The 144,179-nt window shown below is 41.4% G+C and overlaps 1 long non-coding RNA gene across 4 annotated transcripts; it reads right to left on the bottom strand.

Annotated features, from left to right (window-relative positions):
- Positions 1-128,560: 128,560 nt before the first annotated feature.
- On the bottom strand, positions 128,561-132,787 carry LOC123160854 (uncharacterized). 4 transcript variants are annotated; one of them, XR_006480418.1, is made up of 4 exons: positions 132,361-132,787; positions 130,807-131,261; positions 130,621-130,736; positions 128,561-128,928 (listed from the first exon to the last, which is right to left on the bottom strand). It is a non-coding gene; the product is annotated as an uncharacterized lncRNA (long non-coding RNA). The 4 variants fall into 4 exon arrangements; XR_006480420.1 differs by having other exon boundaries at positions 128,561-128,924; XR_006480419.1 differs by lacking the exon at positions 128,561-128,928 and having other exon boundaries at positions 130,229-130,736; positions 130,807-130,996; positions 131,104-131,261.
- Positions 132,788-144,179: the final 11,392 nt, after the last annotated feature.

Genomic DNA, 144,179 nt, shown 5'->3' with positions numbered 1-144,179 from the left:
TCCTTACTCAGTGACAGAAAGAGTTGCAAGGCACGTATTGTATTGTTGCCATCGAGGATAACAAGATGGGGTATTTATCATATTGCATGAATTTATTCCTCTACATCATGTCATCTTGCTTAAGGCGTTACTCTGTTTTTAACTTAATACTCTAGATGCATGCTGGATAGCGGTCGATGAGTGGAGTAATAGTAGTAGATGCAGAATCGTTTCGATCTACTTGTCTCGGACGTGATGCCTATATACATGATCATACCTAGATAACCTCATAACTATGCTCGATTCTATCAATTGCTCAATAGTAATTTGTTCACCCACCGTAGAATACTTATGCTCTTGAGAGAAGCCACTAGTGAAACCTATGGCCCCCGGGTCTATTCTCATCATATCAATCTCCATCACTTTATTTACTTGCTTTGTTTTTACTTTGCTTTTACTTTTTACTTTGCATCTATCTATCAAAAATACCAAAAATATTATCTCTATCAGATCTCACTCTCGTAAGTGACCGTGAAGGGATTGACAACCCCTAAGCATTGGTAGCGAGTTGCTATCGTTTTGTGCAGGTACAAGGGACTTGCGCGTGACCTCCTACTGGATTGATACCTTGGTTCTCAAAAACTGAGGGAAATACTTACGCTACTTTGCTGCATCACCCTCTCCTCTTCGGGGAAACCAACGCAAGCTTGAGACGTAGCAAGAAGAATTTCTAGCGCCGTTGCCGGGGAGGCTTACGCAAAAGTCAACATACCAAGTACCCATCGCAATCCCTATCTCTCGCATTACATTATTTGCCATTTGCCTCTCGTTTTCCTCTCCCCCACTTCACCCTTGCCGTTTTATTCGCCCTCTCTTTCCCAATCTCCTCCTCTCTTTCCCGTTTGCCTTTTTCCCTTTGCCTTTCTGTTTGCTTGTGTGTTGGATTACTTGTTGCCATGGCACAAGATAATACCAAATTGTGTGATTTCTCGAATACCAATAATAATGATTTCCTTAGTACTCCGATTGCTCCTCTTAATAATGATGAGTCTTGTGAAATCAATACCGCTTTGCTGAATCTTGTTATGAAAGATCAATTCGCCGGCCTTCCTAGTGAAGATGCCGCTACTCATCTAAACAATTTTGTTGATTTGTGTGATATGCAAAAGAAAAAAGATACGGATAACAATATTGTCAAATTGAAGTTATTTCCGTTTTCACTTAGAGATCGTGCTAAAGTTTGGTTTTCATCTTTGCCTAAAAATAGTATTGATTCTTGGAACAAGTGCAAAGATGCTTTTATCTCTAAGTATTTTCCTCCCGCTAAGATTATCACTCTTAGGAACGATATCATGAATTTTAAACAACTTGATCATGAGCATGTTGCCCAATCTTGGGAAAGAATGAAATTAATGCTTCGCAATTGCCCTACTCATGGTTTGAATTTATGGATGATCATACAAAATTTTTATGCCGGATTGAATTTTGCTTCTAGAAATCTTTTAGATTCGGCCGCGGGAGGCACTTTATGGAAATTACGTTAGGGGATGCTACCAAATTGCTTGATAATATTATGGCTAATTATTCTCAATGGCACACCGAAAGATCTTCTAGTAAAAAAGTGCATGCTATAGAAGAAATCAATGTTTTGAGTGAAAAGATGGATGAACTTATGAAGATGTTTGCTCCTAAAAATACTCCTCTTGATCCCAATGATATGCCTTTATCTACTTTGCTTGAGAATAATAATGAATCTATGGATGTGAATTTTGTTGGTAGGAATAGTTTTGGAAACAACGCTTATAGAGGGAATTTTAATCCTAGGCCTTATCCTAGTAATCCTTCTAATAATTATGGAAATTCCTACAATAACTCTTATGGAAATTTTAATAAGATGCCCTCTGAATTTGAGAATAGTGTTAAAGAGTTTATGAATTCACAAAAGAATTTTAATGCTTTGCTTGAAGAGAAATTGCTTAAAGTTGATGATTTGGCTAGGAACGTTGATAGAATTTCTCTTGAAATTGATTCTTTAAAGCTTAGATCTATTCCTCCTAAGCATGATATCAATGAGTCTCTCAAAGCCATGAGAATTTCCATTAATGAGTGCAAGGAAAGAACCGCTAGGATGGGTGCTTCCAAAGATGCCTTTATTAAAGCGTGTTCTTCCAATCCCTATGAAAATCAAGATGAAGATCTAAAAGTTATTGATGTGTCCCCCATTAAATCTTTGTTTTGCAATATGAATCTTGATGAATCTGAAGATTATCTTCCTTTACCTAGAAGGCGTTCTAAGAATTCGGAGTTTCTAGATCTTGATGATGAAATTGATGAAAGTGGGATTGAAATAAATAAAAACCGTGATGTTGCTAAACCCACTATTTTGGATCTCAAGGAATTTAATTATGAAAATTGCTCTTTGATTGGTTGTATTTCCTTGTTGCAATCTGTGCTAGAATCTCCTCATGCTTATAGTCAAAATAAGGCCTTTACCAAACATATTGTCGATGCTTTGATGCAATCTTATGAAGAAAAACTTGAGTTGAAAGTTTCTATCCCTAGAAAACTCTATGATGAATGGGAACCTACTATTAAAATTAAAATTAAAGATTTTGAGTTTCATGCTTTGTGTGATTTGGGTGCTAGTGTCTCTACTATCCCCAAAACTTTATGTGATTTGCTAGATTTCCGTGATTTTGATGATTGCTCTCTAAACTTGCATCTTGCGGATTCCACTATTAAAAACCTATGGGAAGAATTAATGATGTTCTTATTGTTGCAAATAAGAATTATGTGCCCGTATATTTTATCGTTCTTGATATAGATTGCAATCCTTCATGTCCTATTATTCTTGGTAGACCTTTCCTTAGAACGATTGGTGCAATTATTGATATGAAGGAAGGGAATATTAGATTCCAATTTCCCTTAAAGAAGGGTATGGAACACTTCCCTAGAAAGAAAATAAAATTACCATATGAATCTATCATGAGAGCCACTTATGGATTGCCTACCAAATATGGCAATACCTAGATCTATCCTTGCTTTTATGCCTAGCTAGGGGCGTTAAACGATAGCGCTTGTTGGGAGGCAACCCAATTTTATTTTGTGTTTTTTGTTTTTGCTTCTGTTTAGGAATAAATAATCCATATACCTTCTGTTTGGATGTGGTTTTATGTTTTAATTAGTGTTTGTGCCAAGTAGAACCTATAGGATAACCTACGATGATAGTTGATTTGATTCTGCTGAAAAACAGAAACTTTATGCGCACGAATTTAGTTATGATAAATCACAAGAACGTGCTTTTGCGTTGATTCGAATTGCTGCTGATCAATAAACAAATTGTACAGGACTTCCTATTTTTGTAGAATTTTTAGAGTTCCAGAAGTTTGCGTTAGTTACAGATTGCTACAGACTGTTCTGTTTTTGACAGATTCTGTTTTTTGTGTGTTGTTTGCTTATTTTGATGAATCTATGGCTAGTAAATTAGTTTATAAACCATAGAGGAGTTGGAATACAGTAGGTTTAACACCAATATAAATAAAGAATGAGTTCACTACAGTACCTTGAAGTAGTATTTTGTTTTCTTTCTCTAACGGAGCTCACGAGATTTCTGTTGAGTTTTGTGTTGTGAAGTTTTCAAGTTTTGGGTGAATTCTTTTGATGGATTATGGAACAAGGAGTGGCAAGAGCCTAAGCTTGGGTATGCCCATGTCACCCCCAAGATAATCCAAGGACACCAAAAAGTCAAAGCTTGGGGATGCCCCGGAAGGCATCCCCTCTTTCGTCCACTTCCATCGGTAATTTACTTGGAGCTATATTTTTATTCACCAACATGATATGTGTTTTGCTTGGAGTGTCTTGTATTATTTGTGTCTTTGCTTGTTAGTTTACCACAATCATACTTGCTGTACACATCTTTTGAGAGAGCCATACATGATTTGGAATTTGTTAGAATACTCTATGTGCTTCACTTATATCTTTTGAGCTTGATAGTTTTGCTCATAGTACTTCACTTATATCTTTTGAGCGTGATAATTTTTGCTCTAGTGCTTCACTTAGATCTTTTAGAGCATGGTGGTGGATTTGTTTTAAAGAAACTATTGATATCTCATGCTTCACTTAGATTATTTTGAGAGTCTTTAATAGCATGGTAAATTGCTTAATGTTAATATACTTGGTATTCAAGATATGTGAAACTTTCTTTTGAGTGAGTTGAATACTAAGATAAGTTTGATGCTTGATAATTGTTTTGAGATATGGAGGTGATAATATCAAAGTTGTGCTAGTTGGGTGATTATGAATTTGAGAAATACTTGTGTTGAAGTTTGCAAATCCCGTAGCATGCACGTATGGTTAAAGTTGTGTAACAAATTTGAAACATGAAGTGTACCTGGCTTGTGCATCCTTATGAGTGGCGGTCGGGGACGAGCGATGGTCTTTTCCTACCAATCCATCCCCCTAGGAGCATGCGTGTAGTACTTGAATTTTTTGATGACTTCTAAATTTTTGCAATAAGTATATGAGTTCTTTTGACTAATGTTGAGTCCATGGATTATACGCACTCTCACCTTTCCGCCTTTGCTAGCCTCTTCGGTACCGTGCATTGCCCTTTCTCACCTTGAGAGTTGGCGCAAACTTCGCCGGTGCATCCAAACCCCGTGATACGATATACTCTATCACACATAAACCTCCTTATATCTTCCTCAAAACAGCCACCATACCTACCTATCATGGCATTTCCATAGCCATTCCGAGATATATTGCCATGCAACTTCCACCATCATCATCGTGACATGCATTACTTTTGTCATATTGCCATTGCATGATCTTGTAGTTGACATCGTATTTGTGGCAAAGCCACCATGCATTATTTTCCATACATGTCACTCTTGATTCATTGCACCATCCCGGTACACCGCCGGAGGCATTCATATAGAGTCATATCTTGTTCTAGTTTCGAGTTGTAATCCTTATGTTGTAATCAATAGAAGTGTGATGATCATCATTATTAGAGCATTTCCCTAGTGAGGAAAAGGATGACGGAGACTATGATTCCCCCACAAGTCGGGATGAGACTCCGGACAAAAAAAAAAGAAAGGCCAATAAAAAAAAGAAGAAAGGCCAATAAAAAAATGAGAGAAAAAGAGAGAAGGGGCAATGTTACTATCCTTTTACCACATTCGTGCTTCAAAATAGCACCTTGTTCTTCATGTAGTGAGTCTCATATATTTGTGCTTCAAAGTAGCACCATGTTTTTCATATAGTGAGTCTCATAAATTTTCTTGTTTATAATAGTGGGATTTTTTCATTATAGAACTTGGCTTGTATATTCCAATGATGGGCTTCCTCAAAATGCCCTAGGTCTTCGTGAGCAAGCGAGTTGGATGCACACCCACTAGTTTTCTTTTGTTGAGGATTCATAGCTCTAGTGCATCCGTTGCATGTCAATCCCTACTCCTCATGTTGACATCAATTGATGGGCATCTCCATAGCCCGTTGATTAGCCTTGTCAATGTGAGACTTTCTCCTTTTTTGTCTTCTCCACACAAACCCCATCATCATATTCTATTCCACCCATAGTGCTATATCCATGGCTCACGCTCATGTATTGCGTGAAGGTTGAAAAAGTTTGAGATTATTTAAGTATGAAACAATTGCTTGGCTTGTCATCGGGGGTATAGAAGTTGGGAACATCTTTGTGTGACGAAAATGAAGCATAGCCTAACTATATGATTTTGTAGGGATGAACTTTCTTTTGCCATGTTATTTTGAGAAGACATGATTGCTTTGATTAGTATGCTCGAAGTATTATTATTTTTGTGTCAATATGAACTTTTGTCTTGAATCTTTCGGATCTGAATATTCATATCACAATTAAGGAGATTTACATTGAAATTATGCCAAAGTATCACTCCGCATCAAAAATTCTTTTTTATCATTTACCTACTCGAGGACGAGCAGGAATTAAGCTTGGGGATGCCCGATACGTCTCCAACGTATCTATAATTTTTGATTGCTCCATGCTACTTTATCTACTGTTTTGGACTATATTGGGCTTTATTTTCCACTTTTATATTACTTTTGGGACTAACCTATTAACCGGAGGCCCAACCCAGAATTGTTGTTTTTTGCCTTTTTCAGTATTTCGAAGAAACAGAATATCAAACGGAGTCCAAACGGAATGAAACCTTCGGGATCGTGATTTTCCAACCGAACGTGATCCAGGAGACTTGGACCCTACTCCAAGAAGTCTCGAGGAGGTCACTATGGTGGAGGGCGCCCCGGCCCCCCTACCTCGTGGGCCCCTCGGAGCTCCACCGACGTACTCCTTCCTCCTATATATACCTATGTATCCCCGAACGATCAGACGGGAGCCAAAAACCTAATTCCACCGCCGCAACCTTCTGTATCCACGAGATCCCATCTTGGGGCCTGTTTCGGAGCTCCGCTGGAGGGGGCATCCACCATGGAGGCCTTCTACATCATCACCATAGCCCCTCCGATGAAGTGTGAGTAGTTCACTTCAGACCTTCGGGTCCATAGCTAGTAGCTAGATGGCTTGTTCTCTCTTTTTGGATCTCAATACAATGTTCTCCCCCTCTCTCGTGTAGATCTATTTGATGTAATCTTCTTTTTGCGGTGTGTTTGTTGAGACCGATGAATTGTGGGTTTATGATCCAACTTATCTATGGAAAATATTTGATTCTTCTCTGAATTCTTTTATGTATGATTGAGTTATCTTTGCAAGTCTCTTCGAATTATCCGTTTGGTTTGGCCAACTAGATTGGTAGTTCTTGCAATGGGAGAAGTGCCTGGCTTTGGGTTCAATCTTGCGGTGTCCTTACTCAGTGACAGAAAGAGTTGCAAGGCACGTATTGTATTGTTGCCATCGAGGATAACAAGATGGGGTATTTATCATATTGAATGAATTTATTCCTCTACATCATGTCATCTTGCTTAAGGTGTTACTCTGTTTTTAACTTAATACTCTAGATGCATGCTGGATAGCGGTCGATGAGTGGAGTAATAGTAGTAGATGCGGAATCGTTTCGATCTACTTGTCTCAGACATGATGCCTATATACATGATCATACCTAGATAACCTCATAACTATGCTCGATTCTATCAATTGCTCAACAGTAATTTGTTCACCCACCGTAGAATACTTATGCTCTTGAGAGAAGCCACTAGTGAAACCTATGGCCCCCGGGTCTATTCTCATCATATCAATCTCCATCACTTTATTTACTTGCTTTGTTTTTACTTTGCTTTTACTTTTTACTTTGCATCTATCTATCAAAAATACCAAAAATATTATCTCTATCAGATCTCACTCTCGTAAGTGACCGTGAAGGGATTGACAACCCCTAAGCATTGGTAGCGAGTTGCTATCGTGTTGTGCAGGTACAAGGGACTTGCGCGTGACCTCCTACTGGATTGATACCTTGGTTCTCAAAAACTGAGGGAAATACTTACGCTACTGTGCTGCATCACCCCCTCCTCTTCGGGGAAAACCAACGCAAGCTTGAGACGTAGCAAGAAGAATTTCTAGCGCCGTTGCCGGGGAGGCTTACGCAAAAGTCAACATACCAAGTACCCATCGCAATCCCTATCTCTCGCATTACATTATTTGCCATTTGCCTCTCGTTTTCCTCTCCCCCACTTCACCCTTGCCGTTTTATTCGCCCTCTCTTTCCCAATCTCCACCTCTCTTTCCCGTTTGCCCTTTTCCCTTTGCCTTTCTGTTTGCTTGTGTGTTGGATTGCTTGTTGCCATGGCGCAAGATAATACCAAATTGTGTGATTTCTCGAATACCAATAATAATGATTTCCTTAGTACTCCGATGGCTCCTCTTAATAATGATGAGTCTTGTGAAATCAATACCGCTTTACTCAATCTTGTTATGAAAGATCAATTTGCCGGCCTTCCTAGTGAAGATGCCGCTACACATCTAAACAATTTTGTTGATTTGTGTGATATGCAAAAGAAAAAACATACGGATAACAACATTGTCAAATTGAAGTTATTTCCGTTTTCACTTAGAGATCGTGCTAAAGTTTGGTTTTCATCTTTGCCTAAAAATAGTATTGATTCTTGGAACAAGTGCAAAGATGCTTTTATCTCTAAGTATTTTCCTCCCGCTAAGATTATCACTCTTAGGAACGATATCATGAATTTTAAACAACTTGATCATGAGCATGTTGCCCAATCTTGGGAAAGAATGAAATTAATGCTTCGCAATTGCCCTACTCATGGTTTGAATTTATGGATGATCATACAAATTTTTTATGATGGATTGAATTTTGCTTCTAGAAATCTTTTAGATTCGGCCGCGGGAGGCACCTTTATGGAAATTACGTTAGGGGATTCTACCAAATTGCTTGATAATATTATGGCTAATTATTCTCAATGGCACACCGAAAGATCTTCTAGTAAAAAAGTGCATGCTATAGAAGAAATCAATGTTTTGAGTGAAAAGATGGATGAACTTATGAAGATGTTTGCTCCTAAAAATACTCCTCTTGATCCTAATGATATGCCTTTATCTACGTTGCTTGAAAATAATAATGAATCTATGGATGTGAATTTTGTTGGTAGGAATAGTTTTGGTAACAACGCTTATAGAGGGAATTTTAATCCTAGGCCTTTTCCTAGCAATCCTTCTAACAATTATGGAAATTCCTACAACAACTGAGTTTTCGAGGGTAGAGTATTCAACCCAAATTTATTGATTCGACACAAGGGGAGCCAAAGAATATTCTCAAGTATTTGCAGCTGAGTTGTCAATTCAACCACACCTGGAAACTTAGTATCCGCAGCAAGGTGTTTAGTAGCAAAGTAATATGATAGTGGTGGTAACGGTAACAAAAGTACAGACATCAAAAGTAATGTTTTTGGTATTTTGTAGTGATTCTAATAGTAGCAACGGAAAAGTAAGTAAGCGTAAACCAGTATATGGAAAACTCATAGGCACCGGATTAGCGATGGATAATTATGCCGGATGTGGTTCGTCATGTAACAGTCATAACATAGGGTGACACAGAACTAGCTCCAGTTCATCAATGTAATGTAGGCATGTATTCCGAATATAGTCATACGTGCTTATGGAAAATAACTTGCATGACATCTTTTGTCCTACCCTCCCGTGTCAGCGGGGTCCTAATGGAAACTAAGGGATATTAAGGCCTCCTTTTAATAGAGAACCCGAACAAAGCATTAGCACATAGTGAATACATGAACTCCTCAAACTATGGTCATCACTGGGAGTGGTCCCGATTATTGTCACTTCGGGGTTGCCGGATCATAACACATAGTAGGTGACTATAGACTTGCAAGATAGGATCAAGAACACACATATATTCATGAAAACATAATAGGTTCAGATCTGAAATCATGGCACTCGGGCCCTAGTGACAAGCATTAAGCATAGCAAAGTCATAGCAACATCAATCTCACAACATAGTGGATACTAGGGATCAAACCCTAACAAAACTAACTCGATTACATGATAAATCTCATCCAACCCATCACCGTCCAGCAAGCCTACGATGCAATTACTCACGCACGGCGGTGAGCATCATGAAATTGGTGATGGAGGATGGTTGATGATGACGACGGCGACGAATACCCCTCTCCGGAGCCCCGAACGGACTCCAGATCAGCCCTCCCGAGAGAGATTAGGGCTTGGTGGCGGCTCCGTATCGTAAAATGCGATGAAACTTTCTCCCTGATTTTTTCTCCCCGAAAGCCAATATCTGGAGTTGGAGTTGGCGTCGGAGGACCACCAGGGGGCCCACGAGGTAGGGGGCGCGCCCAGGGGGGAGGGGCGCGCCCCGCACCCTCGTGGACAGGGTGTGGGCCCCCTGGTCTTCATCTTTGATGAGGATTTTTTATTATTTATTCTAAGATATTCCGTGGAGTTTCAGGTCATTCCGAGAACTTTTGTTTTCTGCACATAAAACAACACCATGGCAATTCTGCTGAAAACAACGTCAGTCCGGGTTAGTTCCATTCAAATTATATAAGTTAGAGTCCAAAACAAGGGCAAAAGTGTTTGGAAAAGTAGATACGACGAAGACGTATCAACTCACCCAAGCTTAAACCCTTGCTTGTCCTCAAGCAATTCAGTTGACAAACTGAAAGAGAAAAAGAAAAACTTTTACAAACTCTGTTTGCTCTTGTTGTTGTAAACATGAAAAGCCAGCATTCAAGTTTCAGCAATTATTATGAACTAACCATACTCACAATAACACGTAGGTCTCACAATTACTCATATCAATAGCATAATCAGCTAGCGAGCCATAATAATAAAAGTCGGATGACAACACTTTCTCAAAATAATCATAACATGATATCACAAAATGGTATCTCGCTAGCCCTTTCTGAGACCGCAAAACATAAATGCAGAGCACCTTTAAAGATCAAGGACTGACTAAACATTGTAATTCATGGTAAAAGAGATCCAGTCAAGTCATACCCAATATAAACCAATCATAATGAATGCAAACGATAGTGTGCTCTCTAGCGAGTGCTTTTTAATAAGAAGGGTGATGACTCAACATAAAAGTAAATAGATAGGCCCTTCGCAGAGGGAAGCAGGGATTTGTAGAGGTGCCAGAGCTCGGTTTTGAAAATAGAGATAAATTATATTTTGAGCGGCATACTTTCATTGTCAACATAACAACTAAAAGACGACGATATCTTCCATGCTAAACAGATTATAGGCGGTTCCCAAACAGAATGGTAAAGTTTATACTCCCCCTCCTCCACAAGCATCAATCCATGGCTTGCTCGAAACAACGAGTGCCTCCAACATTCAACGGGTCCCAAGGGGAGTTTTGTTTGCAGTTATTTTGATTTAGTTTGCATAAAGCATGGGACTGGGCATCCCGAATACCAGCCATTTTCTTGTGAATGAGGAGCGGAGTCCACTCCTCTTGAGAATAACCCGCCTAACACGGAAGATAAGGGCAGCTCTAGTTGACATATGAGCTATTCGAGCATGCAAAACATAATGTTTATTTGAAGGTTTAGAGTTTGGCACATACAAATTTACTTGGAACGGCAGGTAAATACCGCATATAGGAAGGTATAGTGGACTCATATGGAATAACTTTGGGGTTTAAGGAGTTTGGATGCATAAGCAGTATTCCCGCTTAGTACATGTGAAGGCTAGCAAAAGACTGGGAAGCGACCAACTAAGAGAGCAACAACAGTCGTAAACATGCATTAAAATTAATTCACACCGAGCACAAGCATGAGTAGGATATAATCCACCATGAACATAAATCTCATGAAGGCTATGTTGATTGGATTCAACTACATGCATGAACATGTGCCAAGTCGAGTCACTCAATGCATTTAAAGGAGGATACCACCCTATCATACCACATCATAATCATCTCAATAGCATGTTGGCACGCAAGGTAAACCATTATAACTCATAGCTAATCAAGCATGGCACACGCAACTATAATCTCTAAATGTCATTGCAAATATGTTTACTTCATAATAGCTGAATCAAGAACGATGAATCATCATATTTACAAAAACAAGAGAGGTCGAGTTCATACCAGCTTTTCTCTTCCCAATAAGTCCATCATATATCATCATTATTGCCTTTCACTTGCACGACCAAACAGTGTGTATAATAATAAGAGTGCACGTGCATTGGACTAAGCTGGAATCTACAAGCATTCAACTCAAGAGAGAAGACAAGTAATATGGGCTCTAAGTTAAATAAACGATCATGCATATAAGAGCCACTAAGCATTTTCAATATGGTCTTCTTGACCCCCAAAGAAAGGAAAAGAAAAATAAAAACTATTTACACGGGAAAGCTCCCAACAAGCAACAGAAGAACGGGAAATATTTTTGGGTTTTCTTTTAAATTCTACTACAAGCATGGAAAGTAGACTAACTAATTTTTTGGTTTTTCTTAAAGTTTATCAAACACACAAGAAGAAAGCAGGAAAAAGAAATTTAAACTAGCATGGATATTACAGTGAAAAAGTATGAGCACCGACATCTAGCAATGAGTGTGTGTGAACATAAATGTAATGTCGGTGGGAAATACGTACTCCCCCAAGCTTAGGCTTTTGGCCTAAGTTGGTCTATTGCCAGGGATGGCCTGGCGGATACCCGTAGGTGAAGCTGGGGTTGTAGTGTGACGCAGCGGCTATCGCCGCCTGAGCTGTAGCATGGAGTCGAGCAGCCTCCACTCCCCTTTCGTACTCATCTGCCTCCTCTTTGGTAATAATATATCTTCCTCTCGCCTGAAAATCAAACAAGGTAGGAGCAGGAAGAGCAACACGGACCACATGTCGTTTGTTAAAGATTAGTCTGTACTAGTAAGGTGGTCCAGTCCTCTCAATGAACTGGTGGGAAAACATAGGATCAAGATCTAAATAAGAAGAGGGTAACTCCATATCATCCTCATGAATGTCTACATCAAGAAAATTAGCTAAGCGGGTTGCATAAATTCCTCCAAAGAAATCTCTGTTATGCCTATTCTGATGCAACCTACGAGCTACAATGGCGCCCATATGATAAGATTGATCTCCTAACACAGCACTTCTGAGAATGCTGAGATCAGGGGCGCACATGTGACATGCTTCATCCTTAGCAGTTATACATCTACCAATGAAGAGAGCAAAATAATGTATAGCAGGAAAGTGAATGCTCCCTATAGTGGCATGCGCTATATCTCTAGATTCCCCCATAGTTATTCTAGCAAGAAAGTCTCTGTATTCGGATTTAGGGGGATCCCTGACATTACCCGAAGATGGAAGTTTGCAAGAAGAAGTAAAGTCCTCTAAGTCCATGGTATAAGATTTATCATAAAGGTCAAACATGACTGAAAGAGAATTTCGCGAAGTTAAAAACTCAAACCTCCTCACACATGAACTTGTGAGGTCACGATACTGTGGGCATTTATCAGCTTCAAAGTCCTCAAGATCGGCATTACGCAAATATGCGTAGAATTCTTCTTTAATTCCCACTTGATTCATAAAATTCTCCGAAGGCCATTCACAGGGCCTCACGAGTGCGTCTCTTGGTGGTTCCTCGTCAGCATCACGTATTGCAAGCTTGGGACCTTGCTTCCTTGAAGGACCACCTTGGAACATCCTCCTAAGCATATTGTTTCCTCTGAAAAATTTCTGAAATTTTTAGTAACTTCAAATAAAAGTGAACCAACTTCAATAAAATTGATAACAACAACTCCCACAAGTGCCTAGGGCCTAAATCAAGCATTGGAACTACTTGGAACCATATAAATTTGACATGCAAGCTCAAGAACATGGTCACCTATGCAGCACAAATTTGCAATGAATAAAGCACTAGAACAAAAACTAATTGGACCAATGGAGGAGTCACATACCAAGGAACAATCTCCCCAAGCAGTTTTGCAAGAGGTGCTTTGAGCAAGGAGATCGAAAATCACAGCAACGGGGGCTGGAACTCGTGCTTGAGTTGGTTTTTCGTGTTTGTGTGAGGCAGAGGAAGAAGATGGGTGCCGGAATAAGTGGAGGAGGGCCACCGTGGGCCCACGAGGCAGGGGGCGGCCCAGGGGGTAGGGCGCGCCCTCCACCCTCGTGGCCAGGTGGCAGCTCCCCCGTGGTAATTTTTGCACAGTAAATTCTCAAATATTCCCGAAAAAATCATATTAAATTGGCATGGCATTCTGAGAACTTTTATTTTCGGGATATTTTTATATTGCACGGATAAGTCAGGAAACAGACAGAAAAATACTATTTTACTTTATTTCTACTAAATAACAGAAAATATAAAGAGGGTATAGAAGGTTGTGCTTCTAGTTTCATCCATCTCGTGATCATCAAAATGAACCCACTAACAAGGTTGATCAAGTCTTGTTAACAAACTCATTCCGAATAATCGCGGAACCGGAGAAATTTCGAATGACACTAAGTTACCTCAACGGGGATATGAAAATCCCCAACAATAAGAATATCATACTTTTTCTTGACAGTAGGGAGAGGAAATTCAAAACCTCCAAATATAATCGATGGAACTTTTCCAATAGAGTTGATACTATAAACTTGAGGTTGTTTCCTCGGAAAATGCACCGTGTGCTCATTGCCATTAACATGAAAAGTGACATTGCCTTTGTTGCAATCAATAACAGCCCCTGCAGTATTAAGGAAAGGTCTTCCAAGAATAATAATAGACATACTATCATCCTCGGGAATATCAAGAATAACAAAGTCCGTTAAAATAGTAACGTTTGCAACCACAACAGGCACATCCTCACAAATACCGACAGGTATAGCAGTTGATTTATCAGCCATTTGCAAAGATATTTCAGTAGGTGTCAACTTATTCAAGTCAAGTCTACGATATAAAGAGAGAGGCATAACACTAACACCGGCTCCAAGATCACATAAAGCAGTTTTAACATAATTTGTTTAATGGAGCATGGTATAGTAGGCACTCCGGGATCTCCAAGTTTCTTTGGTATTCCACCCTTAAAAGTATAATTAGCAAGCATGGTGGAAATTTCAGCTTCAGGTATCTTTCTTTTATTAGTAATAATATCCTTCATATACTTAGCATAAGGATTTGTTTTGAGCACATCAGTTAATCGCATACGCAAAAAGATGGGTCTAATCATTTCAGCAAAGCGCTCAAAATCCTCATCATCCTTTTTCTTGGATGGTTTCAGAGGAAAAGGCATGGGTTTCTGAACCCATGGTTCCCTTTCTTTACCATGTTTCCTAGCAACAAAGTCTCTTTTATCATAACGTTGATTCTTTGATTGTGGGTTATCAAGATCAACAGCAGGTTCAACTTCTACATCATTATCATTACTAGGTTGAGCATCAACATGAACATTATCATTAACATTATCACTAGGTTCATGTTCATCACCTGATTGTGTTTCAGCATCAGACATAGAGATATCATTTGGATTATCAGGTGGTTCAGCAATAGGTTCACTAGAAGTTTGCACAGTCCTATCATTTTTCTTTTTCTTCCTCTTAGAAGAACTAGGCATATCAATATTATTTCTCTGAGAATCTTGCTCGATTCTCTTAGGGTGGCCTTCAGGATACAAAGGTTCCTGAGTCATTCTACCAGTTCTAGTAGCCACTCTAACAGCATAATCATTTTTCTTACTATTCATTTCATCAAGCACTTCTTTCTGAGCTTTAAGTACTTGTTCTACTTGAGTGGTAACCATAGAAGCATGTTTGCTAACAAGTTTAAGTTCACCTCTAATATCAGCCATATAATCACTCAAGCGTTTAATCATAAAGGTATTCTGTTTTAATTGTCTACCAAAATAAGCATTAAAGTCATCTTGCTTAAACATAAAGTCATCAAACTCATCCAAGCACTGACTAGCAATTTTAGTAGGAGGAACTTCAGCTTTATCATATCTATAGAGAGAATTTACCTTTACTACCTGTGTCGGGATATCGGGAGGTTCTTCAGTAAATAAGTACTTGAGATCATATACTTCTTCAACATGCGGTAAATTAAGACCATGTATTTCTTTAATAGGAGGTAAATTCTTAACATCTTCAGCTTTAATACCTTTTTCTTTCATAGATTTCTTTGCCTCTTGCATATCTTCGGGACTGAGAAATAGAACACCTCTCTTCTTCGGAGTTGGTTTAGGAATAGGCTCAGTAATAGGCTCAGGAGCTGGCTCAGGAGTTGGCTCAGGAGTTGGCTCAGGAGGTGCCCAATTATTTTCATTAGCCAACATATTATTCAACAGAATTTTAGCGTCATCAGGTGTTCTTTCCCTGAAAAGAGAACCAGCACAACTATCCAGGTAATCTCTGGAAGCATCAGTTAGTCCATTATAAAAGATATCAAATATTTCAGGTTTCTTAAGAGGATGATCAGGCAAAGCATTAAGTAACTTGAGAAGCCTCCCCCAAGCTTGTGGGAGACTCTCTTCTTCAATTTGCACAAAATTGTATATTTCCCTCAAAGCAGCTTGTTTCTTATGAGCAGGGAAATATTTAGCAAAGAAGTAATAAATCATATCCTGGGGACTTTGCACACAACCAGGATCAAGAGAATTAAACCATTTCTTAGCATCACCCTTTAATGAGAACGGAAATATTTTAAGTAAATAAAGGTGGCGCGATCTCAGATTATTAGTAAACAGGGCAGCTATATCATCTAACTTACGAAGATGTGCCACAACAGTTTCAGATTCATAGCCATAAAAAGGATCAGATTCAACCAAAGTAATTATATCTGGATCGACAGAAATATCATAATAATCATAATCAGGAACACAGATAGGTGAAGTAGCAAAAGCAGGGTCGGGTCTCATCCTACCTCTAAAAGATTCTTTACTCCACTTAATTAGCAACCTCTTACGTTCAAGACTATCCTGGCAAGCAAGAACAGCTTCAAAAGATTCAGCACTAAAAAGATAACCCTCAGGAATAGCAGGCATAGGCTCATCATCACTAACATCATCGTGTTCAGGTTCAATAATTTCTCTTTCTCTAGACCTAGCAATTTGCTCATCAAGAAATTCACCGAGTGGCACAGTAGTATCAAGCATAGAAGTAGTTTCATCATAAGTATCATGCATAGCAGAAGTGGCATCATCAATAACATGCGACATATCAGAATCAATAGCAGTAGTAGGTTTAGGTGTCGCAAACTTACTCATAACAGAAGGAGAATCTAGAGCAAGGCTAGATGGCAATCCCTTACTTCCCCTCGTAGTTGAGGGAAAAATAGTAGTTCGATCATCTTTCAAGTTCTTCATAGTGTCCAGCAGATATAAATCCCAAGTGACTCAAAGAATAGAGCTATGCTCCCCGGCAACAGCGCAAGAAAAAGGTCTTGATAACCCACAAGTATAGGGGATCGCAACAGTTTTTGAGGGTAGAGTATTCAACCCAAATTTATTGATTCAACACAAGGGGAGCCAAAGAATATTCTCAAGTATTAGCAGCTGAGTTGTCAATTCAACCACACCTGGAAACTTAGTATCTGCAGCAAAGTGTTTAGTAGCAAAGTAATATGATAGTGGTGGTAACGGTAACAAAGTAAAGACAGCAAAAGTAATGTTTTTGGTATTTTTGTAGTGATTGTAACAGTAGCAACGGAAAAGTAAATAAGCGTAAACCAGTATATGGAAAACTCGTAGGCACCGGATTAGCGATGGATAATTATGCCGGATGTGGTTCATCATGTAACAGTCATAACATAGGGTGACACAGAACTAGCTCCAGTTCATCAATGTAATGTAGGCATGTATTCCGTATATAGTCATACGTGCTTATGGAAAAGAACTTGCATGACATCTTTTGTCCTACCCTCCCGTGGCAGCGGGGTCCTATTGGAAACTAAGGGATATTAAGGCCTCCTTTTAATAGAGAACCGGAACAAAGCATTAGCACATAGTGAATACATGAACTCCTCAAACTATGGTCATCACCGGGAGTGGTCCCGATTATTGTCACTTCGGGGTTGCCGGATCATAACACATAGTAGGTGACTATAGACTTGCAAGATAGGATCTAGAACACACATATATTCATGAAAACATAATAGGTTCAGATCTGAAATCATGGCACTCGGGCCCTAGTGACAAGCATTAAGCATAGCAAAGTCATAGCAACATCAATCTCAGAACATAATGGATACTAGGGATCAAACCCTAACAAAACTAACTCGATTACATGATAAATCTCATCCAACCCATCACCGTCCAGCAAGCCTACGATGCAATTACTCATGCACGGCAGTGAGCATCATGAAATTGGTGATGGAGGATGGTTAATGATAAGGACGGCGACGAATCCCCCTCTCCGAAGCCCCGAACGGACTCCAGATCAGCCCTCCCGAGAGAGATTAGGGCTTGGCGGCGGCTCCGTATCGTAAAACGCGATGAAACTTTCTCCCTGATTTTTTTCTCCCCGAAAGCCAATATATGGAGTTGGAGTTGGCGTCGGAGGGCCACCAGGGGGCCCACGAGGTAGGGGGCGGGCCCAGGGGGAGGGGCGCGCCCCCCACCCTCGTGGACAGGGTGTGGGCCCCCTGGTCTTCATCTTTGGCGAGGATTATTTGTTATTTATTCTAAGATATTTCGTGGAGTTTCAGGTCATTCCGAGAACTTTTTTTTCTGCACAAAAAACAACACCATGGCAATTCTGCTGAAAACAGTGTCAGTCTGAGTTAGTTCCATTCAAATCATACAAGTTAGAGTCCAAAACAAGGGCAAAAGTGTTTGGAAAAGTAGATACGACGGAGACGTATCATTATTACACATTATATCTCAATACTTATGGCTATTCTCTGGGCAAATGCCGGCAGCTGGAATTCTGGCTGGAAAAGGAGCAAACAATGGAAGCCTATTCTGCACTGCTCCAAAAATCCAGAAACTCCACGAAACCTGTTTTTGGAATAAATAAGAATTATTGAGCAGAAGAAATACATCAGGGGGCCCACACCCTGGCCAGGAGGGTGGGGGCGCGCCTCCTATCTCCTGGGCCCCCTGGTGGCCCCCCGGTGTCCATCTTCTGCTATATGATGGCTTTTACCCTGGAAAAAAATCATGGGCAAGCTTACGGCACGAAACTCTGCCGCCACGAGGCAGAACATTGGCGGAACCAATCTAGAGCTCCGGCAGAGCTGTTCTGCCGAGGACACTTCCCTCCGGGAGGGGGAAATCATCACCATCGTCATCACCAACAATCCTCTTATCGGGAGGTGGTCAATCTCCATCAACATCTTCACCAGCACCATCTCCTCTCCAAACCCTAGTTCATCTCTTGTATCCAATCTTGTATCAAAACCACAAATTGGTACCTGGCTCTGCCGGGGACACTTCCCTCCGGGAGGGGGAAATCATCACCATCGTCATCACCAACAATCCTCTCATCGGGAGGTGGTCAATCTCCATCAACATCTTCACCAGCACCATCTCCTCTCCAAACCCTAGTTCATCTCTTGTATCCAATCTTGTATCAAAACCACAAATTGGTACCTGTGGGTTGCTAGTAGTGTTGTTTACTCCTTGTAGTTGATGCTAATTGGTTTACATGGTGGAAGATCAGATGTTCAGATCCTTAATGCATATTATTACTCCTCTGATTATGAATATGAATATTCTTTGTGAGTAGTTACGTTTGTTCCTGAAGACATGGGTGAAGTCTTGCTATTAGTAGTCATGTGAATTTGGTATTCGTTCGATATTTTGATGAGATGTATGTTGTCTTTTCCTCTAGTAGTGTTATGTGAACGTCGACTACATGACACTTCTCCATTATTTGGGCCTAGAGGAAGGCATTGGATAGTAATAAATAGATGATGGGTTGCTAGAGTGACAGAAGCTTAAACCCTAGTTTATGCGTTGCTTCGTTAGGGGCTGATTTGGATCCATATGTTTAATGTTGTGGTTTGGTTTACCTTAATACTTCTTTTGTAGTTGCGGATGCTTGCAATAGGGGTTAATCATAAGTGGGATGCTTTTCCAAGTAAGGGCAGTACCCAAGCACCGGTCCACCCACATATCAAATTATCAAAGTACCGAATGCGAATCATATGAGCGTGATGAAAACTAGCTTGACGATAATTCCCATGTGTCCTCGGGAGCTCGTTTCTCATTATAAGAAATTGTCCAGGCTTATCCTTTGCTACATAAAGGATTGGGCCACCTTGCTTCACTTTATTTACTTTATTTACTTGTTACTCGTTACAATTTATCTTATCACAAAACTATCTGTTACCTATAATTTCAGTGCTTGCAGAGAAAACCTTACTGAAAACCGCTTATCATTTCCTTCTGCTCTTCATTGGGTTCGACACTCTTACTTATCAAAAGGACTATGATAGATCCCCTACACTTGTGGGTCATCAAGACTCTTTTCTGGCGCCGTTGCCGGGGAGTGAAGCGCTTTTGGTTAGTGGAACTTGGTAAGGAAACATTTATATAGTGTGCTGAAATTTTCTGTTACTTGTCACTATGGAAACTAATCCTTTGAGGGGCTTGTTCGGGGTATCTTCATCCCGACCAGAAGAGCAAAGAGTTGCTCCTCAACCTACTGAACTTTTGGAAAATATTTACTTTGAGATACCTACGGGTATGATATAGAAACTGCTAGCTAATCCATTTGCAGGAGATGGAACATTGCATCCCGATTTACACCTTATCTTTGAGGATTATTTAAGCTTGCAGGTATTCCCGATGATGTTGTCAAAAGGAAGGTCTTCCCTTTATCTTTGAAGGGGATGCACTGACATGGTATAAGCTATGTGATGATACGAGATCCTGGAATTATAAACGGTTGAAGTTGGAATTTCACCAGAAGTTCTATGCTATGCATCTTGTTCATCATGATCTTAATTACATATATAATTTCTAGCCTCGCGAAGGAGAAAGCATCGCTCAAGCTTGGGGGAGGCTTAAGTCAATGTTATATTCATGCCCCAATCATGAGCTCTCCCGACAAATGATTATTCAAAATTTTTATGTTCGTCTTTCTCTCAATGATCACAAGCTGCTCGATACTTCCTGTGCTGGTTCTTATATGCTAAAGACTATTGATTTCAAATGGGACTTATTGGAAAGAATTAAACGCAACTCTGATGATTGGGGTTCCGACGATGGTAAGGAGTCAGGTATGACATCTAAGTTTGATTGTGTTAAATCTTTTATGGATACCGATGCTTTTTGTGGATTTAGCACTAAGTATGGACTTGACTATGAGATAGTAGCTTCTTTTTGTGAATCTTTTGCTACTCATGTTGATCTCCCTAAGGAGAAATGGTTTAAATATAATCCTCCCGTTGAAGTGAAAGTAGTTGCACCTATTACATTTGAAGAAAAGACTGCCTCCTATAGTGATCCTATTGTTCCTACTACTTATGTTGAGAAACCACCTTTTCCTGTTAGGATAAAGGATCATGTTAAAACTTCGACTGTTGTTCGTAAGAGTAATACTAGGACTTATACACCTCCTGAGCAAATCAAAGTTGAACCTAATATTGCTATGGTTAAAGATCTCTTGGATGATGATTTAGCTGGGCATGTTATTTATTTCTATGGTGAGACTGCTAATATTGCTAGACCAGATACTAAGATACATAGACCTGTCGTAGGCATGCCTGTTATTTCTGTTAAAATAGGAGATCATTGTTATCATGGCTTATGTGATATGGGTGCTAGTGCTAGTGCAATACCTTATGACTTATATAAATAAATTATGCATGACATTGCACCCGTTGAATTAGAAGACATTGATGTTACTATTAAGCTTGCTAATAGGGATACCATTAAACCAATTGGGATAGTTAGAGATGTTGAAGTCTTGTATGGGAAGGTTAAATATCCTGCTGATTTTCTTGTTCTTGGTTTCCCACAAGATGATTCTTGTCCCATTATTTTTGGTAGACCCTTCTTGAATACAGCTAGTGCTAGGATTGATTGTGAAAAGGATACTGTTACAATTGGCTTAGAGGTATGTCTCATGAGTTTAATTTTGCTAAGTTTCGTAGACAACCCCGTGATATAGAATCACCTAGTAAGGATGAGATTATTGGTCTTGCTTCCATTGCTGTACCTCCTACTGATCTGTTAGAACAATATTTGCTAGACCACGAAAATGATATGTTTATGAAGGAAAGACGGGAAATAGATGAAGTGTTCCTTAAACAAGAACCTATGATGAAACATAACCTTCCCGTTGAAATTCTTGGGGATCCCCCTCCACCCAAGGGTGATCCTGTGTTTGAACTCGAACCATTACCTGATAATCTTAAGTATGCTTATCTTGATGAAAAGAAAATATATCCTGTTATTATTAGGCTAACCTTTCAGAGAAAGAAGAAGAAAGATTATTGAAAACTCTGAAGAAGCACCGAGCAGCTATTGGATATACTCTGGATGATCTTAAGGGCATTAGTCCCACGTTATGCCAACACAAAATTACAGTGGAGAAAGATGCCAAACCAATTAGAGATCCTCAACGAGGACTGAATCCCAAGATGAAAGAAGTGGTAGAAAGGAGATACTAAGGCTCCTTGAGGCAGGTATAATTTATCCCGTTGCTGATAGTGAATGGGTAAGCCCTGTCCATTGTGTACCTAAAAAGGGAGGTATTACCATTGTTCCTAATGATAAAGATGAATTGATCCTGCAAAGAATTATTACAGGTTATAGGATGGTAATTGATTTCCGTAAATTAAATAAAGCTACTAAGAAAGATCATTACCCTTTACCTTTTGTTGATCAAATGCTAGAAAGACTATCCAAACACACACATTTCTGCTTTCTAGATGGTTATTCTGGCTTCTCTCAAATACCTGTTTTAGCGGGGGATCAATCAAAAACTACTTTTACTTGCCCTTTCGGTACTTTTTCTTATAGACGTATGCCTTTTGGTTTATGTAATGCACCTGCTACCTTTCAAAGATGCATGATGGCTATATTCTCTGATTTTTGTGAAAAGATTTGTGAGGTATTCATGGACGACTTCTCCGTTTATGGATCCTCTTTTGATGATTGTTTGAGCAACCTTGATCGAGTTTTGCAGAGATGCGAAGACACTAGTCTCGTCTTGAATTGGGAAAAGTGTCACTTTATAGTTAATGAAGGCATTGTCTTGGGGCATAAGAATTCCTAGAGAGGTATTGAAGTTGACAAAGCCAAAGTTGATGCTATTGAAAAGATGCCATGTCCCAAGGACATAAAAGGTATAAGAAATTTCCTTGGTCATGCCGGTTTCTATAGGAGGTTCATTAAGGACTTTCCTAAAATCTCTAGGCCTCTGACTAATTTATTGCAAAAAGATATTCCTTTTGTCTTTGATGATGATTGTATAGAAGCATTTCAAATACTTAAGAAAGCTTTGATCACTGCACCTATGTTCAGCCACCTGATTGAAATTTACCTTTTGAAATTATGTGTGATGCTAGTGATTATGCTGTAGGTGCTATCCTAGGGCAAAGAGTTGATAAGAAATTGAATGTTATCTAGTATGCTAGTAAGACTCTTGATACTGCCCAGAGAAATTATGCTACTACTGAAAAAGAATTCTTAGCAGTTGTGTTTGCATGTGATAAGTTTAGACCTCATATTGTTGATTCCAAAGTTACTATTCACACTGATCATGCTGCTATTAAATATCTTATGGAAAAGAAAGATGCTAAGCCTAGGCTCATTAGATGGGTTCTCCTGCTCCAAGAATTTGATTTGCATATTATTGATAGAAAGGGAGCTGAGAACCCCGTTGCAGACAACTTGTCTAGGTTAGAGAATGTTCTTGATGACCCACTGCCTATTGATGATAGCTTTCCTGATGAACAATTAGCGGTCGTTAATGCTTCTCGTACTGCTCCTTGGTATGCTGATTATGCTAATTACATTGTTGCTAAGTTTATACCTCCTAGTTTCACATACTAGCAAAAGAAAAAGTTCTTTTATGATTTAAGACATTAGTTTTGGGATGACCCACACCTTTATAAAGAAGGAGTAGATGGTGTTATTAGACGTTGTGTGCCTGAGCATGAACAGGAACAGATCCTACGCAAGTGTCTCTCTGAATCTTATGGAGGACACCACGCTGGAGATAGAACTGCACACAAGGTACTACAATCTGGTTTTTATTCGCCTACTCTCTTCAAAGATGCTCGTAAGTTTGTCTTATCTTGTGACGAATGTCAAAGAATTGGTAATATTAGTAGACGTCAAGAAATGCCTATGAATTACTCTCTTGTTATTGAACCGTTTGATGTTTGGGGCTTTGATTATATGGGACCTTTTCCTGCCTCTAATGGTTATACACATATTTTAGTTGCTGTTGATTACGTTACTAAGTGGGTAGAAGCTATTCCAACTAGTAGTGCTGATCATAACACTTCTATTAAAATGCTTAAAGAAGTTATTTTTCCGAGGTTTGGAGTCCCTAGATATCTTATGACTAATGGTGGTTCACATTTTATTCATGGTGCTTTCCGTAAGATGCTTGCTAAGTATGATGTTAATCATAGAATTGCATCTCCTTATCATCCGCAGTCTAGTGGTCAAGTAGAGTTGAGCAATAGAGCGCTCAAATTAATTTTGCAAAAGACTGCCAATAGATCTAGAAAGAATTGGTCCAAAAAACTTGATGATGCATTATGGGCCTATAGAACTGCATACAAAACTCCTATGGGTATGTCTCCATATAAGATGGTTTATGGAAAAGCGTGTCATTTACCTCTTGAACTTGAACATAAAGCATATTGGGCTATTAAAGAGCTCAACTATGACTTCAAACTTGCCGGCGAGAAGAGGTTGTTTAACATTATCTCACTCGATGAATGGAGAACTCAAGCATATGAGAATGCCAAGTTATTTAAAGAAAAAGTCAAACGCTGGCATGATAAAAGGATACAAAAGCGTGAGTTTAACGTAGGTGATTATGTGTTATTATTCAACTCTCAGTTAAGATTTTTTGCAGGAAAACTTCTCTCTAAATGGGAAGGTCCCTACGTTATCGAGGAGGTCTATCGTTCTGGTGCCATAAAAATCAACAACTTCGAAGGCACAAGTCCGAGGGTGGTGAACGGTCAAAGAATTAAACATTATATTTCAGGTAATCCTATCAATGTTGAAACTAATATTATTGAAACCGTAACCCCGGAGGAATACATAAGGGACACTTTCGAGAACGTTCCAGACTCCGAAAAGGAATAGGTATGTGGTACGGTAAGTAAACCGACTCCAAAACAATTCTAATGGCAATTTTTATCAGTTTTGGAATATTTAAGAATTTTCGGAAGAAAGAAGTAGTCCGAGGGGGACACGAGGCCCCCACGAGAGTGGAGGGCGCACCCACCCTCACTAGGCGCGCCCCCCTATCTCGTGGGCACCTCGTGTGCCTCCTGAACTCCGTTTTCTTGCACGCTACATATTTTGGTCGGTAAAAATTTATTATATATGCTCCTGAAGGTTTTGACCACCGTATCACGCAAATATCCTCTATTTTCGTTTCGAGCTGTTTTCGTTGCAGATCTAGAGCACTATGACGTCACCCTCCTCCAACAACAAAGACAAGGATGCTTGGCTATTGAAGATAGAGCCGAAAACAGAAGAACCTGAGGAGATCAACAAGGATGAAGGGATCGAGAAGGCCATGGAGGTCCAAGCTCCGGCGGTGAAATAAGAAGACATCCCTCAACCTTTACCTAACCTCTTTACTCCAACAGAGATTGAAGCTTTCAAGATGATTGAGTTAGCTCGCATACAGAACAAGTATCTCACGCAGGAGAATATTTTGTTGAAGGATCATATCGCCGGACTCAAGGGCATTATCCGCAAGTTGGAGGAGCTTTTACGCTCGATGTGCGATTATCCACCATCATCATCACCACCTCCATCACCTCCGAGGACATAATCACATTGGTATGGGCAATCCCCTTGGCAACTGCCAAGCTTGGGGGAGGTGCCCCGATATCATATCACCATCACACTCCTATCTTTACCGTTTTATTTAGTTTGATCCTTTTAGTAGTATCTTGATCTAGTAGATTGAAGTTTTGATATCAAGTAGTTTCGAGTTTTGCTTTAGGGATCTCTTTTTGTAATCGAGTCCGTGAGCTATCTATAATAAAGATAAGTGTTGAGTCAAGGGCTTTGCTATGTTGCTATGATCTTGAGAAAGTAGAAAGAATAAAAGAGTTCATATTGATCTTATGGTTAGTGATGACTTCACACATAGAAAGTATGAGGCATAAAAGTTGTTGAGAGTTGATAAACGTAGTTTTGGTCATCGTTGCAATTAATAGGAAGTGATAATAAAAGAGAGGTTCACATACAAATATATTATCTTGGACATCTTTTATAGTTGGGAGCACTCATTATGTATGACATGCTAAAAGAGTTGACGTTGGACAAGGAAGACAACGTAATGGTTTATGTTTTCGCACATCTCAGTTAAATTATATTGTCATTGACCTTCCAAATATGTTGACCTTGCCTTTCCCCCTCAGGCTAGCCAAATTCCTTGCACCAAGTAGAGATACTACTTGTGCTTCCAAATATCCTTAAACCTAGTTTTGCCATAAGAGTCCACCATACCTACCTATGGATTGAGTAAGATCCTTCAAGTAAGTTGTCATGTTGCAGGCAATAAAAATTGCTATCTAAATATGTATGACATATTATTGCAGAGAAAATAAGCTTTATACGATCTTGTTGTGGAAGTAATAAAAGCGACGGACTCCATAATAAAGGTCCACATACAAGGGGCAATATAAAGTGACGTTCTTTTGCATTAAGATTTTGTGCATCCAACCCTATACACACATGACAACCTCTTCTTCCCTCTACGAAGGGTCTATCTTTTACTTTATGTTTTACTTTACGCTTGAGTCAAGGTGATCCTCACCTTTCCCTTTTTCATTTTATCCTTTGGCAAGCTCTTCGTGTTTGAAAGATCATGATATATATATATATATATATATATATTATAATATATCCAATTGGATGTAAGTTAGCATGGGCTATTATTGTTGACATCACCTAAAGGTGAATACGTTGGGAGGCAACACAATAAGCCCCTATCTTTCTCAGTGTCCGGCTGAAACTCCATAACCACAAGTATTGCGTGAGTGTTAGCAATTGTAGAAGACTACATGATAGTTGAGTATGTGGACTTGCTGAAAAGCTCTATTGTTGACTCTTTCTGATGTTATGATAAATTGCAATTGCTTCAGTGACTGAGATTATAGTTTGTTAGTTCTCAATGAAGTTTCTGAACCATACTTGACATTGTGAATTGATTGTTACTTGAGCATAAGAAATCATATGATAAAATCTATATATGTTGACTGTTATAAGAATGATCATGATGCCCTCATGTCGTATTTTATTTTATCGACACCTCTATCTCTAAACATGTGGACATATTTTTCGATATCGGCTTCCGCTTGAGGACAAGCGAGGTCTCAGCTTGGGGGAGTTGATACGTCCATTTTGCATCATGCTTTTATATCAATATTTATTGCATTATGTGTTGTTATTACACATTATATCTCAATACTTATGGCTATTCTCTCATATTTTACAAGGTTTACCATGAAGAGGGGGAACGCCGGCAGCTGGAATTCTAGCTGGAAAAGGAGAAAACAATGGAAAGCTATTCTCTACTGCTCCAAAAATCCTGAAACTCCATGAAACATGTTTTTGGAATAAATAAGAATTATTGAGCGGAAGAAATACATCAGGGGGCCCACACCCTGGCAAGGAGGGTGGGGGCCGCGCCCACCCCTACTGGGCGCGCCCCCTATCTCCTGGGCCCCCTGGTGGCCCCCCGGTGTCCATCTTCTGCTATATGAGGGCTTTTACCCTGGAAAAAATCGTGGGCAAGCTTACGGGATGAAACTCCGCCGCCACTAGGCGGAACTTTGGCGGAACCAATCTAGAGCTCCGGCAGAGCTGTTCTGCCGGGGACACTTCCCTCCGGGAGGGGGAAATCATCACCATCGTCATCACCAATGATCCTCTCAGGGAGGCGGTCAATCTCCATCAACATCTTCACCAGCACCATCTCCTCTCCAAACCCTAGTTCATCTCTTGTATCCAATCTTGTATCAAAACCACAAATTGGTACCTGTGGGTTGCTAGTAGTGTTGATTACTCCTTGTAGTTGATGCTAATTTGTTTACTTGGTGGAAGATCATATGTTCAGATCCTTAATGCATACTATTACTCCTCTAATTATGAATATGAATATGCTTTGTGAGTAGTTATGTTTGTTCCTGAGGACATGGGTGAAGTGTTGCTACTAGTAGTCATGTGAATTTGGTATTCGTTCGATATTCTGATGAGATGTATGTTGTCTTTTCCTCTAGTGGTGTTATGTGAACGTCGACTACATGACACTTCACCATTATTTGGGCCTAGAGGAAGGCACTGGGAAATAATAAGTAAGGCCCCAAGTTTAAGACCAGAGCCTACCTTTATTGCACGTGCCATGGAGTTTATGAATCAACGGTGTCTGAAGCAAATAGACAGCATAACAAGATGACAACCAGAACTAACTGCGGGGCTAAAATGAGGCTGAAGAAGGAAAAGGATGGAACATTTGTCGTAAAAGAGATAGTCTGGGAACACAACCACAGGCTACAGCTCACCGCAGAAATGCTTGTATTCTTGCACTCCCACAAAAACTTTGACAAAACAATCTTGGAGTACGTCAAGTAACTGCAGTTCAAAGGCGTTGAACACGCGCAAATCAGGAGCATACTGGGCGGTGATGACCCTGGTAGCTACTTCCTCGAAATGAATGCCAAAGACCTGATTAACTTGTAAGTACAAACTTGTTCTCCTCCCATAAACCGCCTCTGTCTTTTTTCCTCTGTCAGTACAAACATATCACGCAACGCATGACCTGACGCTAGTTCAACATGCATTTTTCAACGAACTTTTAATATGCAGGAAAGCAAAGAATTCAAGGATTGATGATGTGGACGATGTCCTAAAGACTGTCAACTTCTTTAGGGAGATGAAAGCTATAAACAGGGAATTCTTCTGTGACATGCAACTCGATGAGTCCGACAGAGTCAAGAACATATTCTGGGCGAACGCAAGCTGCCGAGGGGCGTATCAGGACTTCGGGGACTGCGTAATGTTTGACACAACATATAAGACCAACAAGTACCATATGCCACTTGGGGTGTTTGTCGGAACTAACAACCACTTACATACTACATTCTTTGGTTTTGCCCTGATAAGAGATGAGGATGCAGATTCATTCAAGTGGTTGTTCAAGACATTTTTAAGGTGCATGAGAAGGAAGGCTCCTACATGCATCCTCACAGGTACAACCGCTAAAACCACCCCCAACCACCACCCCCCTTCCAAAAAAGAAAAGGAAAGTAACACAATAAAAATGTTGTGTCAGTTCTATTGGTATATATGCACAACCATCTGCTGACCACTCCGAGTCTATTTTCTCATTACCAGACCAGTGCCCGGCAATGGCTTTGGCGATCGCATATGTTTTCAAGAACACAGTACATAAGCTATGCCGCTGGCACATTATGAAGAAGTACAGGGAACACCTCACGTACCTGTATTTCCTACACGATGACTTTAATGATGAATTCACATCAATTCTCAACTGGCCCCTCATGCCAACTGAGTTTGAGGATGCCTGGAAAAGACTCATGGATAAGTACAACCTCCACGATGATGCCACAATGGTGGGCATGTGGAACGAGCGTGAGAAATGGATATCAGCCTACTTCAAAGAAATTTTCTGCGCCAAAATGACATCCACACAGCAAAGTGAGAAGCATGAACTATGTGCTCAAGAAGAACTACGTAAATGAGAGACATAACCTACACCGGTTTGTCAGCCAGGTAAACTCCTGCGTCAAAACCAGGAGGCAGACAGAGAACCAGGAGACAATGGGTAACCGGGTATAGCTCTATCACTTGTCGTAAGACAAAAAATTACATGCTTACTAAAGTAAAAACTTTATTAGAAGTTTTTCCTGCAAGAAAACTAACAATTTGGTCATCATTCTTGCATCTGCAGAAGGAACAAAACACGCTGACCTTCTATGGGTTTGACACCCAGATGGCAAAGCTGTACACACGAGCTGTGTACAGCGAGATCAGAGATAGGCTAAAACTGAGCACACTCTTCACGGCGACAGAGATGGAAGAGCCCACAAAGTACCTAGTGCTCTACAACCACCCGCAAAAACTGTCTGTGTGGGCTCAGCACGCGTTCCAGGTGGTTGCAGACCCCGTGGGAGAAACATATGAGTGCGAGTGCAGGCTATGGGACCACACAGGCGAGGACTACAAAAAAGATGTTACATACTGTACTACTTTTTTGCAAAGTTTTTGTTCGAATGAAATGACAAAAAACATGCACATCTTCCAAAAAAATACAGGTCTTTTCTGCGTGCATGTCCTGTGCATGATGCAGACAATTAAGACTGCCAGCATTCCAGAGAAATACATACTCAGGAGATACACCAAACGCCCGAACATCCAACCAACATTTGACAAAAATGACTTGAGGACAGTAGCATCAAACAAGGCATCCCAATACTGCATTGAAAGCTCACTGCTGACGCTGAACATGAGGGTGCACAGAAAAAGCTTGAGAAGCCAAGAGCAAATGGCAAGGTCGCGGGTCGTCATGGACAAACTTGAACAAGAACTCGACGCCATGCATTCTACTGAAAATGGAGGTGTCGCGGACAATGAAGCCATTGAGCAGGATATTGCTACAATGTTATCTGAGATGAACCATCTGGGAGCTATTGACCCGTTTGAGAATGAGGAAGAGGAGCAGCAGCAACCAGAGCTTGCCCATGTGCACACTCAAGAGCACCGACAAACTCACATGCGAGATCATGAGCTTGATGGTGTTGTAGGCGAACGACATGACAATAGCACATCCTACCAGCAGCAGCAGGAAAGGGTGATTAAACCCCCAATATTCTCAAACACAAAGGGGAGGAAGAGCAAGACGCAAGCAGCAGCCAAAAAGCTACCACGCCCCATCAAGCGCGTGGAATTTGGCCCGAACGGCAAACCCCTCGGGATAAGGGCATTCGGATTCTGCAACATCGTGAGCAACCATAACTATCGCACATGCCCACTCCGCACAGATTCCACTATCAACAAGAACAAGCAGATTGGAGCCACCCAGCTTTCTACCAATGGAGACAACACATGTAACAACTACACTTGCCGCAAGTGTGGCGGAACTGGCGGACATAATGCCCGCACGTGCAAAGTGGGCAAGGAGGTCAGTGGAGCTGAACATAAACAGGGCAAGGTACAGAGTTCCAAGCAATCAAATGAAGATGATGAAGAAGAAGAGTTTGATGAGAATGACGGACAATCAGACGAAGATAATGAAGATGACAGTGTTGGGGGCGAGGAAACTGAAACTGACGATGAAGCTGCCAAGACTCAACTGAAGATAATGAAGATGACAGTGTTGGGGGCTCGCCGGAGAGGTACCCTACTATCTATCTTAGGGTTCGGGGTGGGGGTGGTGGTCACCGACGATGGTGGGGCAGTGGCATGGGGATCACCGGGGAAAAAGCTCGGCACAGGGAGGCCTAGAGGGATGGCTGGGGCGGCGGCGGACCGGCGGTGGGGAGTGGTTTCGGGGCGGGAGGGGTGGTGCACCACCGGCCGCGGGCGGCGGGGGTTGGTTGTTTGGCCGGTGGTGGCTGGCAGCTCAGGGGGTGGAGGTTCAAGATGAACTGTAGGCCCATGATTTCGTATCCAACGGCTGGAAAATGGACTGGCCAGAGATGAAAAAGTCAGTCGACTGACGTGTAGCCTGAGCTGATGCTGCTACATGACCAGCTTCCCGGCTCTCGCACGCGCTGCTGCTGCTACTGCTTTTCTGCTACTAGTGCATTCAGTTTCGACAGTACAATTCAGTTTCGACAACAAAATTCAGTTTCGACAGTTAAGTTCAGTTTCGATAGTTAAATTCAGTTTCGACAGTTAAGTTCAGAGATGAGCGGCTGATGTATTTTACATCTAGCACTTGGTGGTTATGTATTTTACGTCATCAATTGGAGATGCTATTAGAATTCCACTCAGGTTAACATTGTCTCTCTTGTCTTGCTTCAGCCTCGGCGTCGTACAACTCACCGGAGCTGCTCCAACGATGAAACCCTCCATCACAGCGGAGCAGTACCCCGGGCTCCATCTCCAGACACCTACGATCTTCTTTCCCTCCTCCGACAGCCAAGTCAGTCGGAGCATCCTCACCGACCAACCCAATCATGCTGAGATCGACATGGCTTCGCTAAAGAGGCCGTACACTTGTTGCATCTCTTTTTTACTCTATATATTATATATATTGTCGAATGAGCACACGTTGTAACGTGAAATAAGATTATTTTATTCTACTATATGACAACCAATGAGATACTAGGCAACTTAGCTATCCGTGATGGACTCTCTTGAATGCCATCATTATTTATCTCTACGCGTTTGAGCTGTGCATTTGTCGATGGGCCTGGGAGTTGAGCTAGTAGGGTAGTGGCCTGGGTCCAAAGTAATGGAAGTAGCACAAAAACATTTTTTAGTGTAGGCTTTTCCTTGCTCAAGCCTGCCTACTAGAATCGCCAGTGCTTGAAAGGAGAAGTGAAGGAAAAACATAGGAATTGGAAAGTTTCCTATGGTACTACTATTCATGAATTTGGTTCAAAGGAATAGAGCAAAGGAAAACTGTAGGATTTGTTCCTTTAGTGTCTCCTTGAAAGAAAAACCATATGAATTTTAATTTCCACTTGTCCTCCTTTTCAAATTCCTATTCATGAAGCACAAGACTAAGAGATAGTAGCATAATAGCATTATAACCGTACATTTTCTTGTGGTTTGACTTAATCTCACCATGCTTCTTTGCATCCTGTGATCTTCCAATTCTTGTGAATCAAACACCCAGATTGGCAGAAATCCTATGTTTTTAAATTCTCTGTTTTCCACGTGCATTCCTATCCTATTCATGTCTATTTCCTATCCCTGCATTGTTAGAATCCTCAAATTCAAACAAGCCCTTACACAATTACTTATGTTACAGATATGTGTCAAAGAAAACCTTGTGTGGTTTGTCTTACTCCTGCCGCGCTGTGTTCCACCCCAGCTCAGCTACTCCAATGACCGGAGGGTTCACCACAGCAAGGATCCACTCTCCAAACTATCTTTCGCCGCCTCAGATCTTCTTCCTCGCTGCCGGCAGCCACAATGAAAGTGCAACTATCCCTGGGTGGTTTTGGTAATGATTAACAACATATAGCTCATTGAACTGATACTATTTCAAAATGAATATTTCAAGGAAGTTCAATGATTGGCATGGCATGGATTAGGAATGTGGACCCCTCAAAATGCTAAGGACAAAGGATTGGCTCAAGCTCTAAAAGCTCAAGACTCTACATTTTACTTTTAGTGATCAAAAATCACATTGAGTCCATAGGAAAAGCCAATACTATTAAAAGGGGATGAGGTGTTGCTTAATGGCTTGCTTGCTCAAAATGCTTACTGATATGCTCCAAAAAACCCCAACCACTTTCTCATATCCACATATGTCCCAAACCAAAAGTCAAACTCGGCCCTACCGATTTGATCCATCTGGCGCCATCGAGTTCATTTGACATAGCCACTGCTAGAAACCCTAGACACTTCAGTCTCACCGATAGGGATCTAGGTATCACCGAGATGGGATTGCAAACTCTCTGTTTCCCTTCGTAACATTTTGGTCTAACCGAGATGAACGATCGGTCCCACCGACTTCGCAATGCAAACTCCCTGTTTCCCTTTCGTAACGTTTTGGTCCCACCGAGATGAGCGAATCAGTCCCACTGAGTTTGCCTGGCCAACTCTCTGGTTAGCTTATTACCAAAGTCGGTCCCACCAAGTTTGTGTAATCGGTCTCACCGAGATTACGTTATGCCCTAACCCTAATGAAATCGGTCCCACCAAGTTGACATGTCGGTCCCATTGAAATGCCTAACGGTCACATTATGAACTAAATCGGTCCGACCGAGTTTTCTGATTCGGTCAACCGAGTTTGGTAAATTGTGTGTAACGGTTAGATTTTGTGTGCGGGCTATATATACCCCTCCACCCTTTCTTCACTCGTGAGGAAAGCTATCAGAACAAGCCTTCACTTCCATCATTCATTTTCTAAGAGAGAACCACCTACTCATGTGTTGAGGCCAAGATATTCCAATCCTACCATATGAATCTTGATCTCTAGCCTTCCCCAAGTTGCTTTCCACTCAAATCATCTTTCCATAAAATCCAATCCTATGAGAGAGAGAGTTGAGTGTTGGGGAGACTATCATTTGAAGCACAAGAGCAAGGAGTTCATCATCAACACACCATCTATTACCTTTTGGAGAGTGGTGTCTCCTAGATTGGTTAGGTGTCACTTGGGAGCCTTCGTCAAGATTGTGGAGTTGAACCAAGGAGTTTGTACGGACAAGGAGATCGCCTACTTCGTGAAGATCTACCCTAGTGAGGCAAGTCCTTCATGGGCGATGGCCATGGTGGGATAGACAAGGTTGCTTCTTCGTGGACCCTTCGTGGGTGGAGCCCTCCGTGGACTCGCGCAGCCGTTACCCTTAGTGGGTTGAAGTCTCCATCAACATGGATGTACGATGGCACCACCTATCAGCAGCACGCCAAAAATCTCCGCGTCAACATTGCGTTTGCTCCCTCCAAACTCCTCCCTTTACCTTCATGTGCAATGTTTTACATTCCGCTGCTATACTCTTAGAATTGCATGTTAGGTTGATTGCTTGACTTGTGCTAAGTTGCTAAAATCTGCCTTAAAATTGGGAAAAGGCAAGATTTTTATTTGGTCAAGTAGTCTAATCACCCCCCCTTCTAGACATACTTTCAATCCTAAAAGTGGTATCAGAGCTACGGTCTCCATTTGCCTTGATTTCCATAGCTTTTGGTGATCATAGCCTTGGTTTCACAACCTAGGAGAGTATGGCGTCTAGCGAGGGAAATTACTACCGTAGAGGTCCTGACTTTGATGATACTAATTTTGCTAGTTGGAAGCATAAGATGAAAATGCATATTCTTGGACATAACCCCGCCGTTTGGGCTATTGTGTGTATTGGCTTGTTAGGTGAATTCTTCGATGGGAGAGAACCGAACCATGAAGCTACCGCGGATGAGTTGAAGATGCTGCAATACAACGCTCAAGCTTGTGATATTCTCTTCAACGGACTATGCCCCGAAGAATTCAACAAAATCAGTCGTCTTGAGAATACAAAGGAAATTTAGGATATTTTGAGTGATATGCACGAAGGTTCTGACTCCATCAAGGAATACAAATTGGATGTGCTTCAAAGTCAACTTGACAAGTTCAAAATGAAGGATGGTGAAGGTGGCGCTGAAATGTACTCTAGGCTTGCTCTCATCACAAATGATATTGCCGGCTTAGGAAGTGAAGAGATGACCGATAGATTCATCATCAAGAAGATCCTAAGAGCTTTGGATGGAAAATATGATACCATGTGCATATTGACCCAAATGATGCCCAATTACAAAGATCTCAAGCCAACAGAAGTCATTGGAAGAATTGTTGCTCATGAGATGTCACTCAAGGATAAAGAAGAGCTTCACAACAAGTCAAGTGGTGCTTACAAAGCCTCATGTGGTGCTCCTACATCATCAAGTGAGAAACAAACCTTCAATGAAGAATTGATCCTAATGGTGAAGAACTTCAAGAAGTTCTACAAGAGTAGAAGCAAGGAAAGAAGTTCCAAGTCAAGGTCCTACAATGACAAAAGATCTTTGAGTCATGAACGTAATTGCTACAATTGTGGAAGACCCGGACACTACTCCAATGAGTGTACGGCTCCCTACAAAAGGAGAGAAGATTCACCTAAAAGAAGAAGTAGAAGAGAAGAATCACCGCCAAGAGAGAGAAGGAGTAGAGATGATCGTTATGAACGAAGAACCTCCCGGAGAAGCAAGGATTCGGAAAGGAAGAACAAATCATCAAAGATCTACACAAAGCAAAGACATCAAGCTCACGTTGGTGAATGGGTATCTCGCTCCGACTCCGATCATCACTCTGAAAGAAGTTATCACTCCGACTCCGAATATACTCAAGATGAAGGTGTTGCCGGTCTAGCACTTGTGTCAACAAACTCCTATGACATATTTGACTCACCAAATGAAGGAATTGGAAGATGCTTCATGGCTAAAGGCCCAAAGGTAACACACCCGAGTATGTTGATTTCAATAGTGGTGAAGATGACTTGCTAGGTGCTGATGATTTACTTGTTGACAACTCTAGTGATGAATACTATGATGAAACATAAATTAATCATGCTAATCAAGATAAAACGAATGACAATGATAAGGAGAAGATTGAGCGTCTAACTAAAGAGCTAAATACTCTTAAGTTAGCTCATGAAACTACCTGGGAAGATCATTGAGAACTTTTAAAGACTCGTGAGAAGTTACACTTTGAAAAGCTCAACCTAGAGCAAGAGCATGAGTTTATAAAAGGCAATCGATGATGATCTTCGCAAGAAAAGTTCTTCTTACATTGCCAAGCATTTGCCACAAGTTAAATCTAGCAACAAAAGTAAGAAAGATTCTTCCTCTAGTAGTAACAATAATCATGCTAAATCCAATATTGTTTCTTCTAGTAGTTCTCTTGATTCCACTAATGATTCTCTTAGCCAAGTTACACTTGAGCAAGAAAATAGCTTATTGAAGGGAATTATAGAGAAAGGTGTTTACATGAGCCTTGCCGGGAGTAAGCAATTTGAGGAAATTGTACGCTAGCAAGGAAGGCACCGGAAGAATCAAGGTGTTGGTTTTGAACGAAAGTTCAATGCCAATGGAGTTGAGTGGGAAGAAGATCAATACCCCAAGACAAAGTTTGTTCCTCAACAAGAGAAGTATGATCCTACTTCTTTCCAAGGGACACAAGCTCAAGATGATCTTCCACGACAAGACCACAAGCAAAAAGTCAAGGATAAGCTTCAAGAGGAGATTGATGCATTTGAGGAAGCTCCCAAGGCCTTGGTGTTGTAGGGTGGAACCCTAGGTGAAGATCTTTCATGAATTGGAGGGGGAATCCCCAAGAACAAGATGAACACAAGAGGGAAAACAAGAGGAACACTCAAGAACAAGTCCAAATCACACATCCAGTAGACCAACAAACACACAAGATCCACAAGGTACATGAACAATCAAAGGTAAATAAGATACATGGTAGAGTTCATCCCAAATCCTATGAAGGAGATGAGGGCTTGATGATCTAGGTAGATCCTTCCCTCAAGGGGGGCTTGAATCCCTAGGGATCTTCTCCAATGGAGGTCTTGTACTCCAATGGAGTCTTCTCTCTCAAGAGGAATCCCACAAGGGGAGGTACATGAGCTAAGCTCTATGATTTGTGTCTATTCTTAGCTATCCTTCTAAATGAGCTAGGGAAGGGGTATATATAGTCTAGGGACGAAATAAGAGGAGAAGGGGGGATACAAGGGTAAAACCCCAAAAAGGCACGTAGGCCCTCGGAGTGGTGCGGGCACCCGGGGTCAAACCGGCCGGGCTTCCGGGGAAGGGCTGGTGGCTGGTGCGGTGTAGGCCGGGCACCCGGGCCGGTCAGGGAGCCGTGGCCGGGGCGCTGTAGAGGGCCGGGTACCCGGGGGTTCAGAGCCCGGGCACCCGGAGGGGGGGGGGGCTGGGCCGCGCCCCAGAGGAGGCCGGGCACCCGGGGGTGATGGCCCGGGCACCCGAAGTGGTGCTGGCAGGGGAAGGGCACCTAGGGGTGGCTACCCGGGCACCCGAGGTGGGCAACTCCAGCACCCAGGCGGGCAGGGCCGGGCACCCGGGGCCTCTTGGCCGGGCACCCGGGGTGGCCAGGGCCTTGGCCAGCCGGCGGCTGGTGGCCGGGCACCCGGGGGTATTGGTGACCGGGCACCCGGGGTGGTCCACGACCACTCTTGCTTCATGCCTCGCGCGTCCTTCTTCCTTCTCCTTCACCATAGGTGCATGTGTCTCCATCCTCGCCTCTTCACGGTTCTCTTCTTGGTACCTACAAGTGCATAGAGTTTCCATTTGAGGTAGAATCCAACTCTCGAGTGAATCCGAATGAAACTCGAAGCGGAATGAGTTAACCTCCGGTTTGACGGTGCGTGCACGTGATCTTGTCATCGGTCCTCGAGGTGCTTGACGAGTTGTAGTAGAGTCCATGGGGATGAGCGAGGGATGCTCCGCATCATCTCCCTCCCCGTTGGGAGAGATCCGTCCACGGATCGTGATCTTCATCACCATGGGAAAGAGAGGGCGTCGCCGTGTAGAAGTTGACAACCACCAAGTACTCGTCATGTTGAAGCTTGAAGTGGGCACTCTTCAATGTCGCACCGTCTTGTAATCCCTTCAAAAGGAGCAAAGATAACAAGCACTTGGAAAAACAAATGTGGTTGGCATTAAAGCAAAACCAGGTATTCAAGAGGTGATTCACCCAACAAGTGTTGTCATCAAGCATAGCAGATGGTGTGACAAGGGAGTGTGGCGTGGCATGTAAGCACGTAACTTGAGCACAATCAAGGACATCATGGAAACAAGCATGTAAATGTGAGGTAAAGATGCTAAAACAGTTGACAAGAGAACAAGCATCAACCTCAAGATCATAGCAAGCATGCATAAAGTGCTTGATAAATGGTCTATGGTATGCATAAGAATCATCCACAACACCAAAGAAAATGATATGTCTAAACACATGCAAGTGCAAGACAATCCAAGCATAATGTGCATATGGTGTAGTGAAGAAAGTGTGGCACTCAACACAAATTATATAGCAATTGTTCATCATGTGTGAGGCAATCAAATCAATCATGTGACAAGCAATGGGACATGGCATATGTGAAGTAATGACATTGTTGCAACCAAACATTTGATAGGAGCAAGTAATCCAAGAATTGGATGCAACATGGGAAAGCATAGAAATCAAGTCGTGCAAACTAGTGGAGCGAAGATGCAACACACTAGAGGAAATCATGGCAATCATGTCATGTGAGCAAATAATAGTTATAGGCAATGCACATGACATATCGCGAGCCCGCTCATAATGCAAGATCATAGTATCATCGTAGGAATGGATCACAAAGGAAACATGGCAAAAACAAGCAATATCTCCACCAAGCTTGCAAATACACATGCACGTAGTAGGATCAATCATCATGTGTAATGCAAAGCATGGGTCACAAATGCATGGCAAAGGCATAGGAATGAGCATATCATGCAAAGTGAACATGGTAATATGGGCATAAAGTGAGAAGTGGTAAATAACCCATAACCAAGTGAGAGCCATGTAGAAGAAATGCGCGAAGTCCTTGCACGAAGAGAGCGGTGGGAAAGACACTCCATGGAATCCCAAGTCATCGTTGCTCTCGAGAGCTCGTTTTGTCAACTCATGGGATTGCGAGGTTGACAAGTATTCATGGGTACCTACACAAAATAAACACAAACCAAAGAAATTGTGCTCGTGGTAAATGTACACATCATCCATCATGATGTGTATGTGCACATGTGAGTTAGCACAAGATAAGCATCGCTCAAAGAAATTTGATGCATGGTATAAGAACATGTTATCCATCATGAAAGAATAGTTGTTGTGTATGACACGATGGGGATGCAAATTTAGCATAGAAGTATATGGCACATCAATAGCATGTTTATTCATGGGAAGCATATTTTGCACACAAGTATTGGGATCATGCAATGGATAGGATGAATCAAAATCTCCTAAAATGTATGAGGAAACTATGGGGGTGTCCTCATGAGCATTAATGGAAACATCACATGGAGAATATTGACAACAGCCAAAACAATGCATATCCAAAGCTAGGTGGTCATGGCATGGCATATGAGATAAATGATGCAAAGGGAGCATATCAATATCATCGCATGAAAACAAAAGCCAATAACCAAGGGCTTGTCATCTATGCCATATGTGCAAATTGGGTTTATGTTGATGGCATATGCATAGGCACTAAGATGATATTGCAAATATGACATATTTTTGATCTCATGCATAGCATATGACAAGTCAAGAGGATTGTCAAACATGATGTGACCAAGAGAATTATCACAAGAAATCCTATGTAACATGGCATCACAACAAATAGACTCCACATGAGAATCATCATAATTATCATAAATGGGTAAATCATCGCATGGGGTAATCGCACTAGCATGAAGCATGGAAATAGGTGGATCAACATCATGCAAGCAATCAATGTCAAGAATGTCCACTAGTGGGACAAGAGCATCACCTTCACCTATGTTACCGATGTCATTACACTCATGTGGTGTAGGTGAGGTGGCAAAGACCAAATGGTGGTCATCATCTTCATCTTGATGGAACCATGTGGGGGTGCATCATATTCCACCATGGCCATCGTATTGTCCAAAGGAAGGACGAAGTCGTCGAGGATCGGTGCGTCATCATAAATGGGACCTAGCACCAAATGAGAAGACACAATAGAGGTAGAGGTTAAGTCGTCAACAATCATAGTGGCCTCACATGCCCTATCAAGTACTTCACTCTCTCTATGTGGTGGTGGCTCACTCACTCCCTCAAGGTAGGTGCACTCAATGTCACATATGGTGGAGTCACTCAAATCACTCAAGTTGTGGTGGTGGTGGCTCTCCTCACATGGAACTTGTGGCAACTCATCTTATATGGGGGTAGTGGTGAAGTCACTCTCACTCTCAATATGGTGGCACAAGTCACTCAAGTTATCATACGTCGTCGTGGTCGAAGAGAAATCCCATGCTCAACCATCTCATCGTCGTCGCCGTGGATGAAGGCCGAAGATGGAACATCATCGCTCTCCTCCATGACCGAAGGGAAAATCCCATGCTTGATCATCTCGTCATCGTCGCCGTGGAGGAAGGCCGAAGTAGGCGTACTCGTCGGAGGTAGGCGAAGATGCCATACGTACAAAGGCGAAGATGCCTTGATGACACTTGGCGAAGATGCCGAAGTGGTCATAGTAGTCGTAGCTCCGTCTTGGTGGTGCTTGTCTCGCGGTCTTCTCTTGTGCTCATGATGTTTGGCCGTAGCTTGATGTAGAGCTTTTTGGACTTGTAGGTGTATGCATCACGAGCATCTTCATCTTGATGGTGTTGTAGTGCTTGAGCTCGATGACGTTCCGAAGATTGGCCACTTGAGCGCCGCCACCTTGAAGATGACGAAGGGGAAGAAGACTTGTAATTGGCCATCATGTCTCGTACTTGATCCCTTTGTTCGGCCAACTTGGTGTCGAGGTAGTCCCTTATCCTTGCTTCGTTTTGGCGAATGTCGATGGCGAGTCACTCAATGCCTTGCATTTGTAGTCCGAAGATGGACGTTTTGGTGATGTAGTTGTTCGCGTTGTCGTTGTCGTGGAAGACCGGAGATGAAATGCCTTGCCTATCCATCACAAGACTCGAGTAGAGGTGAGTAGGAAATGAGATAAACAATACCAAGTTACCTTTTCCCAAAGTTGAGGATGTATCCCGTTTCACTCAATGTGAGATGAAAGAATAGTGGAATTGGTACCAGACTTGTTCACTCACACCTATCAAGTAAAGCTTATGATGGAGCTCGGTGAGGATAGTGGCACAAAAATTTGATGCAAAATGTTAGCAAGAGTCAATAATGTTGGAAAAGATTCACAAATTCGCAAGTGAAACAAGTAGACCAATAGCAATATGTGGCACACGGAAACACACACACACGGATAGATAAATGGGGTCGTGCAACCAATGAATGAGCACAAAATGTGGAATCCACGGAAAACACTCGTGTTGCACAACTCAAGAGAGATGCTAGCACGGTTGCTCAATAGGCGGATACGACACTTGTGCACAACCTATAAGATGCAAAATATATGAGCTTTCTATCCCAAGTATGCTATGTGTATGATGTTCCCAATGTTCTTCTCAAGGTGATCCAAGATGATCGGATATGACAATCTTATGTGCAATGTGGTATGATGCTATGGCTCTTGCTCACGAGCTCTTTGCTCTCTTTTCCTTTTGCTTAAAAGCTTATTCTCTTTTTTTTATATGGCCACTTATGCGAAATGCACAAACCAAGATAGCAATTGTGTATATGCGGGAACAATCTTGTGACACAAGGGATGATATGATGATACCAAGATGATACCAATATGATATGGTATGTATGCAATGGAAGGTATGGATCACTAATGTGCACAAGTAACATTGCCGGCAATACTCAAATGGCTAGTCTCGATAGGCAAGTGACACAAAATGGGCTAAGGGGTTAACAATGTAATGGCAAGAATGTACAATGATAGGATACCACAATACCAAGATGATAAAGAGGGTACCGTTCTTGCTTACGGTTAGGTTGTCAAAATGGTGAAGTGGTCGATGTCGATGACGACCTCGTGGTGATGATGTGTGGCGGTGTTCTTGCTGTAGATACCAAGATGATGTAGACCCATCCCTAAGTAGCCGAAACACCTTAGGAAACGGTAAAAAATGCAAACTCAAAATCTCAAGGAAAATGTCAAATGGTGGTAGCGGAATGCGTTGGTGGTTCCGGAGTTAGCAATGTGGAAGTGGTGGTGGTTGTTGATGACGAAGCAACCGTCCCTAAGTAGCCAAAACACCTTAGGATACGCAAGTCACCACTCATTGGGTTAGGTTGCGGAAAGCTATGGTGGTTTTGCGGATGATATGGTGGGTGGCCTAGGCAAAGATGCCAAAATGCCAATTTTTTGATGGAGTCAAATTATGTTGTAACCTATCTAGATGGATGGGGGATGTCAATAGCTACTCAACGAGCTAAAGAACGTCAAAATCGGACTCTGGGAGCGAAAGCTATTGCCGAAACGGTGGGTGTAAGTGGGCTGATTCGGGGGGTGCGGGTGCCCGGGGTTTGGGGGTGCGGGCACCCGGGGTGGTCAGCGAGGTTGGGATGAAGAAGAGGCCCGGGGGTCCGGGTGCCCGGGGGCAAGAGGTGCGGGCACCCGGGGTGGTCCGGGGCAAACTTCCCGGGGTGCAGGTGCCCGGGGGCTCGGGGTGCGGGCACCCGGGGTGGTCAGCGGGTATGCACGGGGGGTCCGGGTGCCCGGGGTTTGAGGTCCGGGTGCCCGGGGGTGTCGAATTTGGGCGGAAATTCGTGGGAGGATGCAAGAAATTGGTGGATTTTGAGGAGGGAAAGGTGAAGATGGATGGGGGGATGCTAGATCCACTTGAAACCAAGCAAATCCATGGATCAAATCCAAAAAACCTCATCAAACTACCAAATCACAAAAAAATTTGGGGCTATTTTTGGTGGGGAATTTTCTAAATTGGGGAAGAACACACAAAATTAGGCTAGAAAACAAAGAGGGGAGCTCCAATTTCGTGAGAAACCATGGCTCATGATACCAAGATGTTGTAGGGTGGAACCCTAGGTGAAGATCTTTCACGAATTGGAAGGGGAATCCCCAAGAACAAGATGAACACAAGAGGTAAAACAAGAGGAACACTCAAGAACAAGTCCAAATCACACATCCACTAGACCAACAAACACACAAGATCCACAAGGTACATAAACAATCAAAGGGAAGTAAGATACATGGTAGAGTTCATGCCAAATCCTATGAAGGAGATGAGGGCTTTATGATCTAGGTAGATCCTTCCCTCAAGGGGGGCTTGAATCCCTAGGGATCTTCTCCAATGGAGGTCTTGTACTCCAATGGAGTCTTCTCTCTCAAGAGGAATCCCACAAGGGGAGGTACATGAGCTAAGCTCTATGATTTGTGTCTATTCTTAGCTATCCTTCTAAATGAGCTAGGGAAGGGGTATATATAGTCTAGGGACAAAATAAGAGGAGAAGGGGGGATACAAGGGTAAAAACCCAAAAAGGCACGCAGGCCCTCGGAGTGGTGTGTGCACCCATGGTCAAACCGGCCGGGTACCCGGGGCAGGGCTGGTGGCTGGTGCGGTGTAGGCCGGGCACCCGGGCCGGTCAGGGAGCCGTGGCCGAGGCGCTGTAGAGGGCCGGGCACCCGGGGGTTGAGAGCCCGGGCACTCGGACGGGGGGGGGGGGGGGGAGGGCTGGGCCGCGCCCCAGAGGAGGCCGGGCACCCGGGGGTGATGGCCCGGGCACCCGGAGTGGTGCTGGGAGGGGCCGGGCACCCGGGGGTGGCGACCCGAGAACCCGGGTTGGGCAACTCCAGCACCCAGGCGGACAGGGCCGGGCACCCGGGGCCTCCTGGCCGGGCACCCGGGGTGCCCAGGGCCTTGGCCAGCCAGCGGCTGGTAGCCGGGCACCCGGGGGTGTTGTTGACCGGGCACCCGGGGTGGTCCGCGACCACTCTTGCTTCACGCCTCGCGCGTCATTCTTCCTTCTCCTTCACCATAGGTGCACGTGTCTCTGTCCTCGCCTCTTCACGGTTCTCTTCTTGGTACCTACAAGTGCATAGAGTTTCCATTTGAGGTAGAATCCAACTCTCGAGTGAATCCGAATGAAACTCGAAGCGCAATGAGTTAACCTCCGGTTTGACGGTGCGTGCACGTGCTCTTGTCATCGATCCTCGAGGTGCTTGGCGAGTTGTAGTAGAGTCCATGGGGATGAGCGAGGGATGCTCCACATCACTTGGTAAAGTGGGTTCCCAAGACTACATCAAGTTCTACTTCATCAAGTACGACTACAACCCCAAGGATTCCCATTAAGATGATGTGGATCCCGAAGAAGAAGAACTAGAGAGTTCTTGAGGGTGACTCCGCCAACACACTTCACTCATATCATTTTGGCATGAGTAAGTGCAAACAACTTCCACATCTTGCACTAGTTCAAGGAGTCACAAACCCTCTTGTTGGTAAGACAAGGGACAAGGTAACCTAATGCTTTCATGGACATCATCTTGTGTGTGCATCATTCTATGTCTATGGATATCCTTGTTTGTTCCTTGTGGGACTAACCCATGTTGGTATTGAAAGTGCAACTCACGCCAATGGATTCCTCCGAATGATCTACATCAACATTGAGCGTCCACATCTTCAACACCTACATGAAGTCATCATCGACAAAACCCAAGGTTAGTTCATCCCTCTTAGGGGGGATATCACATCTAGGGGGAGCTTTACTCTAAGACTTGAGCTAAAGCAACTCTAATGGTGTGAACACAACAATGCTTTATGTAAAAGTGGTAACCCCACTTGTGCTTAAACGATGAGTATGACCTATGATCAAATGTTCTCATTTGACTCCTAAGTCAATATACTCATATGTAGATGACCTAGTCATCGCAAATTGCTTGATAGATGCTAGAGTGTTTGTGCATGCTTTGCCACATATTTCATTTGCCATTTTATTGTGTGAGCATGTTGGTTGCATATTTTACTCATTCGAGGACATCCACTTGTTTCTTTGGTTGTTTGGCTCTTTCTCTTTTGCCAAGTGGATGGGCAAGAATGCCTAAGAACCTCCTCTAGCTATCTATGCTTTTCTCGTCCCAAACTCTATTCATGCTACATCACAAAGTTTGATCAAGTCAAATTTGAACCACTCTGTGCGAGGAGCACTCGGAATCCCTGATTCGTCATAGACTTAAACTTCCAAAACCTCTTTGTGCATTTCGGTTTGACCGAGTCATCCATTTCGGTCACACCGAGTTCACTAAGTTGATCTATGTTTTCATCTCGGTGCAACCAATTTGAACATTTCGGTCACACCGAGTTGCAGTAACCGCTTGCAATTCTACATCTCGGTGCCACCGAGTTGTTCTACTCGGTCACACCGACAGGGTCGGGATATATATACCCACGGGTGAAATTTTGGAAATTTCTTCAAAATCCCTCAGCCCGCGCGTATCCTGCTCTGCCTCCTCGGGTCTCCGGATCGCTTCCTTGCCACCAGCGACCTCCTGCTGCTGGTTTCTGTAGCCGTCAATGGAAATCTGCTCCGCCTTTTCCGCTGTAGCAAACACCCACCGAACTAGGGTATGTGTTTGACCCCTTGTGCTTTCTTTTTACCTCCGATTCTTAGCACGAGGTCAATGCCATCATCAATGCCACATATGAGATCAATCTATCCAGAGAAAACTTCCTTAGGTTAAGTTTGATTCGAAAATTCTGGGTTAGCTCTCCACTGAACTCATCTCGGATCGACCGAATCGTAGAAATCAGTCTCACCAATTTGGCTTAGGCCATTACACATGCGCTTTTCGATCTGACCAAAAACTGCAAATCGTGTGACCGAGTTAAATTCCCTGTGAAACCCTACCAATCTCGGTGCCACCAAACTGTGACTCGGTCTAACCGAGTTCACCAGTTTAGGTTCCAAATGTTGCTTCGGTATCACCAAGTTTATCAATTCAGTAGCTCCAAAATCATTTCAATAGAGAACTAAAACTAAGTTTTTGACTCATTTGTTTTGAAAAATCTCTGCACTTTGTGATGCTCATCTACTCTACCTCATCTATATCTATTCAGAGGGTTTGCTATCAGTTTGCCTGCCAAGATGTCTGACCAGAGTGATAGCCAGAATAAGTCTGAAGAGCTAGTGCAAATGAGTGAGGGCACTAGTACCTCAAGCAGCTATGATGAGGGCAGCAGGAGCACACCAAGTAACTTTCCCAAGGCAGCCACTAGAGCAAGGAAGAAGAGAACCTCAGACTCTGAGGATGCGGATTATGTTGCTGTTGAGGATGAGGTCACCTCACGGAGACCAAGCCTGAGAGACGCATAGCACTATGCATATTTGAACTTTTTGGTAACTTGTTGCCAAAGGGGGAGAAATATGTATAGATCATAGGCTTGGAGAGAGACTGTTGCTTTTTGTCTCTCTTGCACTTTATTTGGTCGAACTTTATTGTGTGCTTGTTTGATACCTTATGTCCTTGTGTGCGATACTTGAGTGATCATGTGTTTGGTCATATGCTACTTTAATGTGTGCTTGGATGACATTATCTCTTATATCCATATATGATCATTCACTTTGCTTGGTGATGAGTGCATGCTCTTAATTGCTATCATTTTGAGCGCTCCACCAAGATGTATGTGACATGGAAGAGTAACCCATGATACTAATCGATTGTGCATTTGCATTCAAAAGCAAATCTTAAATAATGCACAAATTTAGGGGGAGCTCTTGCTTATCACATACTTATCAAAGCAATGATGTATTTCAATCTTATTATCATTTGTCGAAGCTTTGATCTATATGTTGTCATCAATTACCAAAAAGGGGGAGATTGAAAGTGCAACTATCCCTGGGTGGTTTTGGTAATGATTAACAACATATAGCTCATTGAACTAATGCTATTTCAAGATGAATATTTCAGGAAAGTTCAATGATTGGCATGGCATGGATTAGGAATGTGGACCCCTCAAAATGCTAAGGACAAAGGATTGGCTCAATCTCTAAAAGCTCAAGACTCTACATTTTACTTTTAGTGATCCAAGATCACATTGAGTCCATAGGAAAAGCCAATACTATTAAAAGGGGATGAGGTGTTGCTTAATGGCTTGCTTGCTCAAAATGCTTACTGATATGCTCCAAAAACCCTCAACCACTTTCTCATATCCACATATGTCCCAAACCAAAAGTCAAAGTCGGACCCACCGATTTGATCCATCCGGCGCCACCGAGTTCATTTGACATACCCACTGCCAGAAATCCTAGTCACTTCGGTCTCACCGAGATGGGATTGCAAACTCTCTGTTTCTCTTAGTAACGTTTCGGTCTAACCGGGATGAGCGATCAGTCCCACCGAGTTCGCAATGCAAACTCCCTGTTTCCCTTTCGTAACATTTCGGTCCCACCAAGATGAGCGAATCGGTCCCATAAAGTTTGCCTGACCAACTCTCTGGTTATCTTATTACCAAAGTCGATCAAGCCGACTTTGTGTAATCGGTCTCACAGAGATTACGTTATGCCCTAACCCTAACGAAATCGGTCCCACCGAGTTGACATGTCGGTCCCACCAAAATGCCTAACAGTCACATTATGAACTAAATCGGTCCGACCGTGTTTTTTGATTTGGCCCCACCGAGTATGGTAAATTGTGTGTAACAGTTAGATTTTGTGTGGAGGCTATATATACCCCTCCACCCTTTCTTCATTCTTGAGGAAAGCCATCAGAACAAGCCTTCACTTCCAACATTCATTTTCTGAGAGAGAACCACCTACTCATGTGTTGAGGCCAAGATATTCAATCCTACCTTATGAATCTTGATCTCTAGCCTTCCCCAAGTTGCTTTCCACTCAAATCATCTTTCCACCAAATCCAATCCTATGAGAGAGAGTTGAGTGTTGGGGAGACTATCATTTGAAGCACAAGAGCAAGGAGTTCATCATCAACACACCATCTATTACCTTTTGGAGAGTGGTGTCTCCTAGATAGGTTAGGTGTCACTTGGGATCCTCCGTCAAGATTGTGGAGTTGAACCAAGGAGTTTGTACGGGCAAGGAGATCGCCTACTTCGTGAAGATCTACCCTAGTGAGGCAAGTCCTTTGTGGGTGATGGCCATGGTGGGATAGACAAGGTTGCTTCTTCGTGGACCCTTCGTGGTTGGAGCCCTCCATGGACTCGTGCAGCCGTTACCCTTCGTGGGTTGAAGTCTCCATCAACGTGGATGTACGATAGCACCACCTATCGGACCACGCCAAAAATCTCCATTTCAACATTGTGTTTGCTCCCTCCAAACTCCTCCCTTTACCTTCATGTGCAATGTTTTATGTTCCGCTGCTATACTCTTAGAATTGCATGTGTAGGTTGATTGCTTGACTTGTGCTAAGTTGCTAAAATCCGCCAAGACTTAAAATTGGGAAAAGGCTAGATTTTTATTTGGTCAAGTAGTCTAATCACCCCCCCCCCCTTCTAGACATACTTTCGATCCTACACACGACAACTGCATTACCATCATCAACTGAGCGGATGACCTTGAGGACTACACGGTTCCGTAAGAGAGGTCGCACTTGTCCGTGTCTGCTTACGTTATGCATCCCTTAATATGATGACATGCTACTTTATCGTCGTGTTCACCTATTAGACTCCAAGTCAGGTCCAAACTAATGCTGAAACTTGACTTTTTAAATGGTTGTGGGGTACATATTGGGGCAGCAATCAGTACTATTTGTCTACTATCTGGTTAATCTAGGGTGTCCACTATGAGTTGCATGTTGGGTGCAAATAAACATTGAAGGAGCCATTATCTGTATTTTTTAACTAAAGCTATTATCTGCCTGCTATCATTGGTTTTGGGTCTATCCACAGTTTGCTACCATCACTCTGGATTTGTGCATGCACTCCTTACAAAATCTCACTGTGTTTTATTCCTATGCATGTCAGTTATTGTAAACAATGGAACTGAACATGTAGAGCAAAAGGGACGAGCCTTGCGTGGTAATAAAATTTCATGCAGACCTCGCTCCATGGTGGGTGCAAAGGCAGCTCCCCCTCCACCCATTCCGGATCGTAATCAAGAGGAAGATAATTGTTCTGAAGGGGATTCAGAAGGAGAAGACCACTCCTATTTACCCCCTGAGGTCTTCTCTCTAACTTGGCATGCTGATGTTGGTAATATCATGCATATGGTGCCTTGCATTGCTTACTGTATACATCAAATATGTCATCTGCTTAGTTTAGACATGCTTTGTGTAAATGCCATCTATTTAGTTTCTTTATCGTATATGTGAATCATGCCATGCCATCTTGTTTAGCCATGCATCATATATGTGAATTTTGCAATGCCACCCTGGTTAGGAAGTCATCTTATATGTGAATTATATCATGCCATCATTTTTTTATTACGTGTTAAATTTGACAACAATTTTAGTACATTCAATTACTCTTCATGTGCATCAGCCATTCGGCATGGTCATGGAAAAATCTAGAGTGGAAACAAGGTCTTTAGAGCAGACAATGCTATCTGACGAAGCGCATGTCTTGCCGGTTATGGATAGCTCCTCAGAGGAGGATTCAGAGACAGATGACCAGTCCTATTCCCCCCCCCCCCCGAGGTGCATGCTCTAACTTGGCAGGGTTATGTAGCTCATATCGTGCGTATGGTATCTTGCATTGCTATGTCATTTGCTTAGTCTAGACATGCTTTATGTGAATGCCACATGTTTAGTGTCTAATTACCATATATGTGAATTATGCAATACCATATTGTTGCAATACATTATCTATGTGAATTATACAATGCTATCTTGTTGCAGGGCATTATATATGTGAATTATGCAATGCCATGTTGTTTAGACAAGCGTCATATATGTGAATTGTATCATGCCATCCTTTTTTGTATTTCTCATTGCATTTGTCGACAATGTTTGTATATTCAATTGATCTTCCTATGAATCAGCCATTTGAATTGGTGATGGAGAAATCTGGAGTGAAAACAAGGTCTTCAGCGCAGACAATGCTACCTGCTGAAGCAGATATCTTGCTGGTTACAAATAGCTCTTCAGAGGAGGATTCAGAGGCAGATGACCAGTCCTATTATCCCCCTAATGTGTATGCTCAAACTTGGCAGGGTTATATTACTCATATCATGCATATGTTGTATTGCAATGCTTAGTTTTTACATCATATACACAATATTGAATGCCATCTCCTTAGTTGACACATCATATATGCGATTGCCCTCTGCTCACGTGCTTAGTATGTAAATCATATATTTGGATTATATCATGCCATGATGTTTACATAGACAGCATGTATCTGAATTATGGCATGTCAACCCATTTTCTAAAGACATAATATAGTTATATCATCTCATCCTTTTTACATAGTCATCATATTTTGAATTATGTCATTCTATCCGTGAATTATATCATACCATCATGTTTCCGTCGATGGCATGTTTGTGATTTATGGCATGTCAACCACTTTAATAGACATATCGTATAGTTATATCATGTCATCTTGTTTACATAGTCATCATATTTTGAAGTATGTCATTTTATCCTGTTTAGTTAGCCATCATACATGTGAAATTATATCATGTTATCCTGTTTAATTAGCCATCATATATGTGAAATTATGTCCTGCTATTCTGTTTGGTTAGACAACATAAATGTGAATTATTTCATGCCCTGTTTTCTTCCCTACTATCCATTGCACCTGTCTATCTTACAATGTCTGTACATTCAATTACTTTTCTTGTTTATCAGCCATTTCAATTGGAGGGGGTGATGGCAGTATCTGTGGGAGTAGAAACACGGTCTTCAGAAAAGATCGTGCTACCTGTCGATGCAGATAGAACCACGGCTTGTACTTGCCCAAGAACCAGCCCCACCACACATAACCCAGACTCACATAGATTGTACCCCTACCCAGTTGGATAGAGAACCAGCTACACCCCTTCTAACCCTAACCCCAGCAGATAGTAACCCACTTCCAGTTGACACAACACCGTATCCACCACAGAGCACCCAAACACGAGCAGTTAGTAAGACAACTGTAGTGCCCAAAGTACGAGGACCACCACTCTGAACCCCAAGTCAACGCTTAAAGCAGAAGAAGAATTGTTCTCAGGTTAGGTTCCGTAGCTATGGTTCATACTACTTTGCTCTTGCATCACTGTATTTACTCATACCAACTAATTTCAAATCTGAAGGACGCAATTGAAATTCTAGTGGCGCAACAGGTATGTTTTAAACCTATTTCTTTAACGTGTTTGCTGTTTTAACTTGCTCTATGTTGATTTTAGTTTCAATTGAATAAACAGTTATGTTCTCATGCCATGCACATTACAAGTGTTATTATTGTTGTGTAGTTTCCCACACTTATATTCTGTCTATATTGCTTTGTCTTAAATAGATATGATTCGAACTGTATCTATCTTGATTTGGCAACATAAACTAGAATGATATAGACCATACAGTGACCATACTACATAGATATATGTTTGTTTCATGATGTTATCCTTTCCACTTTACTACTGAACTAGTTTACCAAAATGAGTTTCATATACTACATTGTAAACCTGTGATGTGTTTGTTTGTTTCTCTTTTAGAACGCGGATAAAATATTGGAGAAGCCCCGTTATGCAATGGTAAAGGAAGTAGTGCAGATAAGGTTCAAGATAGTGAGACATCCCTGTTGGTCTCCAAGAAAGCTGATAAAAACTATAGTGAAGACACTGAGACAACCCCAAAGTCCTTTCTTGATGTAGTGTTCGAGTTACTGGCTACTACTGCTGGCACCAACTCTTCGAACTCGCTGCCTGAATCAGTTCCGCTCCTTGAGTCTCGACTTCAAGTTGAAAGACATCGATCAGATGTTATGCGACAGGAAGCTGAAGGACTGAGGAAGTCCCTGCAGAATTCAGATGCATACTTTTTGGTGCAATAGCAAGTCCTGGAGGATTTAAGCGCCAAACAAGAGAAAGTTAATAAGCTTGCTAAGCATATTGCCAACATTATGGGTACCCAGGATATTGTTTATTGAGCTCTTCTGAAGTGGTTTCAGTTCTGGACTTGTTTTTCTTTGGCGTTTATTTGCACTGGTCGTCAACTTTGACAACCAGTGTATATGATATGCTACTTTGTTCCCTATACTAGCAAAGTGGCCCGCTCTATGCGCGGGCTAGTATTTAGCAAAATTATGTTAATGTTACATCAAGTAAGACTGTCAATTTTTTTTGGGTTGTTCTCAAGTGGTGATTTTAGGATAGGAGGTGCCCTTGCATTTTTTGGGAAATATGTAAGGCACATGTGTGCATCGAATTTTTCTATAGCGACATGCTCCAACTGGCGGGTTCGCCTGATTCGGTCGCAAGGTCATGTTTTTGTGTGGGGCCGGCTTCATAGCTCCATTGCACCGTAGTGAAGTCTTTCATGTTTAGCGCGCGCACGTGTGTGTTGTTTTTTCAAGAATTTCCATATGCACCAAATTTAAGCCTAAATATTGGTGATTTGTAATGGTTACATGCTTTGTTCACATGATCACATACTAAATGTTTGCATGGATATGTTCAGAAAAATTCCAGCACCGGAAAGTATATAATTTAGGCTATGCACACGTATTATGCACTATAATTTTGTTTCCAGGTGATGTATGATGTACATTGTATGTAATCATTTTTTAAACTGATTAGCAAGTAATGTTTGTCTTTTTTCGAGTAAAATTACATTTTTCTACTTTAATGATTAGTGTGGCTTTTAGCCCAACAGGCTCCTGCAGATGCACACAGTGCTCAGACATCTCCTCTCACACTCACACCTTCATATAGATATTGCTCCAGCTCGATACCCTTTCTCCTTTCCTTCCTCCCTCCAGTGGCTCCTTATGCACGTTTCCGTTACTTCTGCATATCAGTTGAACATATGATGTGAGCATTGATATGTTATTTATAATTTTGAACATTTTTTGTAGCCTACAAAATTTCCCATGTATATATTCTCATCTAATACAAGGTTGGTAGCAGCAACTTGTTGAACAATAATTATACTAAAAGTGTTTTCTCGCGAGTAACCACCGTAATACATCTATTGCTGTTACGACTGAAAATTCTTCAAAAAATCTAGAAAAAGCATCGGTAGATCAAAGAAAATAATATTGAAGTATATAACAAAACATCCTATTTGTAACAATATATAAAACATTAGCTAATATCATAGGCAAGGAGTTCATACGCAACAGAATAATATCCCCAACATTAAAAAAACACGTTGACGAATGGTTGTTGTCAGTTTAACTATGGAATCATGCATTGCTACATGAAGGTAAAATGTGGACCTAGCCTGCAAATTTCCACCTGAATGTTCTATAATACCGGTTAGAGAGATAATGATTGGCCAAATAGAAATAAATATTCATGAGACATATTAAAGGAACAAAAATGAAAATTTGATTCATTAATAATATTATAAATGTAACCTCAGTGACAACATGTTCAAAAAATTTAGACTGTCCAACACTATTCAAGTGGAATTTGCAAAGCTCTGTGTCTTCTAGAGGTATTTCTGTACATATTTACACAGAGACGGAACTGAATTATACATATTTCATGTATTTAAAACTATAACTACCCCTAAGGGTAACATGGCATGCTACAAAAGAAAAGACGGCTCGACATCAAGATTAAAAATGATTTTATAATAATCTAGAAGCACATTCTCAATAATGCATAATCCAAGTTATATTAGCAGAGCAGAGGGCTGAACTGATTCTTAATTATCGGTGGGTTCTTCTTTTTTTCCGCAAAGGCATGAAAATGCCATCCCTTCTCCAAACGTTTGCCGAAAACTGTGGTCACTGCTGGTAATTTCAAAAATTAAATTCATGATTATGTGAATGGGTCAGTATACACATATCATGACACCTGCAACAATATAGTTAGCCAAGAAGTTTATAATCTGTTGTCGTATTTTCTATAACTTTTTCAATACTTTCTTACATGATGTCCTATTTCTTTTTTTCTTAAAATACCCAGTTAAATCCTCTGGACCAGAAATAAATTATACTTGTTGTAATTAAATGAACAAAAGGATGTAAATAAATATATAAAGCTTCAGCTATAGTTTTTTCTTTTGCAAAGAACTAATTAATCACATCAATTTTTTTATTCTTCAAATGCCATCATATGTGCATCCCAATCACATCTACATTACCTAATAATTGCTGTGTAGAGGGAACCTAAGCATGCATACCTGCATAGTCACAACATTTAATTAGGTTGATACTTTTGCACACAAAAATTATTTAAAGAGATTAGATGATATTTTGTAGTTCGTAGTCGTACATATCCTTAAGGCTTACATCAATGTCCTCGTGGACGGCCTGATCATGGAACAACAGCATTTCGCCACTCCCCGGTATCTATCCGTGTGGACAGTGCAAGGTTAGAATGGTGGTCGTAAACCCATGAAGATCCACGCCACCAAGTACTCCTGGTTAGAACGATGCAAAGCTAACTTCTACAGCATGGATTAGTTCTGGCCGATGCTTTACATAGGAGAAGCATGCACGTACTTAAATCTCTTGATCGATCCTTGCATGGAGCTTGACTTCAATGACCTGGACATGCACATACGATAACAGCTTCGGCTGATTGATTCAGCTGCCGGAATAAACAATCAGCTTTGTTTTTTTTTTTGTGTACGTGCGACGTCCAACAGCTAGATAATGTGTTTGTGCGTGTGGCATTGCCAGCGCCGGTTAATTCCTGGACACGGCTGCCCACAACCGGCATGTGTTCCTGCGCGGAATCTGCAAAGGAAAAATCCTTAAACATTGAAATTGAAAAACACATCAAAAACCACCCGATGCTCAAGCAAGAATTAGATGTAGAAAAGGACGGGGGAGCCTTGAGAGGTACATCGCAGCACTGCATCTAGCCAGTGAAACTACAGAGAAAATCCACGGGAGGCGGATAATGTACGTAGATGTGGCCTGCGGCTGCCATGGGGGGAGCTAGATGTAGACGTGTGTTGCTGCCATGGGGGAGATTTAGAAAATAGGGTTTGGGGAGAAAGAGAGTTTAGAGAAAATTACCCATATATATTTACGGTGGCATTGGTGGGTAATTTAATGAACATAAAAGTACATCTAACGGTTGGGATTTTAAGATCTAATAAATTAAAGGTCGGATATTTCTAATCTTTGTGGTAATTTCTAGCATATTTATCTTTTTTTGGTTAACCCGTCAATTACTTTTTATAGATAATAGATTTGCACTGGTGGCGAACTTTGATGCCCAGTGGATGTAATATGTGTAATAGCCGTGATAGTCTAGCATGAGTTGCTTGCTTATTTATTTTCTTATTGTCTTGTTTATTTATTTGCTTGTAGTTAGTGCAGTTCTTTTTCCGCGGTTTGCTAGTGGCCGCAATATCCTATTTTTTTAAACTAGGCCACAATAACCGTGGGCTACATATTTATTGTAGTTACTATGGGCCTCCTACAGGCCGTAGAAACAATGGGCCTTCTAAGGGCCATAGAAACGATGGGCCTTCTACGGGGCATAGAAATAGTGGGCCTTCTACGGGCTGTAGACACAATGGTCCTTCTACGGGCCGTATCATCAATGGGCCCTCTACGGGTCGTATAATCGATTGGCCAAACATGGGCCATTAACATACCGCATTATGGCCGTAAACGGGCTAGAGTTTGAATCGTCCGTTCATGGGCTGACCATAACAGGCCATTGTTAATCGGCCGTATTTGATGACGCTATGAAAACGGCCCAACGTATTAACGGGCCACAAACGGGTCGGCTGTAAGCACGTGCTAAATTTGGCCCACAAGCAGAAAATGACAGTAACAGGCCGTAAGTAAACGAATGCTGGAAATGAGCCCAAGAATAAACGGGTCCTGAGAAGGCCGAAAGATAACATGGGCTGGAAACGTCCCAATGGAATAATAGGCCGTTAATGGGTATAAAGTGATACACTGTTCATTGCGGGCCAGTTTCACCATGGGCCGTTAATGGGCCAAGAGTTACAAACGGCCTCATATGGGCCGAAAGACGTCATGGGCCATACATGGACCGGAAGTTAAAATGGTCTGGAATCATATTGGACGACCCAAATGACACTACTGGGCCTAATTCCGATAAGTCGTAACGGGCCCTGGGTTAGTGGGTTGTAAATGGGCTATATGCGAACAGTCCGTTAACAGGCTTTCCATGGGCCGGCCCGCCACCTTTTGACCAAGTCGAACGGGCCTACCTTTTCACAGGAATGGGCCTCTGTTGGGCCATGCCACGTGTCGACGTATTATAGGCGGCTTCGGTCCAATGAGTGGACGACATCTGTCTCAACAGTGAGCCGACACATGTTTCCTCTAGCCAATGATGATTTTACACGTGGAAAATCTCATTGGTCGGGGCTGTTAACGTGTTATCGGATCCAAAACTGGACCCGATAGCTTAACGGCGAGCCATTATGGTGGATGCCATGTGTCGGTCACCCTTGATGAAAGCACTTCTATGACGCGCGATTTATCGTCATGGAAGTGGACACTTCCATGATGATAACTTTGGTAATGTCATGGAACACTTCTACGACAACACATGTATGACTATCTTGATTATGTCATAAAATCGTCATGGATGTACATGCATGAGAGAAAACGTGACCTACTACGATAAACACGTATCATCACGAAAATGTTTTTTTTTGTAGTGTATCCCGCCATCGACCGTGATGGATGTGCTCGAATCACGCCGTCGCCGACCTTGACACCTGAGCTCCTCATATCTCCCGCCGCAGACCGAGGATTGACCTCCTATGACGACGCCACCGCCCACCGACCGAGGATTGACCTCTTCTCCAGTAGCCCTTGCGTAGGCCGCTGCCGCCATCTCTAGATGCGTACCAACTGTTTTTTTACGGTTATCCGCAGAGCGGCTATTTACACGGTATCACTGTAACTCAATTATATGTATAGGGTAGTACATCACATACGGTTATGTAACGGCAACCGTGTCTCACCTATGTTGTCTTCTCACACGGTTTGGTGCGCAAATCGTGTGTGACATTGTAATACCTGACACAAACGACATGTATAAACAGTGTGCTGTATACTCCAACATATATAGTGCCATAAGTAGTTCCCCACCGTTAGCTTATCCCCACAGTTTCCCCATTTCCCCCAAATCCCTACATAGCCTCCAAATTCCCTCGCGTGGAGCTGACATTGGGGGAATGCGGGCAAGTGGTGCTGATGGTTTCGGTGCAGCTGCTCCTGCTTGTATCACCGCCACGACGGCGGTCGCCGCCGAGCACTTGCCTAAGGTCATCAGAAGGCAAGTGTACTACGGATCCGAATCGTTCTGTCAGGTTTCAATCTATCACAATCTTTTTAGCATGTCCAAAGTAGCTCCTTGCTGAATCCGTCCTGAATCGACCCCCCCCCCAAGGAAAGCGATCTACCGCCGGATCCGGAGCATGACTCCAGATTCCTGCAACACGAGTTCGACTCCGAGTTTTGCGCCACCGAGAAGTACCAAAAGCGGAGTTGTGTGCACGGGCACACTCCCGCTCGACGTGTATGCACTGAGGGATTCGACATTGGCAGGCGGTTTCTCAGTTGCCCCTTAGAGGTTAGTGCTAAGTTCATCATTTTACTTGAGTTAATGCCACCGCTCATCCTGAATACTATTTAACATTGGTAGGGATATGAGACTTGTGCCTTTGTTAACTGGTTGGACGAAGAATGGCATGGCAGGGCTTGGTGAAAGAACATGTGGTGCCCCCATGTTTGGTTTTGGTAATTAATGACAATCTCTATGGACTAATGGTTGCCTTGAGTTATATTTGAAGGTTTTGTCCATAGGCTTTTCTTGAAGTCCATGTGTTGGTTTGAAGGAGTTTATGAGTTAACCAAGGTGCTATTAAGGAATTATCCAAAGATTGGTCATGTGAGTGTTGAGCGTATTGCAAGCATGTCTTGAAGAAGAAGATTGTGTGATCATTCATGTTTACCTTCAAGACACCATCCAAATTAAGAGAGTTGGAAAGATTCAAGGTTGATCAAGACTAAGTCAAGAGTGAATCAAGTTGATCAACTCACAAAGCATAGAAGATGTACCGAGAGGGATCAAGTGATCCCATGGTATGGTAAGCATTGTCCATTGCACTTTGTGTACTAACCCATGGTCTACGTGAGAGTTCCATGTGGGGTTAGGTACGTGTCCATGGGCTTGCGTCAAGAGGAAGATATCATACAACCCATGGAAAGGATGACATCAAGTGGTGATCGTCATCATGATTGCCTTGTGCAAGTTCAAGTGGAGCATCACGAAGAGATCAAGTGCTTGAATCTTGCCATCCTTTGTGGTGTCAATGGTCTTGTGAAGATGTGCCGAAGAGAGGCTCACCCATAGTGGACTATTGTAACATCCCAAATTTTCAATTTGGAATGTTATACATAGATCATCATGCATATCATAATTTTATTGCATTGTTGGCTCGATCCTAGAAATTCTACGCAACTCAAGGACCCACGGAGAGAGTTGGGGGTTTTGTTATTTTCATATTTGGGTTTTTCTCAAATTTTGAAAATAGGATCCTTGATTTTATTTATTTTATCTTCAATTATTTCTACTACCAAAAATTTAGAGAGGGAATAAAATGACTTTCCCAAAATAAAGAAATAATGAAGATTTAATAAAAAAATCAAATAAGATTTGTTTTTGGAGTTTTTCGCTTTTTATTTGAATTTAGGAAAAATGCGCGTTTTTCAAAATTGCATTTAGGCCCCAAATAAATGTTCAACTAGGCCGGCTTGATTTTAGAAGCCGGGGAAAATTTATTTCGGGATTTTTGGAGTTCGTTTAGTATTTCTTTTTATTTTTCTACCGAGCGTAATTATTTAAAAAAAAACGCGCGCACCGACTCCGGGCCGTACCCGAGCGGGACTCCGCTCGGGGGGCACTTTATAAAGCGCCCGACCCGGCGCCCCAGCCCGCCAGCGCTGCCAGCCCGACTCGCCGCCCCGGCCCACGCCCAAACCCTAACCCTAATCCGCCGCCGCCGGACCCGCCAGAGCCCCGCCGGACTTCGCCGCCGCCGCCGCCGAGGTTCGCCGCCGCCCCGAATCGCGTGCCGCCGGTTTTCTTAAAAACCGGGCGGTTTTTCTTTACGGTTTTTTTTCGTTTTTTTAGATTTGTTTTATTTTAGTTTTCGGTTTTTTTTCCGGTTTAGGTTAATTAGCGGACGTTCGTCCGTTAGTTCATTTTAGCGAACGCTTTTCCTCAGATTCGTTTAATTAACGAACGTTCGTTCGTTAATCCGTTCGTCGTTTTTCTTTTTCTCGGATTTCCGCGGTTATTTTCTGATCGTGATTTCTGATCCGATTTTCGTTTTAGTATAACTTTTCGCTCATTTATCGGAATCAGGCGATTCAAGCGCCTGGAGTTTCGTCTCGAAACCCTCTTTCCAAATAATCTACTTAAACAAGTTTTTGCTTCTGTAAAATTTGACTTAGATCCAGATTAGTAAAACGAAGCTATTTTCTTTCGCCGTTTGACTTTCGTTGCTTTATTTGATTTGATTCTTTTTGCAAACCGGAGTTATAAGTTAAACATTCTGGTTGGATCTTTTGTTCGAGTTTTACCTGTGCATTAGATGAGTACTTATTGTATGCTTGTTTGTTTGTCTGCGATAGAATACCCGGAGTGCGCCGCCTGTTACTTCGAGTCTCTAGGTTTCGCGGATCATCAGCAAGGCAAGTAACACTTGATCATACCTTTTCTACTACCCAGTTTTTATGCATTAGATCTATCCTCACACATTGCATGATTAGGATCTAATTAAATTGTGGGATGGGAAGTAGTTGAGGTAGTACCTATTACCTGTTTTATTTTCAAACCCTTGGGAGTTACTTCTGCGTTTGCTTATTATGCCATGCTATGCTAGTAGACGTGGATTGGGTGAGTGAATATCCATGACAGATGTGAGATTGTTAATTACTGGTTTATTTAAGGTGGCAACTTAAACACACATCTAGGTGGATTGAGGCACCTGTTTTCTAGCAGGACTTGCCTGTATTTTTTCGGACCGCCACCCAGGCTCAAAGGGATCATGAGATTAATCAAACTAGAAACTTTCATGTGCAGCCACATGCTATTATGGGCTCTAGCATAGTTGACTAAGTTGTGCGAACTCTTACGGGGTGGACTAGCAGATGTAGGGGATGTAGGTTGGTACGGTCTACCCCTCTTGTAAGGTGCAAGTGCTTCTGAAAGACTATGTCTCGGTCATCCGTTTCTCAAACATCATGTAGTGCGAGAAACCAAGCGGAGGCGATCGAGTCATGTGGGGAAAGTGCGCAAACCTCTGCAGAGTGTATAAACTAATCATGGTTAGCCGTGTCTCCGGTTATGGACATCTTGAGTATCTAGTACTTGATTATCATGTGAATCTCATCATGTTACTTTAATTTAATATTGTTGGGTTTTTAATGAGTACTTTTTAATTGGGATTGAGAATGTTGTCAACCATTCTCAATGTTTAACAACCATCATGATAGTTAAATAAATTTATTCCTTTGCAGTAGGGAAAATTGGCTTTATGCAAAAACTGTAACCATAGAGCTTTACTACCAGCCACATATGCATGTAGTATAGCCTATCTCCATTGTTATTCTCTATGTGTTACATTGCCAGCATATTCCATGTGCTGACCCGTTTTCGGGCTGCAGCGTTTCATGTTGCAGACTTTTCAGACGACGAGTAAGGTGCTTTTAGGTCGTGGTTCTATACTCAGTGATGCCGTTGGAGTTGATGGACTCGCTTATCTTCCAAGCCTTCCGCTGTTATCGTTTTTAGATGGCCTTAAGCCATATTTATTTCAATAAGTTCTCTTTTGAGACATTCAATGTAATAAGTGTGTGATTGCTACTCTGTTATAAATCCTCCAAGTACTGTGTGGTGTCTGCATTACTGATCCAGGGATGACACTGAGCACAGAGATCAGACTGGTTGAGGTCTGGTCGCTACAACGTGGTATCAGAGCACACGCTGACTGTAGGACACGACCACTAAGCTTAAGCCCTAGATCACTACTCTTTCTTCTCATTTCTGACTCCTCATCTTTTCTATTCTTTAGGAAGACGGATGCAAGGATTAAGTTCGCGCAACCCAATGAGAATTCACCTTTTGGATGTCACTTGAAGGAAGCCGCTAGATACTTGAACATAGGAGTACCAAGCTTCACTGGGACTTTCAACGCCACTTTACCCGAAGAGGACCGCTGGAGGATTCAAGTCTACATTCCAGGAAGGACGTTTGCACCAGTCACGGAGCCAATAGAGTTTACCTTTGATGCGCCAACATGGAGCCTAGGAAAGAGCATGGCAGCTCACATCGCCATGGGACGAATTGGAGAAGTTTACCGCAACGATCTCCAGAATACTATCTACCAGATTTGTGGGCGCCGAGATGAGCATTGGGAGATGATTGCCACCAGGAGGGACATATCCATCGCAGCTTATATTCAAGAGTTAAACCAACACATCCGACGCCAGGAGAACCAGATGTGCGCAGATATGGAGGAGCTACAGAAGGCTATGACCAGGATCAAGGAGCTAGAAGCAGAACTCAAGGCTACGCGTAAAGACTATATGGAAGAAATCGTCGCTCTAGTAAGACAGAACGGTGACCTTAAGGAGAATATTGGAGTATTCATGGGAGGTTTAGCACCCAAAGGAGAAGAGGAGGAACCTACCTGTCCAGATAATTATATCATCATTGACGACACCGACTCGGATCCCGACGACAGTGATGATGACTATGTTGATGAAGCTGGAGCAGATATCATGGAATCTGCATCGGAGCAGTTTTTCTAGTTGACCACCATAACAGTAGTAGAATTTTCCACCATTTAACTAGTTTTAGCCCAAGCACTTTTTGTAATGAAAGTTAGACCGTTGTATGCCCTTGTTTGAATTGATTGGAATGATATTGTGTGTTTTGTCTCATGTGCATATGGGTAGTGTATTCTCACTAGACCTCATTCTATTCTTAAGTCCTCCCTTAAACCCTCAGATGCCTCTGAGACGCGACCCCAAGTTTGTTTTCCCGCCAGAGATCACTTAGTTGATTCAGCAGCAGAATACCTTGATTCAAACATTGGTATAGAACCAAGGCAACAACAACAACAACCCCCCACCACCACCTGTTGACCATCTGGCACGTTTCTTAAGGTTGAATCCGCCGGTGTTTTCCAGTAGCACCGAGCCAATAGTAGCAGATGATTGGCTCCATAGGATAGGGAGGGAGTTGACCACTTCAGGATGCACAGATGGAGAAAAGGTGAAGTTTGCCGCGCATCAGCTTGACGGACCCGCAACAGCATGGTGGGAGAATTTTACAGCCACTTACCCTGTAGACACTGTCACATGGAATCAGTTTCAGCAAGCATTTCGTACTGCCCATGTTTCAGCCGGAGCTATGGCCATGAAGAAGCGTGAGTTTCGCAACTTACACCAAGGAGGACGGACAGTTGGCTAGTATGTGGATGATTTTAGTAAGTTAGCACGTTATGCCCCAGATGATATTGCTACGGATGCAGCTAAGCAGGAGAAGTTTCTAGAAGGACTGAATGATGAGCTGAGCATGCAGTTGATGGTAGCCACTTTCAATAACTACCAGGAGTTAGTAGATCGTGCTCTTATGATTGAAGGGAAGCAGCAGCAGATAATCGTAAGAGGAAGTATGCACAGGGGAAGTATAATTCTGGAGCTCAGCAGAAGCCACGCTTTACCCCAAAGTCAGGAGGACATTTTCAGCATACTCATGGAGGGGGCAGCTCGCACAATCACAATGGCACAAGGAATGGGAAACGGGAATGGAGGAAGCAATGGACAAAGCCGCACCAACCCGTCAACACCATCCAAAGCAGACCTGAGCCACATCACCTGTTACAAGCGCCGCAAGACGGGGCATTATGCAAATGATTGCCCAGAAGCCCTAAATGGAAATGGCAATGGAAGCTCAGGAAAGAAGCCGAACCCTTTCAACAAGGGGCAAGTGAACCACGTTACCGTGGAGGAGGTTGAAGCTCAGCCAGATGCAGTAATAGGTAAGTTTTTGGTTAAGGCATTTACTGCAGTTGTTCTTTTTGATACTGGTGCATCGCATTCATACATATCAAGGGGATTTGTGGATAAATATAAATTGCCAACCCAAGCAATTAGGTCACCCATGCTAGTAACCTCACCAGGAGCAGAGTATACGACTAGTAAATGGTGTGATCGACTGCCACTAAGGATTGGACACCATGTATTTCCCTCGGACCTAATAGTTTTGGAATCGCAAGGTTTGGATGTGTTATTAGGCATGGATTGGTTATCGAAGTATGGAGGGAACATTGATTGCGCCAGTAAGACAATTTTACTTACAACACCAGAAGGGATAAGGATCAAGTATGTATCACGGCATGAGCCGAGGAGAGCACATGTAAATTCCTTATCAGGAGTTGTGCAGGAGGAAGTACCAGTGGTAAGGGATTTCGTCGATGTATTTCCAGAGGAGTTGCCAGGCATGCCACCAGATAGAGACATTGAGTTCTTAATTGAGCTACTGCCAGGCACTGGACCTATATCCAAGAGACCGTACAGGATGCCAGCCCAGGATTTGGAGGAAATCAAGAAGCAGATTAAGGAGTTGTTGGGTAAAGGTTTTATTCGCCCAAGTTCTTCGCCTTGGGGATCGCCAGTACTTCTAGTGGAGAAGAAGGATGGATCGTTAAGAATGGTTGTTGACTATCGCGGATTGAATGAAGTAACAATCAAGAACAAGTACCCACTACCAATGATCAATGATCGGTTTGATCGGTTGCAAGGAGCTAAGGTGTTTTCCAAGATCGATTTGCGATCAGGGTACCATCAGTTGAAGATTCGGGAGCAAGATATACCGAAGACGGCTTTTACCACCAGGTACGGGCTGTATGAGTATACCGTTATGTCATTTGGTCTGACTAACGCCCCAGCCTATTTTATGAACATGATGAACAAGGTGTTTATGGAGTTTTTGGATAAGTTCGTCGTGGTGTTCATTGATGATATTTTGGTTTATTCGAAGAATGAAGAGGAACACAAGGAGCACTTGCGATTAGTACTCGAGAAGCTCAGGGAACATCAGCTATACGCCAAGTTCAGCAAGTGTGAGTTTTGGTTGGAGGAAGTTGGATTTCTCGGACATGTTATATCCGGAGAAGGTATCGCAGTAGACCCCACTAAAGTAGTCACTGTGACAAACTGGGAAGCACCAACCACAGTTGGAGAGATCAGGAGTTTCCTTGGACTTGCAGGATACTACCGGAGATTCATTGAAAATTTCTCGAAGATTGCGAAGCCTATGACAGAGTTGTTGAAGAAGGATACTAAGTTCATTTGGACTGAGGAGTGTGAGGCTAGCTTCCAAGAGTTGAAGAAACGTTTGGTTACCTCACCAGTGTTGCTTCTGCCAGATCAGACTAAGGATTATGAAGTGTATTGCGATGCTTCATGACGAGGACTTGGAGCAGTGCTTATGCAGGAGGGTAGAGTTGTTTCGTATGCTTCACGACGGCTTAAGCCCCATGAGTTGAATTATGCTACTCATGATTTGGAGTTAGCAGCCGTAGTGCATGCACTGAAAACATGGAGACATTTTCTCATTGGAAATCATTGTGAGGTGTACACGGATCACAAGAGTTTGAAGTACATCTTCACGCAGAAGGAGTTAAATCTCAGGCAGAGGAGATGGTTGGAACTTATTAAGGATTATGATATGAGATTGCATTATCACCCCGGGAAGGCTAACGTTGTAGCAGACGCGTTGAGCCGCAAGAGCCATGTCAATACTCTAATGATGGGAGAAATACCCAAGGAGTTAGCCGAGGACCTTCGAGAGCTATGTTTGGAAATAGTTCCGAGAGGCTATGTAGCAGCATTGGAAATTCAGTCTACGTTGATGGATAAAATCAGAGAAGCTCAAAAGGCAGATACGGAAGTTGACACTATTAAGGAACGGATGAGCAAGGGAAAGGCTAAGGGATTTCATGAGGATGAGTACGATACCCTACGATTTGAGGACCGTGTTTATGTGCCCAATAACCCGGAGATCAGGAAGTTGATTCTGCAAGAGGCACATGATTCACCATATTCGATTCACCCCGGGAATACAAAGATGTATTTGGATTTGAAGGAAACATTCTGGTGGACCGGAATGAAGAAAGATATCGTAGAGTATGTAGCAGTTTGTGATGTATGTCAGAGGGTGAAAGCAGAACATCAGAAGCCAGCTGGATTGTTGCAGCCATTTCCTATACCCGAATGGAGGTGGGATAAACTAGGCATGGATTTCATCACGGGATTGCCCAGGACTCATTCAGGCTATGACTCGATTTGGGTTGTAGTCGATCGTTTGACGAAGGTAGCTCATTTCATCCCAGTAAAGACTACCTACAGCAGTGGCAAATTGGCTAAGATATACATGATGAGGATTGTATGTTTGCATGGAGTTCTGAGGAGTATCGTATCAGATAGAGGAACCCAATTCACCTCGAAGTTCTGGAAGCAGTTGCACGAAACATTGGGAACCAGACTGGAGTTTAGCACATCCTTCCACCCGCAGACAGATGGACAGACCGAGAGAGTCAATCAGATTTTGGAGGATATGCTTAGAGCTTGTGTTTTGGATTATGGATCAAGTTGGGATGACAACTTGCCTTACGCGGAGTTTTCTTACAACAACAGTTATCAATCCAGTTTGAAGATGGCCCCTTTTGAAAACTTGTACGTAAGGAGGTGCAGAACCCCGTTGTTGTGGGATGAGGTTGGAGACCGCCAGTTGTTTGGACCAGATTTGATTAAGGAGTCTGAACAGAAAGTAAAGTTGATTCGCGACAGGCTCAAGGTAGCCCAGTCAAGGCAGAAGAGCTATGCAGATTCGAAGCGCAAGGAGACAGAATACGAAGTCGGAGACAGAGTTTATCTTCGAGTATCTCCACTTCGAGGAGTTAAGCGATTTGGAGTTAAAGGAAAGTTAGCGCCACATTTTGTGGGGCCATACAAGGTTTTGGGACGCATGGGAGAAGTAGCATACAAGTTGGAATTACCTGAGGGATTGTCAGGAGTTCACGATGTGTTCCATGTTTCACAGTTGAAGAAATGTCACGCAGAGATGGCTGCTATACCACTGAGAGATATGGTGCCATTGGAAACGATTCAGTTAAAGGAAGATCTGACCTATGAAGAGAAACCTGTTAAGATTTTGGATTATGCTAGCAGAGCTACCCACAGCAAGGTTATCAAGTTTTGCAAAGTTCAGTGGAGCCACCATACCGGGGAGGAAGCCACCTGGGAGCGAGAGGTAGATCTGCTCAAGGACCACCCTCACCTATTTGCTAGCCAACCCGAATCTCGAGGGCGAGATTCATCTTAAGGGGGGTAGGTTTGTAACATCCCAAATTTTCAATTTGGAATGTTATACATAGATCATCATGCATATCATATTTTTATTGCATTGTTGGCTCGATCCTAGAAATTCTACGCAACTCAAGGACCCGCGGAGAGAGTTGGGGATTTCGTTATTTTCATATTTGGGTTTTTCTCAAATTTTGAAAATATGATCCTTGATTTTATTTATTTTATCTTCAATTATTTCTACTACCAAAAATTCAGAGAGGGAATAAAATGACTTTCCCAAAATAAAGAAATAATGAAGATTTAATAAAAAAATCAAATAAGATTTGTTTTTGGAGTTTTTCGCTTTTTATTTGAATTTAGGAAAAATGCGCGTTTTTCAAAATTGCATTTAGGCCCCAAATAAATGTTCATCTAGTCCGGCTTGATTTTAGAAGCCGGGGAAAATTTATTTCGGGATTTTTGGAGTCCGTTTAGTATTTCTTTTTATTTTTCTACCGAGCGTAATTATTTAAAAAGAACGCGCGCACCGACTCCGGGCCGTACCCGAGCGGGACTCCGCTCGGGGGGCACTTTATAAAGCGCCCAACCCGGCACCCCAGCCCGCCAGCGCCGCCAGCCCGATTCGCCGCCCCGGCCCACGCCCAAACCCTAACCCTAATCTGCCACCGTCGCCACCGCCGCCCGCCGCCGGACCCGTCGGAGCCCCGCCGGACTTCGCCGCCGCCGCCGACGAGGTTTGCCGCCGCGTCGAATCGCGTGCCGCCGGTTTTCTTAAAAACCGGGCGGTTTTTCTTTACGGTTTTTTTTCGGTTTTTTTAGATTCGTTTTATTTTAGTTTTCGTTTTTTTTCGGTTTAGGTTAATTAGCGGACGCTCGTCCGTTAGTTCGTTTTAGCGAACGCTTTTCGTCAGATTCGTTTAATTAATGAACGTTCATTCGTTAATCCGTTCGTCGTTTTTCTTTTTCTCGGATTTCCGCGGTTATTTTCTGATCGCGATTTCTGATCCGATTTTCGTTTTAGTATAACTTTTTGCTCGTTTATCGGAATCAGGCGATTCAAGCGCCTGGAGTTTCGTCTCGAAACCCTCTTTCCGAATAATCTACTTAAACAAGTTTTTGCTTCTGTAAAATTTGACTTAGATCCAGATTAGTAAAACGAAGCTGTTTTCTTTCGCCGTTTGACTTTCGTTGCTTTATTTGATTTGATTTTTTTTTTCAAACTGGAGTTCTTAAGTTGAACATTCTGTTTGGATCTTTTGTTCGAGTTTTACCTGTGCATTAGATGAGTACTTATTGTATGCTTGTTTGTTTGTCTGTGATAGAATACCCGGAGTGCGCTGCCTATTACTTCGAGTCTCTAGGTTTCACGGATCATCAGCAAGGCAAGTAACACTTGATCATACCTTTTCTACTACCCAGTTTTTATGCATTAGATCTATCCTCACACATTGCATGATTAGGATCTAATTAAATTGTGGGATGGGAAGTAGTTGAGGTAGTACCTATTACCTGTTTTATTTTCAAACCTTGGGAGTTACTTCTGCGTTTGCTTATTATGCCATGCTATGCTAGTAGACGTGGATTGGGTGAGTGAATATCCATGACAGATGTGAGATTGTTAATTACTGGTTTATTTAAGGTGGCAACTTAAACACACATCTGGGTGGATTGAGGCACCTGTTTTCTAGCAGGACTTGCCTGTATTTTTTCGGACCGCCACCCAGGCTCAAAGGGATCATGAGATTAATCAAACTAGAAACTTCCGTGTGCAGCCACATGCTATTATGCGCGCTAGCATAGTTGACTAAGTTGTGCGAACTCTTACGGGGTGGACTAGCAGATGTAGGGGATGTAGGTTGGTACGGTCTACCCCTCTTGTAAGGTGCAAGTGCTTCTGAAAGACTATGTCTCGGTCATCCGTTTCTCAAACATCATGTAGTGCGAGAAACCAAGCGGAGGCGATCGAGTCATGTGGGGAAAGTGCGCAAACCTCTGCAGAGTGTATAAACTAATCATGGTTAGCCGTGTCTTCGGTTATGGACATCTTGAGTATCTAGTACTTGATTATCATGTGAATCTCATCATGTTACTTTAATTTAATATTGTTGGGTTTTTAATGAGTACTTTTTAATTGGGATTGAGAATGCTGTCAACCATTCTCAATGTTTAACAACCACCATGATAGTTAAATAAATTTATTCCTTTGCAGTAGGGAAAAATTGGCTTTATGCAAAAACTGTAACCATAGAGCTTTACCACCAGCCACATATGCATGTAGTATAGCCTATCTCCATTGTTATTCTCTTTGTGTTACATTGCCAGCATATTCCATGTGCTGACCCGTTTTCGGGCTGCAACGTTTCATGTTGCAACTTTTTAGACGACGAGTAAGGTGCTTTTAGGTCGTGGTTCTATACTCAGTGATGCCGTTGGAGTTGATGGACTCGCTTATCTTCCAAGCCTTCTGCTGTTATCGTTTTTAGATGGCCTTAAGCCATATTTATTTCAATAAGTTCTCTTTTGAGACATTCGATGTAATAAGTGTGTGATTGCTACTCTGTTATAAATCCTCCAAGTACTGTGTGGTGTCTGCATTACTGATCCAGGGATGACACTGAGCACAGAGATCAGACTGGTTGAGGTCTGGTCGCTAAAACTATGGGGGAGCAATCATCTAGTCTTCATCGAGCCAACACAATCAAGAAAGGTGATCCAACTTGAGGGAGTCAAGATCGTCATCATCTAGCTCAAGTGGACCATGTGCAAGGCAAAGGTTTGCCCTTGATAGGTTTTCTATTTTACCGGTCTCGTGGTGGTATTTGGGAGACCGGGTTATAGGATCGTTTGCCGTACTATCAAGAGGGGCTCTCAAGTTGGTAGCTTGATCGTATCGTTAGTAGAGAGCTCAAACCATTGCATCCTTGCATCATGTTTCTTAGTTTTTGTTTGGTTCTCTTTGTGGGTCTTAGAGCTTATGGTCATCTTGATGACAAGCTTGACTTCATCGAAAACGGAGTTCGCATGCGTCTTCTATGATGTTTTCGGTGTTGGAGGTTTTACCGGTCTTATCTTAGGAAGGGTTCTCACCTTTTTCTTATGGGACTTTTCTAATTTGCTTCTTATTGATATTTCTTCCAAGATTGTGTTAGCCTTTGTTTCTAGCTTTCCAACAAACTTGGTTTCATCGAATTCGTAGCTCATATGCGAAAGTTGTGACTGTTTTGATATTGCCTGTTTTACATAGAGAGGTTGTACCGCCCCATAGCGAGGTTGTACCGGTTGACCGGTACAACCGGTGTTTGGAGCGGTTGTACCGCTCCAGAGTTGGTCCGGAGGTTGTACCGGCCATGTACCGCTCTACCATCGGACTAGTTTCTGTTTTGGAGCGGTTCTTGGATGGTTGTTGACCAGTTTTACCGGTTTAACTGGTACTACCGGTTCTCCAGGCTGTTGTACCGCTTAGAGATTTTCCCAGGTTGGTTTTTCCTCTGCTTTGGCCGGTTGTACCGGTTCGTGCACCGGTTGTACCGGTCCTACAGTTTTCTGCACATAACGGGCAGATTCGTGGGGACCTATTTAAGGGGGTCTTCTTCCCCGATGGTTCCCCATCTCTTGAGCTCGTTTTTGCCCCCATTGTTGACCTTCTTTGAGCTTGCTAACTCTCAATCCCTCCATGGATTCTTGCTAGTTTTTGAGGGAAAAGAGAGAGGAGATCAAGATCCACACTTCCACCAATCACTTTCTCCTCTATGAGAGGGGAACCCCTTGGATCTAGATCTTGGAGTTCTTTGTGTTCTCCTTCTTGTTCTTCCTCTTACTTTCCTCCCTAGCATTAGTTGCTTTGGTGGGATTTGAGAGAGAAGGACTTGGGTACTCTGTGTGCCCTTGCCATTGCATTTGTGCATCGGTTTGAGTTCTCCACGGTGATACGTGGAAGTTACAAGTTGAGAAGCTTGTTACTCTTGGGTGCTTGGTACCCTTGAGCTTGTTCCTCTTGGGTGCTTGGGCGCCCTAGGCGGTTGGTGGTGTTCGGAGCTCAATCATTGTGGTGTAAAGCTCTGGGCAAGCATCGGGGTCTCTAATTAGGTTGTGGAGATCGCCCCGAGCAATTTGACGGGTACTGGTGACCGCCCCCAAGGGTTGCCAAAGTGTATGGGTTCGGTGACCGCCCCAAGGGTCGCCATTTGTACGGTTTCGGTGACCGCCCTCAAGGGTCCCTTAGTGGAATCATGGCATCTTGCATTGTGCGAGGGCGTGAGGAGATTACGGTGGCCCTAGTGGCTTCTTGGGGAGCATTGTGCCTCCACACCGCTCCAAATGGAGATTAGCATCCGCAAGAGTGTGAACTTCGGGATACATCATCGTCTCTGCGTGCCTTGGTTATCTCTTTCCCGAGCCCTTTACTTGTGCACTTTACTTTGTGATAGCCATATTGTTCTTTGTCATATATCTTGTTATCACATAGTTTCTTATCTTGCTTAGCATAAGTTGTTGGTGCACATAGGTGAGCCTAGTTGTTTTAGGTTTTGTGCTTGACAAATTAACCGCTAGGTTTATTCCGCATTTGTTCTGCCTTAACCATAATTATTAAAGTGCCTATTCACCCCCCCCCTCTAGGCGACATCCTCGATCTTTCAATTGGTATCAGAGCCTCGTCTCTCTTTGTTGGGCTTAACCGCCTAGAGAGTAAAGATGTCGACTAGAGGATTAGGATTCTCTGACACTCTTAGTTTCGATGGCACAAATTTTGATGTTTGGGTAATTCGCATGCTTAATCTCTTTAGGGTCATAGACCCAAATTTAGAGAGAATTGTAGATATGGGTTTTTCTCCTCCAAAGGATCCCCAAAGATTATCTTTAGAGGATGAGAAAAACTCTTGTCTCAATGCTCAAGCTTCTAATGTGCTTTTCGATGCTTTGAGCAATGTAGTTATATTTCAACTCATGCCGTTCCGGGATGCTCATGAGTTGTGGACAAAGCTTCAAGATAAATATGGCGTGTCCAAGTTTTGTAAGGATGATTGTTCTACCTCCACCTCCGGCCGCGTTGTCTTCTCAACTTCCTCTACTTCACCTACAAGTGGTTTGCCACATGGTAATGACATGGTGAGTAGTGGTGTCCATTGCAATGATGATAGTGGGCTTATTGTTGATAATCTTTCATCACTTTCTTACTGCAATGCTTCATCTTTGGACTTTAACACTTCTAGCACTCCAAGTGTTTCACATGCTTGTGTTGATAGTCCTTGCATATCATGTAGAAATTGCTTGACTAAATCTCATGATGATATGCTTGCTATGTCTTGTTGCCATGATAAAAATGCATCTATTTCCTCGAATTGGTATGCTAACAATGTAGAGGAAACCAAACACTCCATGGAACAAGATGTGGTGTTTAATGGTGCCTCAAGGGATCCTACATCATCATCTATTGCTTTTTGCCTTATGGCTAAGGCATCAAAGGTATCTCCTACTTTGTACTCCAATATGTCTCTTGATGATGATGTTGATGCTAATGATGATGAGGATAATGATGAAGAGAATGATAATGTTGCCTCCTTAAAAATTAAGGGGGAAATGGTTTTTAAAGCTCTTCATAAAAATAAAATTGCTCGTTCCAACTTCATGGAAATTATGCCCATTGCTATTGAGAGCAAGAAATATATTGATGAGTTGGAATCTCGTCTTGAGGAGCATGAGGTCACCATTGATAAAATGGAAGGTCATGGGTGTGATTATGCTAATGAGATTGCGGACCTCTCTCAAGCTCTTGAACTTGAACAAACCACCAAGTAATCTCTTGAGGAGACTTTTGCTCTAGAATTGTCTAGAGTGAAGGAATCTACTGATAGAGCTCTTGAGGTGGCCAATGTTTTTGAAACAAAAAATGCTAAGCTTGAAGTTGCTCATGCTAGACTCCTTGAGGATTTTGAGCACCTCGAAAATGGCTCAAGGGTCATCAAGGGTGATCTCATCAAACTCACCGAGTCTCATGCTCAACTTGAAGCTTCTTATTTAAAAGAGCTTGCCAAGTTGCCTTCTCCTCTTGTTGTTAATGATGATGCTTGTGCTACTAATTCTATTACTTGTTAAGCATCCATTTTGAAGGAGAATGTTGAGCTACGGGCTCAACTTGAGGTGCTATCTTGCAATTATGGGAAATTGGAAGAAAGTCATGAAAAGCTCTCAAGCTCTCATGATGATCTTCTAGTATCCCATAGTGTGCTAAAGATAGCTCATGAGGCCATGATTGCTAAGGTAACATCTAGTGAGCCTCATGTGGATACTAGCACTACTTCTAGTCAAAATAGTATATTGCCATGTGCTAGTCCTTGTAATTCATCTACTCACAATGTTGGTACATCTTGTGATGAATTGCTTTCCTTGCCTTGTTGCTCTAACGATGAAGCTTATACTTCCTCTAGTACTTGTGTTGAGACTAACCATGTAGAGGAAATCAAAGAGCTCAAGGCCCAAGTCACTTCTTTGAAGAAAGACTTGGAAAAATGTCATGAAGGGAAATCCACACTCAACAATATCTTGAGTGTGCAAAAAATCCCCCAATGACAAAGGTGGACTTGGATTCAACTCCAATAAGAAGAAGAAGTCCAAGATGAACAAACAGAAGGGCCAAGAACAAGTCAAGAATTAGGCCAAGATTGTTTGCTTCAAGTGCAAAGTAGAAGGGCATCATGTTAGATCTTGCCCATTGAAGAAGAAGGCCATTAGTGTCAAGCAACAAGGGAAGAGGGCACAAGTTCAATCTCATGCTCAACCTCAAGTTGAAGAAAGGCCACTTCCCAAGAAGACTCAAGCTAATGCTTCTCAAGTTGAGAAATCAAGTGAGAAGAAAGTGAAGAGTAGACGTTGCTACCTATGTCGTGAGAAAGGTCACCTCGCTTCTTCATGCACTAGTGGTAACTTATCCAACCCAATTATTATTGATGATGTCTATTCTCTTGGGAAGGATAAGGTTGGCTATGTGGTTGCTAAGTTTGTTGGTACTCAATGTGGTTTGAAGCAAAGAACCATTTGGGTAGCCAAGCCTATTGTGACTAACCTCTTAGGACCCAACTTTGTTGGGGACCAACTAGCTCAAACTTGATCAATAGGTGTTGTTGGAGGGCGTTGGAGACTTGGCTACATTAAGAAGAATTAAGGGGACTTCATCACTCTTATTGTCTCAAGCCAAGTCAATTGAATCATCCAGTTTATATCTTATATCCAATGTGCCTCCTTGCGGTAACTTGTACTTAAAATTGCTTACATTGAAAGTTACTTGCCCCCTTGCATGTTTTGGTTTTGTTCCTTGCATGTGTTTGTATATGTTGTGATTCCAACTTGCTTATCTTGAGCAATCAAGTATGTGTGAGTTGGTTTGCACATCATGTACATGTGTGTCGTGCGTTGAGCCTTTATGCTTCTTGTTTGTATCCTAGTTGGCTCATGTGAGAGATTAATGGAACATCCCATTTTGGGGGAGTGATGTGCTTTGTGCACCTCAAAATCCTATAAATGTGTGTACATGAGGAATACCATCTAGTATTGATATTACAAGATTATCTAGTCGCTAGGTGGTATATCTCTCATGAGAAATTCAAACTCTAAATAGTCCATTAATTATCTCTTGTTTGTTCCTCTTATTGCCTCTTGTTAAGTTCTTATTGGTATCACATTATGGGGGAGTAATATGCTAAGTGCATATTACAAGCCTAGAAAATGTGTACATTTGAGATATTGTCACCTAGAATTGATATTGTAGATTATCTTGTTCCTAGGTGGCATGTTAGCTCTACAAGTTGCAATTTGCTTGTGTTTGCTGTGAAGATGATGTTGGATATCCTTGTTATCTACTACCGGGAATTATTTCCAAATACTTCTTGTCTTTGACAATTGGTAGTCTGATGTGTGGTAGAATTTGTTGATCATCTTTACATTGGCTTTTGTTTTACTTGCCTTTTCTCTTGCCAAGGTTTGTGTCAACTCCCGTTGTCTTCCATAGCACTTGTGGATCTTGTTTATTTATTGTTCTTGACTAGTGTTTTCTAGATATAGTGAAAGCGGTGATCCCACCTTGTGCATTTTGTATTCAAATACAAATCCTATATAATGCACAACTCGTGGGGGAGCTAGTCTATTTTATTTAGTTCACTCTTCTTGTGATCCTACTCAAGTGTGTTTTGGTGGAAGGCAAGCCATTTCTTTTTGGTACTTTGTGCCATCATGAAACTTTGTTGAGAGCTTGGTTTGTTTGGAACCATCCTCTCTTTGGGAGTTTGACATCTTTAGTTTAGTGTGTATCAATGGATATCTCATTCCTTGATGTATCTTTAATGATATCTTCCAAGTGATGATTTCTCCATTTGGTATCCTTTTCACTTGGCATTTCTTTGTCTTTTGGTTTCGGGTTTTGAAAGTCTTGAGCATGCATGTTTACCTCATGTATTTCATTTGGCATGCTTTCTTTCTTTGACTCAATATATAGCGGAAACTCCACCTAGTCTCAATTTGGATGTGATGTGCATGAAATTCATTTTCATATCTATATGCACATATTTATGTGGAGTTTGTCCTATGTATTGGTGTTTCTAACTATTTGGTCCCGATGAGTTTGGGTACCGTTTAGTTTGTGTTGTTCTTCTAGGAACAATTGGAGATGCATTGGATACTCGGCTCATTCAAAAGGAACGTGTTGTCACCATGTGCATATTGGAGTCAATCTAGGATGATCAATGAACTACTTTTTACCTTCAATTGGTATCTACTACATCCTTCCAATGCTATCTCGGTAACAAGTATCATCATCTACTACATGCACACATTATTGCATCAATCGTGTGTAGATTGTATCATGGCATGTTATTCATTCTTTCTTGTGATACTTGTTTCCTTTCTCAAAGCATCCCAACAATGATCTCATGTTGCTAGTTGTGATGTCTTTGATGGTTGTGTGGTAGGAATTCATTTATATACAATAAGACCATATCTAGCCATGTGCTATGCTTCCAAGCAAATATCTTATTGGTATATGTATGACTTCCTTTTGGATATCTTATTCCTTCGTGTTGTAACTATGTCGGGTGTACATCCTTCTTTGTAGACATATATCATCATGATTTCGTCTACCTAGAACCTTATACACCTGAGAGAAATTACATCTCTAGATGATATCCTTTCTTTCACGTCCACCTTGTCTTTCTTTTGTTATTTCTTTGGTGGCTCCGTGAAAGATCTTGTCTTGAGTGCGGGTCTTATCTCGTTGCATCTTGATGCACTCTTTGTGGTGAAGATCTTTTTCCTCATGCTTGTCTTGACGAGGCCTTTGCCATCTTAATTGGTATCCCTCGTCTTGATGAGGCTTTCATTTTCTATCTTCACCACGGGTTGTCACAAGCATAGGTTCTCTTCTGCTTATTAGTAAGCTTGTGAACCCATTTGCCATTTGTGTGTGAGAATGATAGGCCTTGCACCGTGTGCCTCATTCTTTCAAGACTATGTTGATGCTTAATGCTCATCCTAATTCTAGTCTTCTCAAGTGCTTCGCCATGACTCACACACATTATTTTGGTTGAGGCTATTCTTAAGTTGCCTCTTTCACATGTTGCTCAACCATGTGCTTGTTGCAAGCGTTAGCCTTGGTTTCCTATATGCTCACTTGCACTGGATGTGAGTTTCTATTGATTTTGGGGGAGCTATGATCCTATTTTGTGCACTTTGTATCCAAATACAAAAATTCTTGATGTGCACAAATCATGGGGAGCTTCTCTAGTTTCTTTAGAACACTGCTCCGCTCTTATCATAATATCCTTTATTCATGTGGCTCGTAGGATCATTGGCCTAGTTGGTTCAATTGGTATCTTTCGATAGCTTGGTTCAATAGGTATCTTTTGATTGCTCGATTTTTTGTTTCTCTCTTTGTTATGTCTTTGTGGCATATCATTCTTTTGCAATCTTTGGGCCTCAATATAGTTTGTCTTCCTCCAAATATTTACCATTGGATATGTGTATTGCATTCCACTCTTTTTTTTGAGAGATACACAATTTATAGAGGAACCGTCTTTATATTGGCCTTCTAAGCTTTTCACCCATTTTGGCAATCGATGCCAATGGGGGAGGAGTTTCAGAGAGTTTTGTGGAGAAGTCTTCAGAGTTTTCTCCTTGCTTTGGTTTTGGTCCTAAGCATTTGCATCTCATTCTCCTGCATCATTGGTTGTTGCATTGCATTGTGATGCATAACTCCTTGTATAAACTCTCTTGAAAGTGATTGTCATCAATTACCAAAATGGGGGAGATTGAAAGAACATGCGGTGCCCCCATGTTTGGTTTGGTAATTGATGACAATCTCTATGGACTAATGGTTGCCTTGAGTTATATTTGAAGGTTTTGTCCATAGGCTCTTCTTGAAGTCCATGTGTTGGTTTCAAGGAGTTTATGAGTTGACCAAGGTGCTATTAAGGAATTATCCAAAGATTGGTCATGTGAGTGTTGAGCTTATTGCAAGCATGTCTTGAAGAAGAATATTGTGTGATCATTCATGTTTACCTTCAAGACATCATCCAAATTAAGAGAGTTGGAAAGATTCAAGGTTGATCAAGACTAAGTCAAGAGTGAATCAAGTTGATCAACTCACAAAGCATAGAAGATGTACCGAGAGGGATCAAGTGATCCCATGGTATGGTAAGCATTGTCCATTGCACTTTGTGTACTAACCCATGGTCTATGTGAGAGTTCTATGTGGGGTTAGGTACGTGTCCATGGGCTTGCGTCAAGAGGAAGATATCATACAACCCATGGAAAGGATGACATCAAGTGGTGATCGTCATCATGATTGCCGTGTGCAAGTTCAAGTGGAGCATCACGAAGAGATCAAGTGCTTGAATCTTGCCATCCTTTGTGGTGTCAATGGTCTTGTGAATATGTGCCGAAGAGAGGCTCACCCATAGTGGACTATAGGGGAGCAATCATCTAGTCTTCATCGAGCCAACACAATCAAGAAAGGTGATCCAACTTGAGGGAGTCAAGATCGTCATCATCTAGCTCAAGTGGACCATGTGCAAGGCAAAGGTTTGCCCTTGATAGGTTTTCTATTTTACCGGTCTCGTAGTGGTAGTTGGGAGACCGGGTTATAGGATCGTTTGCCGTACTATCAAGGGGGGCTCTCAAGTTGGTAGCTTGATCGTATCGTTAGTAGAGAGCTCAAACCATTGCATCCTCGCATCATGTTTCTTGGTTCTTGTTTGATTCTCTTTGTGGGTCTTAGAGCTTATGGTCATCTTGATGACAAGCTTGAGTTCATCGAAAACAGAGTTCGCATGCGTCTTCTATGATGTTTTCGGTGTTGGAGGTTTTACCGGTCTTATCTAGGAAGGGTTCTCACCTTTTTCTTATGGGCCTTTTCTAATTTGCTTCTTATTGATATTTCTTCCAAGATTGTGTTAGCCTTTGTTTCTAGCTTTCCAACAAACTTGGTTTCATCGAATTCGTAGCTCATATGCGAAAGTTGTGACTGTTTTGATATTGCCTGTTTTACATAGAGAGGTTGTACCGCCCCATAGGGAGGTTGTACCAGTTGACCGGTACAACCGGTGTTTGGAGCGGTTGTACCACTCCAGAATTGGTCCGGAGGTTGTACCGGCCATGTACCGCTCTACCACCGGAGTAGTTTCTGTTTTGGGGCGGTTCTTGGGCGGTTGTTGACCGGTTTTACCGGTTTAACCGGTACTACCGGTTCTCCAGGCTGTTGTACCGCTTAGAGATTTTCCCAGGTTGGTTTTTCCTCTGCTTTGGCCGGTTGTACCGGTTCATGCACCGGTTGTACCGGTCCTACAGTTTTCTGCACGTAACGGGCAGATTCGTGGGGACTTATTTAAGGGGGTCTTCTTCCCCAATGGTTCCCCATCTCTTGAGCTCGTTTTTACCCCCATTGTTGACCTTCTTTGAGCTTGCTAACTCCCAATCCCTCCATGGATTCTTGCTAGTTTTTGAGGGAAAAGAGAGAGGAGATCTAGATCCACACTTCCACCAATCACTTTCTCCTCTATGTGAGGGGAACCCCTTGGATCTAGATCTTGGAGTTCTTTGTGTTCTCCTTCTTGTTCTTCCTCTTACTTTCCTCCCTAGCATTAGTTGCTTTGGTGGGATTTGAGAGAGAAGGACTTGGGTACTCTGTGTGCCCTTGCCATTGCATTTGTGCATCGGTTTGAGTTCTCCATGGTGATACGTGGAAGTTACAAGTTGAGAAGCTTATTACTCTTGGGTGCTTGGTACCCTTGAGCTTGTTCCTCTTGGGTGCTTGGGCGCCCTAGACGATTGGTGGTGTTCGGAGCTCAATCATTGTGGTGTAAAGCTCCGGGCAAGTGTTGGGGTCTCCAATTAGGTTGTGGAGTTCGCCTCGAGCAATTTGACGGGTACTGGTGACCGCCCCCAAGGGTTGCCAAAGTGTACAGGTTTGGTGACCGCCCCAAGGGTCGCCATTTGTACGGGTTCGGTGACCGCCCTCAAGGGTCCCTTAGTGGAATCACGGCATCTTGCATTGTGCGAGGGCGTGAGGAGATTACGGTGGCCCTAGTGGCTTCTTGGGGAGCATTGTGCCTCCACACCGCTCCAAACGGAGATTAGCATCCGCAAGGGTGTGAACTTCAGGATACATCGTCGTCTCCGCGTGCCTCGGTTATCTCTTTCCCAAGCCCTTTACTTGTGCACTTTACTTTGTGATAGCCATATTGTTCTTTGTCATATATCTTGCTATCACATAGTTGCTTATCTTGCTTAGCATAAGTTGTTGGTGCACATAGGTGACCCTCGTTGTTCTAGGTTTTGTGCTTGACAAATTAACCACTAGGTTTATTCCGCATTTGTTCAAGCCTTAACCGCAATTATTTTCAAGTGCCTATTCACCCCCCCCCCTCTAGGCGACATCCTCGATCTTTCACTCGGAGTGTTATCACCAAGCTCGCAGAAGATAACATTAAGCTGAAGAAGAAACTGGCTGATCTGGAATGTACAATCAGTACGACGAAGCAAGAAAGAATCAATCACAGGCAACAGATGAAAGCAAGAGACAAGAAGGAACAAGCATGTGTAGTTGTGGTTGTCGCATTAGCCATGTTCTATGCGTTGTTTGCAATGATGATTAGGGGTTTTGTTTGATAGTATTGCTAAAGCACATCTAGATGTGCTCCAAGTAATGCACATCTAGGTCCTATGCCATTGATGTTACGCGAAATTCGTGCAGATATTTTCCTTTATCTTTTTTTATTTTCCTTTCTAGGTTGATTATTACTGGCTTTATCAAATGTATTGCTTGCCAACTGTCCTACTCCGTTCGTACCGTTACTGGTGCATAATCCCAAAACTCGTTCCTTGTTTTTGTCCTGAAAAAGAAAACCAGCCAAATAGCCAATAGGAGTCCTGCACAACCCCGGGAATTTGGAGCCACTGGGTACAAATAATTGTGGTTGATTATATCAGCGGTTAGATAATACGTAAACCCCCGCTTCAATTCCTCCCCCCCCCACCCCACCCCCGCGCAAAAAAAAACCCCCGCTTCAATTGGTAGTTCCTCTTCTCTTCATACCCCGCTTAAGTGTCCACCATCTTCATCATCCCCGGCAGGCCGCGCTACACACTGGCACACACTCTACAGCCATGTCGACCGACAGCGAGGACGACAGTTCGGCCAGAAGTCTGGTGCCCAATGATAGATCAACATTGGAATCATCCCGCTCATCTTCCATGAGTCCGGCGTCGAGCATAGACCTCGATTATATCCGGTTCATGGAAGGGACACCACCTACGGAGTCGTCAGACGATAACCAGACGGACGAGGAGCCGTCAGAGGACGAAGAAGAGGATGACGATGATGAGGAGGAGGAATGGTCAAATGAGGAGGAGGACGATGACAGCAACGACGATGATATCGACGGCGGCGATGAAAAGCCAAAGGTCAGCGGCAAGAAGCTTCCTCGCCAAGACGATGTCGCGGAGCCATCCAACAACAAGAACAAGAAGAAGAAGGACTAAATTAAGTAGACTATATATATCTCTGTTTATCCTGTCAATCTCATCGCAGACGGTTAGTAATATGTATTCGATAGAGATCTTCTACATTATCGCCCACAGGTTGGTTTGTTGAACTGTTTGCCCTGATGAACACAAAATTCAGAAAAAAAGACCGTATGGGCTGTCTATAATGATTGCACACAATTCTGATTACCGACCTATTTGTCGGGTATCACACACATCTTGTTACGCTGAATCGTTTGTGTTCACCTCAATCATCGCAAACGGTTCATCGGAGCAAACTGTATGCCATATATCGCACACACATTGATATGGCTACCCGTTTCTGTTGTTCTTCCTCATCGCAAACAGTTCTGTTGTCGTACACGGAAGTAAAATCCGAACCATGTTTGATGCATCCATCATCGCAAATGTTTTGCACCTTTTTTGACGGTTCTTTTACGCCATCGTTTGCGATTATTGCATCGCACACAGTTTCATCAAAGGGTCTCTGATCGTAGTGTCGCATTAGCAGCATCCTGCAGTTGTGAAAAGTGTTAGGAAAAGCAGATACGACGGAGACATATCAACTCCCCCAAGCTTACACCTTTGCTTGTCCTCAAGAAATTCAGTTGACAAACTGAAAGTGATAAAGAAAACCTTTTACGAACTCTTTTGTTCTTGTTTACATAAATAAGCTTAAGTAGCACCCGGGTTTTCAGCAAAGATCTTGACTAACCATGTCACATAACTCTTAGAGATTATATTAACTCATATCAATGGCATAATCAACTAGCAAGCAATAATAAAATATCTCGAATGACAACACTTTGTCATAACAATCATGATATAATATGACAATAGTGGTATCTCGCTAGCCCTTTTTGAGACCGCAAAACAAAAATGCACATCACCTCCAAAGTTCAAGCAACGACTAAACATTGTAATACATGGTAGAAAAGATCCAGTCATGATGCATTCAACATTAACTATACACAATGCATGAGGATGACAATAGTGCTCTTAAGTCTGGCGCTTGTTCGAGAAGGTGATGACTCAAGATAAAATTAAATAGATAGCCCCTTCGCAGAGGGAAGCAGGGATTTGCAGAGGTGCTAGAGCTCAAAGCTTAAATCAGAGATAAATAAAATTTTGGGAGGTGCACCCTTCCTGTTTACGTCACGACCAAGAGTTATCAATATCTTCCATGCTAAGCACATTAGTGGTGGTTCCCAAGCGATAAAAGTAAAAATTTACTCCCCCTCCATCAACAAACACACTCCAAGGCTAGACGAATCCATGGGTACCATCCATACCAACAATAGTCCTGGGGGACTTTTGTTTAATTATTTCTAATTTTTGATTTCGGGACTGGGAATCCCTATTACTGCCCCTCTCGTGCAAAGACGACTGAATAAACACTCATCATGAGAATAACCTGCTTAGCATAGAAGATACCGACCCCCCCTCCCTCGCTCTATGAACAATCCAGGCAGATAAAACAGATGTTCATTTCAAATTTTAGAGGTGGCACATGCAAATTTACTTGGAACGACAGGGTAATACCACATATAGGTACATATAGTGGACTCATCTGGAATAACTTTGATTTAAGGGTTTTGATGCACAAGCAGTAATTCCGCTTAGTACAGGCGAAGGCTAGCAAATAAGTTGAGAAGCGGCTAGCTAGAGAGCGAAAATGGTCATGAACATGCATTATGCATAATCAACATTGAATACTAGTGATGTTTGCTTGAACTATGTCGGTATTTCCCCAAAGAGGAAGGGATGATGGAGCAAAGAATGGTAGGTATTTCCCTCAGTGATGAGACCCAGTTTATCGAACCAGTAGGAGCACCACACAACACCACGTAAATAACTCCTGCACACAAAGAACAAATACTTGCAACCCGACGTAAGAGAGGGGTCCTCAATCCCTCACTGATAAAAAGATAGATAAAATTGTAGTAGATTGGATAAATAGATCTTGCGGGAACGCGAGATAAAATAAATTACTAAAAATTGCAGCAAGGTATTTTTGTATTTTTGGTTTAATAGATCTGAAAATAAAAGCAAATAAAAATAGATCGCGAAGGAAAATGTATTAAAGAAGAGACTCGGGGGCCATAGGTTTAACTAGTGGCTTCTCTCGAGAAAAATAGCAAACAGTGGAATAGCAAATTATTGTTGGGAAATTGATAGAACTTCAACTACTCATGACGATATCCAGGCAATAATCATTATATAGGCATCACGTCCAAGATTAGTAGACCGACTCCTGTCTGCATATACTACTATTACTCCACACATCGACCGCTATCCAGCATGCATCTAGTGTAATAAGTTCATGGAAAAATGGAGTAATGCAACAAGAATGATGACATGATGTAGACAAGATCTATTTATGTAGAAATAGACCCCATCTTGTTATTGTTAATAGCAATAATACATACGTGTCGTTTCCCCTTCTGTCACTGGAATCAAGCACCGTAAGATCGAACCCATCACAGAGCACCTCTTCCCATTGCAAGATAAATAGATCACGTTTTCCAAACAAAACCCAAATATCAGAGAAGAAATATGAGGCTATAATCAATCATGCATATAAGAGATCAAAGAAGACTCAAATAACTTTTATGGATAAAAACATAGATCTGATCATAAACTCAAAGTTCGTCGGATCCCAACAAACACACCACAAAAAGAGTTACATCATATGGATCTCCAAGAGACTATTGTGATGGTGTTTAGTATGGATTTGGTGGTTCTAGAACTTGTGGCGGCTGGAATTGATTTTCGTCGACTCCCCTAGGGTTTCTAAAATATTGGGGTATTTATAGAGCAAAGAGGCGTTGCGCGTGGCCACCGAGGTACGTTGAAGATAATATAACAGCATGTAACAATAAAAAATTATAGATACCTTGGAGACGTATCAGCTAGCATGAGTTTAAACTAGAGAGAATAACCGAAAGGAAGCAAGAAATATTTTTGGGTTTTCTCAAAGTTTTTCAAACACACAAGAAGAAAGCGAGAAAATAAATCTAACATGGATAATATAATGAAAAAATGTGAACACCAACAACTGGAATGAAATGTGTTAACATGAATATAATATCGGTGGAAATGCGTACTCGCCCAAGCTTAGGCTTTTGGCCTAGCTTGGTAATCACCAGCCGCGACCTGCATGGTAATCAGAGTGATAGATCACGGAGGCTCTTGGTGCGGCCTCCTCAGCCCGCCGAGCTGCCTCGATCTCCGCCTTGTATGAGCGGGCCTCGCTCTCAAGAACATAATATCATTCTTTGCTGTAATAATGAAATAGAGTAGGCATAGGCAGAACGATAGACACATTAGTTTCTTTATTAAACCTCAAGTTATAAGTGTAATCAGTGATTGTGCCCTTAAGGAACTTATGGCGCTTCATGGCCTCAAAGTCTAAGTAATGAGTATATAAAATGGGGTCATAAGGCAGATGTGTGACACCAACCTCTTTAGCTACACGAGAAGCATAAATCCCACCATAAAAGTAAGCACTGGTAGCATTGTATTGAACCTTCATGCAATGATTGCTCCAAGATTATAGAGTTTAATTCCACTCAGAGCAGTGTGTATGAGGCTTAAGTCAGGTGCACATAGTGTGCTGCAATCCTGCTTGCCCATGATGCATTTGCCATTAAAGAGTGCAAAGTAGTGAATTGATGGGAAATGAATACTTTTTATTCTACCTTGTGTCGCTCCTCTATCCTCACTGTAGCAAAGACTAGTACAAAATGACTCATACTCAGATCTTGGTGGTTTGTCCAGCGATCCCCAATATGGAATTTTGCAAGCATTACAAAACACATCTAGAGGCATGGTAAAAGAGTGATCATAACTCATGACGATGATATTTAAATTTCTTCCTGGACGTTTCTGTGAGGTTGAGATGTTGGATGCACTTATCTTCGATGTAGGGATCGAGCTCGGCATTGTGGACATACTACTGAAATTCTTCTTTAATACCCGCACTCACCATGAAATTGTTACATGGCCATAGGAATGATTTGGTAGGGGCATCCTGCATTGAGCTCGCACTGGCTCAACATAGGACTGACGAATCGAGCTACTACTCGATGATGCCTCCCAAGATCTCCTCCTCGAAGAACTCCTAAATAATTGCATTTTTATTTGAGAACTATTTCTGAATTTTTTTGGGACACAAAATTTTGTCAACTAAACTTCATAAGATTGATAGCAACTACTCATAAGGATGCCTAGAGGCTATATTGAGCATTCAAACTACCTAGAACTCTAAGAATTCAACATGCAAGCCCTTTTTACAGCAGCACCAAGAGTAGCTAATTATTTAAAATATAAACCGCTAAGCTAAAATTAATTGGAGCAATAGAGGGGTCACATACCAAATAGCAATCCCCTAAAACAGTTTCGAAAATGGAGCTTCGAGCAAAGAGATCGAGATCCGTGAGTTTGAGAGCAAGAACGTGGGAGAGAGAGCTATGGTGATTTTTTTCTAGAGGAAGCAATGACATGGGCTAAAGGGATAGGTGAGGGGACCCATGTGGGGGCCACAACCCACCAAGCCACGCCTGGGGTTGCTGGCGCGCTCTGGTGTCTTGTGGTTACCAGGAGCACCCCCTCCCTCTAATAATATTTGTGCCAGAAATTCTCAAATATTTAGGAAAAAATCATGTTAAAATTTCAGGGCATTCTGAGAACTTTTATTTTTGAGCACTTTTTTATTGCACATAAAATTTAGAAAACAGGATAAACATGGTATTTTATTTTATTTAACTAAGAAAAACAGAAAACAAAAGGCAAGGATAGAAAGTTGTGCTCACTAAATTCATCAACTTCATACCTCTAAAAAATGATCCATTAATAAGGTTGATCATGTCTTATTAGAAACCACTTTCGATTAGCATGAAACCCAAGAACTTTCCTAAAACACTAAGTTACCTCAACGGGGATATGCACATCCCCAACAATAATTATGTCATATTTCTTTTTGGCAGTAGGTAAGGATAGTTGAAATTAACATCCCATGCAGTATTCAAAAAGGGTTTACCAAATATAATCGACATGTTGTCATCCTCGAGCATCTCAAGAATAACAAAGTCTGTTAAGATAGTAACATTTGCAACAACAACAGGTACATCCTCACAAATACCAATAGGTATGGCAGTTGATTTGTCAGCCATTCGCAAAGATATTTTAGTAGGTGTGAGTTTATTCAAATCAAGTCTTCTATATAAAAAGAGAGGCATAACGCTAACACCAGCTCCTTAATCACACAAAGCAGTTTTAACATAATTTCTTTTGATGGAGCAAGGTATAGTTGGTATTCCTGGATCTCCAAGATTTTTAGGTACTTCATCCTTAAAAGAATAATTAGCAAGAATGGTGGAGATTTTAGCTTCTGGTAACTTTCTCTTATTAGTGATGATGTCTTTCATGTATTTTGCATAAGGGGCCATCTTTAAAATATCAGTCAACCGAGTGCGCAAAAAGACTGGCCTAAGCATTTCGGCAAAATGTTCAAATTCTTCTTCATCTTTTTTCTTGGATGGTTTAGGTGGAAAGGGCATGGGTTTATGAACCCATGGCTCCCTTTCTCTACCATGTTTTCTAGCAATAAATTCTCTTTTCATATCTTTTATTTTTAGGTCATGGGTTATCAAGATCCACAATAGGTTCTATCTCAAAATCGTTATCCGGTTCTTTATCACTAGAGGAATGCTCATTACTAGATTGATTTTCAACATCTGAGATAGAGACATCATTATTATCTTGAGGATGTTTTTCTATTCCAGGTTCACTAGAGGTATGCAAAGTCCTATCTTTTTTATTTTCTTTTTCTTTTTAGAAGGATTAGGTGCATCAGTAATAATTCTTTGAGATTATTGTTCAATTCTTTTGGGGTGTCCCTCAGGATAAAGTGGTTCCTGGGTCAATCTACCTCCTCTAGTTACTACTCTAATAACATGACCATTCATATTATTATTCATTTCATTTTGCAATTCTTTTTGAGATTGAGCAACTTGTTCCAACTGTGTTTGAACCATAGAGGCATGCTTTCCTACACCTCTAACATCATTAGTGATTCTAAATAGCAAGTCACTCAAGCAAGCAATCATATCAGAGTTGCATTTCAATTGTTTCATAACATTTGCATTGAAGCGATCTTGTTTCACACTGTAGCTATCAAATTCATACAAGCATTGGCAAGGATGTCTATTGTAAGGTATGTCACCTCCATCAAACATTAATAAATAATTTACCTCTACCACCTGTGGAGGTGGTGGTGCGTTAAGATCAAGTATTTCTTCAATAGGTGGTAAATTCTTAACATCTTCAGCTTTAATACCCTTTTCCTTCATGCATTTCTTTGCCTCTTGCATATCTTCAGGATTGCGATATAAGATACCCCTCTTCTTCAAAGTGGGTTTAGGCAGTGGTTCAGGAAGAGTCCAATCATCATAATTCTTCAATATATTATTCAATATTTCTTCAGCTTGTTCAACAGATCGTTCCCTGAAAACACAACCAGCACAACTATCTAGGAAGTCCCTAGAAGCATCGGTTAGTCCATTATAGAAGATAAAGTATTTTATTTTTCTTAAGAGGATGATCAAGCAAAGCATTAAGAAATTGGACAAGCCTCCCCCAAGCTTGTGGGAGACTCTCTTCTTGAATTTGTGCAACGTTAAATATTTGTTGTAAGGCAGCTTGTTTCTTATGAGCAGGAAAATATTTTTCGGAGAAGTAGTAAGTCATATCCTGGGGACTATGCACACAACCAAGATCAAGAATATTGTACCATATCTTAACATCACCCTTTCATGAAAACGGAAATAATTTGAGTATGTAGTAGCGAATTTTCTCAACATCAGCAAAAAGGGTGGCTATATCATTTAGTTTGGTAAGATGTGCCACTACAGTTTCAGTTTCATATCCGTAGGAAGGATCAGATTCAACCAAAGTAATTAACTCTGGGTCGACAGAGAATTCACAATCCTTATCAGTAACAAAGATAGGTGAAGTAGCAAACTTAGGATCACATTTAATTCTAGCATTCAAAGATTTCTCTTTCAGTTTGCATTGTAATTTCTTAAGATCATCGCTATCATTGCAAGTAAGAATGTCTCTAGCTACCTCCTCCTCAATAACATAACTTTCAAGTATCTTAGGCATTTCAACTCTAGGAGAGCTAGGTCTAATATGTGTTTCATAATTCTCAGTTTCAAGTAACGCATCAGTTTCAATAAATTCATTAGTCTCAGTAATTTCATTCTCTGTAGCTCTAGCAATTTGTTCATCAAGAAATTCACCTAGTGGCATATTACCCTCAAGCAAGGTACTGCCATCATCATAAGTATCATTCATAGAAGAAGTAGCATCATCAATAACTTACGACATATCAGGATTAATAACATGTGGTGGTGTTGCAAGTTTACTCAAAATAGAGGGTTAATCAAGTGCAGAGCTAGATGGCAGTTCCTTACCTCCACTCGTCTTAGAGGGAAAAATCTTGGTTTTGGTATCCTTCAGATACTTCATAGTGATAAATAGATAATAATCCCAAGTGACTCAACAAATATAGCTATGCTCCCCGACAACGGCGCCAGGAAAAGGTATTGACAACCCACACGTATAGGCGATCGCAATAGTTTTCGAGGGTAGAGTATTCAACCCAAATTTATAGATTCGACACAAGGGGAGCCAAAGAATATATGCAAGTATTAGTAGTTGAGTTGTCAATTCAACCACACCTGGAGATTAAATATCTGCAACACAGTGATCAGTAGCACAGTAATATGATAGTTTTGATAGTAGTGGTAGCAATAGCAATGGTAACCGTGACAGCAGTAACAGTTTTGTAGCAACTATAATAGTAGCAACGGCAATAGTAAATTAACAAGAGAAATATGTGGAAAACTCATAGGCATTAGATCGGTGGATTCATTGGATGATATTCATTGTATAACAGTCATGACGGAGAGCATCCTATGGACATCACCATGTCAAGAGTCCATTTGGAAAGTGACACGTGCGACATCTACTTCATACATACAAAGGTGAATCATCTCCTTTACACGTGTCCACTTGTACCTTTCGAGGATGGTATACTACTTGACCCCTCTCGTGTGTGCATACATAGGTTTAAGCGGAGCTACACATTCATTGAGGAGGAGTTCAAGAAGAAGAGAACATCTACACCATCCAAGAGGGAAGCCTGGAAGCGAAGAAGGAAGGGCCAAGAAGAAGGCAGCAGCTCCCAGGCGACCCCGTGCGCACGAGCCTCCCAGGCTAGCGGTCCTAAAGACCCCGTGCGCACGGGCATGTACCGTGCCCACGGGACCCCCATGTCCACGGGCCTCACGGACCCCATGCGCACAGGCTTATGCGTCAGGTCTCTGGATACCTCGTGCGCACAAGCTCCACTTACCTCGTGCACACGGGCCCCTGATTGTTGCTATGGGCTTTGCCCATGTAATCCCCATTTTGCCCCTACTTACCCCTTCATTCCTTGGACCTATATATCTCCTCTTCCTCCTCCATTTAGGCTTAGCTAAGAATAGATCTAGACATAGAGCTTAGCTCATGTACCTCCCCTTGTGGGATTCCTCTTGAGAGAGAAGGCTCCATTGGAGTTCAAGACCTCCATTGGGGAAGATCCCTAGGGATTCAAGAAGTCCTTGTGGGAAGGATCTATCTAGATCATCAAGCCCTCATCTCCTTCATAGGATTTGGGATAAACTCTACCATTATCTTGTTTCCCTTTGATTGTTCATGTACCTTGTGGATCTTGTGTGGATTTGAGTCTAGTGGATGTGTGATTTGGGTTTGTTCTTGAGTGTTCCTCCTCTTTTCCCCCTTGTGTTCTTCTTGTTATTGGGGATTCCCCCTCCAATTCATGAAAGATCTCAACTTAGGGTTCCACCCTACAACATTATGGTATCATGAGCCATGGTTTCTCACGAAATTGGAGACCCCACCTTGTTCCTAGCCTAATTTTGCTTGTTCTTGCCCAATTTCGAAAATCCCCACAAAAATAGCCCCAAAAATTTTCTTGAAATTTGTTGGTTCGTGTTAGATTTCTTGTGTTTGATCCATGACTTTGATGTTTGGCAAGTGGATCTAGCTTTCCCCCATCCCCCACACAATCCCAACCACGAAATCCTTCAATTTTGACCGAATTCGTGAAATTTTCCGCCACCCCCGTTCCCACGGGCCCTAACCCCGTGCACACGGCCTCCTAAAAAGTCTCCGGACACCCCGTGCCCACAGACTTGTACCGTGTGCATGGGACCCCATGTCCACGGGCCCTAGACCCCGGTGCACCCTCCTAGTCCAGCCGGCAGCACTTCACATTTTTGCCGTAACTTTTGCATCCGGAGTCCGTTTCTTCCGTTCTTTAGCTCGTTGAGTAGCTATTGACATCCCCCATCCATCTAGATAGGTTTGAACACCACATGACTCCATCAAAAAAATAACATTTCGGCATCTTTGCCTAGGATCCTCCACCATATCATCCGCAAAACTACCGTAGCTTTCCGTAACCTAACCCATGTTGCTCCGTATAGAATTTGTGGTTGTTTGAGTTGTGACTTGAGTCTCCTAAGGTGTTTAGGCCACTTAGGGGTTGCTTCTTCATCAACCACCACCACCACTTCCGCATTGCCAACTACGACACCACCACCGCATGTCCGCTACCACCATTTGACATTTGACATTTGTGATTTTGAGTTCGCGGTTTTTCACTATTTCCTAAGGTGTTTCGGCTACTTAGGAACGTTTTGGCTTCGACACCACCGCTACTCATCATCGCCAAGGATGGTAACTTCCACGACACCATTGTACATATTCCTTGTCTTTGGATTGATAGCCCCGAGCCTATTGCGTACCTTACCTATCGAGACTAGCAAGTTGAGAATTGTCGGGCCACGCTATTTGTGCACCTTAGTGATATGCTTACATCGCATAGCTAGTTTTAGTGTGCAATCATATTCTATCATCATTGTGCCATAAGTCTCTCCCGTGCATATCTTACATACTTGTCTCATATCATACTTGGCTCGAGCAGCAAGCATATAAAAAAAGAGCAAAAGATGTTAAGCAAAAGAGGAGATACAAAAGAGATTGTAAGCAATATAAATAGCATTGAGCCATTTTGCATAGTACATACACTTGGACCATACATACATAGCATACTTGGGATTGAAGACGGCACGTTTACTCTCATAGATTGATGCACAAAGCGTATCTTGCCCATTTGAGCAATCGAGCTAGCGTCTCTCTATTGTTGTGCAACAAGAGCATTTTTCGTGGCTTCCACATTTTGATCTCGTTCCTTGGTTGCACGAACCCATTTATCTATCAGTGTGTGTGTTTCCGTGTGTCACCATAGCTTTGATCTATTTGCTTTACATTACAACTTTGTGAATCTTCCTCAACATTTTCAATATCTTGGACTAACATTTGGTTGAAATTTGTGCCACTTGTCCTAACCAAGCCACTCGATAAGCTTTAATTTGTAGGTGTGAGTGAACAAGTCTGGTACCAATTCCACTATTCTCTCATATCACATTGAGTGACACAGGATACATCCTCAACTTTGGGAAATGGTATCTTGGTATTTTTTATCTCATTTCCTACTCACCTCTACTCGAGTATTGTGATGGATAGGCAAAGCACAACGTATTCGGTCCTTAACCGCATTGAGCGACTCGCATTCAACATACGACACACCGAAGAAAGTAAAAGAGACTACATCGACGACAAGTTGTACGAGCACATGGAGGACATCCGACACGTGTTGGCGAACTACAAGTCTTCTTACCCTTCGTCATCTTCGCGGCTAAGATGCTTGATGACCCACAAGTATAGGGGATCTATCTTAGTCCTTTCAATAAGTAAGAGTGTCAAACCCAACGAGGAGCAGAAGGAAATGACAAGTGGTTTTCAGTAAGGTATTCTCTGCGAGCACTGAAATTGTAGGTAACAGATAGTTTTGTGATAAGATAATTTGTGGTAATAAGCAATGAAAGTAAATAAAGTGCAACAAGGTTGCCCAATCCTTTTTTTTAGCAAAGAACAAGCTTGGACAATTTCTTATAATGAGAAAATCGCTCCCGAGGACACATGGGAATTATCGTCAAGCAAGTTTTCATCACCCTCATATGATTCGCGTTTGGTACTTTGATAATTTGATATGTGGGTGGACCGGTGCTTGGGTACTGCCCTTAATTGGACAAGCATCCCACTTATGATTAACCCCTATTGCAAGCATCCGCAACTACAAAAGAAGTATTAAGGTAAACCTAACCACAACATTAGACCTATGGCTCCAAATCAGCCCCTTACGAAGCAACGCATAAACTAGGGTTTAAGCTTCTGTCACTTTAGCAACCCATCATCTACTTATTACTTCCCAATGCCTTCCTCTAGGCCCAAATAATGGTGAAGTGTCATGTAGTCGATGTTCACATAACACCACTAGAGGAGAAACAACATACATCTCATCAAAATATCGAACGAATACCAAATTCACATGACTACTAATAGCAAGACTTCACCCATGTCCTCAGGAACAAAAGTAACTACTCACAAAGAATATTCATGTTCATGATCAGAGGAGTATTAATATGCATTAAGGATCTGAACATATGATCTTTCACCAAGTAAACCAATTAGCATCAACTACTAGGAGTAATCAACACTACTAGCAACCCATAGGTACCAATTTGTGGTTTTGATACAAGATTGGATACAAGAGATGAACTAGGGTTTTGAGAGGAGATGGTGCTGGTGAAGATGTTGATGGAGATTAACCCCCTCCGGTGAGAGGATCGTTGGTGATGACGATGGTGATGATTTCCCCCTCCCGGACGGAAATTTCCCTGGCAGAACAGCTCCACCGGAGCCCTAGATTGGTTCCGCCAAGGTTCCGCCTCGTGGCAGCGGAGTTTCATCCCGTAAGCTTGCTTTTGATATTTTTTTTCAGGGTAAAAGCCTTCATACAGCAGAAGATGGGCACCAGAGGGCCACCAGGGGGGCCAGGAGACAGGGGCGCGCCCAGTAGGGGTTGGCGCGCCCCCACCCTCCTGGCCAGGGTGTGGGCCCCCTCTGGTGTTTTCTTCGCTCAATAATTCTTATTAATTCCAAAAATGACTTCTGTGGAGTTTCAGGATTTTTGGAGCTGTGCAGGATAGGTTTCCAATATTTGCTCCTTTTGCAGCCAGAATTCCAGCTGCCGGCATTCCCCCTCTTCATGGTAAACCTTCTAAAATAAGAGAGAATAGCCATAAGTATTGAGACATAATTTGTAATAACAACCCATAATGCAATAAATATTGATATAAAAGCATGATGCAAAATGGACGTATCAACGCTCCAGTCGCACACTTTCGGAGCGGCCACTCGATGCGAGTACCATGCGGCACTGTTATCATCTTTGAGACGCCCGCCAAGACCTCGAACAAGACCATGAAGAGCGACCTTCGGGACGAGAGTTGGCTTCTCTGCCACCCCCGTGCAAACGGGCCCTTGACCCCCGTGCACACGGCCTCTTGCACCCCCATGCGCACGGGCTCTACAGAACAGCACCATCGACCCCAAGGTTGCAGCTTCATCAACAACTTCGGCATCTTTGCCAAGTGACTTCAAGGCATCTTTGCCTACTTCCCACGAGTATGCCTACTTCGACATCATCAAGTCCAAGGTGATCACCTACAAGCGAGGGCGACACTTCTATCTTCGGAAGCCCCTCAAGGAAGACGACTGAGCATGGGAAATTCCCTTCGGTCATGGAGACGAGCTACGAGGTGCCACATCATATGGGCCTCCTACAACAGGATGGTGACAAGATGGTTGAGCAAGGGCCATCCCCTTCGAACACGGCGATGAGCACGAACCTCTTCAACAACATGAAGATGGCGCCCAAATGGCACTCATACTCCGAGTCAAGCTACGACACTTCACATGAGACCTTATCTTTGGTCTCGGAGGAGAGCGATGATTGTCCACATCATACGACATTCATCTTCGGAGGCATTATGGATGAGGAGGTTGAGCATGGGACTATCCCTTCAACCAAGGCGGCGATAGGATTTGAGCATGGAGACATTTGCACCTACATCTCTTCGACACCCACATATGACGAGATGCCCCAATTCCCATGTGAGCAGAGCCACCCCACCATGAGTGATACGAGTGACTCCACCATATGTGACATCGTGAGCATTTCCTATGAGAAGATGAGCGTGATCACCACTAGCCCCACACATGAGAGCATGCCACCCACCCTATGTGAGGTTGAGAGCCATTTGAGTGACTCCAACAACCTTATGAGTGAGAGCATATTACCGGGAGTGAGTGAGCCACAACACTTAGTGAGTGAGGTAGTTGAGACGGCACGTGAGGCCACTATGATTTCTAATGACTTAACATGTACTCCTAGTGTGTTTTCTTCTTTGGTGCTAGGTCTCATATATGACGACATGCCTACCCTCGACGAGTCCATACCTCCAACGACAACGACGATGGCCATGGTGGACGATGATGCACCCCCCACATGGTTCCATCACGATGAAGATGACAATGATTGGATCTTCGACACCTCACCTACAACACATGAGCGATGCTCCAAAGGTAACATAGGTGATGGTTCTTCTCTTATCCCACTAGTGGACTATATTACCAATGATTGCTTGCATGATGTTGACACACCTATTCCCATGCTTCATGCTAGTGTGACTTCCTCATGTCATGACTTACCAATTTATGATGAATATGATGATGAGCATGTCGAGTTGCCTAGTTGTGATGCTATGCTCCATAGGATATCATGTCAAAATTCTTTTGGTCACATCATATTCGACAACTCTTTAAACTTGTCATTTTCTATGAGTGAGGTCTCCCATATTTTATCCTTACAATCTCAACATAGTAACTATGCATGCCCCATTAAAATAAATCCCATTTGCACTTATGGCATAGATGACGAGATGATGGTCATTGGCTTTTTTTCATGTGATGATATTGCCATGCTTCCTTTACATGATTTGCGCAATTCATCCATTATGTCATTCCATGATCACATTGTCCCAAATAAGCTTTGTTTTGGATGTTGTCAATTTTCTCCATATGATGCTTCCGCTATTTCTCATGAGGAGACCCCCATAGTTTCCTCATACATTTTAGGAGATTTTGATCCATCTTATACTTTGCATGACTCCCATGATTGTGTGCACCATATGCATCCCATGAATAAAAATGCTATTTTTGAGCCACACACTCGCTATGAATTGCATCCCAATCATGTTGAATACAATAGCTATCATTGCATGTTGGATGACATATTTCTCTACCATGCTTTAAATTTCTTTGAGTGATGCTTATCTTGTGCTAACGCTCACATGCACATACACATCATGATGGATGATGTGTACATTTACCATGCACACACTTTCTTTTGTTTGTGTCTCTTTTGTGTAGGTACCCATGAACACTCGTGAACCTCAAAATCCCATGAGTTGACGAAACGAGCTCTAGAGAGCAATGATGACTTGGGATCCCGTGGATTTTTATTCCCATCGCTCCCTTCGTGCAAAGACTTCGTGCATATCTTCTACATGGCCCTCACATGGTTATGGGTTATTTACCACTTCTCGCTTTATGCCCATATTGCCAGGTTCACTTTGCATGATATGCTCTTTCCTATGCCTTTGCCATGCATTTGTGACCCATGCTTTGCATTACACATGATGATTGATTCTCATACTTGTATGTGTATTTGCATGCTTGGTGGAGATATTGCTTGCTATTGCCATGTTTGCTATGTGCCCCATACCTATGATGATACTTTGATCTCGCTTTGTGTTCGTGCTTGCCATATGTCATGTGCATTGCCTATGCCTATTATTTGCTCACATGACAGGATTGCCATGATATCCTCTAGTGCGTTGCATCTTCACTCTACTAGTTTGCATGACATGATTGATATGCTTGCTTATGTTGCATCACCCATGATTCATACTTGCTCATCTCATGCTGTTGATGGCATCCATAAACATGCTTTGCACATCATTGCTAGTACATGTTGTCATATGTCTCCATATGTTGCCTCTCTCATGCTAGATAATTTGCCATGTATTGAGTGCAACAATTATTCTAGTCTTGATAATGAGTTTGCCCCCATAGCATTCTCACATATATTTGAAGATTTTGACATATTCCTTATGAAGCATGCTTATCTTACTTCTTTGCACCATACTAGTGCCATGAGTATAGCAACCGCATTATATTATTCATGCACTTTTGCTTCTAATGGTTATGTGCAAGAGAAGAGAACCATCCTGATGGATGATGTGTTTATCTACCATGCACATACGTTGCTTGCTCTCTTTTGTGCATGTGTAGAATACTTAGACTTCATGTCGACTCCCACTTCACGTGAGTTGACCATTCGAGCTCTTGAGAGCGAGCCTCATACATTCGACCATGACTCGCTTCTACACCATATTTCCTACCACTTCCGCATTGTGAAGGACGCACAAGGACATGCTTTCGAGGTGATATCCTTCTATCTCGAGAACACCAAACCATGAGCATGCATATCGTGGACCATACTTCATGTGTTGCTTGCACCATGACACTTTGCACACATGCTAGCGATACTGCTTCAACTTCTCATTGCCACATTGCCATGCCTCATGACATATATGCCTTGTGTGTTGCATCCAATTCTTGGATTACTTGCTCCTATCACATGTTTGGTTGCACCAATGTCATCACTTCACATATGCCATGTCCCTTTGCTTGTCACATGATTTACTTGATTGCCTCACACATGATGAACAATTTCTCTTTCCATTGTGTTGAGTGCCACACTATTTTCACTACACCATGTGCACATTATGCTCGGATTGTCTTTCACTTACTCCATGTGTTTCGACATCTCATCGTATTTGGTGTTGTGAATGATTCCTATGCATATCATAGACCATTTGTCGAGCACTTTATGCATTCTTGCTATGACATTGAGGTAGATGCTTGTTTACTTGTCCCACATATTAGCACCTTTACCTCACCTTTGGATGATTGTTTCCATGATGCTTTTCCATGTGCTCAATTTATATGCTTAAATGCCATGCCACACTTCTTTGTCAAACCATATGCTATGCTTCATGACAACACTTGTTGGGTGAATCACCTCTCGAATGCTTGGTTTTGCTCTAACGCCAACCACATTTGTTTTTCCAAGTGCATGTTATCTTTGCTCCTTTTGAAGGAAATACAAGAGGGTGCGACATTGGAGAGTGCCCATTTGGAACTACAAGATGATGAATGCTTGGTGATTGTCTACTTCTACACGGCGACATCATCTCTTTCCCATGGTGATCTGGATTTCGATCCGAGGTCGAATCTTTCCCAAGGGGGAGGGGATGTTGCGGAGCATCCTATGGACATCACCATGTCAAGAGTCCATTTGGCAAGTGACACGTGCGACATCTACTTCATACATACAAAGGCGAATCATCTCCTTTATACGTGTCCACTTGTACCTTTCGAGAATGGTATACTACTTGACCCCTCTCGTGTGCGCATACATAGGTGTGAGAAGAGATACACATTCATCGAGGAGGAGTCCAAGAAGAAGAGAACATCTACACCATCCAAGAGGGAAGCCTGGAAGCGGAGAAGGAAGCGCCAAGAAGAAGGCAGCAGCTCCCAGGCGACCCCGTGCGCACGGGCCCTCTGACCCCGTGCCCACGGGCCTCCCAGGCTGGCGGTCCTGAAGACCCCGTGCGCACGGGCGTGTAACGTGCCCACGGGACCCCTGTGTCCACGGGACTCATGGACCCCGTGTGCACGGGCTCATGTGTCAGGTCTCTGGATACCCCGTGCACAAAGGGGCCCTTGAGTGTTGCTGCGGACTTTGCCCATGTAATCCCCATTTTCCCCTTGCTTACCCCTTTATCCGTGGACCTATATATACTCCTCTTCCTCCTCCATTTAGGCTTAGATAAGAATAGATCTAGACATTAGAGCTTAGCTCATGTACCTCCCCTTGTGGGATTCCTCTTGAGAGAGAAGGCTCCATTGGAGTTCAAGACCTCCATTGAAGAAGACCCCTAGGGATTCAAGACCTCCTTGTGGGAAGGATCTATCTAGATCATCAAGCCCTCATCTCCTTCATAGGATTTGAGATGAACTCTACCATGTATCTTGTTTCCCTTTGATTGTTCATGTACCTTGTGGATCTTGTGTGGATTTGAGTCTAGTGGATGTGTGATTTGCACTTGTTCTTGAGTGTTCCTCCTCTTTTCCCCCTTGTGTTCTTCTTGTTATTGGGGATTCCCCCTCCAATTTGTGAAAGATCTCAACTTAGGGTTCCACCCTACAAGAAGTCATAACCTAGGGCAATACAGAACTAGCTCCAGTTCATAAATATAATGTAGCATGTATTCCGTAAATAGTCATGCGTGCTTATGGAAGAACTCGCATGACATCTTTTGTCCTACCCTCCCATGGCAACGGGGTCCGTAAGGAAACTGTGGGATATTAAGGCCTCCTTTTGGTAGAGATGGAACAAAGCATTAACACATAGTTAACAAATGAACTCCTAAAACTACGGTCATCACTAGAAAGTATCCCGATTACTGTCACCCTGGGGTTTACGGATCATGACACATAGCAGGTGCATATAACTAGCAAGATCGGATCTAGAACATAGATATAATGGTGAAAACATAAATGATTCAATTCCGAAATCATGGAACTCGAGCCCTAGTGACAAGCATTAAGCATGGCAAAGTCATAACAACATCAATCTCAGAACATAGTGGATACTAGGGATCAAGCCCTAACGAAACTAACTCCATTACATGATGAATCTCATCCAAATCCTCACCGACCAGCGAGCCTATGAAGGAATTACTCACTCCCGATGGCGAGCATCATGGAATTGACAATGAAGGATGGTTGGTGATAACGAAGAACTAAGATTCCCCTCTCCGGAGCCCCGAACGGACTCCAGATCTAGCCTCCCGATGAAGAACAGGAGGTGGTGGTGGCTCTATCTCGTGAAACGCGATAGTTCTTCCTCTCCTATTTTTTTCTCCGAAAATAGTGTTTATAGCATCAGAATTAGGGCCAGGGGACCACCAGGTGGGCACAACCCACCAGGGCACACCTAGAGGGGGTGGCGTGCCCTGGTGTATCGTTCTCACCAGGGCACCCGCTCTGGTGGTTCTTGGTCCCAGTATTTTTTATTTATGCTGAAATAAATCTCCAAAAAAGTTTCATTCCAATCCGAGAACTTTTATTTCTACAAAAAAACAACACCATGGTAGTTCTGCTGAAAACAACGTCAGTCCGGGTTAGTTTCATTCAAATCATGCAAATTAGAGTCCAAAACAAGAGCAAAAGCGTTAGGAAAAGTAGATACAACGGAGACGTAACAATCTCATGTATGATATTCTAGTGGATGTGTGATTTTGAGTTTTGTTTGAGTGATTCCTCTTGTTTTTCTTGATTATTGTTCCCTCCCCCCCCCTTCAAGTGTGAAAAGATCATGAGCTAGGATTCCACTCTACATCAATTCACTTGTCTCGTTTGTTAATGATGTTCTGACTTTTAAAAGCATTTATCGAGCTAGCCCAAATTATAGACGATATGTGGCACTAGTCCACAAGTTGAGTGATGCTAACACTCATACAAATATCATGGTAAGATTTTTTATTGTTGTGTCACTAGTCTATCTTTCTCATACATTTTTCTTAAGTAAACTACATTGCACTATTATGTTCTTCAACAGAAGCTCCCAAATGTTGTTGTGTTTCTGCTGATGGATGTCGAAGGTGAGATGGCAATTGTTTGCGTACGGCCATGTACTAGCCTCAAATATACATAGTCGACTGAACGTCAAACAAATGGATGCCTCAAATCGATGGATGGAGGCAAATAGTGAAGACCGCAGGCCACAAATTAGAGATCGGTGGATCTCTGTGCTTCATCATGGAGATGGAGGGCTTTTTCTGTTTTATTCTAGTTTACCTAAGAGAGAGGAGTAGGTACTAGTACTTGTCATATGCTCGGAAGTTATTTACCTAGGATGATGACAATTAGCTAGTAGTGGTTAACTTATGATGATGATGATGAGACATTGTTATATCATTATGATGATGATGAGTTGTTATATCACTACGATTATGATGAGTTGTTATATCACTACGATGCTGCTGAGTAGTTATATCATTTTGATGATGATGTGTTGTTATATCATAACTAGTGTATACGTACAACATTTATATGTTGAATAGATATACACAGAGTTAGTAGTGGCGCTGGGTCCATCACCGCGCTACGACTAACTAGTAGTAGCGCAGGGCCAACCCCACGTTGCTGCTAACGTAACTAGTAGTAGCGCGGACCGTGACCTGTGCTACTACTAACTAGTTAGGTGAAGTGCGTTAGTAGTAGCGCGGGCACCTGCGCTATTGTTAGGCACTTACCCCACGCCACTACTAAGCTTTTCCCTAGTAGTGCAACTCTCTGCGCGCCAAACATTTATCAAAATTGTTTGATTTCCCCAAATGTACTAGTAAGATTGCACGTGCAACGCACGGTAGCACAACAGAAAGAAAAAAAATCTCATTCATCTAGTTAGACTTATGAACCGACAAAAAAATATCATATATAAAGTTCGATATGCAAGATTTAACTTTATAATTCCAGAGACAATATTTCAGTAAGATTTTTGAACCTCTCAAGTTGCAAATTGCAATGCATAGACAAATATCTAATTGTTGTAATAAATGCTTGGTCATCCAAAAAATATAATAGCACCAATGAGCCGTAATCATCTCATGCATCAGATAAAATTATAATCATGGGAAATACTTGGTCATCTCGTGCACCTCTTAAAATTAAAATTCATGTGAAATGCTTGGTCATCCAAAAACTAATAGCACGAATGAGCCGTCATCTTATGCATCAGATAAAATTATATTCATGTGAAGCAATTTGATTATACAAGTGCAATATCTCGTTTCATCGCCGAAAGGAGTACAATATTCCATTCATGAAATCCTTAAGTATGCACACACAATGGAATCAAGTATATCCATGTCTTACATCACAGAAAACAATTATTTTTGTATTGCATCCTAAAGAAAATACACTCATATTCCATTGCAAACAAAAATATTATTTTTGCAAACTTGATAGGAGCAATGTCTATTAGTAGGAGCAGATAATTTTAAAAATAATCCCCCATCATCCTGAACAACTCTAACAAAAGCATGTTTCCTCATCCTGACTAACTCTCTGATCATTCCCTAAAAAAATCTAATCTTGAATGTCGGTCACTGATTCCATGTAACTTATGAGGTCTCATGCCAATGTACAAGCTGCAAGGCTACTGAATATGTCCTAAAGCCACATCTTTTTGAATGGCACACAAAAACTCAAGAATTCCATTGTCTGCACTCATTAAGTCTAGTAGGTTCTTTTTTTGCCATGAACTTTAGGAACATGATGCTTTTGATTTCTTCTTGTGAGTGTCAGCTTCCCACGATGTGTATGCTAAAAGGCAGTGCCTAGGAGGCGCTTAGGCATGCCTAGGCGCTAGGCAATGGCCAAACGCCTTGCCCAGGGCATAAATGGAGGTCTAGGCAGGGAAAGTAAGGAATTGCCTACACAAGCAAGAAATCATGCCACATACTGCACTGATATGCCCAACGGGTTACATTCCAATGGCAGTAGATGTTATTAACTTATTTATATGCCCTAAACTAATATCAACACCCATATAATAATCACAAATACACTACGAGTAAAAACTATATTACCGCCTAGGCCGCGCCTAGGGCGCTTAGGCACTGCCTAGGCACTAGGCGAAGGCCAACCGCCTCGCTTACGCCTACCACTTTTTCCAACCTAATGCTACAATAGAAACTAAAAGGAAATCTAATCATCTACAACTCCAAAAAATTAAAATGATTAGAATATTTGGCAGAGGCTTGAGATGTGCAATACTGAGACTTCCTACCATAACCATCGGAAGTACAAAAGAGGAGCAGACATCATTAATGAAAGAGCCTAAAAGAATCTTGTGGGTTTTATGGCACATATCAACACTGACACCCTCAAAATGTTCATCACTGAAAACACTAATTAAAAAGATTAGAAATGCAAATTACAGGATCCAACTTTGCATAGTAATAATTATACAAGAAGTTGTTGCCAACTAGAACTAGCAATATCCACAATAGCAAAAAAACACTGAAATGAATACAAGCTCTCAAAATTATTATATAGTTTACATATGGATACTTGTTTTTCTAATTTTCTTAACATTATTGCGCCTAGTTCCCATGGTAAATTTGTGCACACTGGAATAAAATCAAGCTACCAAAGCCAGCAACCCCTCTTCTGTGCTCTATGAGCACTAGAAGGGTAAAAATAGAAGGACATGACTTTGGTCACTTATGTGATTCAGATGGGTTGTTAATATTGACAACCTTGTTCATACCTCCATATTGGATGGTAAGTACAGAATGTTTGCACTATATGCAGTGTAACTTACCAAGTTACCATATGAGCACCACTTGGTGAATGGTAGGTAAGTGACACCTTCTTCATCTCTATTTTACTCAGCTTCAAAATTAGATGTGTTTTAGCTAGATCTGACTAAAGTCATATTAGCCATTTCCCGCAAAAAGTAATAAAGTAATGATGGCACAAACATGCAAGATGAAACCAGTAAAATCTTAGCACTATATGACCGTAAATAATCACAAGCTCCTTGTAAAATTAGATGTATATCATGTTGTCGCCAATAGACGATCGCCAACCTTCTTGGTTTATCTGTTTCCTTCACAAGCTCCACATAATCACCTGTCGGAGTAGACCAATAAATGAGTTCATATCTTGATAGTTCAACATCACTTCACGATCATCTATTCGCTTATTAGATTTAAGAAGATATATACAGATGCGTATTAGATAAATACTCTGCTACAACAACTGAATTGGCATAATCGTTGTGAGATTAGGATAGTTGCAACTGTTCGAGATTAAATAACCATTTTGCATCAAGTTTGAAATACATCATTTATATATTTGAACAAGGGAACTTATTACTCTCTGGACCATGAGTGGATGTTTCTTTAAGATTTTACAATAATAGGAGAAACCCTGCATCAAAGAAACAATTCTGATGCAAAGAGATAAAAAAATTCTGGTGTAGTTGGGTGCTTATTTACCTTTTTGAGGCAATATATGTGTCATTCTACACTTGGGAGCTTAGTTACCTTTATGCATCCATTCAAAATACCCCACCCCTCACTGTATAAACCTAGTTCTTTCCATTCACATTGTAGCTATGTTTTGAAGAAACAACTTTACACATTCAGTTATATTGTGCTACTGGCATCGTGCTCTCCTAATAGCCATTTATGTGGGGCTAAAAGTTGCATTAAAAAAACATCAAAGACAATATCATGGGTTGAATCGAGATGTTAGCATGCATGTACATGTGGTTGCAATTCCTATAGTATTTCACAGAAGATTATATTACATCACCAGGCCAGGCGACACAGCGGCGTTAGTCCATGATGTGGAATCCGCATGGAGTAATCCCATGATGCGGTGGAGGCTGCAAGACAGGGCGATGACATCGATCTAGTGCCTCAATGGCATCAGATCAGGATGCAACATCCATGGCGGAGCCAGACCAGGATGAGGCATCCACACGGAGTAGGTCGTTAGTGACTCAGCGTGACGACACCATCATCTTGGTGTTAGTGTGATGATGCTTCTGGTACCCATCTAGATCGCCCATCCAGATGGTGCACGCTTGCCAAAGCTCACTCCATTCCCCACCACCGAAGGTTTCCCTGTCCCCGGTGCATGCGTTTTCCAGCATAGCACCGGTGCTCCCCGTTCCCCGCCGCCAGAGTTCCCCAATTCCCCGCCCGTCCACGGTCAAGGACTTATGGCGACCCCGTTGGGGGAGAGAGAGTGAGGAAGGTGGGCAGAGAGGGGGAGAGGTGAATGGAGGTAGTTGTACCTTGACCTCATGGGTGCTTTTGCTCAGTCGTCGCTGCCCTGATCCAAATCGTCGTCCGCTGCTGCTGTTGTTCTGTTTGCGAGAGACGTGGGACTAGGAGTTATTTGCTTGTTCAGTTTTTTCATTAGCAACCAGAATTGCATGATTGCGGGGACGTGGGACTGGTAGTTAGAATATTCCTCCGCTAGTGGAGTACAGTCAGTCACTGAAAATTGCTAAGTCCACACCGTAAAAGTATTAAATCAATGATGGCTATTAGATTTTGATTTATGAGACTAATCGGTTCGTGTGGTGTTGATCGGTTCGTGCGGTGTTGATCGGTTCGTGCGGTGTTGTGGGCCAAATTATGGGGTACACGTCAGAAAGTTCTTGTTTGATTGTTTAATCGTAGTGGAGATTTTGGGGTGCAAGTCTCTGTGCCCCTGAACGTTTAGAAGTTTTGAAACACCAAATTTATTTAAAACATGAAGAATTTAATCAATCAGTTCATCCTAGCTGAATGCATGGCATAATTAATATAATCCAATACACTTATTTGACCATTTCTTTTTATATTAAGGAAATGTATATTTTCCGTCCTTGAACTCTCTCAAAAGATTAGAAATGGCCCCTCAACAATAAAACTGGCAAACCTTACTCTCTCAAATTTTCATATAGGATTAGTTTAGTCCCTTGATTCAACAAAAGCGGTTTGAGCCGCGGAAGCTGCAAGCCTATGTCTCTATCATGTTGCTTAGTGTGTACCATTTGCTCGATGAAATGCCAAGTTGAGTTAGAATGGGAAGGGGGGAGAAGATTGACATGTGGGTAATGACTAGTCAAAATCATGTCAAGTCAGCATAAAAACCGCTTTTCTTGAGTGAATGGACTAGACTAACCCGGTTTCAAAAGTTAAGGGACCAAGATTTACTGGTTTTAGAGTTGAGGGACCATTTATATATTTTTGAGAGAGTTCAGGGATGAAAAATATATTTTCCCCTTATATTAATGCTGGTAAAAAATCATGCCATGAAAATATTATTGCGAACACAATAATGTTATTTTTAACTTACAAATGTGAATAACTTTTTGCATATATAGTTGTAGTCCTTCATATGTGGACTTCCTTTGTGACAAGCCGGCCGTTGGTAGCGTAACCTTGTGTGGTGGTTCACAGGGTACATTGCCCTTTGGTTTGAAAAGGGATCACCTTTGCTTGTGCTTGGCATTGTGGGGGAGTTTGGATTCAAGGTGGCGGCCTTGTTTGGTTGGACTCGCGATGCTTGTGGGCAGAGCCTGCGTCTATAGTGTTGTTTGGCTTGCATGGTGATACGTCCATTTTGCATCATGTTTACCTACTATTATTTATAATGTTTTTATGCATAATAACACTTTATGGAGTAATTCTAATGCCCTTTCTCTCATAATATGCAAGGTTTACATGAAGAGGGAGAATGGTAGCAGATGGAATTCTGGACCAGAAAAAGCAATGTCGGAGATACCTATTTTGCACATCTCCAAATGAGCTGACAATTACTAGGAATTATTTTGGAATATACAATAAATATTGGAGGAAATAAATACCAAAGGGGGCCTGCCTGGTGCCCACAAGATAACAGGGTGCGCCAGCCCCCCCCCCCAGGCGCGCCCTGGTGGGTTGTGGGCAGCCCAACCCACCTCTGGAGCCCATCTTCTGGTATATAAGGTCTTTTCACCTAGAAAAAATAAGTAGAGGACTTTCGGGAAGGAGCACGGCCATCTCGAGGCGGAACTTGGGCAGGAGCACTTTTGCCCTCTGGCGGATCGATTCTGCCTAGGGAACTTCCCTCCAGGAGGGGAGAATCAAAGCCATCATCATCACCAACAACCCTCTCATCTTTGGGAGGCCAATCTTCATCAACATCTTCAATAGCACCATCTCATCTATAACCCTAGTTCATCTCGTGTGTTCAATCTTTGTACCGGAACCTCAGATTGGTACGTGTGGGTGACTAGTATTGTTTATTACATCTTGTAGTTGATTGCTATATGGTTTATTTGGTGGAAGGTTATATGTTCAGATCCATTATGCTCCTTAATACATGTCTGATCTTGAGCATTAATATTATTTGTGAGTAGTTACTTTTGTTCTTGAGGCTACGGGAGAAGTCATGTTGTAAGTAATCATGTGAATTTGATATTCGTTCAATATTTTGATGGTATGTATGTTGTGATTCCCTTAGTGGTGTTATGTGAAAATTGACTACATGATCTTCACCATCTTTGGGCCTAAGGATTGCATTGTGGAGTAGTTATTAGATGATAGGTTGCTAGAGTGACAGAAGCTTAAACCCTAATTTATGCGCTATTTCGTAAGGGACTGATTTGGATCCATATGTTTAATGCTATGGTTAGATTTTATCTTAGTACTTTTCTCATAGTTGCGGATGCTTGCGAGGGGCTTAATCATAAGTGGGAGGCTTGTTCAAGTAAGAGCAGTACCCAAGCACCGGTCCACCCACATATGATACTATCAAAGTAGCGAATGTGAATCAAACCAACATGATGAAAGTGACTAGATGAAATTCCTGGGTGCCCTTAAGAACGCTTTGCTTATTATAAGAGATCATTTTGGCCTGTCCTTTGCCACAAAAGGATTGGGCTGCCTTTCTGCACTTTATTTACCATTATCATTAGTTTCTCGTTACAAATTATCTTGCTATCAAACTATCTATTACCTACAATTTCAGTGCTTGCAGAAATTACCTTACTGAAAACCGCTTGTCATTTCCTTCTGCTCATCATTGGGTTCAACACTCTTACTTCTCAAAAGTACTAGATTGATACCCTATATTTGTGGGTCATCAAGACACTTTTCTAGCGCTATTGCCGGGGAATGAAGCGCTCTTGGTAAGTGGAAATCGGTAGGGAAAAATTTATATTACGTGCTGAAATTTATAGTCACTATGGAAAACAATCCTTTGAGGGGTTTGTTCGGGGTATCTTCACCTCGACCGGAAACACAAATAGTTGCCTCTCAAGCTACTGAACCTACTGAAAATATTAGTTATGAAATTCCTTCGGGTATGATGGAGAAACTACTAGCTAATCCTTATACAGGAGATGTAACGAAACATCCCGACTTGCACCTTATATATGTGGATGAAATTTGTGGATTATTTAAGCTTGCAGGTTTACCCGGAGATGAATTTAAGAAGAAGATTTTCCCTTTATCTTTGGAGGGAAAAGCATTGACATGGCATAGGCAATGCGATGATATTGGATCTTGGAACTGGAATCGATTGAAATTGGAATTTCACCAAAATAAATTATCCTATGCATCTAGTTCATCGTGATCGGAATTATATATATAATTTTTGGCCTCGTGAAGGATAAAGTATCGCTCTAGCTTGGGCGAGGCTTAAGTCAATGTTATATTCATGCCCCAATCTTGATCTCTCGAGAGAAATTATCATTTAGAATTTTTATGCTCGGCTTTTTCGTAATGATCAATCCATGCTTGATATTTCTTATGTTGGTTCTTTATGAAGAATACTATTGAATTCAGGTGGGATCTTTTAGAAAGAATTAAACGCAACTATGAATATTTGGAACTCAATGAAGGTAAAGAGTCGGGTATTAAGCTTGAGTTTGATTGTGTTAAGTGTTTTGTGAATATTGATGCTTTTCACAAGTTTAGCACTAAATATGGACTTGACTCTGAGATAGTAGCCTCTATTTGTGAATCATTTGCTACTCATGTTGATCTCCCTAAGGAGAAGTGGTTTAAATATCATACCCCTATTAAAGAATAAATTAAAGAACCGGTAGTAGTTAAAGATGAAACTATCATTTACAATGTTGATCCAGTTGTGCCTACTGCTTATATTGGAAAAAAAAAAACTTTCCCGGTTAGGATAAAGGAACACACTAAGGTATCAACAGTGGTTCACAAAAGTAATATTAAAGCACCTAAACCCTCTGAACAAATTAAAGTAGAACCTAGTGTTGCTATGGTTAAAGATCTCTTGGTCGAAAATGTGGATGGACATGTTATTTACTTCTGTGATGAACCAGCTAGAATTGCCAAACCTAAAGAAAAAGATAAACATAGACCAGTTGTTGGCATGCATGTTGTCTAAGTCAAAATAGGAGATCACTGTTATCATGGTTTATGTGACTTAGGTGCTAGTGTGAGCGCTATTCCTTTTACTTTATACCAAGAAATTATGAATGACATAGAACCTACTGAAATAGAAAACATAGATTTTGCTATTAAATTGCTAATAGAGATTGAAAGTGCAACTATCCCTTGGTGGTTTTGGTAATGATTAACAACATATAGCTCGTTGAACTAATGCCATCACAAGATAAATATTTCAGGAAAGTTTAATGATTGGCATGGCATGGATAAGGAATGTGGACCCCTCAAAATGCTAAGGACAAAAGATTGGCTCGAGCTTCAAAGTCCAAGACTCTACATTCTTTATTTTAGTGATCCAAGATCACACTGAGTCTATAGGAAAGCCAATACTATTAAAAGGGGATGAGGTGTTGCTTAATGGCTTGATTGCTCAAAATGCTTAGTGATATGCTCCAAAAGCCCTCAACCACTATCTCATATCCACATATGTCCCAAACCAAAAGTCAAACTCGGCCCCGCCGATTTGATCCATCCGGCGCCACCGAGTTCATTTGAGATAGCCACTATAAGAAACCCTAGTTTTTCAGTCTCACCAATACGGATCTCGATCTCACGGAGATGGGGTTGCAAACTCTCTATTTCCCTTCGTAACATTTCAGTCTAACCGAGATGAGCGATCGGTCCCACCAAGTCTGCAATGCAAACTCTTTGTTTCCTTTTCGTAACTCTTTGGTCCCACCGAGATGAGCGAATCGGTCCCATCGAGTTTGCCTGACCAACTCTCTGTTAGCTTATTACCAAAGTCGGTCCAACCGAGTTTGAGTAATCGGTCCAACCGAGATTATGTTATGCCCTAACCCTAATGATATCGGTCCCACCGAGATGACATGTCGGTCCCACCAAAATTGCCTAACGGTCACATATGTACTAAATCGGTCCGGCCGAGTTTTCTGATTCGGTCCCACCGAGTTTGGTATAATGTGTGTAATGGTTAGATTTTGTGTGAAGCCTATATATACCCCTCCACCCTCTCCTCATTCATGAGGGAAGCCATCAGATCATGCCTACACTTCCATTACCCATTTTCTGAGAGAGTGCCACCTACTCATGTGTTGAGACCAAGATATTCCAATCCAACCATATGAATCTTGATCTCTAGCCTTCCCCAAGTTGCTTTCCACTCAAATCATCTTTCCACCAAATCCAATCCTATGAGAGTGAGTTGAGTGTTGGGGAGACTATCATTTGAAGCACAAGAGCAAGGAGTTCATCATCAACACACCATCTATTACCTTTTGGAGAGTGGTGTCTCCTAGATTGGTTAGGTGTCAGTTGGGAGCCTCCGACAAGATTGTGGAGTGAACCAAGTTGTTTTTAAGGGCAAGGATATCGCCTACTTCGTGAAGATCTACCCTAGTGAGGCAAGTCCTTCGTGGGCGATGGCCATGGTGGGATAGACAAGGTTTCTTCTTCGTGGACCCTTCGTGGGTGGAGCCCTCCATGGACTCACGCAGCCATTACCCTTCGTGGGTTGAAGTCTCCATCAACGTGGATGTACGATAGCATCACTTATCAGAACCACGACAAAAACATCCATGTCTCCTATTGCGTTTGCACTCTCCAAACCCGTCCCTTTACATTCTTGCAAGTTGCATGCTTTACTTTCCGCTGCTCATATACTCTTTGCATGCTTGCTTGAATTGTGTTAAGATTGCTTGACTTGTGCTAAGTTGTTAAAATCTGCCAAGAACTATAATTGGGAAAAGGCTAAGTTTTTATTTGGTGAAGTAGTCTAATCACCCCCCCCCCCTCTAGACATACTTTTGATCCTACAATTGGTATCTGAGCTTTGGTCTCCATTTGCTTTGATTTCCATAGCTTTTGGTGATCATAGCCTTGGTTTCACAACCTAGGAGTGTATGGCGTCTAGCGAGGGAAATTACCACCGTAGAGGTCCTTACTTTGATGGTACTAATTTTGCTAGTTGGAAGCATAAGATGAAAATGCATATTCTTGGACATAACCCCGTCGTTTGGGCTATTGTGTGTATTGGCTTGCAAGGTGAATTCTTCGATGGGAGAGAACCGAACCGTGAAGCTACTGCGGAAGAGTTGAAGATGCTGCAATACAACACTCAAGCTTGTGATATCCTCTTCAACGGATTGTGCCCCGAAGAATTCAACAAAATCAGTCGCCTTGAGAATGCAAAGGAAATTTGGGATACTTTGATTGACATCCACGAAGGTACCGACTCCATCAAGGAATCCAAATTGGATGTGCTTCAAAGTCAACTTGACAAGTTCAAAATGAAGGGTGGTGAAGGTGTCGCTGAAATGTACTCTAGGCTAGCTCTCATTACAAATGAGAATGATGGCTTAGGAAGTGAAGAGATGACCAACAAATTCATCATCAAGAAGATCCTAAGAGCCTTGGATGGAATATATGATACCGTGTGCACATTGATCTAAATGATGCCCAATTACAAAGATCTCAAGCCAACGGAAGTCATTGGAAGAATTGTTGCTCATGAGATGTCACTCAAGGATAAGGAAGAGCTTCACAACAAGTCAAGTAGTGCTTACAAAGCCTCATGTGATGCTCCTACATAATCAAGTGAGAAACAAACCTTCAATGAGGAATTGAGCTTAATGGTAAAAAACTTCAACAAGTTCTACGAGAGTAGAAGCAAGGAAAGGAGTTCCAGGTCAAGGTCCTACAATGACAAAAGATCTTTGAGTCGTGAACGTAATTGCTACAATTGTGGAAGACCTGAACACTATTCCAATGAGTATACGGCTCCTTGCAAAAGGAGAGAAGATTCACCCAAAAGAAGTAGAAGAGAAGAATCACCACCAAGCGAGAGGAGGAATAGAGATGATCATCATGAACGAAGAACCTCCCGGAGAAGCAAGGATTTGGAAAGGAAGGACAAATCATCAAAGAGCTATACAAAGCGAAGACATCAAGCTCATGTTGGTGAATGGGTATCCGTCTCCGACTCCGACCATCACTCCAAGAGAAGCTATCACTCCGACTCCAAATATACTCAAGATGAAGGTGTTGCCGGTCTAGCACTTGTGTCAACCAATCCTACGACATATTTAAATCACCAAATGAAGGAATTGGAAGATGCTTCATGGCTAAAGGCCCAAAGAGAAGGGTTTCTACAAGAGCTTTGCCGGGAGTAAGCAATTTCAGGAAATTGTACGCAAGCAAGGAAGGCAGCAGAAGAATCAAGGTGTTGGTTTTGAACGAAAGTTCAATGCCAATGGAGTTGAGTGGGAAGAAGATCAATACCCCAAGACGAAGTTTGTTCCCCAACAAGAGAAGTATGATCCTACTTCTTTCCAAGGGACACAAGCTCAAGATGATCTTCCACCACAAGACCACAAGCGAAGAGGCAAGGACAAGCTTCAAGAGGAGATCAATGCATTTGAAGAAGCTCCCAAGGCCTTGGTCAAGTGGGTTCCCAAGACTACATCAAGCTATACTTCATCAAGTTCCACTACTACCCCAAGGATCCCATCAAGATGATGTGGATCCCAAAGAAGAAGGACTAGAGAGTTCTTGAGGGTGACTCCGCCAATACACTTCACTCATATCATTTTGGCAAGGACAAGTGCAATCAACTTCCACATCGTGCACTAGTTCAAGGAGTCACAAACCCTCTTGTTGGTAAGACAAGGGACAAGGTAACCTAATGATTTCATGGACATCATCTTGTGTGTGCATCACTCTATGTCTATGGATATCCTTGCTTGTTCCTTGTGGGACTAGCCCGTGTAGGTATTGAAAGTGCAACTCACTCCAATAGATTGCTCCAAATGATCAACAACGTTGAGCATCCACATCTTCAACACCTACATGAAGTCATCATCGATAAAACCCAGGGTTAGTTCATCCGTCTTAGGGGGGATCTCACGTCTTGGGGGAGCTTTACTCTAAAGAATTGAGCTAAAGCAACTCTGATGGTGTGAACACAACAATGCTTTATGTAAAAGTGGTAACCCCACTTGTGCTTAAACGATGAGTATGACCTATGATCAAATGTTCTCATTTGACTCCAAAGTCAATATACTCATATATAGATGACCTAGTCATCGCCAATTGTTTGATAGCTGCTAGAATTGGTTGTGCATGCTTTGCCACATATTTCATTTGCCATTTTATTGTATGATCATGTTGGTTTCATATTTTACTCATTCGAGGACATCCACTTGTTGTTTTGATTGTTTGGATCTTTTTCTTTTGTCAAGTGGATGGACAAGAATGCCTAAGAACCTTCTCTAGCTATCTATGCTTTCCTCATCTCTACATCACAAAGTTTGATCAAGTCAGATTCAACCACTCTGTGTGAGGAGCACTCGGAGTCCCCGATTCTTCATAGACTTAAAATTCCAAAACCTCTTTGTGCATTTCGGTCTGACCGAGAAACCCATTTCGGTCAAACCGAGTTCACTAAGTTGATCGAGGTTTTCACTCGGTGCAACCGATTTGAACACTTTGGTCACACCGAGTTGTAGCAACCGCTTGCAATTCTGCAATCTCGGTGCCACCGAGTTGTTCCACTCGGTCACACTGACAGGGTCGGGATATAAATACCCACGGGTGAGATTTTGGAAATTACTTCAAATCTTCTCAACCCGCGCGTGTCTTGTTCTGCCTCCTCGGGTCTCCAGATCGTCTCCTCGCCGCCAACGACCTCCCGCCGTTGGACTCTACCGCCGTCGACGAATTCTGCTCCGCTGTCGCCTTCGTAGTGAACACTCGCCGCTCTAGGGTGCGTGTTCGACCCCTTGTGTTGTCTTTTTCACTCCAATTCCTAACACAAGGACAATGCCATGCTTCTTGCCACGAATGAGATTAATCTATCCAGCTAAATCTTCCTTAGGTCTAGATTGATTTGAAAATTTTAGGGTTTTCCCTCCGCAGAACTCATCTCGGACCGACCAAAATGTAGAAATCGGTCTCACCGATTCGGCTTAGGCTATTGCACATGCGCTTTTCGGTCTGACCGAAACGTGCAAATTGGTGTGACTGAGTTCAAAATTTTGTGAAACCCTAGCAATCTCGGTGCCACCGAACTGTGACTCGGCCCAACCGAGTTCACTAGTTTAGGTTCCAAGTGTTGCTTCAGTATCACCGAGTTTGTCAATTCGGTAGCTCCGAGATCACTTCTGTAGAGAACTAAAACTAAGCTTTTTGACTCAATTTGTTTTGCAAAACCTCTGTACTTTGTGATGCTCATCTACTCTACCTCATCTACAACCAATTCACAGGGTTTGCTGACAGTTTGCCTGCAAGATGTCTGACCAGAGTGATAGCCAGAATTGGTCTGAACAGCAAGGACAGTTGAGTGAGGGCACTAGTCCCTCTAGCAGCAATGATGAGGGCAGCAGGAGCACACCTAGTAACTTGCCCAAGACAGCTACTAGAACAAGGAAGAAGAGAACTTTAGATTCAGAAGATGAAGACTATGTTGTCGTTGAGGATGAGGCCACTTCAAAGAAGAAAGTGCTGAAGAAAGAATATGGTACTGCTACTTCAACCAAGCTAAGGTTGAACAAGAAAGCACCAGCAAGGAGAGTTCCTATGTCTAAGTCCAGAGCTTCCACTCAAGAAACTTTGGGATCTGAACCCAAAGAGACTATTGTAGAAGGGAAGAAGAGGAAAGAGAGAGTCAAGAAGACCACTGCCAGGATCATTGGCAAGCCCTCTATGATGAGAGATTCTAAAGAGGAAGAGGATGATGCTCCAGCACCTAAGGCACAGAAGCTCATGGGAGATGCTATAAAGTCAGGGGCTACTGCTAAGCCCAAAACTGCTCCCAAAGCTTCTACTCCAGTTCGCAAGACTGCACCCAAGAGGAGTACCAAGAACATACGTGCTGAGGAGAAGAACAAGGCCCCAGTGCCTGAGATTGAAGAAGAGGAAGCTGAAGCCCAAGTGCTAAGGAAGCTAAAGCAAAAAAATCCCAGACCATAATGCTGCACATCCTGTTGCAGAAGACATGAGGATCAGGAAGGATGCAGGACTGAGACAGTGGGAAAGGCTGACCCATATGTTGTCAGGAGGAGAACTGCCGTGGATTACAGGTTCCACACAAAGGAACAACAAGATTTCTATGAGACAATCCTGCTTGACAAGAAGCCCATAGTGTGTGACTTGAGATGGATTGACTGGACCAACATTAGAGAGAATGAAGATCACTTCCCAGGTGTTTATGACAGCTTCAAGGCCTGTGAGGTTGACAAGTTTGCTGGCCAGAAGCTCACAAAGTGGAATGATGATTTGATCATGCAATTCTACTCTACTGCTCATTTCTATCCAGATGGCAGAATTGTATGGATGTCAGAGGGTACAAGGTACCAGTCTACAGTTGATGAGTGGGCTAGATTGATCAATGCCCCAGAAGCTCATGAAGATGACTTGGATGTCTATGCCAGGAAGAAGAAGGATCACAACTCAATGGCTAGCATGTACAAGGAGATTCCTGATGCAGACCTGGAGACTCACAAGTTTGACTCAGTGAAGCACTTACTGTCAGGCCTGCCTACTATCAATACCATTCCGAGGCACACTCTGTTGCCAAAATCTGGAGATCAAAATTTGATCAGAGGACACTCCATCAACTTGCTGCATATATTTGATGTCCCTCAAAAGTTCAAAGTGATGAGTCTAATTGTGGAAACAATCAAGAGGACAGCTGCAGATTAGAAGAGATCTTGTGGGTATGCTCCACAAATTCAGGTGCTCATCAACTCCAAGATTGGCACAAGCACATATCTGTTCGACAAGGAGCATTTACCCCTCAGGCCAGACTTTGAGGACAACATTGTTGTCATGACTGAGAAAGATCCATCCTCAGTGCAAGCACATGAGAAGAGAGAGAAGGCAAGGGTAGAGAAAGCTGCAAAGATGCCAATAGCTGAAGAGGCATCTCAAGTGTTCTTGAAGAGCAAGCAAGATCAGCTTGGATATCTGATCCAATCCACCTTGAGGATTGAGAAGGGCTTGGCCACCCTGAGTCAAAACTAGGAGAGCTTGGAGAGGATCATTGAGCAGAAATTCTATGATCTTGATGTCAAGGTAACTAAGATTCACTCAGTGGTTGAGCAACTTCAGGAGGAAGTGGAGGAGAAGAAGGGAAAGTCTACTACAGATGCTTTTACTAGAGTGCCCAGAAGTCAGAGGTCTGCTGCAGTGCTTGTCCCAGACACAAGGGCTACTACATCTGCACCAGTAGCCACAGCATCAGTGCCACCAGCTCCAGCAACCACTCCACCAGCTCCAGCCACATCTACAGACGCTTTCGTCCTTGGAGTCATCTCTACACCACCTCATGAAGACCAAGCGTGAGAGACGCATAGCACTATGCATATATTTAACTTTTTGGTACTTGTTGCCAAAGGGGGAGAAATATGTATAGATCATAGTCTTCGAGAGAGAGAGGGTGTTGTTTTGTCTCTCTTTGCATTTTATTTGCTTGAACTTAATTGTGTGTTTGCTTGTTACATTATGTCTTTTGTGAGATACTTGGATGATCATGTGTTTGATCATATGCTACTTTAAAGTGTGCTTGAATGATATTATCCTTCATATTCATTTATGATCATTCACTTTGCTTGGTGATGAGTGCATGTTTTCAATTATTATCATTTTGAGCGCTCCACCAAGATGTATGTGGCATGGAAGAGTGGCCCATGATCCTAACACATTGCGCACTTGTAGTCCAAAGCAAATTTTAAATAATGCATAGATTTAGGGGAAGCTCTTGTTTGTCACATACTTCTCAAAGCGACAATGTATTTCAATCTTATTATCATTTGTCGAAGCTTTGATCTATATGCTGTCATTAATTACCAAAAGGGGGGAGACTGAAAGTGCAACTATCCCTGGGTGGTTTTGGTAAAGATTAACAACATATAGCTCATTGAACTAATGCCATTACAAGATAAATATTTCAGGAAAGTTCAATGATTGGCATGGCATGGATAAGGAATATGGACCCCTCAAAATGCTAAGGACAAAAGATTGGCTCAAGCTTCAAAGTACAAGAGACTACATTTTCTATTTTAGTGATCCAAGATGAGCGATTGGTGAAACCACTTTCTCATATCCACATATGTCCCAAACCAAAATTCAAACTTGGCCCCACCAATTTGATCCATCCGGCGCCACCGAGTTCATTTGACATAGCCACTGCCAGAAACCCTAGTCTTTTCGGTCTCACCGATAGGGATCTCGGTCTCACCGAGATGGGGTTGCAAACTCTCTGTTTCCCTTCGTAATGTTTCAGTCTAACCGATATGATCGATCGGTTCCACCGAGTCTACAATGCAAACTCTCTGTTTCCTTTTCGTAATGCTTCGGTCCCACCGAGACGAGCGAATCGGTCCCAGCGAGTTTGCCTGACCAACTCTCTGTTAGCTTATTACCAAAGTCGGTCCAACCGAGTTTGAGTAATCGGTCCAACCGAGATTATGTTATGCCCTAACCCTAATGATATCGGTCCCACCGAGATGACATGTCGGTCCCACCGAAATTGCCTAACGATCACATATTCGGTCCGACCGAGTTTTCTGATTCGGTCCCACCGAGTTTGGTATAATGTGTGTAATGGTTAGATTTTGTGTGGATGCTATATATACCTCTCCACCCTCTCCTCATTCGTGAGGGAAGCCATCAGATCGTGCCTACACTTCCATTACCCATTTTATGAGAGAGAGCCACCTACTCATGTGTTGAGACCAAGATATTCCAATCCAACCATATGAATCTTGATCTCTAGCCTTCCCCAAATTGCTTTCCACTCAAATCATCTTTCCACCAAATCCAATCCTATGAGAGTGAGTTGAGTGTTAGGGAGACTATCATTTGAAGCACAAGAGCAAGGAGTTCATCATCAACACACCATCTATTACCATTTGGAGAGTGGTGTCTCCTAGATTGGTTAGGTGTCATTTGGGAGCCTCCGACAAGATTGTGGAGTGAACCAAGGAGTTTTTAAGGGCAAGGATATCGCCTACTTCGTGAAGATCTACCCTAGTGAGGCAAGTCCTTCGTGGGCGATGGCCATGGTGGGATAGACAAGGTTGCTTCTTCGTGGACACTTCATGCGTGGAGCCCTCCATGGACTCACGCAGTCATTACCCTTTGTGGGTTGAAGTCTCCAGCAACGTGGATGTACGATAGCACCTCCTATAGGAACCACGACAAAAACATCCGTGTCTCCTATTGCATTTGCACTCTCCAAACCCTTCTCTTTACATTCTTGCAAGTTGCATGCTTTACTTTCCGCTGCTCATATACTCTTTGCATGCTTGCTTGAATTGTGTTAAGATTGCTTGACTTGTGCTAAGTTGTTAAAACCTACCAATAACTAAAATCGGGAAAAGGTTAAGTTTTTATTTGGCCAAGTAGTCTAATCGCCCCCCCCCCCTCTAGACATACTTTTGATCCTACAGAGATACCATCACACCACTTGGGATTGTTAGAGATGTTGAAGTCTTGTGTGGGAAAATAAAATACCCTACTGATTTTCTAGTTCTTAGTTCCCCACAAGATGACTTTTGTCCCATAATCTTTCGTACACCTTTCTTGAAAATTGTTAATGCTAAGATAGATTGTGAAAAAGGAACTGTCAGTGTTAGCTCTGGTGATGTGTCTCATGAGTTTAATTTCTCTAAGTTTCGTAGACAACCTCATGATAATGAACCACCTAGCAAAGATGAAATAATTGGTCTTGCTTCTATTGCTTTGCCTCCTAATGATCCACTAGAATAATACTTGTTAGGCCATGAGAATAATATGCACTTGCGTGAAAGAAATGAAATAGATAAAAAAAATTGTGAACAACAACCTCTCCTTAAACACAATTTGCCTATTGAACCTCTAGGAGGTCCTCCCCCACCTAAAGGTGATCGTGTGTTTGGATTAAAGCAATTGCCTGACACTTTGAAAGATGCTTATCTTAATGAGAAGAAGATATATCCTGTTATTATTAGTACTAACCTTTCAGAACATGAAGAAGAGAGATTATTAAAAATTCTGAGGAAGCACCATACTGTTATTGGATATACTCTTGATGATCTTAAGGGCATTAGTCCCACTCTCTGTCAGCACAAGATTAATATGGAACCTGATGCTAAACCCGTTGTTGATCGCCAACGACAACTGAATCCTAAGATGAAATAAGTGGTAAGAACTGAAATACTAATGCTTCTGGAAGCATGTATAATCTATCCCATAGCTGATAGTAGATGGGTAAGTCATGTTCATTATGTCCCTAAGAAGGGAGGTATTACTGTTGTTCCTAATGATAAAAATGAACTTATCCCACAAAGAATTGTTACTTGCTATAGAATGGTAATTGCTTTCAGAAAATTAAACAAAGCTACAAAAAAAGATCATTACCCTCTGCCTTTTATTGATCAAATGCTAGAAAGACTATCTAAGCACAAACACTTTTGTTTTCTTGATGGATATTCTGGTTTCTTTCAAATACCTGTATCACAACCTGCTCAAGAGAAAACCACCTTTACTTGTCCTTTTGGAACTTATGCTTATAGACGTATGCCCTTTGGTTTATGTAATGCACCTACTACCTTTCAAAGATGTATGACTTCTATATTCTCTGACTTTTGTCAAAAGATTTTTGAGGTTTCCATGGATGATTTCTCCTTTTATGGAACTTCTTTTGATGTTTGACGAAGCAACCTAGATCGAGTTTTGCAGAGATGTGAGCAAACTAATCTTGTCTTGAATTGGGAGGAGTGTCACTTCATGGTTAATGAAGGCATAGTCTTGGGGCATAAAATTTCTCAGCAAGGTATTGAGGTGGATAAAGCAAAAGTTGATGCAATTGAGAAAATGCCTTGTCCTAAAGATATTAAAGGTATTTGTAGTTTCCTTGGTCATGCTGGTTTCCATAAGAGGTTCATTAAAGAATTCTCTAAAACTTCTAGGCCTCTTACTAATCTTTTACAAAAGGATGTTCCATTTGTTTTTGACGATGACTGGTAGAAGCAAGGTTGTCAGAATTGCGATTTTGAATCGGACCGGAGCTTCATTTGTAGGATTGCAAATTGTAGAATCTTCACTATGGGGATCGTAGAAACGTAGATTCTAAGAACTAAAATTGTAGAATCATAGGGGTTAGCTTGGATCACAAAGTCGTAGAGTCGTATAACAGAATCACAATTCTCACAACCTTGGTATAAGCCTTTGAAACACTTAATAAAGCCTTAACTTCCACACCTATTGTTCAACCACCTAACTGGAACTTGCCTTTTGAAATCATGTGTGATGCTAGTGATTATGTTGTTAGTGTTGTTCTAGGACAAAGAGTTAATAAGAAATTAAATGTTATCCATTATGCTAGCAAAAATATAGACAATGCCCAAAGAAATTATGCCACTACTGAAAAAGAATTATTGGCAGTTGTGTTTGCTTATGATAAATTCAGATCTTACATTGTTGATTCAGAAGTAATTGTTCACATCAATCATGCTGCTATAAAATATCTTATGGAAAAGAAAGATGATAAACCTAGACTCATTAGGTGGGTTCTCTTGCTAGAGGAATTTGATTTACATATTACTGATAGGAAAGGAGGTGAGAACCCCGTAGCTGACAACTTTTCTAGTTTAGAAAATATTCTTGATGACCCACTACCTATTGATGATAGTTTTCCTGATGAACAACTAGTTGTAATAAATGCTTCTCATAATACTCCTTGGTATGCTGACTATGCGAATTATATTGTTGCCAAATTTATACCACCTAGTTTCACATACCAAAGCAAGAAAAAAATCTTCTATGACTTAAGACAGTACTTTTGGGATGAGCCACATCTTTATAAAGGAGTAGATGGTATCATTAGACGTTGTGTACCTCAGCATGAATAGGAACAAATCCTGCGGAAGTGACATGATACGTCCATTTTGCATCATGATTTCCTACTGTTATTTATAATGTTTTTATGCATAATAATGCTTTTTGGAGTATTTCTAATGCCTTTTTCTCTCATAATATTCAAGGCTTACACAAAGAGGGAGAATACCGGTAGCTGGAATTCTGTACCTAAAAAAAGCACGTCAGAGCTACCTATTCTGCACATCTCCAAATAAGTTGAAACTACACGGGGATTTTTTATGGAATATTTAATAATTATTAGAGCAAATAACCACCATAGGGGGTCCACCAGGTGGGCACAACCCACCTGGGCGTGCTAGGGCCCCAGGCGCGCCCTGGTGGGTTATGCCCTCCTCGGCCCACCTCCGGTGCCCATCTTGTGGTATGTAGGTCATTTTGACCTAGAAAAATTCAGGGGAGGACTTTAAGGAAGAAGCGCCGCCGTCTCGAGACGGAACTTGGGCAGGAGCACTTTTGCCCTCCAGCAGAGCGATTCCGCAAGGAGAACTTCCCTCCCAAAGGGGGAAATCATCGCTAATGTTGTCACCAACAACCCTCTCATCTTTGGGAGGGCAATCTCCATCAAAATCTTCAACAGAACCATCTCCTCTCAAACCCTAGTTCATCTCTTGTGTTCAATCTTTGTACATGAATCTTAGATTGGTACTTGTGGGTGACTAGTAGTGTTGATTACATCTTTTAGTTGATTACTATATGGTTTATTTGGTGGAAGATTATGTGTTCAGATCCATTATGCTATTTAATACCCCTCTGATCTTGAGCATGATTATCATTTGTGAGTAGTTACTTTTGTTCTTGAGGTCACGGGAAAAGTCATGTTGCAAGTAATCATGTGAACTTGATATGTGTTTAATATTTTGATGATATGTATGTTGTGATTCCCTCAGTGTTGTCATGTGAACGTCGAATACATGGAACTCCACCTTATTAGGGCCCAAAGGAATGCATTGTGGAGTAGTTATTAGATGATGGGTTGTTAGAGTGATAGAAGTTTAAACCCTAGTTTATGCGCTACTTCGTAAGGGACCGATTTGGATCCAAAAGTTTAATGCTATGGTTAGATTTTATCTTAATACTTTTCTCGTAGTTGTCGATGCTTGCAACGGGTTAATCATAAGTAGGAGGTTTGTTCAAGTAAGGACAACACCTGAGCACCGATCCACCCACATATCACATTATCAAAGTAGCGAACATGAATCAAACCAACATGATGAAATTCCCCTGTACCTGATGTTTGCTTGAACTACGTCGGTATTTCTCCAAAGAGGAAGGGATGATGCAGCACAACAACGGTAGATATTTCCCTCAGTGGCGAGACCAAGGTTATTGAACCAGTAGGAGAACCATGCAACACCACGTAAACAGCTCCTGCACACAAAGAACAAATACTTGCAACCCGACATAAGAGAGGGGTTGTCAATCCCTCATGGGTAAAAATATTGATAAAATTGTAGTGGATTGGATAAATAGATCTCGCGGAATGCGAGATAAAATAAATTACTAAAAATTGCAGCAAGGTATTTTGTATTTTTTGTATAATAATTCTGAAAATAAAAGCAAATACTCATGGCCGTAGGTTTCACTAGTGGCTTCTCTCGAGAAAATAAGCAAATGGTGGATAAATAAATTATTTTTGGGCAATTGATAGAACTTCAAATACTCATGATGATATCCAGGCAATGATCATTATATAGGCATCACGTCCAAGATTAGTATACCGACTCTTGCCTGCATCTACTACTATTACTCCACACATCGACCACTATCCAGCATGCATCTAGTGTATTAAGTTCACGGAAAAATGGAGTAATGCAATGAGAACGATGACATGATGTAGACAAGATCTATTTATGTATAAATAGACCCCATCTTTTTTGTCCTTAATAGCAACGATACATACGTGTCGGTTCCCCTTCAGTCACTGGGATCAAGCACCATAAGATCGAACCCATCACAAAGCACCTCTTCCCATTGCAAGATAAAAAGATCAAGTTGGCCAAACAAAACCAAAATATTGGAGAACAAATACGAGGCTATGAGCAATCATGCATACAAGAGATCAAAGAAGACTCAAATAACTTCCATGGATAAAAACATAGATCTAATCATAAACTCAAAGTTCATCGGATCCCAACAAACACACCGCAAAAAGAGTTACAGCATATGGATCTCCAAGAGACCATTGTATTGAGAATCAAACGAGAGAGAGAAATCCATCTAGCTACTAACTACGGACCCGTAGATCTACAATGAACTACTCACGCATCATCAGAGAGTCACCAATGAGGATGATGAACCCCTTTGTGATGGTGTCTAGATTGGATCTGGTGTTTCTGGAACTTGCGGCGGCTGGAATTGATTTTCGTCGACTCCCCTAGGGTTTCTGGAGTATTGGGGTATTTATGGAGTAAAGAGGCGGTGAAAGAGGCCACTGAGGTGGGCATAACCAACCTGGGCATGCCTAGGCACGCCCTGCTAGGTTGTGCCCCCCTCGGGGTACCCCTCTGGTACTTCTTTGACCCATCTTGTGTCTTCTGGTCCAGAAAAAATCCACGAAAAGTTTCGCTGCATTTGGACTCCGTTTGGTATTGATTTTCTGCGATGTAAAAAACAAGCAGGAAACAGCAACTGGCACTGGGCACTATGTCAATAGGTTAGTACAAGAAATGATATAAAATGATTATAAAATGATTGTAAAACATCCAAGAATGATAATATAACAGCATGGAACAATCAAAAATTATAGATACGTTGGAGACGTATCAGCATCCCCAAGCTTAATTCCTGCTCGTCCTTGAGTTGGTAAATGATAAAAACAGAATTGTTGATGTGGAATGTTGCCTAACATGTTGATCACATATTCTTTTCTTTGTAGCATGGACTTTTATATGGTTCAAAGCAATAGTATAGTTTTGACATGAAGACTTTAATACTCAAGCATATCAACAAGCAACCATGTCTTTCAAAATATCAAACTAAAGCAAGTTATCCCTAGCCCATTATGCTCAACCATTGATCCATTCATGAAACACACTCGAATATTAGCTATACCCAATGCTCAAGTACGATCATAGTGCCCATTAGTTGGTTCTTTATAAGAAAATATGGAGACTCGTAAAAATAAAAATTGCATAAAGTAAAAGAAGGGCCCTTCGCGGAGGGAAGTAGAGATTTGTAGAGGTGCTAGAGCTCAAATCGAAAATTGAGAGATAAAAACATTTTGGGAGGCATACTTTTCCCACCAACGAAAATGACTTAGAGTTCCCAACACTTTCCATGCTAGATATATCATAGGCGGTTCCCAAACAAAAATAAAATTTTATTCCTTTTTCCACCATACATTCACTTTCCAAGGCTAACTGTATCCATGGGTGCCCTCCATACCAACACTTTCCAAGGAATTTATTATTTGATAACATAAAGTAAATTCATTTTAAATTTCGGGACTGGGCATCCCTAATACCTTTGTCGTACTCTCATGCAATGACAAGTGAATGAACACTCATCGTGAGAATAACACATCTAGCATGGAAAATATCGGCCACCCCTCACTGCCTCACGAGCGGTACGAGCACACAAAAGAGAAATTATTTTGAAAATTAGAGATGGCACATGCAAATTTGCTTAGAACGGCATGGAAATACCGCATATAGGTAGGTATAGTGGACTCATATGTCAAACCTTGTTTAAAGGGTTTTGGATGCACAAGTAGTGATCATACTTAGTGCAAATGAAAGCTAGCAAAAAGATTGAGAAGCGTCCAACCAAGAAACAAAAAATCTCGTAAGCGAGCATTAAGCATAACTAGCACCGAATAATGCACCACAAGTAGGATGTAATTTCATTGCATAACTATTGACTTTCGTGCTTGCATAGAGAATCACAAACCTTAACACCAATATTCTTACTAAAGCATAATTACTCATCAACATGACTCACATATCATATTGTCATATCTCAAAACCATTACAAAGAACCAAGTTTATTTTGTCCAATGATCTTCATGAAAGTTTTTATTATATCCTCCTTGGATATTTATCACTTTGGGACTAGTTTCATATGTTGCTATTAATGAGCTCAAACAAATTTAAGTGAAGAACATGAGCATAATATTTATTTCTCTCAAAATAATCTAAGTGAAGCAAGAGAGGATTTCTTAAAAAAATTACTAACTCCCAAATAGATCTAAGTGAAGCATGAGAGCATTTCTTCAAAAATAACAAAGCACACCATGCTCAAAAAGATATAAGTGAAGCACTAGAGCAATTCCATGGCTCTAAAAATTTAAGTGAAGCATAGGAGCAAGCATAACATAATTTTTGGCTCTCTCGAAAAGGTGTGTCCAGCAAGGATTCAAGACTTAAAATAAAAAGCAAAACAAGCATAAACTCATATCATACAAGACTCTCCAAGAAAAACCCATAATATGTGACGAATAAAAATATAGCTCCAAGTAAAATACTGATGGTTGTTAGAAGAAAGAGGGGATGCCACTCGGGGGCATCCCCAAGCTTTTTTGCCTGCTACTTCTTGAATATTATCTTGGGGTCCCTCGGGAATCCCCAAGCTTAGCCTTTTTCTCATCCTTATTCTTTCATCCATCGTAATATCACCCAAAACTTGAAAACTTCAATCACACAAAACTTAACAAAAACTTCGTGAGATCCGTTACTATAAGAAAGCAAACCACTACCATAAGTACTGGTGCAAACCCATTCATATTTTATTTTTGCATTATATCTACTGTATTCCAACTTTTCTATTGCAAAAACTCTTTAAATAAAACCATAGAATCATCAAAACAAGCACAACACGCAAAGAAAACAGAATCTATCAAAAATAGAACAGTTTGTAGCAATCTGGAAACTTCGAATACTTCTGTAACTCCAAAAATTCTGAAAAATTAGGACAACGTGGAAAATTTGTTTATTAATCTTATTCAAAAATAATCAACTCAAAAGCACTCTTTTATTAAACATGGAAATTTTATCTGAGCATAAAATTTTCTGTTTTTCAGCAAGATCAAATCAACTATCACCCAAATCATTCCAAAGGCTTTGCTTGGAACAAACACTAACTAAAACACAAAAAACACAATCATAACAGAGGCATAATTGTGCGAACACTCAAGAATAGAAAGAAAAAGACAAAAATAGATTTTATTCATTGGGTTGCCTCCCAACAAGCGCTATCGTTTTATGCCCCTCGCTAGGCATAAGATTTGGTTGATGCTCACATGAAAGATAATAATCGAAACACAAAGAGAGCATCATAGAACATGTGACAAACACATTTAAGTATAACATACTTCCTATGAATAGGAATATTATAGGAAAACAAATTAGCAAGACAAGCAAGAATTAGCATATGCAAGGAAGAAGAAAGAAACAATAGCAGTCTCAACATAACGAGAGGTAATTTATAACATGAAAATTTCTACAACCATATTTCCCTCTCTCATAATAATTACATGTGGGATCATATTTAAACTCAACAATATAGCTATCACATAACATATTCCCTACATGATCCACATGCATGCAAAGTTGACACTCTTCCAAAATAGTGGGATTATCATCAAATAAAGTCATGACCTCTCCAAGCCCACTTTTATCAAAAATTTCATAAGATTGAACATTTTTCAAATATGTGGGATTATTTTTACCTAAAGTTGACACTCTTACAAACCCACTTTCAATATTATTGCAAAAATTATTATCAATAGCATATTCATCATGAGGCTTAAATAAATTTTCAATATCATAAGAAGAATCACCCCAATCATGATCATTGCAATAAGTAGTGGACATATCAAAATTAGCGTCCCCAAGCTTGGGGTTTTGCATATTATTAACACAATTGACATTAATAGAATTTATAATAAGATCATTGCAATCATGCTTTTCATTCGAGGACCTATCATGAATCACTTTATAAATTCCTTCATTTAACACTTCATCACAATTTTCAGATTCATAAATCTCAAGCAAAACTTCATAAAGCTAAACTCAATTCAATAGCAATTGGGTCATCATAATTGGATCTCTTGAAAATATTAGCAAGTGGATGAGGTTCCATCAATAGATTTTTATCAAGCAAAGATGCAAGCAAATAAAAGGCACATGGTAACACAAGCAAATAAGAGATCTGACGAGAAAACAGTGAACGAAAAAGAGGGCGAATGAAATGGCAATTTTTTGTGAAGTGGAGAAGAGGAAAATGAGAGGCAAATGGCAAATAATGTAAATTGCAAGGACGTGAGATTTGTGAATAGGAACCTAGTAGATGTTGATGATGTCTCCCCAGCAATGGCGCCAGAAATTGGCATGTGGCCGGGAGACTATCTTGACTTGATCATCCCCGGCAACGACGCCAGAAATTCCTTTTGATGTTTGATTGAACTACGTTGGTATTTCCCCGAAGATTAAGGGATGATGCAGCACAGCAACGGTAGGTATTTCCCTTAGTGATGAGACCAACCTCGTAGATGTTGATGATGTCTCCCCGGGAACCGCGCCAGAAATTGGCACGTGGCCGGGAGACTATCTTGACTTGATCCTCCCCGGCAACGACGCCAGAAATTCCTTTTGATGTTTGCTTGAACTACGTCGGTATTTCCCCAAAGAGGAAGGGATGATGCAGCACAGCAACGGTAGGAATTTCCCTCAGTGATGAGACCAAGGTTATCGAACCAGTAGGAGAACCATGCAACACCACGTAAACATCTCCCGAACACCAAGAACAAATACTTGCAACCCGACGTAAGAGAGGGGTTGTATTTCCCTCACAATAAAAAGATATATCAAATTGTAGTAGATTGGATAAATAGATCTCGCGGGAACACGAGATAAAATAAATTACTAAAATTTGCAGCAAGATATTTTTGTATTTTTGGTTTAATAGATCTGGAAAAAAAAGAAAAAAATAGATCAGGAAGGCAAATATATTAAAGAAGAGACCCCGGGGCCGTAGGTTTCACTAGTGGCTTCTCTTGTGAAAAATAGCAAATGGTGGACAAATAAATTACTATTGGGCAAATGATAGAACTTCAAATACTCATGATGATATCCAGACAATGATCATTATATAGGCATCATGTCCAAGATTAGTAGACCGACTCCTGCCTGCATCTACTACTATTACTCCACACATCGACCGCTATCCAGCATGCATCTAGTGTATTAAGCTCATGGAAAAACGGAGTAATGCAATAAGAACGATGACATGATGTAGACAAGATCTATTTATGTAGAAATAGACCCCATCTTGTTATCCTTAATAGCAACTATACATACGTGTCAGTTCCCCTTCTGTCACTGGGATCAAGCACCATAAGATCAAACCCATCACAAAGCACCTCTTCCCATTGCAACATAAAAAGATCAAGTTGGTCAAACAAAACCCAAATATCAGAGAAGAAATACAAGGCTATAAGCAATCATACATATAAGAGATCAAAGAAGAAACAAATAACTTTTATGGATAAAAACATAGATATGGTCATAAACTCAAAGTTCATCGGATCCCAACAAATACACCGCAAAAAGAGTTACATCATATGGATCTCCAAGAACCAATTGTATTGAGAATCAAATGAGAGAGAGGAAACTATCTAGCTACTAACTACGAACCCGTAGGTCTACAATGAACTACTCACGCATCATCGGAGAGGCACCAATTAGGATGATGAACCCCCTGATACGTCTCTGTCGTATCTATAATTTTTGATTGTTCCATGCCAATATTATTCAACTTTCATATACTTTTGGCAACTTTTTATATTACTAGCAAAAGGGCCCGTGCGTTGCAACGGGAGAAAAAATCATAATCTTAAATGGCTATGACAATATTTTGTTCGTACCTCATTGTATGATTTTGAAAATTTGTTCACAAATGCTAGAAAATGTTTCCATTTTAAAATTTATTCACAAATTGAAGCAATGTTCACATTTTCAAAAAAATATCGTGGTTATCAAAAACTTGGTAATTCAAAGAATTGTTCCGAATTTCAAGAAATGTTTTAAAAAAACTCACTATAATATTCCGATATACCCCGCCAGTTAATTCTTCAAAATTCAAGCGGGTATATATAGTCACAAATACTCAGAAGCATTACTGTTTAACTGCATAGCTTTGATCATTCATGAATATTTTCTACTATTTTCATACATTTTTTTAGAACTGTGAACATTTTATTACATTGTGAATGTTTTTTAAGCATTTTCTTATGAATCGGCGAACAATTCTAGAATAGATGAACATTTTTTTTTGAAATTCAAAAACTTTTTTGAAATGCATGAACATTTTTTGAATTAGTAAACATTTTTTGAATGAATAAACTCTTTTGTAGTTCACTAACTTTTTTAAAAAAAATAGGATAATTTTAAAAATTCATGAACATTTTTTGAATTATCAAACATTTTGTTCAATTTCATTAACAATTTTTAATACACGGACCTTTTTTTCAACATAGAAGTCATACTTGTCCAACAAATGACCCTCTAATAAATTGACTATATGCTCTGCATATTGTTGCTTCCAGGTTAGGTTCAGGGTCAGAATTTTAAGTAAGTTCAAGTGACTAAGGCCCTGCTTGGATGGCCGTTTTTGAGGGCAAAATCGGCGTAAAATACGGCTCCGAATCATTTTTTCCCTCCAGCTGGAAAAGCGCACTTGGTTGGTCGCTTAGGCGCAACCTGAAACGATCGTTTCATCGTTTACACCCGTTAGAGATTAGCGTCTCTAGAGGTCCGTTTTTTTCGAGGGGATTTCATTGGTGATCAGTAAGATACAGCTGGATCCTAATACGCGCGGAAAGCAAAAACGGCCATCCAAGCGGGGCCTAAGTGATGGTGTTCAATCTTCATGGTTGTAAGTTCAAATATGAAAAGAACTAAAATATACCAAATAGTGTGGCTGTTCTCAAAAATTTAAATCCGTTGCTAGTTGCTTAGATTCTACTTTTAGCCATGAATGGCAAGAAAAGTAGTTTCTCAACTCCCTAATAACAGCAGACACATCAAATATGATTTAATAATGTGCACAGTAAAACAACTTCTAAATCTCGACATACTCCTTTGAGTACTTAACCAACAGATAAGGTACGTTAATGGTTGTAAGTTCCTGCCTATACTTTTTTCGACAAAACCTATGCTTATATATAAATACTAAATTACTTAACAAAATCATTTGCATACACACCATACTGCCCACCCAGGTTTCAAAAATATCTGACACTCTAGCGAGGGAAGCAAGATCATGAGCTACACAATTGCTATGTTTAGCAAAGGAGTTACAGATTGCAGAAATATGCCTGCAACGATTTCTTGAGATCATCCTTTTGTAGTCTCCATTAATCATCTTCACATAATTAACCAAGAACTCAACCCAGCTTTGAATAGAACTTTTAGCATCGCCCGCAGATGATGTCATTTCATAGATGGCATGCTCTCCACAATGTAAGCATCACACGGCCTCTCTTCTCTTTGTTGACGCTGGCTAAAAGAACAGTAATTAGTCTAGTCCATTATACCTGCGATTTGTATGAATTGACCTTACGGCTTAATGTTTCTCTACATTGGCTGTCCTAAATCTATCACACATTTGTGCATGATTGAAAATATGTCACACTGAATTTCTTTTGAACTTCTTCTGAGATGTAACAACACAAGCAGTAAAAACAAGAGGTAATATCACCGGTAGTCATAGAACTTGCGCTGCATGTTCAGTTTGGTGCTAAAACTTTGAAAATACGGTTTTGTGGTCACCTAACTTGACTCAAGCGTGCCGATACGGTCACAGTACGCGTATACATGCATATCAATGTGTATGGCCCCACTTGTCAGTGACTAACGGCGCTAGGCGCGACATATTTTCCACAGAACACCCTGAATTTTTGTATAGTTATATATATGCACATTTTGTATAGTTCAATGTTTTTATAATTAAAAATATTAATAATTTGAAATTTAAACTGTTAAATGAATATTCAGTCGTGGCTAATATGTAAGTTATATAACTTTTTTGAATATAAGTCATGAATAAAAAATTTACACACGTGAATAGTCATAAATATTTAGTAAATGTTTGTGTTCATCATATTTTATAATTTAAATATAAGTCTCAAGTGTATATTTTTTTGAATTTTAAAAAATATTTATCTAATAAACATTATCAATGTCCACATTAACTAAATATAAGCCGCAAGTGTATATTTAAATGTTTTTATCTACTAATTGTTATTTGTATATATAATATTTTTTTAACACACAAATATGTGAACCTACCTTTATTACTTACAAATTATCTTTTAATAAATAGTGTGTGCAAAATGGGTCGTGGTACCCGCAGCTCAATTAAGCTCCATATGAGTCCCTGTGAAGTACATATATGTTGATTATCCATATTAGACAAAATACATATATGTACAGTATCATGGTCCTGCTTTTCTTTAAAAAATAATTTGAGGGTGTTTTGCAAAAAAATACGTCGCTGTGGTTGATTGTTTCAGAAAATAATTATTTTCAGAGTGTTCTGTGTAAAAATACATCACACACAGCGTCATCAGTCACTGACAAGTCGGGCCATACACATGGATACGCCCGCATATGCGTAGTGTGACCGTATCTGCACGCTTGAGTTAAGTTATGTGACCAGAAAACCGTATTTTCAAAGTTCTAGCACCAAACTGAACGTGCGACGCAAGTTCAATGACTTCGGGTGATATTACCTCTAAAAACAAGTAAGCAAACCTACCAATCAAGCTTTCAACGAATTTGTAAAATAATTGCACAATCCAGGTCGCATCCACACCAATTAATAAATTCAGCCTCAAGTTTCTACAGCCACATCAATTTGAAAAATCAAGAGAGAGGAAAATCCAAAGCCGCAAAATCCATCTGCCGCAAAGTTTAAGAATTTTACAGTAATATATCTCTCTCTCAAATAGTTATTTTATCAAACCAGAGATGATTAAGAACTTGCAGATTTCCAGTTACTAAGTTCTGCTTGGTGCCTGCATTGTCGTAACAGCCAGCCTAACTTATTTCTATTTAAGATTGGCATTTGACAAATCCCACAACCAAGTCAACATCCAGCAGTGGCACTGAGAGCACAAAAGTATAACATTGTACCGCTAAGATACATCTGAAACTTCATTAGAAAGTGTGCAATTCAACGAGACGCTCTCACCATCTGATGAAAAATTGATGCAGCCAGTGTCATTGTCGAGGGTGAAGGACACATCTGTATTCATCTCCATCTTGCCAGTCACCATCCTAACGAGCCTGACCTGCAGACCACCCAACCTAGACAGCTGTGTAAGAAGCCAATCTCGATGAACACAAAGCCGAGGAGATGCGTACAGTGTGCACTCACCTTGGACGTCTCGACGCGGGCCACCCTTCTCACCAGTGCTGGACAACGTCACAACGATGATCCACTTCATGGTTATGAAAGAGGGTGAAGACCACCACCACAAGGAGGCTAGCAGCTTGGGTGGGAATCGACAGCGGGGTGGCGGCGATGTTCGCCCCGGGAGCCAGGTGGACGGTTCCAACAGGTGCCACTGCCAATGTAATTAGTACACATGTAGTCTTTCACTGAGCAAAGTTCAGATTACATGAAGTAAAGCTAGATGGTAATTATATGCTTCGTGTATGGGTGGAATACAACCATCAGCTATAGTAGAGGGAGAAGACTGGATGCGATGTAAATCTCTCATCTCTTCAAATATGTCAACTGGAGTATTTCTCAACAATCCCTTGGATCTGCTCCGGAGTGAAGATTGACACACTCGTATCGAAATCGGCACTCTCCAACTGCCTGCGCAACTGCATTGACAATAAAGTCAAGGTAAGCATTATGCATTGCTTCTTCTGCTCATAAATACTTAGTAAAAGTTTAGTTGTGTATGTTTCAGTGAGAGGGGGCAAGCATAGAGAACATATAGTCTCAAGTATGACAGATTGGCTATCGGAACTGTGTTTTCTAATTTGAACTAATATGTCCAGTAATAGCAATCAAAAGGATGTAATTAGCATCTTCAATACAGTTAAGTTGAATGCTTCGGAAGAGGCACTATAAAAACATTTTTGCTTCTCCTATTGTTGTAATTTCCTGCTGAGTGTGCATTTTCTCAGCAAATTTTAGAGGCTTAAGCTCGGCTTCATCAATAGCCATCTCTTCTCTATTAAATTAAAAAGAAAAAAAATCAGACACATGGCTTTTAGACAACAGTTCAAGTCAACTCTGTAAAGCACAAATTATTATTGCTAGAGAGCAAGTAATTGTGGCTGTATATTCATTTTACTTGTCCTGTTTTGTAGCTAGCGCATTAACTGACACAGCTCTTTTCCTTGAAAATAAATAAGTAAAAGAGCACACCACTACAGAGATCATCGTTGACTATATTCAAACATGCACTACCATACAGTGAAATTAGAAGTTTGATTTTTTTTAACATTTACAAAGCAGTTCACAGAGTTGACGCATCAAGGACTCCCTGGCAAATTGATTCCAACGAACTGAAAATTAGAATATGATGCATCTAGACACAACTGAAGTAGAAACTACAAACATATGGTGATGTCTTCGCGTTGGGAAGCTTTGAGCAATTGATTGTTCAGATTTGACCTTGCATCCAAAATCACTACACTGTTGCTGCTGTCGACTCATAGTTTTCTACCATAGTTTTCTACCAGGACCAAACTCACAATTGATTTAATAGCTAGAGCAGGTGATGGTCTCCTTATCCTCGTGCAGCTCTAGCAGGGCCATCGGGGAGCTCTGTCCAGTGATCGTTCGGACCAGATCTAATGAGAGAGGGAGGGTGCAGCTTTGGGGATCAGCTGGGAGTGGGGAAGGGGCGAGGAGGGCGCTGGTGGGGGGAGACAGAGGAGCCATGGCGGGGGGCAGAAGAGAACGTCGCACCTTGTGTCGTTGCCATGGAGGGGGAGGGCGGGGGAGAAGGATCACCCCGATCCAAGCCCGCAACCGCATGCCTCGGGAGAGCCAAGGCTCGATCCGGAGGAACCAGCCCGCACTGAGCTCCGCCACCTCAACAGGAGCTCGTCTCCCTGCCCGCCTGCCGGTCACCGGAACCACCACCGCCGGCGACCGCCTCCCTCACCTTGTGCCCCTTCTCCTTCTCCTTTCTTCCTCTCTTTCCTCTCTCCCTCACGCACTATCTCTCTTTCTCATGTCGCCACCAGAGCAAGACGCTGCACCCGCCGCCAGATCGGCGCGGCACCGGATCGAGGTCGCGCGGGGTGGGGCGCCTCCTGGCGGCTGGGATCGGGAGGCGAGGGAGAGAGAGGAGAGCCCGTGTGTGTTTCTGTTTTTTTTTCTGACTGTAAAAAGGATCGCGGACTGAATTCTTACAAGTATAGGGCTTTTTTTGTAAAAACGAATCGTTTTTCAGAAATGGGGGGACTTTTTGCAAAAAGTCAGATGACGGACGACCAGAAGCAACCGCTGATTTATTAGTAGGGAGAGATTTTTGGGACTAACATATTGATCCAGTGCCCAGTGCCAGTTCCTATTTGTTGCATGTTTTATGTTTCGTAGAAACCCAAAATCAAAAAGAGTCCAAACGGGATAAAAACGGACGGAGATCATTTTTGGAATATTTATGATTTTTGGGAAAAAAACCAACGCGAGACGGTGCCCGAGGGGGCCACGAGACAGGGGGCGCGCCCCTGACCCTCATGGGCACCCATAAGGCGGTTGATGCTCTTCTTTGGCCGTAAAAAAGCTAACTTTCGGAGAAAAATCTTGGTGAATGTTTCAATCCAATCGGAGTTACGGATGTTCGGATATATAAGAAACGGCGAAAGGGCAGAATCTAGCAACGGAGAAACAGAGAGAGACAGAGAGACAGATCCAATCTTGGAGGGGCTCTCGCCCCTCCCATGCCAAGGAGACCAAGGACCAGAGGGGAAACCCTTCTCCCATCTAGGGAAAAGGTCAAGGAAGAAGAAGAAGAAGGGGGGCTCTCTCCCCCTTGCTTCCGGTGGCGCCGGAACGCCGCCAGGGGCCATCATCATCACCGCGATCTTCACCAACACCTCCGCCATCTTCACCAACATCTCCATCACCTTCCGCCATCTATCTACAGCGGTCCACTCTCCCGCAACCCGCTGTACCCTCTACTTGAACATGGTGCTTTATGCTTCGTATTATTATCCAATGATGTGTTGCCATCTTATGATGTCTAAGTAGATTTTCATTGTCCTACCGGTGATTGATGAATTGCTATGATTGGTTTCATTTGCTTGTGGTTATGTTGTTGTCCTATTGTGCCCTTCGTGTCGCGCAAGCGTGAGGAATTCTCGCTGTAGGGTGTTGCAATATGTTCATGATTCGCTTATAGTGGGTTGCTTGAGTGACAGAAGCATAAACCCGATTAAGGGGGTTGTGGCGTATGGGATAAAGGGGACTTGATGCTTTAATGTTATGGTTGGGTTTTACCTTAATGATCTTTAGTAGTTGCGGATGCTTGCTAGAGTTCCAATCATAAGTGCATATGATCCAAGAAGAGAAAGTATGTTAGCTTATGCCTCTCCCACATAAAACTTGCTATTGGTCTAGTAAAGTAGTTAATTGCTTAGGGACAATTTCACAACTCCTACCACCACTTTTCCACACTCGCTATATTTACTTTATTGCTTCTTTATCTAAACAGCCCCTACTTTTTATTTACGTGCTCTTTATTATCTTGCAAACCTATCCAACAACACCTACAAAGTACTTCTAGTTTCATACTTGTTCTAGGTAAAGCGAACGCTAAGCGTGCGTAGAGTTGTATCGGTGGTCGATAGAACTTGAGGGAATATTTATTCTACCTTTAGCTCCTCGTTGGGTTCTATACTCTTACTTATCGAAAGAGGCTACAACTAATCCCCTACACTTGTGGGTTATCACCCCCCCCCCCCCCCCGTGATGGTGTATGGAACTTGCGGCGGCTGGAATTGATTTTCGTCGACTCCCCTAGGGTTTCTGGAATATTGGGGTTTTTATGGAGCAAAGAGGCGGTGCGGGAGGCCACCGAGGTGGGCATAACCCACCTGGGTGCGCCTGGGCCCCCAGGCGCGCCATGGTGGGTTGTGCCCCCATCGAGGCACCCCTCTGGTCCTTCTTCGGCCCATCTTGCGTCTTCTGGTTCAGAAAAATCCACAAAAAGTTTCACTGCGTTTGGACTCTGTTTGGTATTGATTTCCTGCGATGTAAAAAACAAGCAGAAAACAGCAACTGGCACTCGGCACTATCTCAATAGGTTAGTACCAAAAAATGATATTAAATGATTGTAAAACATCCAAGAATGATAATATAATAGCATGGAACAATCAAAAATTATAGATACGTTGGAGACGTATCCGTACCCTTAAGAACAATTTGCTTATTATTAGAGACTGTTTTGGCCTGTTCTTTGCCTCAAAAGGATTGGGCTACCTTGCTGCACTTTTGTTACTGTTACCATTACTTGTCTATCACAAATTATCCTGCTATCAAACTACATGTTACCAACTATTTCAGTGCTTGCAGAAAATACCTTCTGAAAACCACTTGTCATTTCCTTCTGCTCCTCGTTGGGTTTGACACTCTTACTTATCGAAAGGACTAGATTGATCCCCTATACTCATGGGTCATCAAGGCTCTTTTCTGTCGCCATTGACGGGGAGTGAAGTGCTCTTGGTAAGTGGAAATTGCTAAGGAAAAATTATTACTACGTACTAAAATTTATTGTCACTTGCTACTATGGAAAACAATCCTTTAAGTGGTTTGTTCGGGGTATCTTCACCTAGACCGGGACCACAATTAGTTGCCCCTCAACCTACTGCACCTACTGAAAATATTGGTTATGAAATTCCTTTTTGTATGATAGAACAACTACTAGCTAATCCTTATGCCGGAGATGGAACTGAATATCCTGATATGCACATGATTTATGTGGATGAAATTTTTGGATTATTTAAGCTTGCGGGTTTAACCGGAGATAAATCTAGGAAGAAGGTTTTCCCTTTATCTTTGAAGGGAAATGCATTGACATTGTATAGGCTATGCGAGGATATTGGATCTTTGAACTGGAATCGATTGAAATTGGAATTTCACCAAAAAATTATCCTATGCATCTAGTTCATCGTGCTCGGAAAATTATATATAATTTTTGGCCTTGTGAAGGAGAAAGTATCGCTCTAGCTTGGGGGAGGCTTGAGTCAATGTTATATTCATGCCCCAATTATGAGCTCTCAAGAATTATCATTCAAAATTTTTATGCTCGGCTTTCTCGTCAATCCATGCTAGATACTTCTTGTACTGGTTCTTTTATGAAGAAGACTATTGAATTCAGGTGGGATCTTTTAGAAAGAATTAAACACAACTCTGAAGATTGGGAACTCGACAAAGCTAAAGAGTCAGGTATTAAGCTTAAGTTCGATTGTGTTAAATCTTTTATGAATACCGAAGCTTTTTAGAAATTTAGCATGAAATATGGACGTGACTCTGAGATAGTAGCTTCTTTTTGTGAATCATTTGCTACTCATGTTGATCTTCCTAAGGAGAAGTGGTTCAAATATCACCAACCTATGAAGAAGAAATTAAAGAACCGGTAGTAGCTAAAGAGGAAACTATTGTTTATAATGTTGATCCAGTTGTGCATACTGCTTACATTGAAAATCCACATTTCCTAGTTAAGATAAAAGAGCATTCTAAGGTTTCAATTGTGGTTCGTAAAAGTAATATTAGAGCACCTAAACCTTCTGAGAAAATTAAAGTAGAACCTAATGTTGCTATGGTTAAACATCTCCTGGTAGAAAATGTTGATGGGCATGTTATTTACTACTGTGAAGAAACTGCTAGAATTGCCAAGCCTGATGAAAAAGATAAACATAGACCTGTTGTTGGCATGCCTATTGTCTCAGCTAAAATAGGAGATCATTGCTATCATGGTTTACGTGATTTAGGTGCTAGAGTGAGTGCTATTCCTTTTACCTTATGTCAAGAAATTATGAATGACATAGCACCCACTAAAATAGAAGACATAGATGTTACTATTAAACTTGCAAATAGAGACACCATCACACCACTTGGGATTGTTAGAGATGTTGAAGTCTTGTGTGGGGAAATAAAATATCCTACTGACTTTGTAGTTCTTGGTTCCCCACGAGATGCTTTTTGTCCCATTATCTTTTGTAGACCTCTCTTGAACACCATAAATGCTAAAATAGATTGTCGTACACAAAAGTCAGTGTTAGCTTTGGTGATCAGTCTCATGAATTTCATTTCTCCAAGTTTGATTGACAACCCCATAAGAAGGAATTACCTAGTAAGGATGAAATAATTGGTCTTGCTTCTAGTGCAGTGCCTCCTACTGATCCACTAGAACAATATTTGCTAGACCATGAAAATGATATGCACATGCATGAAAGAAATGAAATATATAAGATCTTCTTTGAACAAGGACCTATGGTCAAACACAATTTGCCTATTGAAACTCTACGAGGACCTCCTCCACTTAAAGGTGATCTTGTGTTCGAATTGAAACAATTTCCTGACAATTTGAAATATGCTTATCTTGATGAGAAAAAGATATATCTTGTTATTATCAGTGCTAACCTTTTAGAACATGAAGAAGAAAGATTATTGAAAATACTAAAGAAGCACCATGCTGCTATTGGATATACTTTTGATGATCTTAAGGGCATTAGTACCATTCTCTGTCAGCACAAGATTAATAGTGAACCTGATGCTAAACCTGTTGTTGATCACCAACGACGATTGGATCCCAAAATGAAAGAAGTGGTAAGAACTGAAATATTAAAGCTTCTGGAAGCAGGAATAATTTATCACATAGCTGATAGTAGATGGGTGAGTCCCGTTCATTGTGTCCCTAAAAAGGGAGGTATTATTGTTGTTCCTAACGATGAAAATGAACTTATTCCACACAGAATTATTATTGGCTATAGAATGGTAATTGATTTCAGAAAATTAAATAAAGCCACTAGAAAAGATCATTACCCTCTCCCTTTTATTGATCAAATGTTGGAAAGATTATGTAAGCACACATGCTTTTGCTTTCTTGATGGATATTCTGGTTTTTCTCAAATACCTGTTTCACAACCTGATCAAGACAAAACCACCTTTACCTGCCCTTTAGGAACTTATGCTTATAGGAATATGCCTTTTGGTTTATGCAATGCACCTGGTACCTTTCGAAGATGTATGACTGTTATATTCTTTGATTTTTGTGAAAAGACTGTTGAGGTTTTCATGGATGATTTTCCTGTTTAGGAACTTCTTTTCATGACTGCTTAAGCAACCTTGATCGAAGTTTGCAGAGATGTGAGCAAACTAACCTTGCCTTGTATTGGGAGAAGTGCCACTTTATGGTTAATTAAGGTATTGTCTTGGGTCATAAAATTTCCGAACGAGGTACTGAGGTGGATAAGGCTAAAGTTGTTGTAATTGAGAAAATGCCATGTCCTAGAGATATTAAATGTATTCGTAGTTTCCTTGGTCATGCTGGTTTCTACAGGAGATTTATTAAAGATTTCTCTAAAATTTCTAGGCCTCTTACAAATCTTTTACAAAAGGATGTTCCATTAATTTTTGATGATGATTGTGTAGAAGCCTTTGAAACTCTTAAGAAAGCCTTAACTTCCGCACCTGTTGTTCAAGCACCTGATTGGACCTTGCCTTTTGAAATTATGTGCGATGCTAGTGATTATGTTGTTGGTGTTGTTCTAGGACCAAGAGTTGATAAGAAATTGAATGTTATTCATTATGCTAGCAAAACTCCAGAAAGTGCCCAAAGAAATTATGCTACTACCAAAAAAGAACTTTTAGCAGTTGTGTTTGCTTGTGATAAATTCAGGTCTTACATTGTTGATTCCAAAGTAATTGTTCACACTGATCATGTTGCTATTAAATATCTTATGGAAAAAGAAAGATGCTAATCCTAGACTCAGTAGGTGGGTTCTCTTGTTGTAAGAATTTGATTTACATATTACTGATAGGAAAGGAGCCGAGAACCCCATAGCTGATTACTTGTCTAGGTTAGAAAATATCCTTGATGACCCACTGCCTATTGATGATAGCTTTCCTGATGAACAACTAGTTGCAATAAATGTTTCTCATAACACACCTTGGTATGCTGACTATGCTAATAATATTGTTGCTAAATACATACCACCTAGTTTCACATGCGAACAAAAGAAAAAAATTCTTCTATGATTTAAGACATTATTTTTGGGATGATCCACATCTCTATAAAGGAGTATGTGGTATTATTAGACATTATATACCTGAGCATGAACAGGAACAAATCCTACGGAAATGTCACTTCGAAGCTTATGGAGGGCATCATGCGGGAGATAGAACTGCTCACAAGGTATTGCGATCTTGTTTTTATTTTCCTACTCTCTTGAAGGATGCCCGTAAGTTTGTTTATCTTGTGATGAAAGTCAAAGAATTGGTAATATTTGTATGCGTCAAGAAATGCCTATGAATTATTAACTTGTTGTTGAACCATTTGATACTTGGGGTTTTGATTACATGTGACCTTTTCCTTCCTCTAATGGGTACACTCATATTCTGGTTGCTGTTAATTATGTTACTAAGTGGGTAGAAGCTACTCCAACTAGTAGTGTTGATCATAACACTTCCATTAAAATGCTGAAAGAAGTTATTTTCCCGAGGTTTGGAGTCCCTGGATATTTAATGACTGACGGTGGTTCACACTTTATTCATGGTGCTTTCCAAAAAATGTTTGCTAAATATAATGTTAACCATAGAATTGCATCACCCTGTCATCCTCAATTTAGTGGTCAAGTTGAACTCAGTAATAGAGAAATAAAACTAATACTACAAAATACTGTTAATAGGTCCCAAAAGAAATGGTCTAAGAAATTGGATGATGCACTTTGGGCCTACAGAACAGCTTATAAAAATCCTATGGGTATGTCTCCTTATAAAATGTTTTATGGAAAAGCTTGCCATTTGCCTCTTGAGTTAGAACATAAAGCATATTGGGCAATTAAAGAACTCAACTATGACTTCAAACTTGCCGGAGAAAAGAGGTTCTTTGATATTAGCTCATTAGATGAATGGAGAACCCAAGCTTATGAAAATGCCAAACTGTTTAAACAAAAAGTTGAAAGATGGCATGATAAAAGAATCCAAAAGCAGGAATTCAAAGTAGGAGAATATGTCCTCTTGTACAACTCTCGTTCCAGATTCTTTGCAGGAAAACTTCTCTTCAACTGGGAAGGATCGTATGTTATTGAAGAGGTTTATCACTCTGGAGCTATCAAGATCAGTAATGCCGAAGGTACTAACCCGAAGGTAGTCAATGAACAAAGAATTAAACACTACGTCTCCGGTACGCCTATTAATATTCAAAGCAATATTATCCAAACCATGACACCAGAGGAACACATAAAAAAAACCTTCCTGAACACTCTAGAATAACTGAAAAAAGATGAGGTATGGATACGGTAAGTAAACGGACTCCGAAAAATCCACAAAAATACTTTGTGTCAGTTTTGGAATATTACAAAAATTAGGAAAATAAGAAACAACCAGGAAGGCAACCCTGGTGGGCACAAGACACCAGGGTGGGCCTAGCAAGCCAGGCGCTCCCAGTGGGTTGTGCCCACCACGGGAACCTTCCCGACTCCGTTTTTCTCCCGTTTGCTTGTTTCCCAAGATAAAAAATCTTATTTACTCCTCGAAGGTATTGGCCACCTATCGCAAAGATATCTTATGTTCTTCTTTCTTGCTGTTTTCTGGCAGATCTAAGAATATGTCATCGCAAGACTCAGAGGGTGAGAGCTATGTTGCTAATTATATCGCAAACCCCAAGGTCTATGGAGATGTGGAACACTATGGTTGGACCACAGAGGAAGAAGAAGACTATGATCCGAAAGGGAGAGAAGAGACAAGCTCAAATGAATATGAAGTTCCATTACCCCAACCTGGGGACATGCACGTGGAGTTCAAAAAGTCAAGTCTCCCTAATAAAGCAAAGAAACCTAAGATCCAGTTTATCCCTTTTTGTCTCTTGTAGGAAAACAAGCAGGAATTATGCAAAAATATATTAAAGTTTGAGCAAGAGATCGATGATCTGAAGGAGGAAAATTATAGTCTCAAGCGTAAGCTGAGGAAGAAGAATACGAAGCTACCTCACCACCACCACCTCCTTCTTCATCACCAAAGGAGACTTGAGTTCATGGTATGGGAACTCCCCTTGGCTTGTGCCAAGCTTGGGGGAGGTGCCTCGGTATCGTATCATCACCACTATCTTTGCTTTTATATATCTTAGTTCGATCTTTAGTTTTCCTATTATTTAGTTGAATAAAAGTTTAGTTCGATCCTTTATTTCGAGTTCTTGCTTAGTGATCTTCTTATCTATGTAATCGTGTGCAATTTATATAATAAAGTTTTTGTATGACTCTTTGCTTCTTTACTCGTATGTTGCAAATCAAATAAAATAAATAAATAAATGAAAAGGATAATATGCTAATCTTATGGTAAGTAATGACATTACATAAGGAAAAGTATAAGTGGTAAAATTTGTTGGAGATTGACAAACATAGCATTGGTCAATAATGCAACTCATGAAAGAATTGATAAGGGAAGAGAAGATTCACATGCAAGTATACTATCTTGGACATCTTTTATGATTGTGAGCTCTCATTAAATATTATATGTCAAAATTGTTGACGTTGGACAAGGAAGACAACGTAATGAGTTATGCTTGTTCATATTCACATAGAAGTTATATTGTTATAGATCCTTCAACATGTGGTGCTTGCCTAATATCTTTGCTAGCCAAAAATTCCGCACTAAATAGAGATACTACTTGTGCATCCAAAAACCTTAAACCCAAATTCATGCCTTGAGAGTCCACCATACCTACCTATGGATTGAGTAAGATCCTTTAAGTAAGTCATCATCGGTGCAATAAGGCAATAAAAATTTCTTTTAGAAGTGTTGGATCATTTAGTGCAAGAGAAAATTGAGCGTTGTACAAACTTGTGATGGCAAAGAATAAAAGAGACAGACTGCATAATAAAGGTTGCTATCATAAGGGGCAATATAACCTGACATTCTTTTGCATTAAGGGGTTTGGCATACAAACAAAAAACGCATGGCAACCTCTCCTTCCCTCTGTGAAGGGCCTATCTTTTACTTCTATGTATTTACATTTATGCAAGAGTCAAAGTATTCTTCCCTGTTCCTTTTTATTTGCTCTTTGGGTAAGCATCATGTGGTGAGGAAAAATCTAAGCACATATATCCAGTTGGATATGAGTGAGCATGAGTTACTATCGTTGACATCAACCTTGAGGTGAGTATGTTGGGAGGCGAAACTATAATCCCCTATCTTCCTATGTGTCCGGTTGAAATTTTTTGCTCATAGGTACGATGTTAGCAATCATAGAAGATTAAATGATGGTCGAGTATGTGGGCTTGCCAAAAGGCTCTGACACGTGACCCTTCCTGAAAATATGATGAATTGTAGTTGCAAAGTTGACTAAGAACATTGTTTGTTGGTTTTCAATAGAGTTTATGCTTTATACTTCAATGTTGTGATGAATTGTTACTTGTTCATGAGAAGTTATATGATGAAAGTTGTGTGATAAAGTTTTATGTTAAGGTTCTTTGATGTTATAATAATCATCACAAACAACCCTCTAATCTTTGGAAGGGCAATCTTCATTAACATCTTCAATAGCACCATCACCTCTCAAACCCTAATTCATCTCTTGTGATCAATCTTTGTACCGGAACCTTAGATTGGTACTTGTGGGTGACTAGTAGTGCTGATTACATCATGTAGTTGATTACTATATGGTTTATTTGGTAGTAGATTATATGTTCAGGTCCATTATGCTATTTAATACCCCTCTGATCTTGAGCATGATTATCATTTGTGAGCAGTTACTTTTGTTCTTGAGGTCACGGGAGAAGTCATGTTGCAAGTAATCATGTGAACTTGATATGTGTTCGATATTTTGATGATATGTATGTTGTGATTCCCTTAGTGGTCGCATGCGAACGTTGACTACATGCAACTTCACCTTATTAGGGCCCAAGGGAATGCATTGTGGAGTGGTTATTAGATGATGGGTAGCTAGAGTGACAGAAGCTTAAACCCTAGTTTATGTGCTACTTCGTAAGGGACCGATTGGGATCCAAAAGTTTAATGATATGGTTAGATTTTATCTTAATACTTTTCTAATAGTTTCGGATGCTTGCGAGGGGGTTGATCATAAGTAGGAGGTTTGTTCAAGTAAGAACAGCACCTAAGCACCGATCCACCCACATATCGAATTATCAAAGGAGCGAACATGAATCAAGCTAACACGATGAAATTCCCGTGTACCCTCAAGAACAATTTGCTTATTATAAGACAACATTTTGGCTTGTCCTTTGCCTCAAAAGGATTGGGCTACCTTGCTGCACTTTTGTTACCGTTACCATTACTTGTCTGTTATAAATTATCTTGCTATCAAACTACATGTTACCAACTATTTGAGTGCTTGCAGAAAATACCTTGTTGAAAACCACTTGTCATTTCCTTCTGCTCCTCGTTGGGTTTGACACTCTTACTTATCGAAAGGACTATGATTGATCCCCTATACTTGTGGGTCATCATGTCACTCTGAAGCCTATGGAGGGCATCATGCAGGAGATAGAACTACGCATAAGGTATTACAATCTGGTTTCTATTGGCTTACCCTCTTCAAGGATCCCCGTAAGTTTGTCTTGTCTTGTGATGAATGTCAAAGAATTGGTAATATCGGTAAGCGTCAGGAAATGCCTATGAGCTATTCACTTGTTGTTGAACCATTTGATGTTTGGGGCTTTGATTATATGGGACCTTTTGCTTCCTCTAATGGGTATACACATATTTTGGTTGCTGTTGATTATGTCACTAAGTGGGTAGAAGCTATTCCAACCAGCAATGCTGATCATAACACGTCCATTAAAATGCTTAAAGAAGTTATCTTCCTAAGATTGGGAGTCCCTAGATATTAAATGACTGATGATGGTTCACACTTTAGTCATGGTGCTTTCCGTAAAATTCTTGCTAAATATTATGTTAACCATAGAATTGCATCACCATATCATCCTCAATCTAGTGGTCGAGTTGAACTTAGCAATAGAAAATAAAAATAATATTATAAAAAACTGTCAATAGGTCCTGACAGAATTGGTCTAAGAAATTGGATGATGCACTTTGGGTTTATAGAACAGCTTATAAAAATCCTATGGGTATGTCTCCATATAAAATGGTTTATGGAAAAGCTTGTCATTTGCCTCTTGAGTTAGAACATAAAGCATATTGGGCAATTAAAGAACTCAATTATGACTTCAAACTTGCCGATGAAAATAGGTTATTTGATATTAGCTCACTAGATGAATGGAGAACCCAAGCTTATGAAAATGCCAAACTATTCAAAGAAAAAGTTAAAAGATGGCATGACAAAAGAATCCAAAAACAGGAATTCAAAGAAGGTGAACATGTTTTATTGTACAACTCTCATTTTAGATTTTTTGCAAGAAAACCTCTTTCCAAATGGGAAGGGCCATATATTATCAAAGTTTATCGCTCTAGAGGTGTCAAGATTAATAATGCCGAAGGTACTAATCTGATGGTGGTTAATGGGCAAAGAATTAACCACTATATCTCAAGTACGCTCATTAATGTTGAAATTAATATTATTCAAACCATGACACCAGAGG

This window comes from Triticum aestivum, chromosome 7B, assembly GCF_018294505.1.
Source record: "Triticum aestivum cultivar Chinese Spring chromosome 7B, IWGSC CS RefSeq v2.1, whole genome shotgun sequence".
Taxonomy (NCBI): domain Eukaryota; kingdom Viridiplantae; phylum Streptophyta; class Magnoliopsida; order Poales; family Poaceae; genus Triticum; species Triticum aestivum.
The sequence above is the reverse complement of the archived record's forward strand: the minus strand, read 5'-3'. Positions and strand labels throughout refer to the sequence as shown.